This window comes from Solanum verrucosum, unplaced genomic scaffold, assembly GCF_900185275.1.
Source record: "Solanum verrucosum unplaced genomic scaffold, falcon-dt-bn FXZP01000275.1, whole genome shotgun sequence".
NCBI classification, from domain to species: Eukaryota; Viridiplantae; Streptophyta; class Magnoliopsida; order Solanales; family Solanaceae; genus Solanum; species Solanum verrucosum.
The window spans coordinates 893410-1037588 of record NW_026020738.1 but is presented as its reverse complement, the minus strand read 5'-3'; the positions used below and the strand labels follow the sequence as shown (position 1 = coordinate 1037588).

The following is a 144179-nucleotide window of genomic DNA, read 5'->3' as shown; positions in this document are numbered from 1 at the left end:
TTCTAGGTTGATTCTTCGAATGCCTTGGACAGATTGGGTTCTTACTTACTTTTCTTTTTCGTTGTTTGATTCCATCGTTTTATTTTACCATTGATGTTGTAATTGAAATTTAATCTATCAATAAAAGTATTATTTCTCCTAAATACTTTCAGATTCATTAGTGGTCTTCATTTATCGTAATTGTTGAAGCTATATATGTTTCATCATGCCAAGGAAGTTATTGCCTGAAGGCATTGGACATGTACACGTTTCAGTAAAAAGAAAGGGGAATTTTAACTTTGATAAATAATGGAGAAGAATCTGATCAGAATAGGGAAGAAGTTTAGTTTGGAGATTATTGCATTCTTTTGCTTTTTTACCTTTTCTAGATAACTCAAATGCATTCATTAATACTTACCAAGATGGTGCAGGAAGTATGTACAGATAGGGTGTCTGCTTTACACATTCTTTGTTCAAAATTGAATGCTCTTCTTGCACCAAAAGTACAAGAAAAACAATGACTTCTATATTATTTTTATCATTCTCAACTATAACGGAACAGTCTCCTACTTCATTCAATCCAAAGAATCCGGAAAAGGCACAAAAGTGTAGTTCTTCAATCTGCACTTTAGCTCGATTGTATTAACTTATCTGCTCCTCGAAAAACTCATGAGATGCTAACCAATGAGCATTATAAGGCTCCATAGCTGTAATGTGAAACTAGATCCACTAAGAGGCGATTAATTTCCTCTCCATGCCTCTTGCTAACGGAAAATAAAAAAAAATTGTATCGAGAATTACTGGAAAGGTGGAAACAAGACCAGATGCACCACTCTGTACCAATTTCCCTCCTTCTTGGTTGTATGTTTTCATGGAAAGAGGTGTAGGGTCAGCGGTGTAGGGGATTGGGGGGAGGGGGAGAGGTGTAGTAAGGGGGTAGGGTCAGCGGGGTGGGGGTGTAGGAAGGGGTAGGGTCAGTGGGGTGGGAGTGTAAGGGGGTACGAAGGGGTAGGGTCAGCGGGTTAGGAAGGGGTAGGGGTGTAGGGGTTAGAAAGGGGTAGGGTCAGCGATGGGGGGTGTGGGGGTGGGGTGGGGGGACACGAGTGGTTGAGGAAGGGGCAGGGTAGAAAGGGGTAAGGGGTGTAAGTGGGAGGGTAGGAGGGAAAGGGGTAGGCGATGGTGAGGGTAGGAAAGGTTAGGGTCAGTGGGGTGGGGGTTGTAGGGGTAGGGTCAGCGGGGTGGGGGTATAGGGATTAGGAAGGGGTAGGGGGGAGGGGGTAGGAAGGGGTAAGGGTGTAGGGGGGAGGGAACGGGGTAGGAGGTGGTGAGGGTAGGAAGGTGTAGGGGTAGAAAGGGGTAGGCGTGTAAGGGGTGGGGGTGTAGAAGGTAGGAAAGGGTAGGGGTGTAGGGGGTGGGGGGGTAGGAGTGGTTGAGGAGGGGGAAGGGTAGGGAGGTAGAGGTGTAGGAGGGGTAGGAAGTAGAAAGGGAGGGGGGGTACGAGTGGTTGAGGAGGAGAGAGGGTAGGAAGGGGTAAGGGGTGTAGGAGGGAAGGTATGAGGTGGTGAGGGTAGGAAGGGGTAGGGACAGCGGGGTGGGAGGGCTACGAGTGGTTGAGGAGAGGGGAGGGGGGTAGGAAGGGGTGTGGGTGCAGGAAGAAGGAAGGGGTAGGGGTGTAGGGGTTGGGGGGTACGAGTGGTTGAGGAGGGGGAGGGGGGTAGGAAGGAGGGGAAGGAGGTAGGAAGGGGGGGAAAGGGTAAGAAGGGATAAGGGGTGTAGGTGGAAAGGTAGGAGGGAAGGGGGTAGGAAGGGGTAGGGTCAGCGCGATGGGGGGTGTAGGGGGTAGGAAGGGGTATGGGTATAGAGGGTGGGGAGGGGTAGTGGGGGTAGGAAGAAGCAGAGGTGTAGGGGTAGGAAAAGGTAGGGTCAGCGCGGTGGGGGGTGTAGGGGGTACGAATGGTTGAGGAGGGGGAGTGGGGGTAGGAATGGGTAGGGGTGTAGGGGGTAGGAAAGGATGGGGTCAGTACAGTGGGGGGTGTAGGGGGTAGGAAGGGGTATTGGTGTAGGGGGTAGAAAGGGGTATTGGTGTAAAGGATGGGGGAGTAGGGTACGAGTGGTTGAGGAGGGGGAGTGGTAGGAAGGGGTAGGGGGTGTAGGGGGGAGGGAAGGGGTAGGAGGTAGGAAGGGGTAGGGGTGTAGGGGGTGGGGGTAGTAGTGGTTGCGGAAGGGGGAGGGTAGGAAGGGGTAGGGGGTGTAGGGTGGAGGGTAGGAGGGAAGGGTGTAGGGGGTAGAAAGGGTGTAGGGTGTAGGAGGTAGGAAGGAGGGGTACGAGTGGCTGAGGAGGGGGAGGGTAGGAAGGGGTAGGGGATGTAGGAGGTAGGAAGGTGTAGAGGGTAGGGTAGTAGTGGTTGAGGATGGGAGAGGGTAGTAAGGGGTAGGGGTGTAGGGGGGAGGGTAGGAAGGGGTAGGGGTGTAGGGGGGAGGGTAGAAGGGGTAGGGGTGTAGGGGGTGGGGGATAAGAGTGGTTGAGGAGGGGGGAGGGTAGGAAGAGGTAGGGGGTGTAGAGGGGTAGGAGAAGGTAGAGGGAAGGAGGGGCACAAGTGGTTGAATGGGGAGGGTAGGAAGGGGTAAGGGGTGTAGGATGAAGGGTAGGAGGGAATGGTGTAGGGCTAGGAAGGGGTAAGGGTGTAGGAGGTAGGAAGGGGTAGGGGTGTAGGAGTGGTTAAGGAGGGGGAGGGTAGGAAGAGGTATGAGGTGTAGGGGGGGTGGGGGGACACGAGTGGTTGAGGAAGGGGCAGGGTAGAAAGGGGTAAGGGGTATAGGTGGGAGGGTAGGAGGGAAAGGGGTAGGCGATGGTGAGGGTAGGAAAGGTTAGGGTCAGTGGGGTGGGGGTTGTAGGGGTAGGGTCAGCGGGGTGGGGGTATAGGGATTAGGAAGGGGTAAGGGGTGTAGGATGGAGGGTAGGAGGGAATGGTGTAGGGCTAGGAAGGGGTAAGGGTGTAGGGGGTGTAGGAGGTAGGAAGGGGTAGGGGTGTAGGAGTGGTTAAGGAGGGGGAGGGTAGGAAGAGGTATGAGGTGTAGGAGGGGGTGGGGGTACACGAGTGGTTGAGGAAGGGGCAGGGTAGAAAGGGGTAAGGGGTGTAGGTGGGAGGGTAGGAGGGAAAGGGGTAGGCGATGGTGAGGGTAGGAAAGGTTAGGGTCAGTGGGGTGGGGGTTGTAGGGGTAGGGTCAGCGGGGTGGGGGTATAGGGATTAGGAAGGGGTAAGGGGGAGGAGGTATAGGGATTAGGAAGGGGTAGCTACGGGTGTAGGGGGTGGGGGGAGGGGGGAGGGTAGGAGGGGTGGAGGAAATGGGGGGTACGAGGAGGTGGAGGGAAGGGGGGTACGAGGGGTAGAGGGAAGAGAGAGGTACGAGTGGTTGAGGAAGGGGGAGTCTAGGAAGGGGTAGGGCGAGTAGGGGAGTGTAGGGTGGAGGGGGTAGGAGGTGGTGAGGGTAGGGTTAGCGGGGTAGGGGGTGTAGGGGGTAGGAAGTGGTAGGGTCAGCGAGGTGGGGGTGTCGGGGGTAGGAAGGGGTAGGAGTGTAGGGGTTGGGGGTGTATGAGGTAGGAAGGTGTAGGGGTGAGGGATAGGAGTAGTTGAAGAGAGGGGAGGGTAGGAAAAGGTAGTGGGTGTAGGAGGGGGTGGGGGAAGGGAGGCAGGAAGGTGTAGGGGGTGGGGGGTAGGAGTGGTTGAAGAGGGGGAGGGTAGGAAGAGGTAAGGGGTGTAGAAGGAGGTAGGGGAAGGGGGGTAGGAGTGGTTGAGTAGGGGGGTGGAGGGAAGGGAGGGTAGGAGGGGGTAGAGGGAAGGAGGGGTAGGAAGAGGTAGGGGGTGTAGGGATGGGGGATTGAAAGGGTGTAGTAGGGGTCGCAGGGGGTGGGGGTAGGAGTAGGGGGGTCGGAGAGGGGAGGTAGGATAGGGGGAGAGGGGGTTAGGGGTAAGAGGGTTCGGGGTTGGGGAAAGTAAGAGGGGTAAGTGGCGCGGGGGGTGGTAAGTTTTAAGAATCTCCCAAATTTTTTGATTTTTCATGCGTTATGGATCTAGCGCTTGGAGCACCCAAAATGTTTTTTCTCAAATAAAGGAGAACCTCCGTAATGAGTTGTGGAACCTTCATGCATACTCACACTATTTTTTAACGCTTATTTTAATATTTACAAGCTCTTTCTTATGAACTCACCCAAATTTCCCGATATCTCGTGTGTAAATTTTGCCCATTGATCTGGCGCCCGAAGCATTCAAAAAAGATTTCTAAAAAACTTTACGAAAACCTTTGTAATGAGTTTGGTAACTTTCTTGTACAATCACACCATTTTTAATGTTCATTTCTGCATTTACAAAGCCTTTTTTAAGAAACGCCCAAATTCCCCATTTTTCGTGTGTTATGCCCATGAATCTGGCGCCCGAAGAACCCAATTTTTTTCTCAAAAACCTTAATATCTTTGTAATGAGTTGGCGAACCTTCACGTACACTCACACCAATTTTAACGCTCATTTCCGCATTTACAAACTTTTTTTGAGAATCTCCTAAATTTTCCAATTTTTCGTGTGTATAAAAACTTTATGAGGACCCCAATAATGAATTAGGGAACCTTCACGTATACTCATACCATTTTTTAAATCTCATTTTCACATTTACAAGTCTTTTTTGTAAAATCGCCCAAATTACCTGATTTTTCGTGTGTTAAAAGCCCAGGGATCTGACTCTCGAAACAGAAAAAACTTTATGAGTACCTCTGTTATGAGTTGGGAACCTTCACAACTCACACCATTTTTTAAATGTCATTTTCGTAATACAAGCCTTTTTTTAAGAATCGCCAATTTACCTGATTTTTCGTGTGAATGCCCATGGATCTGGCGCCCAGAACATCCAAAAAAAATTCTCAAAACCTTTATAAGGACATCCGTAATGAGTTGGAGAACTTTCACGTATACTCTAACCATTTTTGTAACGCTCATTTCCGTATTTACAAGATTTTTTTAAGAATCGCTCAAATTTCCTGATTTTTGTGTATTAGCCCATGATCTTGCGCTTGAAGCACCCAAAAAACTTTTCTCAAAAAACTTTATGAGAATCTCTGCAATGAATTGTGGATCCTTCACGTATAATGACACTATTTTGTACGTTCATTTTCGCATTTACAAGCCTTTTTTTAAGAATCTACCAAATTCTCCAATTTTTCGTGTGTATTATCCCATGGATCTAGCGCCCGGAGCAATCCAAATTTTTTTTCTCACATCATTTTTTAATACCTATTTGGATTTACAAGCTCTTTTTTATAGAATCACCCAAATTTCTCGATTTTTCATGTATGTTAGCCCATGGATCTAGCGCCTGGAGCACCCAAATAGTTTTTCTCAAAAAACTTTTTGAGGACCTCTGTAATGAGTTGAAGAACCTTCACGTATACTAACACTATTTTTTAATGCCTATTTTTGCATTTACAATCCCTTTTTTTAAGAATCGCCAAAATTTCCTATTTTTTCGTGTGTATTATTAGCCCATGGATCTGGCACCCAGAGTATCCAAAAAAAAATTCTCACAGAACTTTATGAGGACCTTCGTGATTATTTGGGAACCTTCATGTATACTCACACCATTTTTTTAACGGTCATTTCCATAAAATGCCCTTTTTTAAGAATCCCACAAATTTCTCAACTTTTCGTGTGTATTAAAGCCCATGAATCTGGTGCGCGGACCACCCAAAAAAAATTTCTAAAAAAAACTAAAGAGGACCTCCGTAACGAGTTGGGGAAATTTCACATATACTCACACCATTTTTTAAACGTCTATTTTCGCATTAAAAGCCTTTTTTTAAGAATCACCCATATTCTTCGATCTTTTGTGTGTATAATGCCCATTGATCTGGCGTCCGGAGAATCCAAAAAAAAAAATTAAAAACTTTATGAGGACCTCTGTAATGAGTTGGGAACCTTCCCATATAATCACACTTCTTTTTACTGCTCATTTCCGCATTTACAAGCTTTTTTTTCAGAATCGCTCGAATTCTCTAATAATTTGTGTATTAGCCGATAGATCTAGCACTCGAATTACTAAAAAATATTTTCTCAAAAAATTTTATGAGGACTCCAATAATGAGTTGGGAACGTTCACATATACTCACACCATTTTTAACGCTCATTTTCGCATTTACAAGCCATGTTTGAAGAATCACCCAAATTTCTCAATTTTTCGTGTGTATAATGCTCATGGATCTGGGGCATGAAGCACCCAATTTTTTTCTAAAAAAACTTAATGAGGACCTCTGTAATGAGTTGCGGATCCTTCACGAATACTCACAACAATTTTTTAACTTCCATTTTCGCATTTGCACACCTTTTTTGAGAATTGCCCATATTCTCCGATTTTTCGTGTGTATTAGCCCATGAATGTGGCTCCCGGAGCAGCCAAAATGTGTTTCTCAAAATGTTTTATGAGGACATTTGTAATGAGTTAGGGAAGCTTCACGTATACTCACACAATTTTTTTAGAGATCATTTCTACATTTACAAGTCATTTTTTAAGAATCACTCAAATTACCAGATTTTTCATATGTATAATGCCAATGGATCAGGCGCCCGAAGCACCCAAAAAAAAACTCTCAAAAAACTTTATGAGGACCTCCGTATGAGTTGGTGAAATTTCACGTGTACTCACATCATTTTTTTACCGATTATTTCCTCATTTACATGTCCTTTTTAAAGAATCACCCAATTTTACGATTTTTCGTTAGTATTAGTCCATATATTTGGCATAAAGAGCACCCAAAAAAAAATTCTAAAAAATTTTTATGAGAACCTCCGTACTAAGTTAGGGAATCTTCCCATATACTAAAACCATTTATTAACGCCATTTTCGCATTTATAAGCCCTTTTGAAGAATCGCTCAAATTCTCTCATTTTTTCGTGTGTATTAGCCCATAGATCTGGCGCCCAGAGCACCCAAAATTTTCTCTCAAAAAGCTTTATAAGGACATCTGTAATGAATTGGGAACCTTCACGTATATACAAACCATTTTTTATGTCATTTTCGCATTTACAAGCCCTTTATTCAGAATCGCCAAAATTTCCCAATTTTTTGTGTGTATTAGCCCATATATCTGTCGTCCAGAGCACCTAAAAGATTTTTCTCAAAAAACTTTATGATGACCTTAGTAATCAGTTGGGAAACATTCATGTATACTCACACCATTTTTTTAACGTCATTTCCGCATTTACAAGCCCTTTTTTAAGAATCCTATAAATTCCCCAACTTTTCGTGTGTAGTAAGCCCATAAATTTGGCGCCTGGAGAACCCAAAATGTTTTCTGAAAAAACTTAATGAGGACCTCCGTATTGATTTGGGGAACTTTCACATATATTCAAACCATATTTTTAACGTCTATTTCCGCATTTACAATCCCTTTTTTGAGAAGTACCCCAATTCCACGATTTTTCGTGTGTAATGCCCATTCATCTGGCGTCCGGAGCATCCAATTTTTTTTTCTAAAATAACTTTATAAGGACCTCTATAATGAATTAGGCAACCTTCCCGTATAATCACACCATTTTTAATGCTCATTTCCGCATTTACAAGCCCTTTTTTAATAATCGCACAAATTTCCTAATATTTCGTGTGTAATGCCCATGGATCTAGCGCTCGGATTACTCAAGAAGATATTCTCAAAAACCTTTATGAGGACCTCTGTAATGAGTTGGGGAACGTTCACGTATACTCACACCATTTTTAACGCCCATTTTCGCATTTACAAGCCCTGTTTGAAGAAGCCCCCAAATTTTCCAATTTTTCGTGTGTATAGCCTATGGATTTCTCGCCTGAAGCACCCAAAAAAAATTTCTAGAAAAATTTAATGAGGACCTCTATAATGAGTTGGGGATCATTCACGTATACTCACATCATTTTTTAATGCTCATTTCAGAATTTACAAACGTTTTTTGAGAATCGCCCATATTCCTTGATTTTTTGTGTATATTAGTCCATGGATGTGGCCCTCGGAGCAGCCAAAATTTGTTTTTCGAAAAACTTTGTGAGCACCTCTGTAATGAGTTAGGGAAGCTTCGTGTATACTCACACCATTTTTTTAAAGCACATTTTCGCATTTTAAGCCCTTTTTAAGAATCGCCTAAATTACCAAGTTTTTCGTGTGTATTAGCCAATGGATCAGGCGTCCCGAAGCACCCAAATATGTGTTTTCTCAAAAAACTTTATAAGGACCTCCGTATGAGTTGGGGAACTTTCACGTTACACTCACATAGTTTTTTACCGCCAATTTCCTAATTTACATGCCCTTTTTTAAGAATCACCAATTTTACGATTTTCATTAGTATTATTAGTCCATAGATCTGGCATCCAGATCACCCAAAAAAATTTCTCAAAAAAATTATGAGGACCTCCGTACTAAGTTGGGAAACCTTCCCGTATACTCAAACCATTGTTTAATGTCATTTTCACATTTACAAGCCCTTTTGAAGAATCGCTTAAATTCCCTAGTTTTTCGTGTGTATTTAGCCCATGGATCTTGCTCCCAGAGCACCCAAAACTTTTCTCTCAAAATACTTAATAAGGACTTCCGTAATGAGTTGGTTAACCTTCACGTATACTTAAACCATTTTTAATGTCCATTTCCGCATTTGCATGTCCTTTATTCAGAATCGCCCAAATTCTTAGATTTTTCGTGTGTCCATTGATCTGTCGCCCGGAGCACCCAAAAGATTTTTCTCAAAAAAATTTATGAGGGCCTTAGTAATTAGTTGGGGAACCTTCATGTATATTCACCCCATTTTTTTAAATCTCATTTCCGTATTTACATGTCCTTTTTTAAAAATTGCTCAAATTCCCAAATTTTGTGTGTATTACAATGTATCTGGCGCCCGGAGAACCCAATTTTTTTTCTACAAAAACTTTATGAGGACCTCCGTAAAGAGTTGAGGAACTTTCTCATATACTCACACCATTTTTTAATGTCCATTTTCGCATTTACAAGCCTTTTTTTAAGAATTGCTCAAATTCTCTGATTTTTCGTGTGTATTAGCCCAATGGTCTTGCGCCTGCAGCATCCAAAAGAAATTTCTCAAAACCTTTTATGAGGACCTCTGTAATGGGTAGAGGAACCTTCAGGCATACTCACAGCATTTTTAACGTCCATTTCCGCATTTACAGGCCATTTTTATAGAATCGCCTAAATTCCCTGATTTTTCGTGTGTATTAGCCCATTGATTTGGCGCCCAGTGAATCCAAAAAAAAAATCTCAAAAATCTTAATGAGGACTTCTCTAATGAGTTGGGTAACATTCACGTATACTCACACCATTTGTTTAACACCCATTTCTGCATTTAACACTTGCTCTTTTATAAGAATCGCCCAAATTTCCCAATTTTTCGTATGTATTAGCCCATGGATCAGGCACTCGGAGCACCCAAAAAATTTTCTACAAAAAATATTATAAGGACCTCCGTAATGAGTTAGGGAACCCTCACGTATACTCACACCATATTTTTAACGTCATTTCTGCATTTACAAAGCCTTATTTCAGAATCGCCCAAATTCCACTGATTTTTCATGTGTAATGCCCATGGATCTGTCGCCTGCAGAAGCCAAACTATTTTTATCAAGAAACTTTATGAAGACCTCTATAATGAGTTGGGGAACCTTCACGTATACTCACACCATTTTTAACGCTCATTTTCGCATTTACAAGTCCTTTTTTAAAAATCTCCAAAATTCCCCAATTTTTTGTGTGTATTTGCCCATGGATATGGTGCCCGAAGCATCCAAAATATTTTTTCTCAACAATATATATAAGGACCTCCGTAATGAGTTGGGAACCTTCACGTATACTCACATCATTTTTTAACGCTCATTTCCACATTCTTTATTTTGGGATCACCCAAATTCTCAATTTTTTGTGTGTAATTAGCCAATGGATATGACGTCCAGAGCACCCAAAATTGTTTATCCAAAATCACTTTATGAAAACCTTCGTAATGAGTTGGGGAACCTTCACATATACTTACACTATTTGAGAACACCCATTTCCGCATTTACAAACTCTTTTATAATAATCGCCCAAATTTTCTGATTTTTTGTGTGTATTAGCAATGGAACTGGCGCCCAGAGCACCCAAATCTTTTTTCTCAAAAAACTTTATGAGAATCCCCGTAATAAGTTGGGGAACCTTCGAGTATACTCACACCATTTTTTAACGCATATTTGCACATTTACAAGCCCTTCTTTAAGACCAGTCCAAATTCTCTAATTTTCCGTGTGTTAAGCCCATGGATCTGGCGTCTGAAGCACCCACATTTTTTTCTCAAAAGACTTTATGAGGACCTCCATAATGAGTTGAGAAACCTTCTTTATACTCACACCATTTTTTATGCTAATTTCCGCATTTACCTTTATAAAGAATCGCCCAAATTCCCCGATATTTCATGTCTATTAGCCATGGATCTGGCGACTATAGCACCCAACATTTTTTTCTCAAAAACAACTTTATGAGCATCTTCGTAATGATTTAGGGAACCTTCACATATACGTACACCATTTTTGTAACGCTCATTTCCGCATTTACAAGCCTTATTTTAAGAATCACCTAAATTCCCCAATTTTTTGTGTGTTACTCATGGATCAAGCGCCCAGAGCACCCAAAATTTATTCTCAAAAAATATTATGCGGACCTCCGTAATGAGTTGGAGAACCTTCATGTTTACTCACACCATTTTTAACACTTATTTCCGCATTTACAAACTTTTAATTAAGTATCGCCCAAATTCCCCGATTTATAGTGTGTGTTAGCCCATTAATCTGGCATCCAGAGCACCCAAATTTTTTTTCTCAAGAAACTTTATGAGGACATCTGTAATTAGCTGGAGAACTTTCACGTATAATCACACCATTTTTAACTGACATTTTCGCATTTACAATCCGTTTTTTTATGATCGCCCAAATTCTCTAATTTTTCGTGTATATTAGCCCACAGATCTAGCGCCCAGAACACCCATAATTCTTTTCCCAAAAAAAATTTATGAGGACCTCCGTAATGAGTTGGGGAACCTTCACGTATACTCACACCATTTGTTAATAATCATTTCTGCATTTATTAGCCCATGGATCTGGCACCAGAGCACCCATAAATGTTTTCTCATAAAACTTTATGAAGAATTTCGTAATGAGTTGGAGAACCTTCATACTCACACTATTTTTTTAACACTAATTTCCGCATGTACAAGCACTTTTTGAAGAATCTATCAAAATCTCTGATTTGTCATGTGTATTAGCCCATGGATATGATGACCGGAGCACCAAATTTTTTTCTCAAAAAACTTTTTGAGGACCTCCGTTATGAGTTGGAATCATCACGTATACTCACACTTTTTTAACACCCATTTCCACATTTCCAAACCCTTTTTTAAGAATATTCAAATTTCTCGATTTTTCGTATGTATTATACCATGGATCTAGCGCCCAGAGCACCCAAAACAAATTTCTCAAAAATTTTATGTTGACCTCCGTAATGAGTTGAGAAACCTTCACGTATACTAACACCATTGTTAACGCCCATTTCCGCATTTACAAGATCTTCTTTAAGAATCACCCAAATTCTCCAATTTTTTATGTGTATTATTAGCCCATGGATATGGCACCCGAAGAACCCAAAAAAAAATTCTCAAAAATTTTATGAGAATCAACGTAATGAGTTGGAGAACTTTCATATATACTCCCACCATTTTTTAATAGTCATTTCCGCATTTACAAGCCTTTTTTAAGGATCGTACAAAATTCTCTGATTTTTCATGTGTATTAGTCCATGGGTCTGGCGCCCGGAGCACCCACAAAATTTTTCTCAAAAAACTTTATAGGGACCTGTAATGAGTTGGGAACCTTCACATATACTTACAGCATTTTTTAACGCCCAAATTTTCGCATTTACGAGATCTTTTTTAAGATTCGCCTAAATTTCTCGATTTTTCATGTGTATTAGACCATGGATCTAGCGCCCGGAGGACCCAAATTCTTTTCTTAAAAAACTTTACGAGAACCTCCGTAATGAGTTGGGGAACCTTCACGTATACTCACACCATTTTTTTAACGCACATTTCCGCATTCACAAGCCCTTTTTTAAGAATCGATCAAATTACTCAATTTTTCGTGTGAATTAGCCCATGGATGAGGTGCCTGAATTACCCAAAAACAATTCGAAAAACACTTTATGAGGACTTTCGTAATAAGTTGGGAAACCTTCACGTATACTCCTACTTTTTTTTCAACACCCATTTCCGCATTTGCAAGTCCTTTTTAAGAATCGCCCAAATTTTCCAATTTTTCGTGTGGTAATTATCCCATTAATCTGACGCTTTGAGTACCCAAAAAGAATTTCTCAAAAAACTTGGTGAGGACCTGCATAAAGAGTTAGGGAACCTTCACGTATACTCACGCCTATTTCCGCATTTACAAGTGTTATATTATGAATCGCCCAAATTCCCCATTTTTATGTGTATTAGCCCATGAATCTGGCACTAGAGCACCCAAATTTTTTCTCAAAAAACTTTATGAAGACCTCCATAGTGAGTTGGGGAACCTTTACGTATACTCACATCATTTTTAGTGCACATTTCTGCATTTACAAGCCCTTATTTAACAAATCACCTAAATTCCCCAATTTTTCATGTGTATTAGCTCCCGGAGCACCCAAATTTTTTCTCAAAAAACTTTATGAGGACCTCCATAATGGGTTGGGGAACCTTCACATATACTCACACAATTTTTTAACGCTCATTTCCGCATTTACAAGCTTTTTTTAAGAATTAACCAAATTTCCCAGTTTCTCGTGTGTATTTGCCCATGGATCTGGATCCCGGAGCACCCAAAATTTTTATCTCAAAAAACATTATGAGGATTACGTAATGAGTTGGGAAACCTTCACGTATACTGCCACCATTTTCTATCACCCATTTCTGCATTTACAAGCCTTTTTTTAAGAATCGTCAAATTCTTCAATTTTTCGTGTGTATTAGCCAATTTATCTGGCGCCCGGAGCATCTAAAATAATTTTCTCAAAAACTTTATGAGGACCTCCGTAATGAGTTGGTAAACCTTCACGTATACTTTCACCATTTTTAACGCTCATTTTCGCATTTACAAGCCTTTATTTAAGAATCACGCAAATTTCCTGATTTTTCTTGTGTATTAGCCAATAGATATAGCGTCCGGAGTACCCAAAAATATTTTTTCTCAAAAATCTTTGTAAGGACCTCCGTAATGAGTTCGGGAACCTTCACGTATAGTCAGATCATTTTTAACACTCATTTCCGCATTTACAAGCCCCATATTAAGAATCGTCTAAATTCCCCAATTTTTCGAGTGTATTAACCCATGGAACCTTCACATATACTCACACCATTTTTAACACTCATAGCTGCATTTACAATACCTTATTTTAGAATTGCCCAAATTCTCGATTTTTCATGTGTATTAGCTCATGGATCTGACGCTTAGAGCACCCAAAATTATTTTCCTAAAGAAATTTATGAGGACCTTCGTAATTAGATGGGGAACATTCACGTATACTCAAACTATTTTTGAACGCCCATTCCGCATTTACAAACCCGTTTATAAGAATGCTCATTTCTGCTTTTTCGTGTCTATTTGCCCATGGATCTGGCGCCCAGAGCATCCAAACATTTTTTCTTAAAAAAATTTATAAGGACCTCCGTAATGAGTTAGAGAACTTTTACGTATACTCACACCATTTTTTAACGCCCATTTGCACATTTAGAAGCCCTTTTTAAGAATAGCCCAAATTTCCAGATTTTTCATGTGTATTAGCCCATGAAACAAGCTCCCTGAGCACCTAAATTTTTTTCTCAAAATACTTTATGAAGACCTCCATAATGAGTTTGGAACCTTCACGTATACTCACACTATTTTTAATGTTAATTTCCACATTTACAAGTCCTTTATTAAGAATCGCCTAAATTTTTCAATTTTTCTTGTTTAGTAGTGATGGATCTAGTGTCTAGAGTACCCAAAAAAATCTCTCAAAAAAACTTTATGAGGATATCTGTGATGATTTGGGGAATCATCACGTATACTCACACCATTTTTTAACGCTTGTTTCCACATTTACAAACTCTATTTTAAGAATCGCTCAAATTCCCCGAATGTTCGTGTGTATTAACCCATGGATCTGGCGCCCGAAGCATCCAAAATTTTGTTCTCAAAAAACATTATGAGGATCTTCGTAATGAGTTGGAAACCTTCATGTATACTCATACCATTTTTAACACCTATTCCGCATTTACAAGCCCTTTATTAAATATTGCCCAAATTCCCCAATTTTTCGTGTGTGTTAGCACACATGAATCTGGCACCCGAAACACCCAATTATTTTTCTCAAAAAACTTTATGAAGACCTCTGTAATGAGCTAGGGAACATTCACGTATAATCACACCATTTTTAACGGTCATTTCTGCATTTACAATCCCTTTTTTAGAATCGCCAAAATTCCCAATTTTTCATATGTATTAGTCCACAAATCTGGCGCCCGGAGCACCCAAAATTGTTTTCCCAAAAAACTTTATAAGGACCTGCATAATGAGTTGGGGAACCTTCGCAACACTATTTTTTAACGCTCATTTCTTTATTTACATGCCTCTTTTTAAGAATCACCCAAATTCTTCAATTTTTCGTGTGTATTGGCCCATGGATCTGACGCTTAGAGCATCCACAAATTATTTTTTCTCAAAACACTTTATGAGGACCTCCCCAATGAGTTAGGAAACATTCACGTATACTCTCATCATTTTTTAACGTCATTTCTATATTTACAAGTCATTTTAGATGAATCGCCAAAATTTCCTGATTTTTCGTATGTATTAGCCCATGGATTTGGCGCCCGGAGCACCCAAAAAGTTTTTATCAATAAAACTTTATGAGGACCTCTATAATGAGTTGGGGAACCTTCACATATACTCAAATCGTTTTTAATGTCAATTTTCGCATTTACAATCCTTTTTTTTAAGAATCACCCAAAGTTTGCATTTTTTCGTGTGTATTAGCCTATGGATCTGGTGCCTGAAGCATCCAAAAAAATTGTCAAAAAAATTTATGACGACCTCTGTAATGAATTGAGAACCTTCACATACTCACACCATTTTTAATAACCATTTCCGCATTTACAAGCTCTCTTTTAAGAAATCACTCAAATCTCCCGATTTTTCGTGTGTATTCACTCATTGATCTGGCGCCCAGAGCATTCATAAAAAATTCTCAAAAAAATTTAAGAAGACCTCCATAATGAGTTAGGGAACTTTCATGTATACTCACACTACTTTAACACTCATTTCCGCATTTACAAGCATATTTTTAAGAATCGCCCAAATTTTTGATTTTTTGTGTGTATTAATTAGCTCATTGATCTGGCGCCCAAAGAACCAAAAAAAAATTTCAAAAAGTTTATGATGACTTATGTAATGAGTTGGTGAACATTCACGTATACTCACACCATTTTAATGTCCATTTTTGTAATTACTGTCCCTTTTTTCAAGAATCGCCCAAATTCCCATATTTTTTGTTTGTATTAGCCCATGAATCTGGCGTCTAGAGTGCCCAAAACTTTTTTCTTAAAAAACTTTATGAGTACTCCCGTAATGAGTTGGCGAACCTTCACATACTCACACCATTTTTAACTCTCATTTCCGTATTTACAAGCCTTTTTTTAAGGATCGCCCAAATTCCCCAATTATTCATTTGAATTAGCCCATTGATCTGGCGCTCGGAGCAACTTAAAAAAATTTCTCAAAAAACTTTATGAAGACCTCTGTAATGAGTTAGGGAACCTTCAAGTACACTCACACCATTTTTGTAACGTCCATTTCCGCATTTACAAGCCGTTTTATAAGAATCGCCCAAATTTCCCGATATTTTATGTGTTTAAGCCCATGGTTTGGCGATCGAGCACCCAATATTTTTTCTCAAAAAAATTTATGCGGATCTCCGTAATGAGTTCTGGAACCTTCACATATACTCACACTATTTTTTTTAACGCTCATTTTGGTATTTACAAGCTCCTTTTTAAGAATCTCCCAAATCTTCGATGTTTTGTGTATTTTAGCCCATTAATCTGGAGTCCGGAGCACTCAAATAAATTTTCTCAAAAAACTTTATGAGGACCTCCGTAATGATTTGGGGAACCTTCACATATACTCACACCATTTTTTAGCGTCCATTTCCTCATTTACAAGCCTTTTTAAAAAAATCGTCCAAATTCCCTGATTTTCGTGTGTATTAGCCCATGGATCGTGCGCCCGGAGCTTCTAATGTTTTTCTTAAAAAACTTTATGAGGACTTCCGTAATTAGTTGGGGAACCTTCACGTATACTCACACCACTTTTTAACGCTCATTTCCTCATTTACAAACCTTTTTTTAAAAATCGCCCAAATTCCCCGATTTTTCGTGTGTTAGCCAGCCTATGGATCTGGCGCCCGGAGAAACCAAATTTTTTTATCTCAACAAACTTAATGAGGACCACCGTAATGAGTTGGGGAACCTTTATGTATACTCACACCATTTTTTAACCCCCATTTCCACATTTACAAGCCCTTTTTAAGAATCTCCCAAATTCCCCCAATTTTTCGTGTGTATTAACCCCTATAGATCTGGCACCTGGATCACCCAAAGAAGTTTTCTCAAAAAATTTAATGAAGACCTCCGTAATGAGTTTACGAACCTTCATGTATACTCACACAAATTTTTAACGTTCATTTCCACATTTACAAGCCCTTTTTTAAGAATCGCTCATATTCCCCAATTTTTCGTGTGTATTAGTTCATGGATTTGGCGCCTGAGCACTCAAATTTTTTTCTCAAAAGTTTTATCAGGACCTCTGTAACTAGTTGGGGAACCTTCACATATAAGTACACCATTTTTAACATATATTTCTGCATTTACTATCCCTTTTCTAAAAATGCGTAAATGGATGTTAAAAAAAAGGCAGGGCCTCAGAGGTGGGGCCGGCGGGGGTTCAGAGATGTGGCCGTGGGGCCTCGGGGGCGGGGCCTAGAGGGCAGGGTCGGACTCGTTGTCGCCTCGAGGTGGGGCCTCCAAGAAGGGGATTCTAAGGGCCTCGGAGCCAGAGCTGGCGGGGTGGGGCCTCATAGGCGAGGGGTTTTAGGGCGAGACTTCGGGGGCAAGGGACTCGAGGGTGGGACCTCCGATGGCGGGGCCTTCAAGGTTGGGCCTCGAAAGTGGGGCCTACCTCGAGGGCCTCAGAGGCTTGGCTAACCATGAGGGCCTCAAAGGCGTAATCGGCCTCGAGAGCCTCAGTGTCCTCGGAGGTGGGGCTGGCCTCGGGGTCCTTAGAGGCAGGGCCAGCCTCGAGGGCCTTGGGGTCCTCTTAGGTGGGACTAGCCTTGGGGGCCTCGAGGGTGGGGCAGCCTTTGAAGGCAAGGCAGCCCTTGAGGGCGGCTTCGAAGGCGGGGCCAGTTTCATGGGGTGGCCTTGAAGGCGTGCTGAATTCAGAATATATAGAATATTCAACTAGCCAAAAATAGGCAACTTAAGTCTTTAAGACATTTAACAAAATAAAATGATACAAACTTCTCAAACTCTATTGTCTATCAATGAAGTCTCTAAATGACAAAGATGGAAGTCGAGACAAGACCCACGACATCCTGAAAAAACTGAAAAGTAAATGGAATCCTCCGGAAGCAAGGAGACTCACTATAGCTAACTTGAACTGCAAGTGGTATCAACAAAGCTTCTGTATATGACCCTGAATACCTGTATCTACATCATAACAGATACAGGCCAAATGGCGTCAGTACATGGAATGTACGAGCATGTAAGGGTAATTATAAAGCATAAACATAAGCTTGAACTGATAGAAAAGAAACATACTTACCTCCTCTCAAACTCACTCAACTCAACTCAAACTCCCCTCAAGAATAAGATATTCAAATCAATGAAACATAGTTCAACTCAACTCAATGAAATAGGGCTCAACTCAACAATAAGGTACTTAACGCAGAGGTAAGATACTCAACTCGAAGATACTCGGCTCAAGATACTCAACTCACAGATACTCAACTCAAGATATTCAACTCAAGATACTTAACGCAAGATACTCAAGAATAAAGCAACAATAAAAGATGCAATATATGGAAAGCTTTTAAAACAGTGCATAATAACTCAATTGTATGTAAAGATACAATTATAACTCAATTGTATGTAAAACTACAATAATAACTAAATTTATGTAAAAAATACAATAATGACTCTTATTTGAGAGATTCGCTAACCGACAACCATCACTGTCATGACCCGAGTCTACACCCTAGTCGTGGCCGGCACTCAAGAATCATTGTTGGTCCCCAAGCGAACCCTTATCCTGGCTGACTACAAGCAGAAGACTAACTTAAGCATGCAAAAGCTTAAAACTGAATAAAATTCAATAAACTCAACTTTTCAAAGTTTTAACTCAAATGAACAACTTAGAATAAAAATAATATATTGAACTCGCCATAAAATAGACAACTTAAGTTTTTAAAATATTTAATAAAATAAATGAATAATACAGACTTCTCAACTATACTGACTATCTATGAAGCCTCTAAATGGATGGAAGTCGGGATGACCCACGACATCCTGATTAAACGGAAAAGTAAATGAAATCCTCCGAAAATAAGAAAGCTCACCATAGCTAACTCGAACTCCCGGATGTATCAACGAATCTCATGTTGATGATCCCGAATACTTGTGTCTGCATCATGAAAAGATGCAGGCCAAATTGCTCAGTACGTGGAATGTACGAGCATGTAAGGGGAATTCTAAAGCATAACATAAGCTTGAAAGAATCTGAAGAACTTACCTGGCTCAACTCAACATAACTGAACTCATTTCAATATAAAGCAATTTAAAACAAGTGCAATATAAAGAAAAAGGAAAATTGTTTAAAACATTATGTTAACTCATAATCATAATATCATAAAAGACATATCATGCTCTCTCTCAAAGTCTACTTGTGCAATGTATGAATGAAGTCTCATACCCCCATTCATACTAAGCAGAACCCCTTGAGGAACTATGCAAATATTGTTGTGGGTGTTTCTCTAACTGATAACCATCACATAAAAGTTATTGTGATGATACAACGATCTTTCGCACGCTGCCAACGCATCTTATACCCGGCCAAAGGTATAGGACCTGAATTACTAAGTGGATCCACTAATCTATGCGAAAAGGATTCATCTAAAAAGTATAAATCTTTTCTACCCATGATGGCTACATGGTTTAAGGGGGCTGATAGTTGTATGAACTCTTCCTCATCGGTGCTCAATACTACTCCCAAAAATATTACATTATATTAGCTCTTTATGTTTAAAAAATACTTCTTATGTGATTTGAGATTAGTGCTCAAAAACATAGCTCAAAGGCTATCTTGAAAATCAAAGTTTCCCCTCTTGCTTCATTTAGAAAGCGATTAGTCATTTCTGAAAACTAGCCCAAAGGCTCTTTGGAAATCTCAGTTTCCATTCTTATTTAAATGTGAAAACATTTTAAATCTCTTTGGGAATACTTAGTCCCCATATACTTTTTGAAGAAAAGAACTTCAACTTTACTCTTTACTGAACGCAAAACCTAAGTCTTAAAACAAAGTTAAAACGTTTGTAAAAGACTTCTTAAAATATGGTTCATGCCGAATTATGGACATGAACGACTTAATGCAAGGTTTTCAATAACCATAGATAGAACTCAAATACTTGGAACTGAAGAACTTCAATGATACTACTCATTTCAAGAATGCTAAACTTAGAGTTCATGCGGAATTATGGGCATGAACTACTCAACTCTATGACTCAAAGATACTTCTCATCTCAAGACTGTTCGACTTATAATATTCATACGGACTTATGAGCATGAAATATTCAACTCAAGGACTCAAAGATACTTCTCAAAAGGGATTAGGAACTCAACACTTAAAGGCTTAAAACTTGAAGATACTACTTTTCTGAAAGATGCTCAACTTACGAAGTTCATGAGAAATTATGGGCATGAAACAACTCGACTTGATGGTCTACATAACTATATGGAACTCATGTATACGACTCTTCTTATTCTCTGACTTACTTCTCAAAACTTAGTTCAAATCGATAGTTGATCTCAAATGATTCACAATTGGACTCGAAGGCTTTTTTGAACTCTACTCTTAACTCTCTCTTGAATGTGAATTATGAATTCAAGAGTTATGGTTCATGATAAGAAAGATCTCATGATGACAAGGTAGACTCATGAATACATTATTGTCACTCTCAAACTCACTTGCTCGAGTCTTGAAACAAGTTATTATAATGTGTAGAAAACTCCTCAAAAAAGACTTAAAGGACTTTCTTAGAATGTTCGAAAGAATTCTCAAAAACTTAATCTTAATTCTACCTTGAACTTGAATTATGGATTCAAGTTTGTGATTTGTGATAGGAAAGATGTCATGATGTTTAGGATTGATTTTAGATAGCTAAACATGAGAAAATATCAAAAATTCACTGCTTGGAAGTTAGTCCGCGACGCAGAGACGCATTAAAATAATTGGTCGCGAAATAACTTTTGAGGCAGAGAGGTCTGTGACCCCTCCGCGACGCGAGGACAACTTCATGAAATGGGGAGGCAGGTCCGCGACACGGAGCCACGTTCCAGATTTTCCCAAGTTTTCTCTTCTTCGTTTTATAACCCCAAATCGCCTAAATTAGATTATTTTGCTCAACTTTTCTTTAGATTCAGATAACCATCACATGTACACAAGAATCTAACTCAAAACTACTCTAAAAATCGAAACAATAATCTCAAGAACTTCTAAATCTCAGCCCAATTCAAGAATGAAAGCAAATTCAAGAACACATATCAATAACATTAGATTTTCAACTTTCTAGAACGAACTTAACGCTGAAATTTACATGATTGGCGTGTGGGTGAAAAAACTCAACACTATGGAAGCTTACATACCTGAAAGAATCATCTTCATGAAGAACTTGAAGGGAAATCTTTGAAATATGAACCCTAGCCTTAGTGTTTCTTGAATCCCTTGGGCGTATAATTTTTTTTGGAGGGATGGGAGAGTTTGATTTATGAAAAACTGATTTTCTACACGTTGAGGGCAATTTAAATGACCTCCTAAGGGTTTTTAGGACTAAAATACCCCTAAAGAAATAATTAAAACGAGTTGGGAGTCGGAAAGATCTTTCACCAGGCAGTGAGGTCCGTGTTGGCTCCGCGTCGCGGAGCAGCTGCCAGGTTTGCGCGATGTTAGTAAATTTGTCATAACGTTTTACTCAGAGCTCGGAATTGAGCAAACTCGGTGGCGTTGGAAAGATAATTCAAAGACCTTTCCTAAGGTATCTGGCAGAACACCTAAATCATCCTGATTTAGGAGTTATGGTCGTTTGAAGTCGACCCAAAACTCATACTTAGCTTAACTTGCAAAATTTCAGATTTTGCTATTTCCAATTCGATTCTTTTTGGAACTCAAGGTGCTACGTCTAGTGACCTTAACACTCAAGAAATTTTAAATTCCTTGCAAAAATCTCACTCACTACAAATAAGGGTTAGAGTCTTAGTTCAAAAATTTTCTAGGGTGTTACAATCACTATGAGCTATGCGGTGATACATCGTCTTGCCCACGTTGCCAGAACTATCATATATTTTTCTGGGTTATAGGACTACTCAGTAAGTGGATCCACTAAGTTATGCTTAAAAAGCAATAAGGAATCATCTAAAAAGTATGACCCTTTGTATCCACGTTCACTACATATGGTTTATGAGGACTTTGAGTTATCTGAACTCGTTCCCATATCGGTGCTCAATACTACTCCCAAAATATAACTTAGCTCATATGTTTAAAAACATTTTCTCATCCTCAACTTAGAGATTATAACTCAAAAGATTTCTCTTAAAAGAGATAGTACTCAAAATTGTTCATGAACTCTTTTGGAAATCAGTGTTTCCTTTCATCTTAATTATAAAAATATTTACTCTTGGGAATACTTAGTTCCCATATTCATTTTGAAAAATGAAACTTAACTCTCCTCATACTCAAACTTAAGTATTCAAGTCTTAAAACATATTATAGATAATCATAAAAGACTTCTCAAAATAGAGATCATGCTGAATTATGGACGTGAACGATCAATTCAAGGTTTTCAATAACCATATATAGAACTCAATACTCAGAACTCAACAACTCCAAAACTCAAGGACTCAATGATACTACTCATCTCAAGAATGCTCAACCCATAGGGTTCATGCAAAATTATGGGCATGAACAACTCAACTCAAAGACTTCATGGGTAATATGTAGTAGTCCCATAAGTAGGAATATAATCTCAAAGGTTTAAAAACTCAATGCTCAAGAACTTAGAACTTGGAGATACTACTCCTCTCAAGGATACTCAACTTATGGAGTTCAGGCGGAATTTATGGGCATGAACGACTCAACTCAAGGGTCTAAACAACAATATAGAACTCATGTGTACGACTCTTCTCATTCTCATACTTACTTACTCAAAACTTAGCTCAAATCGATAGTTGATCTCAAAGGATTCACAATTTAACTCAAAGACTTTCTTGAACTCTACTCTTAACTCTTTCTTGAATTTGAATTATGAATTCAAAAGTTATGATCCATGATATGAAGGATCTCATGATGTTTCAATGTATTTTAGAGTAGTTAGACTCAGATAGGAGTGAAGGTACACTTTAAAAGAACTCAGACGGAGCAAACGACTGAAAACAAGACGGGGAAGACGACCCTAGCGCACTGAGTGGCGCAAGGCGCTCTCCCCTGAACTTCAGAGGAAAGTTTTTGGTGCACTGCAGGGGCGGGGCGCCAGCCCCCAGCCTAGAAATTCCGATGAATTTTGATTCTCATTTTCGGACCCTAATTCGCCTAGAATAGAATGGTTTCTTCCCAATTCACTTAGATTTGAATACCCAACATAAGTATACGATGATCTACTCCAAGCAACCCTAAAATTACTAATACTAATCTCAAGAATTCATCAAACCTCATTAATCAAAGAACGAAACTCAAACTTCAAGAAACTCATCAAGAACTCAATATACCCAAATTTATGGATGAAATTCATAAATAAACTCATGATTGACGTGTGGGTGAATGAACCCAACACTACGGAAACTTACATACCTCTTAGGGATCAAACCCTTGGCAAAAATCCGCAACGAAACTCAAGAATCCCGACGAACGGCTTGAACCCTTCCTATTTTCTCCTCTTTTCTCTCCTTGAACTCTCTTCTAAAACCCTAAGTGTATTGGGGATGAATTAAACTGATTCTAATCAGTTTAGACCCCCTAAATTATTAGTATAAATGTTTTAAGCTGAAGGGGTAAGGAAAAGACCAAAATATCCCTCATTAATTTGGGTAACTTTCCATTACTGGACAGACTGACTTCAAACATGCATATCTCACTCATCCAAACTCTAAGATTAGCAAACTCGGTGGCGTTGACAAGAGAATCCAAAGACCTTTCATTTGATATCTTATAGGCCACCTAACTCATCTTGTACTGAAAGTTATAGTCGTTTGAAGTTCACCCAAAACTTAAAAGAACTTACGAATGAATTCTCTTTAGTTCTTTTTGGAACTCAAGGTGCTACATCTAGTGACCTTAACACTTAAGAAAAATTTAAATTCCTCGATAAAATCCTACTCACAACGAAGGATGGTTCGAGTTTAGCTCAAAAAAATTTCGGAGTGTTACATGCATGATCACTAAATTTTCCAAGAATAAGTACAGGCTTTTCGAATGCGACCATGGTGGATTTCTCAAGGTGCTACAAAATCATGGGCAAGTTGCCAAGTGGCCTGAACTTGCGCTGAAAAGCGGCAAAGAAAAGAGGAATCTAGAGGAAGATGAAGAGGGCAATCCTCTTAAAAATGAAAAAGAAGCAAAGGATTGCTCGTAAGGACAGAAAATGAAAGAGATGGTCTTGAACATTGAATTTAGTCATGTCGTGACGTTGAATCGGGCGCTACTCAGAAGTTAATCAATGATTGTAATAGTGTAGAACATAAAAAAAAAATACAAAAAAGAGTCATGCCATGACCAAAACTAAGATTCTCATTAGGAGGAAACCCATCTTTTTAAAAAGTTTTTCTTTAAAATGCAGGATGAAGAACTTAGTGATGAGTCGAAATTTTATGACTCAATTGACCTAATTTCGATATTAAATCAATGTACTCAACGCCATTTTGAACCATTTACAATGTTAATTTGTTTAAATTTCAGGTTTGGAGTCAGAAGTGCACTTAAGCAGTAAAAAGAGGGAAAATAAGTCAAAAAATGGAAGAAAGAGGCAAAAGTTGAAAGGCTGCATCGTTTGAGAAGTTTGGCGTGTCACCAAATTGCCTGACAATAATGACACCCAAACTACACCCTAAATTGGGATTGAAGTGATCGATGTCAAAATATCGTAATCCAACAAGGTTGAAGGCGATACCCACAGAGACTGTGGTGGGAGATATTTATAATTTGTTATTGAAAATTCATATTAGTAACTACTATTATAGTTGAGGGTTTTAAAAAGGGAATTATTAACTTATTTATAATATTAAAGTTGTAATGAAGAATTAAAGACAAACTAGGGTTACATTTCTTAGATATCACAACTCAAATAAATTATTTAATTCCATCACATTTACGTTTGTTCATTGTGCAAAAATGACAAATCTATATGTCTCCTAAAGCCTCTCAGCTCAATTAAGAGAATATCACCCTAAGTCCATGTCGGCACTTGGGTGTCGAAGTAATTGATCCATTCATCAAATGTCTCTGGTTATTTATCCTATCTCTAGTCCATTAGATAGAGGTTGGTAGCTCCAAATCCCTAGTAATGATCCTTTATTGTAATCTTAACTTTTTTGTCAAGCGAGCCAGAATACAAGCGAGTTCTTAATGTTTGCAACCATTAAAAATTAATCTTTACTAAAGAACATTAATATACACTTATCACCCTGTCATTAGAAGATTTTAATGTAATGAATCTATTATCAACATTCTTACTCTAAATTCCACAACCCTAGTTATGATTTTTAACTATTTGCAAATAATAACTAAAGTAATGTAAGAAATTAATAAACATAAATAGAAAGAAAAACCTTTTTTAATTAATGCAGCTCTTGCAAGAGAATGTTATTCGTTCCACAATAATCTTCTAAAAGCAATAATTAACCCTAATAAGGTAAGAATATTGGAAACTCTATGCTAGTAATAATCCTTAACTTTTATAACTAATGATAATCCCTAATAATAATTTGTAACCCTTAAAATTGTCGCCATAATGACATATTTATAATAGCAGAATCGTAGTCTTAATCCTAATTGACTATGATTTGACTTGGTTAACATCATATCAACAAACAAGGGGTTGCAGCGCGAAGACCATCGTGTGGCTCGGGGGGTGCATAATGACATCCATCTCAGAATACTGCTTCCTTCTCCATGTGTCGCATTTTCATCATATGATTTTTTTATTTTAGAATCTATATTCTCAACATGAAAGGTGTGGGGTCCATCATGTTGAAGGTACCCTCGCATTGCAAAGTCCATTATTGCAATTTCTTTGTTTGTATTTTAGTTTGGCGCACTTTATTTTACTTTCCAATCCAATTTTTGGGTCTTTTCTTGTTGTTTTGTTGTCTTAAATCAACCTAATCACATCTATTAGCTCATAACAACAAATGTACAATAAACATATAAGATTATACTCAGAATTTAGCTAAATTATGGGTAAAATATGATGATTAGATGCGTAAATACACCCCAGATCGTCACTCCATACTTGAAGCTTTTGTTCAATCTCGAACAACTCATTCGATCCAATACAAACACAATATCTCATTAGTGCTAATCAGACAAGGTTACTTACAAATATGATTTGCACAGAAAGATTAATCATGATCTAAAATTTACTCATTCAAACACACTCTATCAAATTTAAGATTGTTCATGCAAACATTACAACTTCTATACTGACACTTGATCACATATATTGTAACATCCCACCTTAAAATAAGAAGTTCCACATCAGCAAAAAAATACAAAAGATATGTTGGGTATATAAGTAAGTAAGCAGGTCTTACACATTAGTAACACATTTTAAAGTTGTGCATGCCTAGGATCTATGTAGACAATATCACTAGTGGGCTGGACCGTTATAAATGATATCAAAGTCAAGTTGCATTAGCCTTGTCGATGTGAAACAAAGTTCAACTAAGTTTATGCAAATCTAAGTAACGCGAGACAAATGTTTGTGCTGAGTCTAGGCAAATTCCATGAGGTGACGTTGAGTCCATAAGAGGAGGTTTATATGACACCCCAACTTAACATAAGAAGTACCACATCGGCAAAACATAGGAGAGATGTTGGGTATATAAGTAAGCAGGTCTTACACACTAGTGATATAAGGCCAACATGCTCAAATGTAACTATTGAAGTCATTGAGTTACTAGAAAATCAAATCATCAGTATGATCGCTCTCTTTCTTATTATTTGTATTCCAATTTTGTCCTTTTAAAAATATTTTATAAAGAATGGTTTCATTATTTTGCAAAAAAAATAAATGGGTTAGGGTGCAGATCATTAAAAAAAAAAAATATATATATATATATATATAATAGAGTTCAAATGACAAAAGTGAACATATGTTAAGGGTGCAAAATGTAACATGCCCCTCATAATATCTACATGGGTATCCTATTTAGGAAAACTACCATTATATCTTTAATTTGTAATTTAGCATTGAAATAATTTAATTATCTATTATTTAAGACCAAATGCCTCTTTATACTTTAGGATAGATTCAAATTCAATTTATCTCATTAAATTGAACAACAAAACTAATTTCTTTTCACTTTTTAACCTACATAAAATCTCAAAAAATTTATTAACTTTCTATAATCATGTGAACATTAAATATTATATTTGGTAAGAATATTATGTAGACATCTATTTAAAGGGGGTTTTCCTTTTGTGAGAAGCAAGTAATATAGCAATCTAAAATAAATCAAGTTTCTTTATTCTTATATTGCCCTAGATTTTCTTTATCAATGGCTTCAAAGAAACAAGATCTAATCAAGTAAGTTTTTCTTCGATATTTTTTTATTTCTTCGTCTTTTGTCTTCTTTTGTTAACAACCTCCATGATGTTTTGATGGTACTTCCATTTCTTAGTGAGAAGATCAAGAAATTTGAAAAATTACTTGACCTCGAACGGAAATTACTCGCCCTCCTATATGAATTGGAGAGTAGTATGGCAACTTACGTTGTTGGAGAAGAACAAATAAAGCATTTTATTAGTTTTGTAATGATTGTGACCATATGGAAGCAGAGGTTGATTTTCATTTTATCAAATATTCATTTATGAAATTCTTTAGTAAATAATTGATTACTAACTTTATGTGGCCTTTTATTTTGCAGCATAAGTATTTGAGTTCTATCAAACTTTTGAGGAGCACAACTGGTGAAAAGTAGTGTTGGCCATCGAAATTTCTAATCAAATTGCATTTCTTACATGCTTATTACTTCGAGCAAATGACATAAATGGTCCCTAAACTATCCTAGTAGGTCTAAAATAGTCCTTTAACTATACAGTTGACGGATATGGTCCTTTAACTATCCACCCCTTTGTCAAGTTTGATTTCCATCCACTTTTTAAAAAAACTGTTAGTTAACACCGTTAATCTGTTAAGTCAATCTGTATTGACTTTCTTTTTCGTCATTTCTTTTGTCCATTATCTCACTATTTCCTCACTTTTTTTTTCAATTGTTTTCTTTATTGTCTTATTGCAATTAAGTCGTTGGTGGTTATTTCATGCGAGTTAAAGCAAAATGCAAAGTAGCGAACACAATTGAGAAAATATTGTGAGCAAAAATACGATTCTATTTTCATGTTAATAATCGGTCATTACATCAATGAAACTACATAAAATAGCAGAAAAATTCAAAAATCAGCAACTAAATTGAACTATAGTGCTCTGTTTTCAACAATTGTTGTGCAGAAAATAACTTAAACTACAACAAAAAATAGCAGCTATCAAACTTTGATCGAATTACAGCACCAGAACACCCAAAAAAAAAAATAGCTCCCAAAACGTCACCAAACTGCTGCACATACAGCTCCAAAAACGTCACCAAACTGCTGCACAAACAGCAGCACCAACCACCAAAAATCAGCACCAAACTACACAAAACACAGCTCCAAAAACGTCACCAAACTGCACAAAAACAGCTCCAAATTGAGAGAGAGTATGTACTGAACGACGTTTGTCGACGATATTCATAAAAAGTGGATGGAAACCAAATTTGACAAAAAGGTGAATAGTTAAAGGACCATATCCGTCAACTGTATAGTTAAGGGATCATTTTAAACCTACTAGGATAGTTTAGGGACCATTTATGTCATTTGCTCTTATTACTTCAGTAGCAAGGGGGATGTTAGGCATTATTAAAACTAAATTTTAGCTTTCTCTTTGGAAATTAGTTGTACTGCAATTTTCATTTCATGAAATATATTACAGGTTTTCTCATAATTCAGAAGTTGAATAATCAACAACAAAAAACACGTAGTAATAGAAAAAAACAAATGAAAAAATCATTGGAAAGGATTGATGTCTGATTAAGTTGTTTCGCTGTAAATTTATCTGAACCCAATATTTTTTATTCTAATGATTGATTTTTAGGTGAAATTTCAACAATTATTTTCTAACTCGTAATTTGCAAAAAAAAAATATCATTCAGTGCTAAAAGGATTACATTTTAAACTCATCAAGTTGATAATTTAATTTCATCTATAATTATAAATACAACACATAAAAAATAAAAATAAAAAATTCAACATTGAAAAATTCATGTAATTAACCAATTTGATGTTTTCTCAGATTGGATACAACAAAATTTAGTCCTCCTAGTTAATATTATATTTTTTTAATGTCTTGAGAAATACAATTGAAAATTTATTCATGGGAGAGTTCAATCTTGAGTAGATTCAGAATCTGTCCCTTAAATGTATATATTCATGAGCAGTTTTAGGCCTTTAAATTTGTTGAAAGTGAGCGCTTCTGTTCTCCTTCAAATATTTAACAAATTCTAGCTATTAGATTGTGAAAATGTAAATAATATTTGACAATACCAGAAAAGTCTCATGAAATTTCATAAACCACAACAACCAAAAACTATATGGAACAGACATATTAAGCAATTCATCTTTATCTTACTAGTTAAGTACTTTAATGTATAAATCAAAAAAATTAGTTTAAAGATTTTTATCTTTATGCCTAACTTTGGATGATTTTCCCTACACCCCTCCCTCCCTAACCTCGTTTACTATCTTTTTATACTTTTTTGGAGTATTTTTTTTTATTCAAAACTCTCTTAATCAGTAGTTGTTGATGAGTGAGAAATTCTTTAGATTACGTAAATCTTAGTACATTTAATTTTTTAAAAGGTGAATTTCATCGATTTTTACATTGTAAATTGACTTTATTCATTACTCATTTCATTTTCTCTTGTTTGATTTACTCTAAGTCATGAATTCATATAATAATGGAAGTCTTGGATTATGGTCAAGTAATTGAAAAAGAGTTAATTTATTGTCAATACTTAAAGAGTACTAGTTTGTTGATTAAAGAAAATTATTTCTCTTTTTTATAATTTTATTTTATCATTAACTGGTGTCTATAATACCTCTCATTGTGCATCCAAGGGTTTGAGATATATGTAATCTTCTTATTACATCATTTTTTGGCTTTTAAATTTATAAAAATGCTCTTTAAGATTTGATTTTGAACGAATCATGAATGTGATTTTTTTTATGATGTATTGATTTGTTTATGTTTATTTTTACGTGACTAAATTTTCATCTTATTTTCTTGGTCTGTTTGCCGATATTAATCGACTTAACAAATTTACATATTTGACTTCTTTAATTTTAAGAAAATAAAATAGAAAGTTTGATGCAATTACATAAACCGTTAAGAAGAAAGATTTCTTACTAATTATAGATTTAAATATTCATGCACCATTCTCAAAACAAATGCATATTTTTTACCTTTTTGAAAAAAGATATTACTTGCATTCTGTCTTTGTCACGGTCTAATTTTTATGATGAAGGGTCTGATAGTGACCATTTATAATTCCTATTTTTTTTTCGAAGGTCAAAATTAGATTTTAGGAGATTGGGATCACGATTTTAGGGTGATTAAAAAGGAAATTTTTTAGATTTATTCATTAGGTATGATTCTAACCAATAAACTATGCATTTCTTGATAATCTATAGTTAGTTTCATCATTAAATATGTGTTCTCAATGAAATTTTAGAATTGAGTTCCTAAACTTTGTGTGTGAATTGATTCTCAAAGAAACTTACCATTTTAACATTGGGGGCACAAGGTTAACTTTTGGAGCTCAAGATACAAATCAGATCATTCATTCTTTTTGTCACAAATAGTGAGAACATGTGTCAGGAGCAAGAGTTGGAAGTACGGAGGAGTGTGTATCGATCGGGTCGGTTCAATTTTAAATATTATCGGTTTGATTTATTGTTTTCGGTTTTTAAATATGTTTAACCGATAATCAAACCAATAAGATATTTGTTATCGATTTTCAGTTTATTGATTTTTGGTCTTTAACAGTTCGGTTATCGGTTTAACCAATAAGAGAATGCTTTCAAAACAAATATATGACTTGTCCAATAATTTGGCGCAAAATAAAAAAGAGAGAAATCAAATTACTCATTGAGTGCAAAAATTATGCTTAGTGTAGTAAAAGTATAGCAAATACTCACAATTCACAACCCTAACCATTGCCTAACCCTTGTCGTTGTCATTGCAAACCCTACCCATCACCGTTCTTAGTTCTTTAGGTTTTGATGTTATGAACCTAAAGACTAAAGTAATACTAAAACCTAAAGGGTAAATGCAGAGAGCAAAGTTAAATAGTGTTAAATTATTAATTGTGTAGGGTGCTTATAGTTATAGTCAAATATAGTGATTATATTAATATTTTTTGTTTGACAATTATGTATGACTAAAAATTAAAATAGTAAATTATTATATTCTTAATGGGTTATCGATTAACCCAAAAAACCAACATCAAACCGATAAACCCATGTTATATTCTTAATGGGTTATCGATTAACCCAAAAAACCAACATCAAACCGATAAACCCATGTTGGGATAACATGATAACTGAATAGGTTAAGCATTCCATTTAATATTTACCACTAATGTGTCAAGGAGAAATCTAGAAACACCCCCGCTAGCTATTTCATTATAGCTAGTAGACAAAATGGCTCTGGGATAATTACAGGTGAGTGAGGAATATATCTGTTTGGTTCCATGTTTGATTGCCGGAGATGGACATGAATTTAAACACCTTCAACAAGAACTTTACTGTATCTTGAGAAGAAAGACATAATACAACATATCGAAGAGCATCGGATCGATCCGAAAAATTACAGCAATGTATATATGATTTTTGTTTCCCTCCTTGACTAATTACAAACAGTCCTACATTGTCATGTTCATCACTATTTTTACTTAATTCTGTTCAGTGGAATTCTTTCACTTTGTCTCGCAACTCTTGCCACATGAGAGATCCTTTGAGGCATGGTCATTCCTCCGGAAACAATGATCTCTGCATTTTTTTGGCTTCACTGTTAGAAACACTTGAAAACAGTTCTGTAAACATACCCGAAATTCATTTGAAGCATTTGGAGATAAATCTTACCATGGATAAGCTTATGTTGGTTAATTTTAGAAAGTTGGATAACTCAGTAAACTAAAGACACCATCAAGTAAGATGCATGCTTCAACCAGTCAACCGAGCTACTAGTACTAAACAAGGAGTGACATTTTAAAGACGAGTTGCCAAAAAACCAGAGACGTACCAATGCCTTCACGGATGGACATGTTTGGTTTTATGACATCATTGGCGTTAACCAGGAGTACATCACCAATGTACAAATGGTTTGTAGGGACAAAAACACTATACAATTCTTCATCCCCTTCATCTGTCTGCCATCCAGAAATGATGCGTCAATGTACATATATCAGCCAACAAAATTATTAAATGCTCTTTTCCGTGTTCTATTATAGTTGTTCTTTCTGCTTCTCGTCATTCATCTCTATCAAGTCACCCAAGAGAGAATATGAGGAGCATATCTTTGAAAAAATGGCAGTAGTTCAAGAAAGAACTTTTGCACATCAAAAGAACATTCAGCATTGTATAGCAGCAAAAGAAAATATGCATTTCTGAAAGTAATGAAGAAGATGGTTTTTCCCTATTGCAGCGAAAAACTTGCAACAGCAAAAAAATACCTGAAGGGTAACTGATGATGTTATAAAACCAAAAGCATATTCACCCACACGGGGATGACGAATGATTGCCACTTCCTTAAAAGCTGTGGTGTTTTGATCTGTAGATTATATACGAATGAAAAGTAAGTATCAAGAACAAAAAGTAATAAGAGAATACAGCAAAATCAAAAAACTCCAGGTAGCAACCTCAACTCTCAAAATAAAGTACTTATTTCTTAATCTTCGAGGCACAAATTTGATGTATTGTCTGTCTTATGGTCCTGATCCCCATGCTTTTTGACACCCTTTATTATTTAAATGAAAGTCCAGGACATCTGATGAAAGTTTATTTCAGATTTCACATGTTTACGTCACAGCTCTGAAATTCGTCACACTCCACCGCTAGAGATTATCCTTCCTTTTTCTTTCTTTTGCCATCCACCCTTTTCTTGATGAAAGGAAAAGGTGATAGTAACATATTCAGTAAACTATTATGAAATAACCCCATTCAGCCCCCATCCCACACACACTCTCCTTTTTTCTTCTCCTTTACCATTTCCATCTCAGGATGATAGTAGCAAGAAATGGATCCAGAAGTGAATTACATAAGTGCACCCCTCCTTGCCTTGCCTTTCCCCTTGACAAACGGAAGGTAAGTTTCATTTCATCATTCTGCTCTTCAGAAGAAGAAAAATCTGTAACTTTACCTGGAGACACTGCAGAACTGATCTGCTTTGAAGCCGAATACAAGTGTCTGACAAATGGCATTCGCTTAATAATCCACTCCCCAATCCAAAAAACAGTAGCACCCAGCCAAGATGAAACAAAAACTCCAACTAAGAATACAAAAACAAGAGATGTGACAAATCCTAGTCCTGCACCAACAACAAATGTCCCAAAGGTCAGGAGATATGGGGAATATACAATGGATGTAACAACTTTTAATACAGGGAGGAAGGTGGACAACACATAAGCCATGCCATGGAAACATGAGATTTATCAATCATGCCAAGAAACATAGAAAGATAACACAAAACATAATGGACTGTCAAAAACCAGCTTAAGTTCTACACCAAATGAAATATTAGATATTTGATCACGTAGAATAGACATCAATGGCTTCCTCACAAGTGAGAGGCATTTACAAATCAGGAAAAGACAAGTGTATGTTTACATCTACACTGATATCAACATCACAGTTCTAAGAGCAAAGCAATTCATACGAGTTAGTCAGAGAAGGCTAAACCTTAAACACAATGTTATGTATTGAGGGGAAAAAGAAAGCAAGCACAATTAATGGCTATTTTTCTAGTTATTTCTAGTTATGCCAGGTCAACCACGAGCATCTTAGACTTATATAGCAGGACATAGTTGGTTGTATGCTCAAAGCAATATCCTTTTTGAAGCCCCTGACTGAAATCCTCAGATACCAGAAACAAAATTTTACTTCCATCATGAAGACAAGACAAAAAAATATAATCACCAAAACTTATTCTTTCTCATATTGCTCCGACTCTTCACTGCAGTAAGTAAAGGAAAGTTTATAATTCATTTCATTACTTTTCTCCTCAACAAAAGTAGATAGTAACTTTTTACATATTCACAAAGAGATATATGCAGTTGATAAGTTCAATTTCAAAGAACAATTTGCAATATTATCTGGTGAAGTTGCAGTGATGCAGAATAAAAAATACGAGGTGAGCCTTAAATATGCAGTGTATGTCAAGAAGCATGATAAACCAATACAGAAAACTAACTGCAGCTATCAAATTTTTGGAAAATTGGACTTACCAAATATGTCAATGCCAAGTTGTTCATATAGTGGACTGAAGAAACCATCAACAAACTGAATAAACCACCATGTCACAAAGAATGTAACCGCCACAGGGAAGAGAACCACACTGCAATTTCAAATTTTGGAGTTGTTACGGATTGAAAGATAGTCAAAACCTATTAAAATTGGTAACGCAACACTGAGATAAGAAATTACCATCCAGTCATAAACTTCTTAGATACCCAACTTTGAAGAAAATAACAGCAAGCCTGAAAAAGAGGTACGAAAAACTATTAAGATATATACAAGTAAACAGCCTACAGGAATATGTATAGAGAGAAATGCTTAAATATGTCCTTTTCTCATAGGAGTTTCACTATACATGCACAAAAAACACAGTAAATTCCAGACTGAAAATATATTGGAGTACAATTGGCATTAAAAGGATTAGAAATTGAATATACAGCTCAAGTGTCTATCAAACAGTTCCCCCTAGAGAACCTGGATTTTCTAAATTATTTGTTCTCATGTGTCAACTTGTTTTCCAGTTTGAAGATTCTTTTCCGGATAAGCATATGTAGAATATATATTGGTACATTGGGTAGGAAAAGGACAAGTGAATATACTGCTTTACTCCCCAAAGAACCTGGATTTTCTTAAATCATTTATTCTGACTTGGACCACTTCTTTACCAGTTTGAACTTCTTTTCCGGATTCAAGTTTTGTCGAAAGGTCTTTAAATCTATTCATCTCCAGATAAACTTGTTCATATAACTTTCTTCCAATATAAAATCAAACAGATTTAGGTAGCTTATGTTGCTTAGACTCTCCAAAAATGTTGCGTAACCATGTCGGATCCTCAAAAAATGCACTGAACTTTGAAGGATTTGAAAAGTTTGAGCAACATAGTTTCTAACAATAATATCTTTCTATCACATCAATTTGAAAACCAGAACGCAAGAATGTATGTTAGCATAGGCTGATGCTAAACCAATAAGTTTTACCCCAACCCAAATTACCAACTACATTCCATACGTAGATAAGATGCACAAAATCTATGACCATTTTTTTTTATAAGGATGCACAAAATCTAGGACCTTTTTTTCTTATAAGGATGCACAAAATCTTTGACTTTGATCATATCAAAATTAACCCATTTTCCTACATTTGCACATTCAGATTATTAGAATGTGCCTTTTTTTGTGCATAAATTGACTCTAATTATTCGATTACTCCAACCCAAGTGAAAGAAATACAAACCACATTGTACATGAGCAGGTATATAAGACGAAAAAATATCAAAACCTCATTTTAAGAATCAATTGTCTCTACTTCAAAACCAGTATTCTCCGCACACTTAGCATAGATTTTGGATCAGATTTTGAAAATTTATCTCCAAATATCTATTTGGCCATGAAATTCTTATCTTTCAAATATTTTCAAGTTGGTAGAAATTGAGAAATTTCACTTCCACTCACAAAAATCCATTTTTTTCCCCAAGTAAAATGCAAGTCCAAACACAACTTCAACAACTCAATTTTTCAAGCTTCAACTTCAAAAACTATGGCCAAACGAGAAATGCAGTTATCCAAATTAGTAATTCATAAATTGTAAATATATATACTACCCTTTGAACCCAAAAAAATAAAATATCGAAAACTCAATACTTTTCAACAAGTTTGTCCATGTCCTGCGGCAAACACAACTATTTCCCCATTTTCACCATTCTTTCCAATCCCTTCTCCATTTCCCATATTTTCAAAATCAAGAAAATACAATTCCTATACCAAACACAAAAACCCATCTCCCTTTTTCTTCACAAGCTCCGTTAGATTCAAGGGTAAGAGTAAATTTCCTCTAAAACTTCAAAAAAGAAAAAAAAAATCAGACAGCTTTTAGAAAGAAAAACTGACCTTGCGGGTAGAAGAATTGGGTGAAGCAGGAGTAGATTTGATGGGGTCTTCAGGATCTTCAGAAGCTTGACTTAGTGGTATAGAAGTGGGATCCTTCTCTTCCGCCATTTTTGCTTTTTTAGTTTTAGGGATTTGTCTCTAGATCTCAGAAAGAAATAGAGAAGACTTGCAAAAACAATACAGAGACAGCTGATATTATTGTGAAGAAGAGACTTGTGAGGTGCCCACCTTTTTTTCACTTTGTAAACTTAGAAATGAAGTGAGAAAAAAAAATGAAAACTCGAGTTTCCGTTTCGTCATAAATTTTGAAATTTAAATTTAAAAATTTGAGATTTTAAAGTTGAAAATTATTCTTGAATATAAATTTTATTAGAAAAATAATAATTTACAAATGAATCCTAAAAAACAAAAAACTGAACTAATCTAGTTAAACAGATTCAAAATTTATAGTCACATAAATATTTATGAATAAATTTTTTAAATTGATTCAAACTCTATGATCAAAGCTAGTCAAGTATACTTTATTTTAACTGGTTTGAACTATTATCGATTTTTAGAATTTAAAAATTAAGAAAAATCTTTTAAAATTTTAAACTAAAATCTATAATCAAACAGATATTTATGAATAATTCTTTAATATTGATTCAAAACTCTATGATTAAAGCTAGTTAAGTGTACTTCACTTTGGTTTTTTTAAAGAGTTTTGGTAGTTTGAACATGCAAAGTCAATTTCAATAATACTACGTAATAAATATAATGTTGAGAGTGTTTTAAATTTTATTTATCAAGAAAAAAAAATAGAAATTAGGCTGTAAAGTTCAGCCAAACAAAATCAATAATTGGCATAGGGGGGCAAAGGGAATTTTGGGAGTGTCAAGTGTACTTTACTTAAATTCAAAGTGATAGACTAACTTATTAAACTCTCTTTACGTAGCTTGTGGGGAATATAGGATACAAAAAAAAAAATCAAACACCTTAATATTCAACATCAAATAAGTAATTATAATTAATTTAACATATATTTTTTATTTTTAATTACTCGGTATTTGGCTCCGTTTGTCAGTTGAACCCTCATACTCATCACTTTGCCAACTAGACCCTTAAACCCATCAGAACACAACATTTTAAGCCTTTTTCTCCTCCGGTCAGTGTGCGTGTGATGGACGCGATTACACGTGAAATTTCACATCATTTTTAGTGCCACGTACGAAATTAAGTGCTAAAAAAATAAAAAATAAAATACTTCAATTTTTTAATTTCTTAAAGTTTTCAAATAGTCATCTTCTTCATATTTGGTCACAAATTGAGCACTAAATTCATACCCATTAGATCAAATTCTTCTCGGTTTAGCTTGTAAATTCAACTACAAGTTCACCAATACAAAGTCAATGAACCCCAATCAAAAAATTTAATTAATTTTACAAATTCACAAGACTCATTTATTATTTTTTAAGCTTTTTCAAGCTTATCAACAGAGTTTAAAAAATTTCAATAGTCACAATCATCCTTCACATTATCTACATCTCCTTGTTGAAACCATCTAATAAAATAATGATACTAATATTTTTCAAACCTAAAAAACGAAAATTTTAGAAGAAGTTGAGGTTATTCATGATTTGTATAAAAAAAAAAAGGAAGAGGCGGAGAAGAGTGAATGTGGGGCCGGAGAAAGAAGAAAGTTGAGGGGTAGAGGAGAGGGGTTGGTGGAGAAGAAGAAAGTCGTGGGTGGGTGGGTGAAGGAGGGTTGAAGAAGATGGATCTTATATTTTTAATTTTGTTAAATTAATTTTTTTAAAAGCAAAATATTGTTTTAAATCACTTTCAAGCACGTGTAATCATGCATATTTCCAACTCACCAATATTAATGTCACATAAGATCGGTCAATGATCAGAGGGGTTTAAAACATTGTATTCTGATGAGTTTGAGGGTTTGGTTAGCAAAGTGCTAAGTAGGAGGGTTCAACTGACAAACGGAGCCAAGTACAGGGGTCTAAGTCATTCCACCTAATAAATTTAATATAAATATCAAATATGAATAAGCTTTTATTTGAAATGATGACACCTTGAATGTTTGAGACTTTGAGTAATGTAAAATTTGATGTGTATCTGTTACAACTTATGACAATGATTTTATGACATAAAAAAAATATTCATACTAACTAATACTACTATATTATTTAAATTCCTTGATAATAAATGTATCGAGAAAATGACATAAATAGTCTCTTAACTATAGGAATAGATTTAAAATGGTCCCTTAACTATATACTTAACGGAGATAGTCCATTAACTATTCAAAATTTATTAGATTTGGTCTCTTAACTATACACTTAACGATTTTAGTCCCTTAACTATACACTTACCGATTTTAGTCCTTTAAGTATTCAAAAACTTATCAGGTTTGGTCTTTGTCTAATTTTTTTTAATACAAATAGCTTAGGTTTATATTAACGGAACTCTTTGTGAAATTAAATCTTTAACCTATTTTTTAAGTTGTTTTTCTATCTCCGCCATTTTTCTTCAAATTACTCTTATATAAGGACAATAACCTCAACGATTCAAAATAAAATTAATGAGGAAAGGAGATATAAATCCTGATTTTAATAAAATTAAGCATATAATTGTTGTTAATGACTTGAATCCGCACTTGAATATGTTAATCAATGCGGATTTTATTTAATTTACTCAAATTTCTTTACGTAAAATAAAATGAATTGAATAATAAAATTGATCTATTTAAATTTTTTTGCAAATCTACCATTTTATAATTTTCAATTTCTGCAAAAATTAAACAAATTTCGTTCAATGAAGTCGTTGGAGTACAAACTTTGGATTTAACGGGTAATAATTTTTCTTTTTATAATAAAGTTTAGCATATTTTCAAGTCATTAGTAGCAATAATATGCTTCATTTATTCTTTGTTGAATAAAATTATGACTTATATTTTCTTTCCTCGTGAATTTTATTTTAAATCGTTGAGGTTATGGTTCTGGCATAAGGTTAATTTGAAGAAAAAGTAACAGAGAGAGAGCAACAATAGAAAAAATGGCTAAAAGATTTAATTTCTCGAGACATGGATTCCGTTAATTAAATCTAAGTTATTTGTCTAAGAATATCAACAGAGACCAAACTTGATAAGTTTTTAAATACTTAAAGGACTAAAGTCGAGAAATGTATTATTGAAAGACTAAAATTGATAAATGTATAGTTAAGGGACCAAATTTGATAAATTTTTAAATAGTTGAAGGACTAAATCTAATAAGTATATAATTAAAGGACCATTTTATACCTACTCATATAGTTAAGGAACTATTTATGACATTTTCACTAAATGTATCACTTTTCTTGTGTTTCTCAAAGGAAAGAAACGACCTTATAGTACTTAAGATGATTAGGACAAAAATCATGATTTTAAAAATAATTTATCCAAGAATATATATTGTTTGAATTTTGAACAATGTCACTAATTAGTAGGAGAAAATATAGATTATGCAAAGTTGATGGCATTGTAAAATATGAGCATTTTCGAATTTTACAAATTTCATTCTATTTCTGACAAAGTTCTTTATTAGACTAAAGAACTTATGTGCTTACCACATAGCAAAATTTGTTTTTGTACTTGAGTTGTATCATCCCAAGTTTATGTTAAGGGTGTTTATCATGTGTTATTTAAAACATTTTGTATATCATTTTACTAGTATATACGGTATTTGTTTTCGACGAAGGGTGTCCAATTGGATACCTTGAGAAACAAGTAGCTCCGCCACTGAGCTCATACTGGTTGATTTTCAACTCAAGATATTCGCTACCATGTTTTATTGGGACAATTTTAAATATATACGATAAACTAATTAGCTTACAATAAATATAGCAAATTTTACTTGCATAAAAAATAGTCAAGTCATAAAAAGTATACACTAAGTATACATTATAGCTTGTCAAAAGTCATAGAAAGTATACACTCGCTATACAATATAGCATACATATACATCATGAGTTATACGCTGACTATACATTATGATACACTCAAACAAACTAAATATGGCTTAACTATACGTAAAGTATACATTGACTGTACATGAAACACATTGAATATTCAACTTCGATCAACTTGAAATCACTTCTAAACAATCTCAAATTTTAGATATGAAATCATCTCGATGCATCGAATCTTTTAATGTATAATTCGTTCTAAACTATTCACGTTTTTGGTACGTCAATTTTTTTTTTTAAAAGACAATAAGACTCATGAAGACGAAGAAGATAATTTGCTCAAAATCACCTCTAAACAGTTCTAAATTTTAGATATGAAATCCTCTCGATATTTTAAATATTTTAATATATAATTTCCTCATAACAATTCACATTTTAGATACACCAAATTTTTTAATTTTTTTAAAAAAGAGAAGACGAAGAAGAAAAGAAAATGACAAAGGAAGCCGTTAATATCGAAGGAGGAAGAAGAAAAAAAGTATTTAGCCAATTTCATTAATTTTTTTAAAAATTGGTTCAATTTTTTGTAAAGTAGAAGTTCCAAATCCCAATGACCAGTTTGCGTAATTTAGCCTATTTTATTTGCCTTGTGATATGGAATATTGATGTCTCTAATTCAAGAGCTATTTTTTTATTTATTTAAGACATTTAATTAAAGGTAAGTTAGTACTCCCTCTGTTTATATTTAATTCAATAGATAAGTAAATAAAATATTTATTTTTAATATAAGAAACAAATAAAACAAAATAGAGGGAGTAACACAACTTTTACTTTTTATGAAATATAATTTTTTAAAAGGACATAATCATATTTTAAGTATCACATATTTTGAAATGGAGACCATAATAACTATCTTGCGGAGGAAGATTAGAATTTGATATCTTAGAAATTGAGATAAATAAATGCTCTAAAAGCTTGCAATGAAAGCTTTTGTCATCAAATTTAAGTGGTCTTAAAGTCTTACCTACCACCAAATTAAAGGTAAAAGAGAAAAGAAATGGTATTAAATTAATAAATTTACATAAGCTTTCATTATTCTACCTATTATACCAACTTTTATTTGTTTTGTTTTAGCAACAAATTAATTTTCTATTTCAAATTGAGTTTTTCAAATTCTTTGTTAGATTTAGTATATACTTAAAAACTTATTGAAGTATAACTCAGCTTAATACCTTTTTTTTTCAATAAAGTAAAAAGAGGAGTCAATTCCCTAAATGGTCACTCAAGTTTATGTAATTGCCTTAAAATATCATTTATGTTTCATTTAGGACCAAAATATCACTTAACTATCACTATTTTCCTCCAAATATACTTACCACTTCAAAAGTCCCCTCTCTCCAAATTGGCATGCCATGTCATTGAAGCCTTTTTTAAAAAAAATAAAAAGAATAGACTTATTTAATTAATCAAACTCAATTAACTAAAATAATGATCTTGTTGTTTTTTTAATTATATATATTAGTTTATTGAGAAGAAATTTTCATACTTAAAAATCTTTTATCATAATTAACTTTTTATTTTTTTATGCTATGAAGAATAGTTTTTTAAAAAAAACTTACTATAATGTCATCAATTTTGAATACTTATAAACACATATATTCAAAAAATATTGATATATAAATCACTGATCAAAATTAAATTAAAAACAAAAGTTAAATAATAAATTTCTCCTTTTTACCAACTATTTTGTCAACCTTACAAATTTATTTGAATACCTTTATGAAAAAAATTACTTAAAATTTTCAAATAACTTACTTAGAGATTTCAAAAATTCTCAGGTAACAATTGCACACAAAAAAAATTCATTGAATTTTATTTGGTAGAAAAATATGAAGGAATTAGATATTTTAAAAGTATTTTTTTTATAATCTTCATAAATTCTCACGTAATTTATATATTTGTTTTGTAGGTGCATAACTTGAATGAATTAAATGGGTCTATTATTCTTTTTTAAAAAATAATGATTTAACGACATGACATATCAACTAGAATAGAAGGAGACTTTTGAGGTATTAGTATATTTTTTTTGGGGGGGGGGGGAAATAAATTAGTAATAATATTAGTCACTTCCTTTTTTTTAAAAAAAAAATAATATTGTAAGCATGAATTTCAAAGTACACAATTAATTATATTGTAATAGTTAATTGACATTTAATATTATTGATTCATTATACAGTTTATGATTAATGGATGTAAGTTAACATTCATGAGTGATTTGCATATCGATATTTTTTTTTGAGTATATGTGTTTATAAGTATTTAAAATTGATGACAATATGGTATATTTTAAAACCCTATTTTTTCATAGCATAAAAAAATAAAAAAGTTTGATTATGATAAAAGATTCTTCAGTATGAAGTTTTCTTCTTAATAAACATATATATATAGATATATATATATTAAAAATAATAAGATTATTATTTTAGTTAAATGAGTTTGATGAATTGAATAAGTCTATTATTTTAAAAAAGACTTTAATAACATGGCATGCCAACTAGGAGAGAGTAAAGTTTTTAAAGTTTTAAGTATATTTGGAGGAAAATAGTGATAGTTGGTGATATTTTGGTCCTAAGTGAAACATAAATGATATTTCAAGGTAATTTCCCAAACTTGAGTGACCATTTAGGGAATTGACTCGTAAAAAGAGCTATTCAAAATTTGGTGGTAAAAATTAAAATAACATTCCTTTGCCAAAAGTAAACGCACAATATACAGAGACAAAACATTTTAATTCGACTTTAACTAACTTTTGAACACCTTAATTTTGAGGATACAAATTTAGATGTATCAATTCTTTTCAGTTGAACACTTTTATTTATAAAATAATCATCAGACACTCTAAAATTTATGTGTTTCATAAGAGTTGGATCTGCATGAGACAATGAGAACGAGTTGAATGTCTAAATGAGTATTTTCAAAGTTGAAACATTTACATGTTCGTTGGCGTCAAATTAAAGTGTCTATCTATGTATTAGACCAAAGAAAAAAATTACAAATTTGGTAAAATAAACGTTTCCAAAAGAAAAACTAGAAAAAAATAATTAATTTACACAACTAATTACTACATCCGTCCACTTTTAATTGTCATAGTTTTCTTTTTTAAATATCAAGGAAAAAGACATAAATTCATCCCTAAACTTGTCCTGAAAAGTCAGTTATACGCTTAAACTATTATGACGACCTATTAGATCATCTCCAACACATCTCTATTATACTCTCTATTCTCTATATTTGGAGAGTAAAATAGAGAATGGGTTCTCCAAGCACTCTCTATTTCACTTTGTATTCTTCAATTATAGAGAGGTGAATAGTAGGTCTCCAAATTTGGAGAACTACTATTCACGTCTCTATTTTACTTTTTGATTATTTTAATATTATTTCTATTATATTACTAATTAAGTTTTTACTTTTTGATTATTTTAATATTATTTCTATTATATTACTAATTAAGTCTTTATCATTTATTATTATTTTCTAATGTAATATAACATCTAAAAATATATTATTAACAAGTTACTACTTCCACCCAAATTAATAATTATTTTATTTTATTTTTAAAAAATTGTCACTTTAAATATGTAATTTAAAGTTATTTTAATATTATTTATATTATATAAGATTATTAATTAAGTCTTTAATATTTGTATTTATTTTTTAAGTAATATAACATCTAAAACATATTATTGATAAGTATACTACTTCCACCCCTAATTAACAAATTTTCTAATTTGATTTTAATTTTTTTGTCATTTTAAATATGTAATTAAATATAATTATTTTTCATTATGAAGTATGGACAAAATTTACCTGATAATTCAAACAATCTATTTTTATGTTATAGTGATTAATTATTAAACTACACGTTTTAATGAGCATGAAAATATTTGATGCAATAGTTCAAAATGGAATAGGGGAAGTAAATTAGTACAACGAACTAATTGGATACAAGATGAAATTGTTAATTTAAACAATTTTTAGCTACACCTAAGAAAATAAGGACAAAAAAATTGCTCATTTTGAACTCCGTAATACATTAATAGAACAGTTATGAGAGTAACGTAATAGTCTTGAAAGTTGAGTATTTATATAAAATTGAAAATAAATTTTACGATGATACAATATATATGATGTAATTATATTTCATCAATGATTTCACTTTTATTTGGATTATTCGTTAATATGTATTATATATAATTTTATTGCAATTTATGTTATTTAGAAATTTAGATTAAAATATAATTTTATATTAAATGGAGAATTTGAAAAAAAAAATTGTATTACATAAAGATTATAGAGGGATTATTTGCAAAAAGAAGAAATGATTTATATTATGAAATAAGAAAATAAAAATGAAAATAGAAATAATAATATAATATTGAGGAGAGAGAAAAAATTTCTTTTTTAAAAAGTAAAATCGAGAATTGGGTTGGAGTTGGTTGTCTGAAAAAAACACAGTCTATATTTGGAGAGTAAAATAGAGGATGAGGTTGGAGATGCCCTTACACACCTTTACTATTTAAAATTGATTTTAATACTACCTTGAGACGTGTAACACCACTCTCACAACATGTAGTATATTACAATCGCTGCCACATAAGCACTATGTCAGCGCCATGTCATATTTTATAATTTCTTATATTCTTTTTGTTTTCTTTTCTTTACTATTAATTAACTTTCTTTTTATTAACTCTATTTTACACTAATTAATCATTAAAATTCTCTAATAATTATATCTTCTTTATCACTAAATTCCACCCACTTTATCTCTAATCTTATAGAAAAAATCATTCTTTTGATTTATATCATGATTTTCTTTGTCTTTTCCAGCGAAGAACAACCAACCCATCACCACCATTAGCCCACCTCCATTCGTTCTTCTTTTCTGACAAACCATTAGCCACCAAATAATCACCTAAACCACCACAAAACAACCACTCAAAATTTAAATCAATCACCGAAAAACATAAAATCAGACCTCATTACCTTATCCCTTTGCGATTTTATTCTTTTGATTTCTTTGGCAGGTGTGTCGGCGAGCTCAAAGCTTCAGTCATGGCTCCGATGAAGTTTCAAAGAGCTCCACACTTCCAGATCTGAACAACTAACAAATAACCACAACCAACAACACTAGTACTACACTCTCGTTGTTGTGAATCTTTGAGGTTGTGATGAAAAATAAAAAGTTGTGATAACATTAAAAAATGAAGAAGAAGAGGGTAATGGGAGGGAAAGGAAGATTTTGATTTTTAATTCTTTTTTGAACTTTAATTTTTTCTGACGCGCTAGTTTTTTATTTTTTATTTTGCCACGTCAATTTTAGGGAGTAAATAAATTCATTTTTAAGTAGTAAATGTGTGTAATAGGTCATCATGATAATTTAAGTGTGTAACTGACTTTTCAGAACAAGTTCAAGGGAAGTCTATGCCTTTTCTCTAAAATCAAACAATAACAACTTTGACCAGCATTTTACGATGTATTTTTTCATTATATTGATATAAAAAGAATGAAATTTACAGTACTTTTTTCTATTGTTTTTGAATATCTAAATTTTTGTTTAAAATATCGAATTAATATAATCTAATTTAACTTGAAATTAATCAAATTGACTTTCGAAAAATGCAACATGACAATTAAAATTGGACAGAGAGAGTAATTACTATTTTTTTCTCCCACCAATTATCCAATATTTACAAACCATTCACATGGTTTTCAGGGTTTGTTTGGTATACGAGATTTAAGTATAATTAGTTTTGAGATTAATTTTAGAATAAAGTTAGCTTAGTTTAGTTGAGATAAAATCGAAAAATAACTTATCATCTAGTTAGTGGGATAATTAATTTCAAAATAACCGGTTCAGCAGGTGGGTCCCACGTCCAGCTTTTCCTATACTCTTTCCTCCCTCCATATTATCTTCATCCTTCGCTCTTCCTTATTGGCGGGAATTTTTCGAAAATCCCCAAAACTCAAAACCCTAATTTGCGCCAAAACATATTTAAATTCTTAATTATCCTATATAATCACTTCACTAAGAGGCCAAAAAAGCATATTCCTTTCATCTAGTGTTCGACGAAATTTCTCAAAGAGATTTTGTTGAAAAAATGTATGTGGTGAAGAGAGATGGGCGTCAGGAAACTGTTCATTTTGATAAAATTACTGCTAGGCTTAAGAAATTGAGTTATGGGTTAAGTACTGATCATTGTGATCCGGTTCTTGTTTCTCAGAAGGTTTGTGCTGGTGTTTACAAGGGTGTTACTACTAGTCAGCTTGATGAATTGGCTGCGGAAACTGCTGCTGCTATGACTGCTAATCATCCTGATTATGCCTGTGTGAGTTACTCGATTTTGAATTATTTGGTTTGGCATGCTTATGATGTTTCTGTTTGGAGGTGGATTTAGGATTTGAAATATGTGGGTTCAATAATAAGGTTTTTAGCATTGAACCCGCTGTATTTTTGAAGTTATGGATTCATATTACTGTAGTTTTAATGAGTTTTTACACATAAATTTGTGATCTGTGTTGAAAGTTATGGGTCTGGTTTTATCTGTGTTTTTTTTTTCATAATTGCTTCTGGGTTGGTTTTGATTGTGTTGATGTTTAGAAATGCTACTGAAATTTAGCGTTTTTTTAACTCATGGATCTATGCTCCGTGTCGCAAGTTATGGGTCTGGTTAATTTGTGTTTTTTAAAAAAAATTGTAATTGCTTCTGGGTTCGTTTTGATTGTGTTGATCTTTAGTAATGCTGCTGAATTGTAGCATTTGTTCAAGTTTGGGAAATTTTGTGCGTCTGGATTCATTTTTTTTCTTTAATTGTTTACAATTCAAACGTTTGATAATTTTAAATAGCTGTAGAGACTCTACAGCTTTAGTGGTTGTGTTTATATTGAAAGCAGAATGTTGGTTTGGAAATTGAAATCTGGGTTCATTTTTTGCTTGTGTTTTGCTAAAGCTGAATATTTATTAACATCTCTTTTAATTTTGTTGTTTGTTGGAATTTGTGTTTTTTTTCTTCTAAAGTTCAGATTTTGGCTTTCATTTTCAGTCATGATATGTTGAGTTTAAACATTGTTATGGAATTGATATTATTGTTCTGTTTTGCTCTTTGCATATTTCTGTTCATTTTTTCAGTTTGATCTCCCATTGTTTTCCTTTCTGTTTCAGTGTTCCCCACAGTTTTGTAATGGTCAACCATGCTTTTGTATGCATATGCTTTCTTAAAATAGGTTGGTTTGGGATCATGTTTGAATAATTGAGCTAGACTAAAATCTTGAGGTGATTTATGTAATCAAACAACAAATAAACAGGAATTAGACTCTTTGCCGTGTTTTATGCTTTTTATAGTGAAGTTCTAAGGATAATTCCTATAAAAAAAACTCGGTACACATTAAAAAGGAGAATAAAGATATGAGATGACTGACTTAAAATGAGAAACATGCAGACAAAAACAGTTTCTATTAACTCCTCCACTGTTATAAGGTAGATATATTGAAGCTTCTATGATGCATAGTAGGAAAAAGTATTTTTCTATGATGAATGTGTTAATTAATCCGTGATTTGTCAAAACTCTTGGTGCAGCTGGCTGCAAGGATTGCTGTGTCCAACCTGCACAAGAACACCAAGAAATCATTTTCCGAGACGTAAGTGATTTGTATCAACATTGGTCATTAGTCTTCCATTTACTTTTATTTTTCATATAAATTAAATTGTCGGTGTAATGATCAACAATAACAAAGTTCTGGTTGCAATAATGGAATATCACAGGATTAAGGACATGTACTACCATGTTAGTGAGAGATCTGGATTGAAGGCACCACTGGTTTCTGATGAAGTTTATGAGATAATCATGAAGGTATCACTGCCATTTGGAATATTCCTTTAATGGTTATGTGTTGGATCTTAGCTATTTTTTTCTTAATCAAGATCAAGTTTAAAGTTTTTGGCCTTTGGGTTAATCAAGAGCTTGTTCATAATTTCCTGTAGAGATACTTATTAACAGCTTGCCTTTTTTCTCTCAGAATGCTGCTCGTCTGGACAGTGAGATCATATACGACAGAGACTTTGACTATGATTACTTTGGTTTCAAAACCCTTGAAAGGTCTTACCTCTTGAAGATTCAGGGAAAGATTGTAGAAAGGCCACAACACATGCTGATGAGAGTATCTGTTGGAATCCACAAAGAGGATATTGAATCTGTCATCAAGACATATCATTTGATGTCTCAACGCTGGTTCACTCATGCATCTCCAACACTATTTAATGCTGGCACTCCAAGGCCTCAAGTAGGTCAACATTCTTTTAATACTGTGTTTTTTTTCTTGATTTGATGATTCAACTAAGTCATCATTGATTTGTCCAATATGTTTTAAAAATAATTGTTTCTTACCCAACACTGTCCTCCTGTTCATTGACATCTTTTGGTAAAATGTTCCCTGATTTTACATCGTATTCTTTTGGGGCCTGCAGTTAAGTAGCTGCTTCCTGATATGCATGAAAGATGATAGTATTGAGGGCATATATGATACTCTTAAGGAATGTGCTGTTATTAGCAAATCAGCTGGGGGAATTGGCGTATCTGTGCACAACATACGTGCTACTGGGAGTTATATTCGTGGAACAAACGGAACATCAAATGGGATTGTTCCTATGCTGCGTGTGTTTAATGATACTGCCAGATATGTTGATCAAGGGGGTGGCAAAAGAAAGGGTGTGGCCTCATTTCTGTGCTTGTTTAGATAATTCTAGAAGTTTAGGGTGTAGGGACTACCTTCACTTTTCTCACTCTGTAATGCTGTGTTTAGGTGCTTTTGCTGTCTACCTTGAGCCTTGGCATGCTGATATATTTGAATTTCTGGATTTAAGGAAGAACCATGGGAAGGTATAGTACTCTTTTTATCATCAATTGTATAATATATTGTCCATTGGGTTTGCACTTGCTCTCTGCCACTGCACTAGATTGCTGTACTCCTTTCATACGGCAAAGCTTGTCTGTACTCAACAATTTGACAAGACATGGATGATGTTTCCATTTCTTCAGGAAGAGAATCGGGCACGGGATCTTTTCTATGCTCTTTGGGTACCAGATCTTTTTATGCAAAGAGTCCAAAGCAATGGGGTATGGTCTTTGTTTTGTCCATGTGAGGCTCCTGGATTGGCAGATTGCTGGGGTGAAGATTTTGAGAAGCTATACACAAAATATGAAAAAGAGGTAAAAACAAGTGTTTCTACTGAGGTTAATTGCACACCATTTATATGGTATATTAAAGATCATTCAGCATTGATCATAAACAATATTCTTTGGTCAACTCAGGGAAAGGCAAAGAAGGTCGTTCAGGCACAAAATCTCTGGTTTGAGATCTTAAAGTCCCAGATAGAAACTGGGACCCCTTACATGTTGTACAAGGTGACTTTCATATGATTCTGTTATTCTTCTCATTGTTTGTCGGGATGCACTTAATTTTACTCTACCAATATTCTGTTTGTTATTGTAGGATTCTTGCAATAGAAAAAGCAACCAGCAGAATCTTGGTACTATCAAGTCTTCTAACTTGTGTACAGAGATTATTGAGTACACAAGTCCAACTGAAACTGCTGTTTGCAATCTTGCTTCAATTGCTCTACCAAGATATGTTAGAGAGAAGGTAGTTAATATTGGTATATACTTAAAACTTACTTGTCCTACTTTCTCCTGGCCTCTTAGTGTAGTGTTGCCTTTATATCTTTCAGGGGATCCCAGGTGAATCACAACCATCTAAGCTTGTAGGGAGTAGAGGTTCTAAAAATCGATACTTTGATTTTGACAAATTGGCAGAGGTTTGTTTTGTTCTAAGTACCAACTTTTTTGAACATGTTTTTCTTGACATTATTCTTAATTTTGCTCTGTTTGCCATGGGAGACAGGTTACTGCATTAGTCACTTCCAACCTGAACAAAATTATTGATGTCAATTACTACCCTGTCGAAACTGCAAAAAGGTCTAACTTACGACATAGGCCTATTGGACTTGGAGTCCAGGGACTTGCAGACACATTCATTTTGCTTGGCATGGCATTTGATTCCCAGGAGGTAAGTTTTGTCTAATCATCTTTCCAAGCTGTACATTTGTGCAGATTGTTCTGATCTTATAATTTGTCTATGTATAGGCTCAGCAGCTAAACAAGGACATATTTGAGACAATATACTACCATGCATTAAAAGCTTCTTCTGAATTAGCTGCCAAGGAAGGCCCATACGAGACATATGCAGGAAGTCCTGTAAGCAAGGTATAAATCCTTTTGCTCCTAGATTTAACTGATGGGTAATATGTGAATGGCATGTTTGATTTTCCAGTGCATATTGATGGTCATCCATGATTTAGTCGAAATAGTTGTTAGACTGCTAAGTGTACTAACCTAAATAAATTAGCATCTTCTTACTAGTTCAACTTTGAAGATATGATACAAGTTTGAAGAGAATTTGAAAATGCTGAGACACAAATTATACACACTACTGTAGAACATGAAATGACTGCTAGATTTTATTTTGATCAAGTATTATTGATTCACGTTGTATTTCCACTAAATAATATTATGCTGTTCAGGGTATTCTCCAGCCAGACATGTGGGGAATAACACCATCAGATAAATGGGATTGGCATGCTCTTCGTGAAATGATTGCAAATAATGGTGTAAGAAATTCACTTCTTGTAGCTCCAATGCCAACTGCTTCAACCAGCCAAATTCTTGGAAATAATGAATGCTTTGAGCCATATACATCTAATATCTACAGCCGAAGGGTTCTGAGGTAACACCTGCTGCCAGATCCTGCAGCTGCTGCTGATTTTTATCATACTTGTTGCATATGATTTATACATGGTTTATTTTTGTTCTCCAGTGGTGAATTTGTTGTGGTGAACAAACATCTTCTGCATGACCTAACCGAGATGGGGCTCTGGTCACCTGCTGTTAAGAATAGGATAATATATGATGATGGTTCTGTGCAGAAAATCCCTGAAATTCCAGATGATCTTAAAGTTATTTATAAGTATGAACTTTCACTAATTACTTGTTCAGTTTTTATGTTCACTTTATTTCCACTTACATTCTAATACTGTTCACTGACTTCAGGACTGTTTGGGAGATCAAGCAACGGACCCTGGTTGATATGGCTGTAGACCGTGGTTGCTACATAGATCAGAGTCAAAGCCTCAACATCCATATGGATCAACCCAATTTTGGAAAGCTCACGTCCCTTCATTTTCATGCTTGGTCCAGGGTATGCTTCAATTTCACATTATAAGTTTTGTTGGTCTTTTGAAGTGTGCATATGCACTAAGAAATGGTCTGGTGTATTGTTACTCAATAGTTTAGTACAAACATCCATTTAAAGAGATCTTTTAGTGTCTAGTGAACCTAATTGTCAGTCTAGAGCAGCATGAACTGATCTTTATAGGTTCCATCTTCACAGGTCAATTTAGAGTCTCAGTTTCATCTTTCTTGTTATTGTAGGGTTTGAAAACTGGAATGTACTATCTACGATCACGTGCTGCAGCTGATGCAATCAAGTTCACAGTTGACACTTCCATGCTGAAGGTAGTAAGTAGTAACATTATAATTATGAGTACTCATCATCATATTATTTTGTTCATTCTTACAAACTGCACGTGGGGATTTCAATTTGCAGGAAAAGCCAAAGACTGCTGTTGACGAAGAAACTAAAATGGCTCAGATGGTGTGCTCTTTGACAAACCGCGAGGACTGTTTATCCTGTGGAAGTTAGTGCTAAGTCGGAGATACTGATCTCGTTGTGGGTTTCTTCTATTGCCTACTGGGAAACCTCTTCATAGATAAGCCAAACAGACCTTGGCTTTGTGGAAGTTGCATGTACTGATGTTCATTAGATTAGAACTAATTATGTATATAATAAATATATATCTGGTTATAGTATAGTATATGTTTTTCTATAAACAAGGAAAAATATGCAACTCTCTTGTATTGGTAAGTGGTGTCTTTGTAATTCATTTTTACTTGAGATAGCAGCAATGAGTTTCTCTTACAGCAACTTTAAGATTTGAAATGTGTGCAAAAATATGAAATTAATCTTGTCAATAATTTATTAGTTTGACTAAACAAGTATTGGTTTATGTATATCGAAATACATCTAAATCATATTGGTTCTGTTTAGCTTGAGTTTGAATCTCACTTTTAACACACACACATATATATTTGACTTAGCTACTTTCACAACACTCGAAACCTTAAAATCGTAGATCCGAGTGTGCCCCACCCACCCTCATTGATCTCATTTGTATTTTGACAATTGACAATTTGACATGATACATATTTAGACTTTGTTACTATCTTTTTTCTTCTCCGAGTTAAATTAGTAAGTAGCTGTCAATCCACCTTAAATAACCTGTTGTAATTTAAAGGAACAGTAGTTAAAATGATGTTTAAATTAGGATCGAATTTATAGTGCCATATTCATATTTTATGAGGATTTTATAATATTTTGGATATTTCTTAAAATGTATTTATCGGGTGAGCTAAATAATATTTGTACACACATTGATCAAAAGCAAAATGGAAAAGGGTCAAAATTATCCTCGAACTATTCGAAATAGCTCATATATATCCTTTATTTATGTTTGAGATCAAAACTATCCTTGCCGTCTATGTTTTGGACCACAAATACACTTAAAACGTTATCTTTGCCATATGTGCTGACATGACAGTCCACCTAGGCAGTCCAACATGGCAAAAAGTCCCTTCCTCTCAATTATGTTTTCTTCCTTGTTCTATAGAATGTTCTTGTGAATTATGGCCAATATCGGGTATATAAGCAGTGATTTCAAATCCAGAGGTTAATCGTACTCTGACAACTTTACGTAAGGCAGAGTTTGGTTTTTTTGGGGTGATAGTGGAAAAGTTGACAGATAAGTCACCCTTACCGCCACTCTACAGAATCGTACATGAGATTTTTACCTCATACGACTCCTCGTTCAATTCTTTCGAATTCATTGGATCCTTTTCCGCGTTCAAGAATCCCCCCCTTCTTCCACATCTCTATCACAATTTTTTTTTTTTTTAAATATCAAACATAGTTCTTTCATTGTTCTTGTTTGAGTTATTGATTGGACTTTGAAATTCCAATTTTGAAGTACGCTGAAGTTCGTTTGAGATAGTAGTTGTGTGTTGAATAATCGAGTTCATTGTTTGGGTTTTGATGTCATCGAATTTGAGGCTGAAAATTAATTCTCAAGGTTGACATATGTTGAAAAACTCTTGAAGTCATTCTTTTTGTGTTGAAACTCGAAAATAGCTACTTATTTGAAAGCTTGTTGGTGATAAATTTCAAGCTTTTGTTGGTTTTCGAAGTGCAAAAATTTGAAGAGATTTAATTGAATGTTACTAAAAATTGCTTGAATATTGCAATTGAAGCTAGAAATTTACATTTAACAACTGATTTCTTAGTTTGAAGATTGATATTGAAGATTTGAGATTTTTTGGATATTGCAATTGAAGTTGGAAATTGACATTTAACAATTGATTTCTTAGTTTGAAGATTGATATTGAAATCTCAGAAAGATATATGAAAGAGTTCTAAAAAGCTTGAAAATCTAAAAATTGATTTTGTAAATCTATGACTCTAAAACCCAAACAATGAACTCGATTCTTCAACACGCAATTACAATTTCAAACAAACTTCAGCACACTTTGAAATTGGATTTCTAAAGTCCGAACAACTCAAACAAAAACAATGGAAGAATTATATTTGATTTTCTTTTTGTGATAGGGATGAACAGGAAGAACAACATTACTGAGAGGATGGTGTTTTTTTCATGTTGGACTGCCATGTCAGCTCTAATGGCAAAGATAGCGTTTTAAGGGTATTTTTGGTCAAGACATAGACGGCAAGGGTAGTTTTGATCTCAAACATAATTAAAAGGTATATATAAGCTATTTTGAATAGTTCGAGAGTAATTTTAACCTTTTTCCGAAGGCAAAATGACTAAATAATTCTTTTATTATTATGACTCATTTACACTATGAACAAAAAATAATAATTAAACCCCTCACCTTCACACTTCAATTTTTCCATGGAGAAATTAATTGAATCGTTTGGAATTTAAGCGTCAATCACTATATTATATCATAATCAAGTTTTTTTTTTTTTTTGAGTTTAATAATAGAGTGACCTTATTCTAATACTAATAGTAATAAAATCTAGTAGACCGCCTACTCTTTGACCAATTAAACCATGATTAGAGACTTTTCGTATGAACATAATCACTTCACTTCACATATCCAATAATATAAAAACAAATAGTAGTAGTCCAATTTAATGTGTTCTTTTTTGGTTAATTATGTATGCTTATGATGTCTATTTTTGGCTGGAGTGGGGTGGTGGATTTATTTTATTTTAGATAATACAAAATTTTCATTAATTGAACGTAAGAGTGTATAAAAATTGAACGGATTGATAAATTAAATTGAAAAAATGCTATTGATTTATTGCTATTAGGTTAATGGATTTTTAATGATTTTATAAAAAAATATCGGGTTATCGATTCAATTTTGGTTTTTAATATTGGGTAAGCCGATAACTCATTAAGGATGTAGTAATTTACTACTTTATTCCTACATAAATATTATATATTAATCTCAATACCTTACTAATTATTCACTTTACCCTTTAGACTTCAATTCACACTTCACGTTGAGTTTGAGTTCACAACTTTACATTATACAAAACGTAAAAATCTAAAGTAAGAACACTATTCCTTTTAATTTCTCTTTGTGTAACACTTGTATAATTTTTTTCATGTTCGTTATTACTGTTTCAATTTTATGAACGTTTGTAAAGTTACATTATATATTGTCTTGTAGCGTCAAATTGTTGGAGAAGTCATATATTTATTTTATAATCATTTTCTTATTGGTTAAACAGTTAAAACAAAAATCAAATCGTTAAGAACCAAAATCAGTAAATCGAAAATCAGTAAAACTATTTTATTGATTTGGTTATTGATTTAGCTTATTTAAAAATTTAAAACTAATAAATTAAATCGATAATATATAAAATCGAATCGAATCAACCGATGAGAGGTACGTTACATTTCTGATAGTAACTTTTATATATATCTAAGAAATTGAAATTGAGTATGAAATTTGATTTACCCATTTTAACTATCCGTCTTTATTTATTTACTACTTGAAATTATCAATTCTACGTTTTACATATTCATATGATTGAGTCTTTATATTTTTGAAATAGTATAATAGAAATTGCTCCATATAGGTTTTCATGTATGTATTTCATTTTAATATTCAATTATTTCAAAGATAAATTACGTTTTCTTTAGAATTAAAGAATAAAAAATTTCACTTAATACTATCCATCAATAATTTGAGGATTATACCTTAAAAAATATAGATATGAAATAGAGCTATTATAAAAAAAAATAAGATAGAAAATAAATTTTAATTACGAAGTATTAGATAATAGTACACACAATAAGAAAATAAAATGATAATTATAGTATCACACCAAGCAAATCATCATTACATAAAAATGAAACTTTTTATCATTACAAAACAATAAATTTAATGATGATATAAAGAAAAATTTAAAATAACAATTATAAAATAAATGTTTTATTTAATTAACAAAATATCACACAATACAATAATTTAACCACTAACAACCATCGAAACAAGTTGTTAGGTCTAGTCTCACTCTGACACATTGATAATGAGAAAAGGCTTTTTTATATAAAAATATATCTATTCAATATTCGAAATATCTATATTAAAGTCCAATTAGATTTAAACTCACATGAAAAAAGTTTCATATTAATAAGTAAAATAAACCCTAATCAGACGACTTTATAATCAAGAGAACTCAAATCTAAATTTTTAATTTAAAATAAAAAAATATTTATCATTTCATCATAATTTTTATAAGTAATAATAGGAAAAGTTATAGCATAAAGTTGTTAATTATAGAAACAAAAGGGATTTGACTTAAGTCAGCTCTGACCAATTCAAACATCTATTTTCTCCACACTATACTGCCTAGTATTCACATTTCAATAACATTTTCTTTATATTATTTTAGGAGACATCGTTTAATTTGATATGATATTTAATTTTTTTTTAAATTAATGATTTAAAATAATTCTTGAATATATTATATATATGTGTAATTATAAATCATTTTAGTGAAGATTTTTTTTTAGAATAGTAAAATTATTTCTTATTCATCCCATTATAATATTGAGAATTTCTTTGAGCATAATATTTTCTACCACTCATTATGTAGGAGAAGATTCATATATCTAAACTAGACATTGAAATATTTAAAATTATAATCACATCGAGTTAAAATAAGTGTTTCGAAAATCGTTATTATATCCTATCGAAAATTTATAAGGAAGGCCAAAAAAAAGCACTAGCAATAATAATAATAATAATTGCAGAAGGGATTCTAGATCTCATGAAATAAAATAGATTTTTTAACAAAACTATATTAGAAAAATTAATTCAATGCTAGATTATGTGTATTATAAAATTGTACTAGGTTTAAAGCAGACAAAAAGAGAAAAGGGAGCACTTTTAGATTAATTTTAATTTGGATCTTACTATAGAACCTCTGAATATGACAATGACAGCAAAATGTGCGCATCGATCAGTCCCTTAATAATAGTAATAACATACTCTCCGTTTTAATTTATATAATGTAATTTAATTTAATATAGAATTTAAGAAGAAAAGAACGATTTTTAAAATTTATGGTCTAAAATAAATCATAAATACCGTGTAATTATAAATCATTTCGTTGAAAGTAAACATACATTTTAGGGCGGACTACAAAGAAATATAAGCCATATAAATTAGAATAATAATAAAAAATTCTTATAAAATATTGCCTTTTTATTTTGGTTCCATATATAGATAACCAATATTATTCAAAAAGTATTTATTTGCATGGAGCGAGGGGAGGACATATCAATGCGACATATTACTTGTGAAATTTTATTTTTTTTAAAAAAGTAATTTTTAAAATTTTGGATCAAAACTTACCAAATAGCTTTTTATAATTTTGGCATATTTATATAATTTTCAAGAATCTTAAGTACTGTTTATCTTATCAAAATATCAAATGGTATTTTCATGTAACATATCATGATTTTTATTTTTATTTTCATCATATCATTAAAGAAATTATGAAATATACTGGCTGCTAAACTGTATTATGTGTTGTAAACGTTTACTTTGATAATAAAATGAGATAGTTATCAAGAAAATAATAATTACGAAGTTGAATCTAAAATGATATTTACTTAAATATAAAATTAAGAGCAACATGGGTTATATAGTATAGTCGTAACACTGCTTCATTCTTACCAGAAGTCTCGAGTTCAAACTATGGGTATATATAGAGAAAATCTGGAGTGTCATCCCTATAATGCGCGCGCAATCTGAATTTAATCAGGGCTCTAATGCATATTCCGAATGAAAAATCAAACATAAAAAAATTGAAAATGCAAGATAAATATATAATTAATTGGACGGAGGCAAAATATAATTATGAAGAAAGACGTTCTTCACCCCCTTTTTTTGACAAATTAAATGTCTTATAAGAAGACTAAGTCAATACTGAAAATTAATTCCTTCATCCAGAAGGTGAAGAAAAAAGATTGAGAAATATAAAAAATTATCTTTTGAAGTCAATTTTGAGGAGTAATTACATGATTTTACTTTTCTTATGCACCCTTCACTTGGGGAACTATAAAAATTATTCAATAATATAACATGAAGAATTTATAATTTAAATAAACACTCAGTCAATCTCTCCAACAAAAAATAGCCCACAAATAAATAACATATACAATTGTGTATTTTCAGTAAGTAAAATAATTCATTTATATTTACTATAAGATAAAAATAAACAGTTAATAGTGTTAGCTATTGTGTAATGATCCTTAACATTAACGCTACAAAGAGAGACAATTCATATTTAAAGTTTATGAATTCTTACGGTATCCCCATATATATATATATATATTAATGTAGTAATTAAGCTATCATTCTTATTAAGTAATCTATTAATGTTTATCATAAGATTTACTTTTGGAAAAAAAGCCTAAATTTTTCTTTGTAGTTGCACGAAAAAGTTATGTACACACATATATTTTACGGGCAATCAAATACCGCTTAGCTATAAACAAGAAATTGTGATAAAGTGGTAAATATTCTTTCATTTATAATTAGAAATTTCGAGTTCGAGTTTCTTTAGATACATAGTAATCTTTGTTAGGAAGTGATTTATCCTTTAATATGAGATTTTTCGATGCGACTTCAAATTAATCAGGCTCTAACATAAATATTAAACGCCGAGTCGAAAATATAAAAAAATACCCCTATCATTTTGTTGGCATGACACCACTTTTATGGTCTAAAGTGCTCCACATGTGTTATGTGTATGACTCATCAGCGCCACATCAACATGCACCACGTTAAAAATATAATTTATAAAAATTTAAAACTTTTTTTTTCTTTTTTTCATTCTCACCACAAACCTCTCTTACCATTTAATTATGATTTTTTCCCAAAATAATTTAATTGTATAAATATTTATTCATATAAGCATAAATTAAATTAAACACTTCATGTAATTGTAACAACTTTTGTTGCCACCTTTGCCTAGGTTGGGGCAGTGCCGTAGTCATAGTAACAGATAGTCAGTCGAACACTTCTCATCAAAAAATTATAATATATATAAATTAAAAACATTCTTCATATGTATATATCAAATTTTGAATATTTTAATGAAATTTCTGATTTCACCGTGAGAGCGAAAGGAATACAAAGCCAACTAGGAGAATATTTTCCATTTCCTTTCATTTCTCGATAGAATTATCTTATACGTTGTACTTGTATGAATAGTACATCAAAAAAGAAAAGAAAAAGTAAAACTTCTAGTATGTTTTGTTTTAGAAATTTCAAGACAGTACAAGATGACTAATTTTTTAATTTTTATTCTGAAAATAATTGAGTTCAGAAAATTAAATAATAGACAATTTTCTAAATGCACATGAGAATAATTTGAATATTAATTAATTTATATTTTTAGCCAGCACTTTTTGAATTTGTTATATATTCCCCAACTTGTAGTTTACTAAGTAGTATTTTTATAAAAATCCCACTTGGATACAATAATAAAAAAAATGTATCACTGCAAATTATCTCTTCATAGGCATATGCAAATTTAATCATTGAATATAGAATTTATTTCCTTTTATATTTTAGAAATGGTCGACAATTTCAATTGTTTTGACTCGAACTGTTCAAGAATAGATAAACACGTGAAGATGAATAATTAAAAATAAATAGACGCACGCCGTTTATTTATTATTAGTGATATTATCTACTTTAATCTTCAGAATAATGTGAAGCCTTTATTTTTATAAAAGAATTTATTTAATATTATCGCACTTTTAATTTATCGATATAATCTGCTTATTATACATTATTCTTTAGCTCTAAATATCCATCATTAGTGTTTATTACCTGCACATATATGTCTAAGTTACACTTATTATACATCATAAATTTTGATTGTTATTAATGAATATTTTTAAAATTATAATTTAAGACAAAGTTTAATAGTGTGGTTGAAATAGGTAGTTAAAAAAGACAATTAGAATAAGACGGGGTCGAGAGGAGTTTGACTTTTAAAGTGTAATCGATATTTACCGTACATCAATTGGTGAAAATAAATAAATTTTATTCAATAAGGATTGTGGTGAAGTAATAAGTTAATTAAAAGTCTCGAATTTGAGTTTTTTTAAGTATAAAATCGCCTTTGTTAAGCTGCATTTAACCCTTCAATATATATTTTTGACGTGAATTTAAATTTAGTAGGGTCCAATGCAAATAAGACTCTGAATAAAAAACAAAAAAATGTTAAATTATATATATTAACATGCTCTTTAACTTAGCTTTATCTGATATCTATGTCTTCCAATTTTGGGTGTATACCAGTAGATACTTAAACTTGTATAGAATTCATGAATAAACAAACACATATGTCCTACTTGTCGTCCTACGTAGCAATTCACGTCCTATGAAGCATCCTACGTGTACTATGTTAGCTCCGGAATGTCGAGTTTGGTCTAGATTGACCCTTCTTTTGTGTCTTGAGGCCTCCAGACTTATTTCGAGCCCTTTTGTGATTTTTGACTTAAAATGGCGGTTGGGTGTGGGACCCACTTTTTTGTTAAGATGACCTCGTATGGAAATTTCGACTACGCCATTGAATCCGGAATATCAATTCTGGTATGGTTGCATATCTCGTTTGCGTGCATGAGATTTCGAACGAGTTCGGAGCACCCCGTCGGAGTTTTTAGGTTTTCGAAAAATATGCTGAAAATCTGATATATAATGCAGAAAATCAGCAGCCTTTCCAAAACTTTAAAACCTCCTAACTCCCTCATCTCTCAACTGATTTAGGCGATTCAAAGTGCGGGAGCTTCGTATTCTCGATTGCTTCGCTGTAGAGTATTCAGAAGTTGTCGGGTGCGCATCGTTTGAGGTAAATTTTGCGATAAACCTGACTGCTGTAACCTTTTTCGAGTTCTTACTTTTGGCTTTCTTGAATTGGTGTTATCTCACTCATTTTAGCTCGGTTTTGGGTGATTCGCAGTCCCACGTGTTGGAAATTATCGTGGCTACGTCGTGGAGTGTTCAAGGAATGCTGGGCACCATTCGATTCTTGTTATTTCCGAGTTTAGACTGTTGCATGATTTCTTTTAAGTTGATTAAAATGTGTTTTTCTTACATGTTGGGTTTTGCTGCGTTTTGAGCCTCAAATTGTGTTCCATTTTGGAACACAAGTTCGGGGTACTGTTTTGGGTCTCTTGGCGAAGTCAAATCCGGATAGTTCGGTGCGGGTCCCACGATTCCCATTTTGACTCCAAAATTGACCCGTCTCCGTTTATTGTGATTTTAGTGTCTAAACGACCGTACTAACGTTGTGATCCTATATTTTATAGAGTGACAACGTTCAAAGGTCATTTGGGAAGGAAAGCTCCGACAAAGTGATTTGATGCGCGCGCGATCGGCCTTAAGGTAGTCTATGACTTCCTTTCTATTAGATTGAGCTTAATTGTGTAAAAGCGTATCGATTGGAGTGAATTGGGGGTGGGCACCAGTTTCCTACTTTACTTTGATTAGATACTTTATGTTAGGATCGATTGACCATATTTCGGGTGTAGTACCATGTTAACCGGTTTAGTAGAGTTGCATGCTTATGTGCTAAATGCTATTGTATGCTTTGTTCATCCTTAACCGTAAGCATGATGTCCTTAGTCTAGGTTAGGCTAACATTGCCTTAGACTTATGACCCGTGTGGGCTAGATAGCCTTGACTTTCTGCCGACGTTGTTTGAATGACTTAGCTCTTTGTAGACTGGAGTAGCAGGCTTGAGTCTGATAGTTTGAGCCTTAGATTAGGCGCTATCGCTGCTTGCTGCATTTTTGTATCTTCTCCCTCTAATTCCGCGATTTCGACGCGTTCTCAAAAGTTCAGTGCATCACTAAAGGCGTGGGATTGAGATAGTATAGGCTTGAAGCCTTTTATGTGATTTCTTAGCGTGGACGGCGTTCCATGATGGCTGTTGCTGGATTGGATCCTATCGGAGATACCATCACCCCCGGGGTTGTTCTTTCTAGCTGGGCTGGGAGCGTATCGCTGGCTGGGTAAACTTGGTGATTTCGGCGATCGCCCCCGAGCCTTTCTTTCTAGCTGGGCTGGGAGTGTGCTGCTGGCTGGGTGTCCCCAGGTTGCTCTTTCTAGCTAGGCTGGGAGTTGACTGCATGGTAGGACGACTCGCGATATCTACCTCACCCCCGGGTCCCTCTTTCTAGCTAGGCTGGGAGTGCACTGCTGGCTGGGTGGCGTCTGATGGATTATCTTGGTTACTTTGGGTTGGGAGCCCGGTTTTCTTCTTTCTCAATAGACTTAGCTATTTTGTGTACATGTTGTACTTATGGGGGTTCGTTTAGGTTTTATTTAAACTTGCGCACGAGTGTACCTTCTGGGCTTATGGGGGTCCAATTAGGTTTAGTTTAGTTGTACTTAGTTTATTTTTTGTATGCTCGTGTGCTTTCTTTTCATATCTGCTTTGACTTCTCTGTGTCTAGATTTTATCATTTATTATTGTTTTTACCCCTTTTGCTCAGTCGGCCTATGATGCCTACTGGGTACCTGTTGTTTTGGTACTCATGCTACACTCTGCATCTGTTTTTGTGATGCATGTCTGAGCACTAGTGGCCAGCGTTGATATCGAGCTTGCAGCAGTCTGATCCGGAGACGGGGGTGATCACACGACGTTTTGTACTATTTCAGTCTCCATCTGTATATATAGACTTGTTTTTTGCCTTTCGAGACAGTCCAGTTTTTGTGGTCCACTTTTGGGACTTATACTCGTTTTGTTAGTAGCTCTGTACTAGTGACTTCTAGGTTCTGGGAGGGATCTTTATTTGTAAATATATGTTTTGATTCGCTTCCGCCTGTTTATATTGTTATCTTAAATTTTGCCTACTCTTGTTTAGTTTCTGCCCTTTTACCCACTACTAGTTGTTTTGGATTTCAGGTTGGCTTACCTACTGGTGGGATATAGTAGGTGCCATCACGGGTCGAAGAATCTGGTCTTGACAAGTTGGGGGCGGACCCACCCTTAGCTAAGGGGTGTTTCGTCAGAAAATTACATTGTATATAGAGGTCAAATTTTGGTTTAATAAATATATATACATAAGTATTAACACCCCTTGACACAAGTTAAAGGTTTACTCTAATGGTTAAGACGTTGAGAAAATTTCTCGAGGTTGTGTGTTTTAGTCCTATTAGCCTCATTATTACTATATTTTTTACTATAACCATTAACACCCCTTAGTGACAATCCTAGATCTGCTATCAACTAACCTAAATTAAAAAATATATATTTATAAATTATGCCAAAATAACTATTACTCTCTCTGGCTATTACTTGTTCATTTTTAACTTGACACACTTATTAAATTTTTTTTGACATAGTAAGTTTACCATTTTACCCCTATTAATTGATAGGATTTCAAAATCAATTTACTCATTGAAAATGTTGTACCTTTTTCAAAAACATCAACTCTCTAAATAAATTAAGGATATGATAGAAAAAATAGTCTTTTTTTTATTTGTCAAAAATGACAAGTAAATAAAGAACAAAAGGAGTAATATTTTGAAATCAAAGACAAAATACATAAACATGACCGTGCACAAGTAAACACTTAAACTTGTATAAAATTGAACAAATAGACACATTCGTCCTACATGACACCCTACATGACAATTTTGTGACTTACGTGGTGTCCTACGTGTATTATGTCATATAAGACACGTGTGTCTACTTATTTGATTTTATATAAATTAAAATGTATACTTATACACACTCAAAATTAAAGGACATAATTATTCACTAAAATCAAATCAAGGGTCATATTCCAGTATTATGCGGAAATCAAATAGACATGCTAATGGGGTCCAAATGGTACACACACTAAACAAATAGAAATATTAAATGAAGTTAAAGGACGGTAGGTTAATAAACAATTATAGAAAAGACCCATTCCGCGTTCTCCATGTCGGCATTTTTATTAAACTTCCTAAAAACGGCACCTTTCACTTCTGTCACATATAATATAGAGTATTTTTTATATTCACACCTCTTTTTATTTATATTTTGACTTTCACAATTTGATTATCACTATCAGCAACTTTTGTTTTGTTGCCCCACTTGTTTTTATTTAAGAAAAAAGATTATATATGGACCGACTCTTTATTTGGCGGGCGTTTTTTTTAAAAAATAATTTAAAAAAATGTTTTTAATTTTGTCAACTTGTTGTGTTTGTATATAAGAACTACAAACACACATTGGACATTATTACATTCTAATAGTCGTTTGTTCTTGTCAACTTTTGCAATTGCTGCAAAATATACATTTCATACAAATATACATGTGTAATATTATTCATTACAAGGTGGCGAATTCGAATGATAATAGGAGGAGGAGGAGTACTAGACAAGATGATGATGATGAACAAGAGATTAATGTGTTTGATACGATGTTTCGAGGGAATATTAATAGAGAAGAAGAAATGTCTGTTATGGTTTCTGCGTTAACTCATGTTGTTGTTGGTCATCATCCTGAAAATGTTGAAAATCATCATCAAAATAATACGTCGATTTCTAGGGGTGTTGGAGAAAAAAGAGGACGTGATGAAGAACAATTATTATTATTACATGGAACTAATTCTTCTCATATGACATTATCATCAGGTATATATTTTCCCCTTCTATCTGTGTTTATGTATGTTGAAGATATAATTAAGTAACAATGTAAATGAGATTGTCATACACTTCAATATATAGTCAGATTAATCTGTACTAAACATGGATCGATCAGAGTATATTCAAAGTCCTTGTTTTGTGGTTTAATCATTTAGCTAGTTGGACTAATTTAGATTCGTGCTTCCAACCAGAAAATCTCTAAGTCTAAACAATATTTTAATGCTAAGTACAGATAAAATATTACAGATGAGATGACAAATGAAGTATTATATATATTTCCTGGTATTCAATCTATTTATGATGTATATTTACATTTTAGCATATGTCTACATCACAAAATTTGTTATTAAGGAAAAGGGTCTGATATATCCCTTAACTTTGTCATTTAGAGCTGATATACCTCTCATTATGAAAGTGATTCATATGTGCCCCTACTGTTGGCTCGCATATGGCAAGTTGAGGGGTAAATTGTTGCATCTGTCTTTTTGTTTTTGTATGGAATGTTTTTGCATGACAATACATATATCGCTTAGGGTTTGTTAGAAACAGTCTTTCTACCTCTGAGATAGACGTCAAGACTCCATTTTATGGTATTATACTGAATATGTTGTTGTCGGTATTGACAAATACATATATATCAAATTATGTTATATAGGTGGTGAAGGTACAAGCATTAGGACAATTACAAGCAGCACATCAACAACAGAAGCAACATTTATATACACTACTTCAACAAACAATGTTCATCAAAATAGCAGTACTATTGATCAATCTAATAATACGAATGATAATCAACTAAGACGACGATACAGAGGAGTAAGACAGAGGCCATGGGGAAAATGGGCAGCTGAAATAAGAGATCCATATAAAGCAGCGCGTGTTTGGCTAGGTACTTTTGATACTGCTGAAGGAGCTGCTAGAGCTTATGATGAAGCCGCTCTTAGATTTAGAGGTAGCAAAGCAAAACTCAATTTCCCAGAAAATGTTAGTTTATTGCCTTCTTCAATTCAACAACCTCCAAATACCCTTTACTCTGTTTCTTCCGAACCCAACCCAATCGTTCACACTTCTTCTCTGTATCATTCCAATTTTATCGGACATTCCTTTAGGGACGTGGAACCTATAGTTCCCATTTCTTCTCTGGATCGTTCCAATTTTATTATTGGGCATTCCTCTAGGGATGAGAAGCCAATAGTTCACACTTCATCTCTGTATCGTTCCAATTTTATTATTGGACATACCTATAGGGATGTGGAGCCAATAGTTCACACGAATCGTTCCAATTTTACTGAACAGTCCTCTAAGGATGTGGAGCCTATAGTTCAGAGTTCTTCTTTGTATCGTTCCAATTTTATTGAACGCATCCCTAGGAATGATCCAATAGTTGATCACATGGTGCAGCAAGGGGCATATTTTCCATATTTTCAGGCAGGTAGTACTAGTCAGAGTACAAGTGGAAGTGATTTTCATCAAGCTACAAATTCTTCTAATTGGTCAAATCATGATCATCCTTCTTCTTCATCTGGATAATTTTATTATAGGCATAATATATCATTTAACTTGGCTTCAGCTGATATATATATGATAATTTTGAGTGTGTATAAGTAAATATTTAAATTTGTCTAAAATTGAACAAATAGACATAATTGTCCTATATGACAATTTTGTGTCATATGTTGTTGTCCTACATGTATGATGTATGTGTCTACTTATTCAATTTTATATAAATTTAAATATTTACTTACGCACACTCATAACTAAAGGACATAAATATCGGCTGAAACAAAGTTACAAGTTTATACTACTAGAATATTTTTTTCATCTTCCTGGAAGATTTTGACTAGCTAGTAGTTATTTTTTTTAGGAATGTATTGGTGAACAAGAATTGGCCACGTGGATGAGGTCCATTTTTTTTTTTGTCATGTTTTGGGATGTATTTAAGTGAGAGGGAGTTGAAAAAAAGAAGTTGAAAGGACTAAATATCTTTTTTTCGTGTGTGAATTTAGAACTACTTATCCTTTTATTTATGATTATGATGCCAATTTTTTGTACATGATTCACTTATATCAATTGTGATATATGCACCAATATATATTATGAAGTATTTCAAATTTTACTATAATGTTATATACTAATACCGGTCATGCCAATATTTTTATTTGTTCCACCATACGGAAGTATACAATTTCACCAAGTTAAAACATTTGAAACTTTTTACTTAATTTAGTTTTTGGTGTCATGTATAAATATGTAGAGGCAGGTCTAAGATTTTAATAGGATAGATGTATTATAATGAAAAAATGGACTTAAGATTTGTATTAAATAGTTAGGTTCTTACCATTAACTGATCATTACATTTTTAAAATTATAGGAGTAAAATTAATATTAAATTCTTCATACAATTTTTAATAATTTCAAGATAGGGAATGTCCTGTAATGTTGATGATAAAGTCGAAGACGATACAATATCTTTGGAATCAATTACCCGTAAGGAAGCATTAATCGTGTCTAGAACTCTTCACAATTTTTTGGTGCAGTTAGAGAAGACACCAGAACTTTTGGATGCAGTAAGAAAGTTTGAGATGAGCTTCAATTAGATTTAAATTTTAACAAAAACCACTACAATCATATTTCACTAAATTTTGTAATTTTAAAAAATTACTAATTTATAATATTAATATGATCATATATTTATATAAGAAGCTTCCAAAAATGTATTATCTTTTTATCTTACCGAAATCAGTATTTTTTTCATTGATCCAAGCCAAGATCGGGATCTAGAAGCCCACCTTTCATCTCACGTGCATTATTAGTTTGACTAATTGTGGTCTTACTATTTGTACTTGCAAACAAAGCACGTGCCCTAAGTCAATTAAATTCGAATTAATAATACTCTACAAGAATGAAATATTCAAAAAAAATCACATACAATATAAGAATCATTACACAACTTCCAGAACTTGAAGAACATTTCCCCTCAAATTTATTCCATTTCAACTTTGGTGTATTGATAGGGCCTTGTAATAAAGATTCTTTTAGTGGGATGAAGGTCAACAATTTAAATTTAAGAATAAAATTCCTATGATAGGATAATATTCTTTTCATATCGATAAATAGAATTTTAAAACACTACATTCATGTCATACAATATATTTATGTATATCTCACTTCAACAGAAAATTCCATGTATACGTGCATGAATAATGTGTTTTCGTGTAAGATATGAGAGGGCTAAGTTCAATTAGTTAAGTTCGAGGGATATTTTTAAGACCGTTAATAGTTCGAGGATGGACACTATAAGAGAAACAGTTTTTAGCATCAATAAATATACACAATAATAAATAGTGCGAAAGTCTTTCCCGACATTAGTTAATTGTCATTGGATCCAATGTCGCTAAAGGCTTTTGAGACATATATAAATAGTGATATGCCGCTAAAAATACATATATAAATAATTAATTGCCGCTAAAGATTATTTTTTATGTAGTGGAAACTAATAATTTGTGACAAGTTCAAGAGTGTTCTCAATACTTCTCTCTAATTTTTTTTATTATATAAAATTGAATAACAATAAAATACTAAGTGTAATCTACAACTTAGGTTTGAAAAGAGTAGAATGTATGCATACCTTATGAAGTAAAAGTGTAAATAATACAAATTTTCAATGAAAATTATAACATAAAATTAGAATAATAAAATATGGCTTTGAGAAGTTGATATAATAATATTGAATGGTGTTGCGCTGAATTTGATAAGTTGATACATATAAAATATCAAAATAGTGTTTGTTGCAATTCTTAAAATTTGAAGAATACACCAAAGAAAAAAATTGATCTTTTTGTAAACAGACGGCAATAGATTTTGCATAATGCAGAAGGTTTGACTGTTTGAGAGATTTCAAAATATTCAATCATAAGCGAATAAAAATTGTGAAAAAGGAATAAAAAAGATAAATGCATAAATAATAGCGCGGGTTCATGTCAATCGTCTAAATATAAATAAAGAAATAAAATGAATAGTCACGTCAAAAAGATACTGTAATTACCTAAAACTATTTCATTTCTCTTTTCAAATTTAGCAATGTCCCAAAAAATTGAGATCTTAAATAATTGCTTTAGTAGCCTTATAATCGAGCTTTGATCCTACTATTTCAACTTACAAAAGCACGTGCCCTAAGTCAATTAAATTCGAATTAATAATATTCTAAAAGAATGAAAATTCAAAAAAAAAAAATCACATACAATACAAGAATCATTATACAACTTCCAGAACTTCCAGACATTTCCCCTAAAGTTTATTCAATTTCAATTTTGGTATTAATAGGGCCATATATAAAGATTCTATTAGTGGGGTCAACGTCAACAACTTATATTTTAAGATCAAAATATTCGTAGGATAATATTCTTTTCATATCGACTAGTACAATAAACAAAATATTTTTTTGGTACAAATAATATTTTTTGAAAATATTCAGAACAATAAACTAAGATATTATATATATTGTTAGAAAAGTTTGATGATTATCATCCTTATATTCTATAGATAAACTGCCAATGAACACTCTTAGGAAATAAGAAATTAACGATAGGATAAAATTTTAAAGCTAAATAATAAAAAAAATTTATGCTAATCTCATTTAACTAGGGATTAACGATGAATTGTAAACGAGAGAGGGGCACACTAAAATGATGTGGTACCTAATTTGAAAGTAATCTAGTAAAAAAAGATTTTTGAGCTAAAATTTAGTTTTTGAGTTTTTCTAAAAAAAAATTAAAATTTATTCCAGAATTTATATTTTACAATAAAAAGAAAAGCTCATCAATTGTGACTTTAGTTATAATTTTATCAGCCTCTCATTAAACAAGCTCTTATTAAAGAGATTGTTCGTAAAATATAAGAAAATTATAGTATTAAAAAATAACTAGACTATCGTTGTTATTCGAGAACTTGTGGTCTAAAACAATCCATTGCATGTAAACCAAATAATGATCTAGATATTATTTTCAAAGTACATATTTTTCACAAAGATAATGTTGTGGTTGAGATCGTTTTAAAAGGGGAAAAGAAACCATTTTCCTTTTGCTAACCCCTAAAGAAATCTGCATTTCAAAATAAAAGAGTAATTTCCCTGGATAGTCATCCATGTTTTGAAAATTACCTAGGAATATCACTTATGTTTGTTTTAGGACCATAATATCACCCAATTTTACCTCTTTTTCTCAAAATATACTTGACAAAAAAAAAATATTATCTCTCTCCTAATAGGATGCCATGTCACTAGGGATGGCAATGGAGCGGGGCGGGTATAAGGCTATGTGGGGCGGGACGGGTTTAAGGTTGTGTGGTGCGGGTCGGATGCAGGGCGGGTTGGAGTGGGTTTTTTAAAAATTAATGTGGGGTGGGGCGGGTTGCGGGTATATGTGATTTTACGTGGGTTCAAACTTAATTTTAACTTTTTACATGTTATAAGAGTGATAGAACATTATTTATTAAGATAATTTCATTAAAGCTACTAAAATATTCAAGATAATAAATGAAAATGGTTCAATAAAAAATAATATAATTTCTTACATGTTTCGCAATTGACCTCTAAAAAATAAAATTTTAAGTCATTATCCTATTAAATTAATACAACTTAATGAAAACATGAATTTATTTTTATGAATTTTATTTGTAGTATCAAACATAACTAGAAAAAGAAAATATTAAAAAAATTATCCATGGCGGGTTCATGCGGGGCGGGTCCATGCGGGGTGGGGTGGGGCAAGTTGAAAATAAAAAGAGTTGTAATGCGGGGCGGGGCTGGGCGGATTAAAAATTTAGTGGGTTAAGCTCAACCCGCACCGCTCCCGCCCTACACCGCCCCATTGCCATCCCTATATGTCACATTATTCCTTTTTTATTATTAACATTTTTTTAATTCCTTTTTTATTATTAACATTTTTTTAAATTCTTTAAAAACATTATATCCTTTGTAGTTTGACAATATGGTTACCTTATTACTCTAATGAATTAAAATATCAACAAAAAGGGTGTTCGAAGTTAAAAGGGTCATTTTTTTCCTTCAAAAAATAAAAACAGTACATCAAAAAAAAAATTAACCAAAAGGGCAAAATTGCTCCTGACAAAAATTGACACCGTTCCGTTAAAAGAAATAAAAAGCAATTTTCTCAAAAAAAAAAATCATTATTTCTTTAAAATCGCTGCTATAGCAGCGTTTTTATATATAAAAAATAATTAAAAGTGAAATCGTTGCTATAGCAGCGATTTTTTGTTAGGAATTAAAAAAAAAACATAAAGAACAAGTTTTAAATTACATAAATTTCCGGCGGCAGCCGTTTAAAAAAAAACAACAAGTTTTTTAAAGAAAAAATTGCTGCCGAGGCAGCGGTTTTCGGTTTTAATTTTTTAATTTTTTTTTTTTAACTTCAAAACTTTTTTTTAAATTTCTTAAACAAAATCGTTGCTATAGCAATGATTTTTATTTCTTTTAGCGGAATGACGTCAATTTTTGTTAGAACAAAATCGCTCCGTCAGGAGGTATTTTGCCCTTTTGATTAACTTTTTTTTTGATGTGCCGTTTTTGTTTTTTTAAAGAAAAAAAATTGTCCTTTTGGCTTCGAACTCAACAAAAAGGTGTCATTACCCATTAGTGCCCATATAAAAACATTATCTCACTTGAAAAACAAGAGGAAACCACATATTTTCCTGAAGAATTGGAGGAGCTCATATTTGGATTTGCCACCTAATCCCCCAAAACTAGGGTAGAAATTTTTGGGCTATGTAATTTTTTTTTACTAGGTAATATAGGTTGTCTAAATTATTATTTTTAAATGTTAATAATAAAAAAGGAATAATGTGACATGGCATCCTATTAGGAAAGAGATAATGTTGTTTTTGTGTAAGTATATTTTGAGAAAAAGAGGTAAAGTTGGGTGATATTGCGGTCCTAAAACAAACACAAGTGATATTCCTAGATAATATTTCAAACATGAGTGACCATCCAAGGAAATTACTCAAAATAAAACTATAGCGCTGATGAATGTGTTAAATAAGCATTAATGGAAGTTGACATTTAGCATCAAACCTAAATTTTTGCTGGCCACAATGAATAAATCATGCGGAGAAAACATCGATAAAGATACAAAATGGGGGAAGAAAATGAAACTCCGACAACAACGAGAAAAGCAAGCAGGCAAATCGTGATAGTACAGGCAGAGGAATCAAGATTTGCGAGTTTTTGCTCCTGTTGCTTGTTCCTCAGAATAGAGTACTGCAAAAAGGATTTCAACTTTGTCACAATGAACGTCCAGACCAGAATTCCTATAATTGATGCAAGTATCGGCTTGGCTCTACCTGTAGAGTTGTCCGATCCAAAGTCTTCTAAGCCTTTAGTGCAGCTTTGTGCACCATCGTTTCTTTGTGGATCTGGTGGCAACTCTTTTCGACAAGGTCAAGCAGCTTCTCCAAATTAGAAGCCCAAGAATTCAAGATGTCATTGCTGTCTTTTGGGGGTTGGAAACAGACAATACCCATAGGTCTGTCTATCTTAGCAACCAAAGCTTTTGACACAACCATTTCAGATAGGTGCTTCTCCGCTTCCTGAAAAAAAAAAACAAAAGAAAAGAAGATAAGAAATCACCAGACAAATGTATGCTATGAGAGGTAAGATGATTATGTGACAGCTGCAACATCTAGACAAACGGTGTTCAGTAACAATGAAGAGAAAATAGAATGGTGATTGGTTTTCAGTTCCAACATTTGAAAGTTAGTGCACAGAAGGTAAAAATTGGGAACATCTGCAACTCTCCGCTGAGTTATGTCAACAGCATTTTTTTTTCACACTGTTAACCTTCTTTACTATTTTAGTGCATAGGTGTAACAACGTTCCTGCCATCAGTAAGAACCAGAACAAGGATCTAAACTATTGTGAACCAGTTCTGAATTAACAAAGCTAGCAGCAAATGTTTTTCACAAGCACAGCTATATTGCTGCAAGGCACAGAGAGACCCCAAGACTTACAATTGCACTCGGCCTTTGCACTAAGGTTTAGACCACATACGCTTAATAATAGCAGGACCTCTCTAAATACCACCAAAGATGAAGTAAAACATGTAGCTATTGTACACAATACTTGAAACAAATTAGGAAAAGCAATAAACTAAACACGCACCTGAATATCGAGGCACAATAAAACTGCCAGTCTCTTCAAGGTTATTCTCGAGTAGTATTTTGAGACGACAAGGATGTTCTGCAAGGAAAATAGTACTTAAAAGTGAAACCACAATTCAAGAGGAAAATCGACTGCAGCATAGATCAACTTGACATATGCCATTATGACAAATCATCCAACAGGAGAACTAAAAGTGAGCCCTCAGATATTACATGCTCAATAACTCTCAGTTTGAGATCTTCAGCAGCCTTGTCCCCCAAAGTGCCACCAGGCATATTCTTCTCATTTTCAAACTCATCCTTGAATGTGTTCCATAAAGCAGTCCACTGAATGACCTCCATGGTAATCAATTGCTTCAGAAGCAGCCTGAAGCAAAAAAAAGAAGGAAGATACCAAAACAATCATTAGGCTGAAGTTGGTTCCCCACTCGTGTAGAGGGTGGAGAAAATTGTAAATTTCTGAAAAAACAGTTTGTTGGATAAAAGATAAGAAATTTATCCTTCTCAGCATGCAAAATTCCACATTTATATTGAAATAAAAGAGACTAGATAAGTTAGTCAAGTAGTAGAATAAGGTTATATACACGCTCATTGCTTGATATTTCTGTTTAGAGTTTCAATTTTTAAAATGTTAGTTTAAGAAAATAAGGACTTCAAAGATCCATTGATCATTGAATGACTCTGATCTCCTTCAGCCTTAACATGCAAGACACATACCAAATAAGCAAACATTGCAACAATGCAAAGCCCAATGAACCAGACTAGAACTCTATTGCTCCAGCCAATTTATTGTGTGATAAGATTTGACTAGGGAGGAAGTGTAAGATGGTTCAGTTGACATTTCTACTATATTAACTATTAGTAAATGAAGAAAGTATTAAGACAGTTTCTGAAAGCTAGTTTGTCACGGATACATTGGATGAATCTGTGAATAGTAAAAAAACTTAGATTCTTGATCTTTCTGAAAGATGCAGAACGATATTGTTGATGAACAGGTGGCAAACATCCTTGACGTCCCAAAATAGAAATCGCTATATAAACTTAACTTGTGCCAAAGGAAGTATAAAATATTTATCATCAAATGGCCTATAACCACCACACAGAAAGAAATAATTTCCACACAGAGTTGATGGCAATTGGCAAAATTTTGAGAAATCTTACCCCACAAATCCAAATATACAAATGCAAAGATACTATCACCATAAACATAGTTATTCCTTTTTTCCTTCTTTTTTTTTTATAAGTAGCAACAGTAAACGTAGTGCAATAGAGTTTTTTGCAAGAAACCTGAAATGAGGAATTTCTGAAAGATTTTTGTCCTCCAAAGTTGAGTTATGAAGACTTGATTGCATAGAATCATGGGGAGACAATACCAAGTACCAGCAAATTTTCCTCAGAACCTACATGAAATAACAGAGTTAAGCACACTGGTCAATCAATCATTATCTGCAATTAACCCTCTTCAAGATTTGGAATCTCAAATACAATGACGAGCTCCTCTATCTACATTTATACAAGTCTACAAATCGAAATGTTATTAAAAATAAAAAAATTATGCCTGATCCACTAAGAAAGGGCCTCTAATAACAACTTAAGTTAACAAAACAGAATACATTGTATCTTATTTATCAGTGACTTCAAGATACCAAAATAGAATACGTCCATCCATCCCACCCATTTTTCTCCTAATAATATAAACTTGGACTCTAAAACCTATAAAATAATGTTACATTTATTTAATCTTCTGGAGAATAATCAATGGTCTGTAGAAAGAGTAATAGCCAGACTAATGACTCTTCCTCCCCATTAGCTTTTATGTTTCTCTTCATATTATTCACACTTCTGCATTTACACATTCTTGTTTTCTTCTTAATCTAATTATCACCAAGTCTTATGCCACAGTTTTCGAAATTTGTTTTCCTTCTGCCCAAGATGTTCAATGATCAACACGGTTAGACTAAGAGCCTGTTTGGATTGTGGCTTATTTTAGGTGTTTTAAAGCCAAAATAGCTTTTAAGCAGTTTTGTAGTGTTTGGGTAAAATAAAAAAGTGCTTATAAGCACATGTTTTTAAGCCAAAAAATAAGCTAAAAGCCATAAGTAAAAATTTCTAACTTATGCCTTTATACGTCATAAGCCAAAAAGTAATCCAAACAGGCTAAAAGATAAAGCTCCCCCCCCCCCCCCATTATGATCATCTTTCTGACAGATGAAAAGGATGCCTACCCCCTTTTCTAGGAAAATAAAAAGAATGCTGACTCTTATCTTGTCAGATGAAGAGAAGCCTGACTAGCTGCATAAGAATACAAGCCCAGCTCACAATTATCATATGATACCAGAGAAACACTAATCCTATTTCTTCTCTTCTTAAATAATTTGTTTCCCAATAAAGGGAAGAAAGAGTATCTCTTTATAAATTTGTCATATCTGATGGTTTTGTATCACCTCTACTTGATGTAGCAATTAGAATTTTCAGGTAGGTGAAAATTAATTTAATTGTCACCAAATCTTAAAGCTATGCAGCAGTGACGTATCTGTTACAACAGAATAATAATTCCCAACCCGTTTACTTTTGTCAGAGAGTTGATACCTTTTGTTGGTAAATCAATTTAGTTGTCACATATTTTGAATTTTTTTTTTTTTGATGAAGTGAAATATCATTTAAGGCATCTAGGCAAAATGATATTGTGCAGCAGAATGACAATTCTTATATTTTCCTGTAAAGAATTGCTCATTAACCAACACTACATTTTATAGGCGTACTACTTTAAAAATTCAAAACTGATTTTCCATCGAATAATACCACAAGCACCATCTCGAAATTATAATTTATGCAGAATGCGGGTAATGCATGAAAGGGACCACTTACTGGTATCCACTGTGCTGGGTCTTCTTTCACAGAAGGGATCTCATATATAGCCTTGTAACAGCGACATATTTCAAGGTAATCATTGCTATGTGAGTAATACCTGCAACAGAAGTAGAACAAATGACACTCCAGTTTAAGATACACAAATGCAAAAAAACCATTCATTCCTCTAGAGCTATATCACTCTAAATAAGCAAGAATGTCATGCCTTAGGATTGATGACCTGCTAAATCAACAATTAAGAAAATCATGCAAGGTCACTCCAACCTAAAAATTTTTGGAGGCGTGGCAAGAACTATTCTATGATAAATAAAATAAACTTTCATTTACATTTGATAGGTGATGCAACTTTGAAAGACCTTTACCACTTCAAAACCCAGTATCAGCTTAGGTGACTCAAATTTATAGGGTGTAGATGAGCATAACCATGTCATTTAATTGTCATGTATTCTGAAGACAACTTCAATCACTTCTTATCATCTTGAAAGGAAGTGCAAAGTATAGCAGAACTAAAATTGTCTTCTAAAGTTTAGTCACCTGCTCCCAATAAAATTTAAAGAATGAAAGTCCATTCACAAATAAACCAAAGCAAACAGAGCAAATATGGAACTATCTCAAACATGCAGCTCTGCAAAACTTGCTTCAGTCTCTATTAATTCAACGACATCCAAGGTGTATTATCTCTTCGAAAAAAAATATGAACCTTTCTACAAAAAAGAAACATTTCTGACAAAGCACAGATAGCATTCACTTTAATCCTTTGGCACAGTTGATAAGGGGAGGAAACTAGAATTCTCATAAACAACTAAAACATATATAAAATGAAGACAATCAGAATCTTTATTCAGAAAACATGTCTAATCCAAACTCAAATGAAAGCAAGATGTAGACAAACTGCCAGAAAATGAGTAAATAAGGAAGTTATGTGTCTTAAATACTAATATCTTCAGTCCCGATACTGCACAAATCACCAAAACTAAGTGCAGAAGTTGCAAGCTTTAAGTATGAACACATTAACTATTCCAAGTTCTTTTAAGAAAATAAATTATGTTATCTTAAAATTATACTCAGTTAGCATGAATGTGCTGAATGCTTGATAGCAAGAAGGGTGTTGCATTCAACAATTCTAGAGAAGGTAACTTGCTTAGTCCACATTTAAAACATAATCAGATGTACCTAATCATTAATTGATAGTAGATCTGCTTCAACTCTGGCAGTGACGGAATATCTGCAGCAGGCTCCTCAACCACATTTTCACCCTCCTTTGCTTTCTTCTTTTCCTTAGATGGATCAGCTTCAAACACTCTGGGATTGATCTTTCTTGAGAGTATTTGAGCACGAACATAATCTTTATGATCTAAGCATAGACGAACCTGCAATATTCAGCACCACGCAGTTAGTCCAAAAGCATGGTCTCATTAAAATTTTGGGTATAAAGGAGAAGGAAGAGTTTTACCCATCAAAAAGGAGAAAAGAGAAGGAAGAGTATCACATACTTGTTCAAGAATAAAGGCTATCTTTTCAGTTTTTGCCATCGCTCCAAAGGTTTCAACCTGTTAGTTAAGCCATGGACACATAACATTGTAAGTGGGAAAAAACATAAAGAGTAAGGACCAGAATATTGCAGTTAGACATCAATTGCACAAAGCAAAAAAGACCAAGAAGACACCAAAGTGAAGGTCAACAAACACTTACCGCAACTTCTTGCATCAAATCAGCAGCCTCGCCTATGAGTTGTTGTTCTTCTTTAATCTTTGCGAGCTTCTTAATCAAGCGAGCTCTCTCAATCTCAACGTATATCTACATTCCAGATCATAGTTGTTCAGTAGGGAAGAGAATCAAATTGCAGTGATGTCTTTTCATCAAAATGAAAACGTGCTCACCTTTCCAGCAGACACACTGTTCAGTGTTTTGATAAGTTCTATCTTGGTGTCAAGATCGGGCGTCTGGTCAATGTACTGCATGGCTTGTTGAACCATGGCCTGTACAGCCTGCAGAAGTACCAGGGAAAACACCAAGCATATTAGTATAAAGTTTAAAGAGGACAAATGAACCCATAGTATCATGCATCAGTGTCATTGCAACTTGACAAAGTGCTGAAATGCCACAGGTATATTTTTCATGGGAATGGCTCATTCTATACACATACATGGGGAAAAGGAAGAGCATAACTAAAAAGGCATTTCAATATGGAATGGACAGGACTTGGGAGCTTACAAATACTCTAGTATGATTACCTGATTTTCTCAAAACACAAGCACATTGGTAGCCAATTGCCCAAGCATTCACAGATGAAGCCACTAAATGCATGTTCCCAGGTAGATGGTAAGTGAAAACAAGTAAAGGCAAAAAAAATTCTAATTAAGCACGAAGCAATTGCGATCCAACTTCTTGATCATTTTTCAGCAGCCTAGCTTCATCATGCTATGCAATTCCATGGTTCAAATACTTCCTTGCATCCTTGGCATTACATCGCTAATTACTATTTTTTCTTCCTATAAGTTCAATACAGAAGTAGTGGTTGGTAGAAATACCTGTCCCCTAGGCAAACACATGCAAGACCACCCATGATCTCTTATTCACTTATATCCCAAATCCAACATTCTCCCAGATAAATTTTTGCAGCCATAGGAAGCCTGGTTTAAAAGTTCCACACATATAAAGCTGCTAACCCACAATTTGGTTGCCAACATAGGTTTCTGTTTTTGTATTTTGGTCGTAGTTGACATTTTTCCTTGTACCTCACCCCTCCTAACCTCTATTTGTTTGAATTTGATTCCTAGCATTTCTGTAGGACCCCTCCACCAACATCACTAACCAAGAACTTTGGCCCTACATTCATCCTTTCCAAATTCATTTCCAAGAGAGCTAAAATGTGTCTTCACCTTCTTTTTTGGACAGGGTAAAAGCTCAAATGTGTGTTTACCTATCTTTCATTTTACTCAAATCCTACTAATCCGGTTTCGACCGTTTATTTTCAATAAGCATAAATACGAATATTAGATCTAGAGGTCGAGAAACCAAATGTCGCACTGAAATAATAATCCTAATAAACAACTCCATCAAAAATCTGAAAAAGGGAATTGCAAACGAAGCCGTCTCTAAAGTAGTTCATCAATTAAACAGGCAAAATCTCGGCGCAACATGGCAATTGTGAACAGCGACATACCCAGTGAAATCCAAATGAGGATTCGAACTTGCGTATTAACCATCCTGTATGTATTTTCCTTACCAGCATTTCTTATGTTGGAACACAACAATGTAAGACTCTCTTCAGTCTTTACTACTTCTTTTTTAATGATTGAGACCCTTCAAAACATGGGGAAATGGGCCCACCCTTCTTCTATCGATCTCCACCTAAATACAAAGCTTGGTCCGCCGTCCGCATAGTGTAAGACTCGCAAGTTCCTCAACCTTTTTTTTTAAAACTTAAGAGAGGCAAAATTCATCCAACACCCTATCAAGTAGTACCCCTTTTTTAGCAGTGTTTTTTTTAGCAGTGTTAAAAGTGGATGGCACGAGAGTTAGTGTTCCCGTATCACTTAAAAAACAAACAGGATAACTTTCCACTTTTTCTAAGTAGACCACAGCCTATACAAACTTCTGCTATGTTCATGGAAGCATTCATAGGTAGTCCCACATATCTTTTTAATCAAGTAAACTAAAATACTAAGCACTACTCTGTGCTTTTGCTTTTCCAAAGTCCAAACAAAGGAAAGAATCTCTCTTCCATTCCTTTTGTACCAAGCAAAGCATAAAGATGAGCCTATCCACTCACCTAGACCTAGAGAAGAACATTGACCCAACGCCCTCACCTACTTCCTCATGTTACAAGTCTGCAAAGCTAAAACTGATGAAGTTTTTAATTAACACACTAAGTAATCAGCACGTCTACATGCTCTTTCCATTGAATTTACAGCAAGACTACAAGAGCAAGGAAGAACCTAGAAAGTGTATTATAGCTCCAGCATATCATACATACTGCACAAACAATTATACTAATATATCGAAATTTATACATTTCAGAGAAAGAACTCAACTATTTTGGTACTATAAATCAGAAAAACAAAAAGTGAAAAAAAAGAGGACGGTCTGAAAGTAAGTCCAGTACATTGCCCTCTAAGTTCAAAACATGCCTTCTATCAGCATATCACAGGTGGGTTCTTCATCAAATCAATTTTGCTTATGTGATGGTCAAGATCAAATTTTGCTTATTTACTCAGTAAAGTATTACTATATGAAACTCAATAGGTCAAATCAAAACTTCAATTACGTGAAAAATCAAGATCTTTAGTTACAACCAACAGCTTAACCACACAATAATATACTGATCTCTAAAACTTCCTACTTTTTCCTTCACATAATTTAGCAAACAAAAACATGATTTTCAAGACCAGATTCATAAACAAACCAAAACCCAAATTTTAAAGTTGTAAAAATCAACTAATTAATAAATAAAATAGACAAACATGCCTGTTTCAATTGTCCACGGCGCTTAGACAATAGAACAATCTGTTCATTTAAAGTTTTCCATGCGCGAGCTTCAAAGCAAAGCTGAAGAATGTCTGTAGCTGCTTTTCTAGTACTGGCGACGTCGCCAGCTTGTCTCATCTGCTTCTCTACATTCAGAAGCGCCTCAATTTGCGCCTCCAATTTCCCATCACCTTCCTGTAAACAACAAAACATGATAAACAGCGCTAAGATCGAAAATTGAGCACGAATTATACAAATCGAAAGAAAAATCGAAGCTTACCATATTGATTGTTAAGTTTTTTTTGAAGTTCGATTGAGATCGATTCTCACAAACCCTAGAAGAGAGAGAGAGAGAGAGAGAGAGAGTAGAGTTTGAAGACTTTTACTTTAGAGTGTTTTTAACTTGTTTTCTATTAATTTTATTTGTCTAGTTTTCTTGTAGGAGTAGTTATGCTTGACAAAAAAAAAAAAAGAATTAATATCTTTTAGAAAAAAATTTAAATCTACATTTTAAAGTTGAAAAATTGGACAAACCAATTTGATTATGAAAATTTAAAATTTATTTTATTTTATTTTAAAAAATTGAAGTTAGAATTGTGAAAGTGGAAAAAAAAAGCAAGGATTTGTTTTCGAGTTGAAAATGGTAATTTAAAATTAAGTTGTGTTTAATATGAATATAAATTGAGGTATGTTTTTTTTTATATTTTTATGAGTGATTTGGAGCGGAAACTGTGAAAATAGTTTTTGAAATTGAATTTTGAATTTTATAATAATTTTATGTTCAAACAATTTGTTGAATTAATAATATTTCTCGATTGGCAGCTTTTCGATCTTTACTTTTAGGAGCGGCAGGGCTTGGTTGATGGGGGTCCTCTGTCCGCATTCAATTTGATTGTGTCTGTCTTGATCTAACATTTTGTTATGAGTTGACTGAACAAATATGGATTGAAATTCAGATGGATTGAGTTCAAGTGATACAACATTTTCAATCGATCATAGGGCCTATTTTATCCTTATTGAATTTATTCTATTGAAGCGTACCGTATAAGTTTATTCTCATCTTACTGGAAGTGATAGAATCTTATCTGTGGAATTTTATAACAAAGGAAAGCCTTCAACCATAATACATTGTCATTTGATTGAAACAAGTTTTGTGTTGCTCACTACTCCTTAAGGCCAAAGACAAGGTCGAACCATAATTTCAAGATTGCAATCTAACAAACATTATGTTACCTACACAAACTTGCTAGTCAAAGTCAAATGATTGTTTTTTCTTCTCCGCTCATTCTTTTTCTACAAATTTGGCAGGTGGATTACCAGAGAAGGGGGGACAACTCATTTTCCTTTGCCTTGTTCAATTTTGTCTTTTCTGATTGAAAGTAGCAAACACTTTACACTGCTTGGGTTGCATCATGTCCAAGACAATACTTTTTTGTAAATTGAGATGGATTGATCTTCGCTTATCTTGTCTCCTCCTTGTACTAGTTGGTGTTGGGGCAGTACTTAATACGAATTTCCGCATGCCCTAGACAGCCGAGGCGGACCCACATGATCCCTTTTGGATGCTCGAGCACCCATTAACCTCGTATCGAACTATATGTACTTATATAGAAATTAAGAGATGACGTATAAAAATTAAAGTCGAGCACCCAGGTAAGCATGAATTTCAAAATACACAATTAATTTTATTGTAATAGTTAATTGACATGTAATATCATTGATTCATTATAAAACTTATGATTAATTGATGTAAGTTCGCATTCCCGAGTAATATGTATATCGATTTTTTTTTAATGTATATGTTTATAAGTATTCAAAATTGATGATATTATAGTACATTTTAAAAACCTATTCTTCATAACATAAAATAAATAAATAAAAGAAGTTTAATTATAATAAAAGATTCTTAAGTATGAAGATTTATTCTTAATAAACTAATGTAGATATTTTAAAAAAAATAATATGATCATTATTTTTAGTTTAATGGTTTAATGAATCGAAATAGTCTATTATTAAAAAAAGACTTTAATGACATGTCATGCCAACTAGGAGAGAGTGGGCTTTTGAAGTGTCAAGTATATTTGGAGGAAAATAGTGATAGTTGAGTGATATTTTGGTCCTAAAAGAAACACAAATGATATTTCAAGGCAAATTCTTAAACTTGGATAATCAGAATTGACTCCAAATAGTTTGGTTGGTGTAGTGGTTACAAGTGCATAAGCCTGTTAGCTAGCTTATATTCCAAGGTTTGATTCCCTCTTAGCACATAAATTTTTTGTTTCAAATTCAATTCTCCTTTTTCTACTTATTTATTTCAATTTGATTATTTTATTTTATTAAACGCCTTCCTCCCAACGCCCTAACCTGCATTGTTTTTCTAAAGACATGTGTTAAATTTGTGCACTTATATTTTGTAATTGATAGCTAAAGAAGCACCCACAATCTTAAAATCCTGAAACCGCCCACCACTGCGAGACAACTTCAAGGTTCCCATCGATTACAAAGGTTTATACCATTGAGCTTGCTTATGCTCGCTCCCCTTTGATTGTATGTAATTTCTATAAGTAAAATTGAGTGTGGCTTCAATCGAGTTTGCCTCGGCTTCTTATGCACATGAGGAACTAATTGAGCGCAAACTCGTGTCAACTTTAGGTGGTTGTTGATCAAATCTGCCTATATTATTTATTTATATACAATACCAAAATGACACTTGCATATGGAGACCTAGTAAATTGAAATTACTTGCAACTAAATGGAACTTCACTTGAATAACCAATTTTCTCCCACTACTCCATTTTCTCTGCCATGGTTATCAAACAATGCATAAACAATTTGTTCAAATGTGAGTTTTTATATCCTTGTATGGAACAAACTCTAACCACAAGAACAGATGTACACATTGTTTAAATTCAGAGTTAGATACAAAGTAAAGAATTCAAACAGCTATAGTTCTTCCAATAAATAGTTAAAACCAGTAAACACTTGAGATGGACCGATTATCCATCTCATCTCTTCACGCTAACAGGGAGAGCCCAGCTCGAGAAAGAGACACCGATGCATATTCATGGCTAGCAACAAGTGTTGTGTTGCATCTTAAACCTCAATAAATGATCAGTTGAACCTCCTTTTGAGTGATCTAAATAATGTCAGCAGGACGAAATAGGAATGTATTGTTGGGAAAAAATTGGTGATATTGAATTTGGTTTCTTTCCACTTGTTCTGCTTAGTATGAGGGTCTGGAGGAAAACTGGGACTCCAGACCAAACCCAAAATCAACCTCAGAACGACCAATTGGCGACCTGTCACTTCCTCTACCTCTAACATCACCAATTTCCTCAGAGTTACGGCGTTGGGATATCTTCATAATATCATCTCCAATATCAAGATCGTCTTCCACCTTAATTCGTGTATCCCCATCAGAGATATTTATATCTGTTTCTTGAATGTTACTCTTAGGAGGCTTTGACGCCCCTTCCTGTACATAGCTGCGAAAATTGATTTTTGAAGGTTCAATCCTTGAGCAGAATAGTTGAAGAAAATTTTTTATGCATCCCCGGTTATACACCCTGTTGTCTCCCTTATAACGAAAGTTCTCATATGTGGTCTGCAGAAATCATTAGCAATAAAACAAGTCAAAATTGTATAATGAGAAGGCGATCAATCTCCTTCATCGAACAGCAATTATAAAGCCACTAAAAGTTGTATATCTATCAACTATTTTTTCTTAAAGTGTGATAGGATCACAAAAAATATTCATACCGTTCCTCTTTCAACAGCACTCTCTTTTTACTACTAAAAAGTTACTCCTTCAGATGTTTTTCCAATTCCTTTTCTTTCGGAAGTTATGGAAGACAAGAAGAATAAAGTTTAAAATAATAGAGCATCTTATGAAATAGAACAAATGGAAAAAGAGCATGAGATGGAACAAACTTAGGCATTTGTTCTTTATAGCTAAATCAACAAGTCTAGCCCGTAGAGAGGCTCTTATGAGGAATATATGAACCATCATCATGAACAAAGAAACAACACACTGACAGATTGGCAAGGGGGAAAAAAAACATTAGAAAGAAACATATATTACTCGAGGAAATACGTGTTTTACATTTTAAATTAGATGATCTCAAGTCTTAACTATAGATCATATTCTTGAAATAGAACATTCCACTTCCTCTAATATATATGAATTAACAAAATCATACAAACATTTGTCACATTTTTCTGGAAAAACAACCCTTGAAAAATAACTAACAAAATGTAAAGAAGAAACGTCAAAAAAGAATTCCCTCCATGATAGCAAATAGAGGCCAAAAGGGAGTCATTATCTTCTACTTTTCTCCTAATCATTTGTATTAAATTTTCTAAATGCATGGACAAGTGTCACTGACAAGCCATCAATCATTTGGAAGGGATGCATACTTGTGTCCAATAACACCATGACAATAATGGAGTCGTCATCTAGGAATAAAAAATATTACTATGATTGATAGTACTCAGATGCAATACAGCAGAAAAGCGTTAAATTATTAATTGTAAGAGGTTTCAAACCAAACTAACCTGATTTGTACCAATGAGATACAAATGGAAGCCAGTAAGACCTCCAACAAACCACAGTGCAATAAAACAATAGGCCATCAATGCTGCAGATGCCGGTGATTCTTTGATAGCTTTCCAAAGAGTTCCAGAATCATCCATAAGAAGTTTCAGATACAAAGCCGATATGGAAAAGACGAAAACACAAAGGAGGGCTGTTGAAGAAACAAATAGAAAGAAGCACCGATAGTTCCGCTGTGCACCAACAAAGAAGAAGAGAAAAAAGGAAAGTGTCTCAAAAGGATATCGAAACAGCATTTAGAAAAGAAGAAGAGCTTCTCTTCTCCTAAAATTTGTATATTAACTTTTTTCCAATATCAGCATTTTGGAGTCAGGATACAGTTGGCACATTTCATCTTTAAATGAACCAAATAAATTAGGAAGCGTAAGAAAAGTAACAAATAGAGAATTCTCCATGGAACTTCAAGAAAAAGAAATAGTAATGAAAAAATGGATGTACTTACCTTCCCAATGCATTGACCCACCCAAGGGCAATGATGATCAAATCGCTCCACACAATTATCACATACCGAGCAATGAGAGCATCTTGGTGGACGGTACAACATGCACGTTTCACAATATTTAACTCGTACAGGCAAACCATTCACAAGGACTTCTTTGAAGCGAGGCGGTCTACTGCCAGTTTCAACGGAAGCTGAAGAATCATACCCTAGAACTTCCTCTGGAGGATGAGAATTACGAGGAACAATGCCAGGATCATTTGCTGATGTTGAAAGTAGAAGTATAAAGACCTATGGCAACCAATACCACATTAGGATATTGAAATACTAAGAAACAACAGAATAGAGCATTATGATGATACTATAGGATTCCAACTGCTGCAAACCACCTGCCCACCCCAAAAGAATATATGTGTGTCTTCAAGAATGAGTGCTAACCTTATGAGAAGAAAAGAAGAATGCACGTTGGCAGTTATGAAAGTTAAGCAAAAAACAGGGGTAAAGGCAGCTGGCAACAATGTAAGCAACAGGGTGAGCAAGGTGGGTATCTTGGTAGAAATCAAGCCTCTACTTCTTTTTGGGAGGGAAAAAGGGGAAGGCAGAAACTCATAGACAGATTTCTGTTCAAAAAATTGAAGAAGGAACACATGGAATTTTCATGAAACGCATGCAAAGTGGATCATTAACAGACACTAAAAGGAAGAGTTAAGAAACTAACATAAATTGTGAAGACAATAGTTATCACCAAAATTGCATATCCTGCACTTTCTCGTTGGAGTTCAAGCACGAGATTTCTTGCCACAAATACACAAAATAGAACAACAGGGACAAGGATGAGCGTGAAGGTGATAATCAATGACTTAGCATCTGGTCCAAATATTAGCCTCCCACCAAGCAAGAATTTCTGCACATGACATAAACCACAAAAAAAGAGTCAAGTACAAGGACATATGTCCAAGTGAAAAATAGCATACTCATACTCAGTCGCAAAATCAACAGATAGATTCTTGTTTTAGGAAACAAACAATTGATCACAATACGTAGCTACTTTACAGACAGCAAATTTAAGAAGTTCCCTTGGGTGTTGAAGGTGAATTGGGGCGTCACAGTCACTTCTCTTTTTCTTTTTAGATAGGACAGTTTTTTTTTAAGGAGAAACCATAGTTTTTAAATTTGAGGTCGTAAATTTCAAGTGCACTCATGTTTGAGAAGATGAGAGCTTTTTCCTTCCAGATGGTCACTAGGCATCAAAAGATCCTTTTATTGATCAAAGAAGGCTAAGATCCCCAGCTACATTACAGTTTCCGAGGAGTCCGTAACAAGTAGAAAAGCCTAGTAGAACAGAAAAATTGTCTTTGATTCATTTCACCAATTGGTGCTTTAACTGAATCACATTGTTGGTATACCCTTAAACCACCATGACATATTATATATTACCCCTTCTAAACAAAAGATGTATCAACTTATGGCCTACCTACAAAAAATGACTAACATTAGGAACTTGCAAGTTTGATCAACGAGTCCCTGGTAATTGGTATTGCATCTCAATGTTCAAGCCACCACTGCCTTTCAGTAGACTAACTCCAACATAAACGAAACTGTGATCTAAATTTTGCACTAAATTTTAAACTTAAAATCTCAAACATAAGTAAAAATGAATTACAGGTGCTCTCTGTCGGTACCAATATCACAACTATGCTCGCATATATTGGACTTAGGAGATCCTATTTCTATCAGCTGAGCCTAGTCCACTAATAGGAACAACCGCTTTCTATGTTGAATAAAAACTTCCAGATTACACCAGAAATTTCCAGGCAGCTCATATTTCTGCAAATACTGTGATGCTCACATTTACTGACTTTTCATCAATTTGAATTGAATTATTTATAGTTAAAAGGATAAAAATATTGACAATCACAACAATGTCATGTATTTATAACACAGATAAATTATGATTTTACCTCTATCTATGGAATATGCTATCTATATATATATATTACAGAGAAAAAATTCATAACAATACAATCTTTCCTTTGGGAAGGAAAGTACAACCATGATCCATATTTTGCAAGTGTCACTCAGCATTTCTCTTGCAATGAGAAAAGTACCCTGCTAAAAGTGATTGTCAAAAGCAGTATGTCCAAAGGATAGCTCGTGAACAGACACATATAGAAGAATACGGGCATGAGAAAAAAAATCTTGTCTCGTTCAAGAGACCATTCACCTCTTTCCATTCAGACCTTTCTCGTTGCTTCCTGCCAGTTTGATGCTGCTGATATTTCGACAGCACTGTGTTTCCTCTGCGATGTCTATTAAATTTTTTTTAATAAATGGTACCCACTGCCTATTCATGTCTATTCCTGTGATTGTTCCAGCAGCACATGCCATGTTTAACATCAGCATCAGTACGCGGACAAGTTTGTCACCATCCGTGAACAAGTTTGTAGTAAACACTTAGTTTCTGTACAACAACACGTTTTGGTTAATGCATATTAAGTGTCATGTTACCATCCGGTAACACGTCTTCAGTCAACGCTCAATCAGCAGCATGCCGCAGTCCAGCAACACATTGTCATCCATCAATACATTTCTCTTTTTTTTTTTTTGATACGGTAAAGATTTATTGACTAGGTAACAAGAAGGTACCAAAACCAAAAGTTACAAAAGACAGCGGGGAATATCCATACAGTCAATTACAACATCTCCCTAGCAGCTCCAAAAACTCCATATATTGATCTATATTATCAAGGAAACTGCTTTTACACCAGCAAACAAATTATGTAAACACTTAATTTAACTCTAGAAATATGGTCTTTTTGCCCATCAAAACAAGCTTTATTTCTTTCTAGCCAGATAGTCTAGAATATGCACAAAGGTATAGTTCTCCAGATTTGCTTCAAAGCTTTGTGTGTTCCCTGGTGCTGCCAACTCTCCAATAATTCCTTCACACACTGAGGCATGATCCAAGAGATCCTGCAAATACTGAAGAAAAATTCCCAACATTGTCTAGCTATTCTGCAATGCAAAAGAAGGTGATTCACAGTCTCCAACTCTTCGTCACATAAGTAACATTGATTACTTAGTGCAAAACCCTTTATCTGAAGATTATCCTGAGTAAGGAAAGCTCCTCATGCTACAATCCAACCAAAACAAGCTACCTTTATAGGAGCTTTAGTTCCCCAAATCCCTTTCCATGGCCAACTAGTATCACAAAATCTTGTTTGTTTCATTAGAAGGTTATAGCACTTTTTTACTGAAAAGGTTCCATCATACTAGCTATCCATACTAGTGAATCCCCTTTACTCTGATCAATGTGGGTATAATCCAGTTGAAGGAGCAATAGACAAAAGTCGTCAATTTCCCAATCATTCAAATTCCTTCTAAAATTCATCTGCCATCCCGTGTTGAAATAAAAATCAGCCACAACTCCATCTTTGTTATTGCAACAACTGAAAAAAAGAGGAAATTTTTGTTTCAAGCACTCATCACCCGTCCATAAGTCAGTCCAAAATCTAATTTTTGCTCCATTCCCCACCTACAATTTGGTGAATTGTTGAAACTTGAAACTTGGCCCATAACTTACAAATCCCTTTCCATACTCCCCCTCTAGTGTATGAAATATTTGAAGGGGGGATTCCAGCCTTGCCTGCTACCATAGATTGCTTCAATTATTTTGATCCAGACCACCCCTTCGTTCCTGCTAAATCTCCAAAGCCACTTACACAACATGCTTTTATTGTGCAATCTCAAGTTTCTAATTCCCAATCCACTCCCTTCCTTTGCACTAGTGACCACTTGCCATCTAACTAAGTGAAACTTTTTGTTGCTACGATTTCCTTCCCATAAGAACTTATTCCTCATAGAGTTCATCTTTCTTTCAATTGCATCAGCCATAGCAAATAATGACATTAGATAGGAAGGCATACTATCAGTTTAAATAGCATCACGTGATTAATTTGCCACACATAGCCCAGCGCTCACCATCGACATTGACATTCAGTAATCCTTTACCAGTCAACACAGTTGGTGGCATGTTGTTGTCCAACTATACATCACTGTCCAATAACGTGTTTCTAATCAGGACGAAGTTAGCACCACAATGTCATCAGTGCCATGGCATTATTTGGTTATCAGAGCCACAAATTATTAGTAACTCAAGTTGATTCACCTTAAGCTTTAAAATATAAGATAATTAATGGCATGGCAACAAATGCACTGCTATTAAAGTCAAGATCAGTGCTATAATAGTAAGTTGTGTAATAACTGTATAAATAAGCCAGTACCACAATTAGCGCAGTCAAGCAGTGCATTAGTGCACTGCAGTCAATCCTTTATCAAGCTCATATATATTTCTATATTTTCTACAATCTCACTAAGGTATGTAATCACTCTTCATAGCTGTCGAGTGCTTCCTAACTTTTAACACCTATGTCAGGTGGCTCTTGTATCTTATGCGCATCATGAGAGAAACTTTTTTTTGGATAAGTAGTTTAATTGATGTAAGAAGGAGAAATCCCCATATTCAAGTCATATACCAAAAACATCAAGTTAATAAGGATGATATTTGTTCTTTCTTAATTTCCACTTTACCTTAGATTTTCACAGCTAGAAGTGCCAAATCTTGCAAAAATCCTTATAATTTTAGGCCCTGAATGACAATCCTACTAGAAATATCAAAATTCAGGTCAAAGAGTATGCCCCACGTCACACCAGATGTAGTATGTTGAGACCACAACCATAACTATCGCTTTGATGCTAAGTTGCTCAGACTCTTCACTTTTGCTATAGCACCCGTGTCGACACGACATGGGTGTGGGATCCATACCCAATCGGGTCAACAGATTTTGGGTACTTTGACCAAAATCGACGGAGAAATTCCGGACAGGTTCAATTATTTCTGTAATCTAAACAAAAGCTCGTGAAATTGAAGAAAATGGAATAACTTGTATATAGAAATTTCTTAAGACACTCCCTTTCCATTTATCTCCTTCCAAGATTCTCCTCTTATTAATATTTTCTCCTAAAGTTTTCTACATAATATCTCATAATTTAGGTTTTATAGCTCTATTTTTAGCCGAATCCCTGCACCCATATTAAAACCTGAATCCATATCCCCAAATCTTAAAATTTAGCTCATGAAGGATCCGACCTCTAGATCCATACCCGTATCAAATACCCGCAACTTAGCATTGAGGAGCAAAGCTCTTAAATGATGAAATTACAAGTTACCATTAGTAATCATGAAGGATTACTAGGAATACATCATGATAGGCTTAGTTCAAGTGGCAACTATTGAGGGACTTGTGATTACGTCACATGTTCAACCCCTACATCATGCAAATTAAGCCTAATATTTAAGTGGAAAAGGGTAGATGAACGGACCCATTATTTCCAAGTTTCAAAGGTTGTTGTTGATCCTAACGGTTGGCCCCAACAGAATTCTTGATCATAATTTATTTCATCAATGCCGAGACTTTATTGAACTAACTACAACTAACGAACTAACTAAAACTAACGAACTAACTACAACTAACGAACTAACTAAAACTAATGAACTAACTACAACTAACGAACAATTATTCCTTCCTCTAATGCTAAATAGCTCATTGGACCATAAGAAACCATCCGAGACTACTAACCATCAACCACGCGTATCAGCTACCTCCCACCAGAACAAATACCAGGTAATTCCATCCATCAAGACTCAAACAAATGGAAAGAACTGACATACTGTTTTCATCCTTTGCTTAGGTTTGAACGTGAGACTTCATAATTCTCATCCCACCTCAATAACCATTATTCCAACAAATTTTACTTCTTCACAGCTATTTCAAGAATTTGAAATAGCCATCCATAGAAAGTAACAAACCAGAAACTCAATACAAAGAACCCCACAAACACAACTCAATTCCAACACCCCCAACCCCAAAAGACCAAAGCTTTCATTTTTTTTCTCATCAACACAAGCTAACTCTTAAAACAGTAAACCCCACATCAAATTCCAGCAAAGTAACACCAACCCATCAATCATTATTACAATATAACCACACCCAATTATCAATAAACTTCAAAACAAAAACATAACCTCAACCAAAAAAAAATAAAAAATAAAAAATCAAGAAAGCAAAATTATTGTTAAATAAGTATATAAACTAGTAAGAGGTGCTTACATTGTTGGCCTTCCAAGACTGGTACACGAGCTTAGGCTGTTTAGCCATGAAAGATTGATTCTTTGTCACTTTGCTAAAGCAACAAGAAGAAGAAAACACAAGTAAAAATTATTTACTTTCATTAAATTTTTTTGTCCCTTTTTTCCTTTTTTGGCTTTTTGTTCAACTTTTAAATGGCGCTTGTGGTTCAAATGCGGTGGATTTAATGATGGTTTGTTAGCTTTTTCTTTTTTTATTGTATAGTTTTTTCCATTAATATAATAATTTTCTCTCTTTTTCTTTTTACTTTCCGTTTTAATCAATTAGGACATTTCTCTTTTTCCCTTTGACCAGGTGTAAATTGGAAATTGATTTGTTGTAAAAAAGAAGTGTTAATTTTTATTTTGAAAATAATTTGTTTTGATTTTAAGTAAACAAATTAAAAATTATGTCACGTAAAAGGTTAATGTCTCGTGTAATGCTTCCTCGAATATAACGTTATTAATATGATATATTGAGCTATATGATATAGTGTTTTTTATTGAATCATATATATTTGAAAAGCGGCCTTTAATTACCCATTATCATTTAATTTCATTATCTATAAAATATCTGGTATGTAACAATTCTTTATATTTTTACACCAAGAAAATCACAGTAAATAAATTTTGTTAAGTTTCTTTAATTGGCTAAATTCTTGGACAATGAATAAGATTTTTAAACAATGAATAAGATTTTCCTTTAAAATACTGCATATATAGTTTAATTTTTTAAAGAGTATCCCTCATTTGATTTTTATTTATCCACTTTAAATTTAATTTGTTTCATAAAAAGCAATAATTGATAAAAGTATTTTACTACAATACCCAAATTAAATTAGTATTTAAATGGAACATACAATATGAATGTAATTGTTGACAAATGGCTTTTTATAAACTTAAATGTATTTAAAATTTATAATCACAAATATTCATTTTTTAAGAGTACAGAGATATAAAATTATTAATATGGTTCATTAAAATATCTCTCCACATCTGTCTATGAACTGTGGTTTTCCCATTATTATTATTTTAATGTTACATGAGTAATGCTTGTAATTAATAAAATGTTTTCTAAATTATAAATTAAATTTTATTTACCATATAAATAGAGATTTTGTAAAGAATTTGTTATAAACTATAGCACTATTTATTACTAATTATTTTGCATAAGTGGCATTGAAACTTGTTTATAAAGTGATCTGTCATTCTTGTTTGTGTAACTAAAAACTAGAATTTTAATAATTATAAATTTAAATTTATAAAGTGATCTGCCATTCTATATGTTGCAAGTCTCAAAAACTTATTTATTTTTTATATAGATATATACCATGAATATATAAAAAGTATATATATACATGTACAAATTTCAATTGATATATGAGAACACCTATTAATTAAATACAAACACAAATTTTAAATTCGAAAAAAAAAATGTACATCATAGGTAAACAGCAAAATAAATTGACTTTATAAAATACAAATTTGAATTGATATATGAAAAAGAGTACCTATTATCAGAATACAAACACAAATTCTGAAGTCAAAAATATTGTACTATGTTAGATTAAGGTTATTATAATATGTAAACAACAAAATAAATTCACTTAATTATTTTGGTCTAGAAAAACTATCAAATACAGTTTGGTTTTATTGAAGTGTAAAGGGCTCATATCAAGTGTATTTTATAGAAGGTTCATTGTGAAGAAATCTCATGTTCAAAAGAATAGAACAAAGATGCACAATATAGAGTTAATAATAAAGCCACCAACAGCTATTAGGGGGCAACTATATCAGAAACCCTATGTTATGCAAATTTATCTACCAAATCTCATTCAAAAATGAGAAATTCTTCACTTTATCCTCTCTCTTTATAATCATAGCCCAAAACAGTAGCATTTTATCTCAATGTAATATGAGTATGCACTTGAGCCGACGAAACAACTTCACTAAGGCCTGCGTACAATCTACCATCATCAAACCCCACTTGTGGGATTTCACTGGGTATGTTGTTGTAATTTCAGAGTACGAAATGTTGTGAAGACTGAAAAAGGCAATAGCTGCAATATAACATATGGGGTGGGGATGAAGCAACATTTTGAAAGGCCTCAGACATCCAAGGAAGGATAAAAGCAGCATAAACTCTCAAGCCTAGCGAAGGCGAAAGCTCTTAGGCGGTCAGTGCAAATGTTTTGAGACACAAGCCTTAGGATCTATCTTCACAGGACAATACAAAAGCTTCTATGAACACTAGTTTTAGGAGTTGCACATACATCTGTGCATTACTATTGGTCTTTATATCTTTGTGAAGCAAGAACAAAAACATAGATGTGCTAATACCATATACAAAACAATATAATACACTCAAAGGACAATAAATTGATCAGGGCAGCTCAAACTTGATAGTAGGAACCTGAGTAGGGAAGAGTAGATGATGTATACGAAGCTCAAACTTTACTAGGAACACAAATCAAATATTCATAAAAGCTTAATTCCAACCATTTATGACAATGATATAGTATCAGGTTAACATCAAAGCCAATCAAAGAAAATAAAATTGAATGTAACTTATAAAAGGTAACACCAAGTGACAAGTACAATTACTAGTGTGGTAAAATAAAAGACAGTATCTACCTACTTAAAATAGGAGACAATTTGAATTTAAATATATATGAACAATAAAAAAGCATAGGGAAAATACTAAAATATAGCAAAAAAAGACCTCAAACATCCAAGGAAGGATAAAAGCAGCATATACTCTCAAGACTGGCGAAGGCGAAAGCACTTAGTCAGCAACTGCGAATGTTTTGAGAAACAAGCCTTTGGATCTATCATCGTGGACCAAAAAGAGTAAAAGGTTTATTAAAGAAACAAACCTAGTGCACACTAGTTTTAAGAGGAGTTACACATACAGAAGTATCCTTATAGTTCCTAATCATCATCAAGAATGAATAAAACCACAGTAAAAAATTAAACATAATTTAATAGCCTCAGACATCCAAGGAAGGATAAAAGCAGCATATGCTCTCAAGCCTGGCGAAGGCGAAAGCACTTAGGCGGCCACTGCGAATGTTTTGAGAAACAAGCCTTAGGATCTATCATCATGGGCAAAAAAAAATGAATATCAAGAAAACTAAGCAAGTGAACAATAGTACTAAGAGGAGTTACAAATACAGTGGTGTTATTATTAGTCTCCTATTCATCATCAAGCAAGAACAAAATCATGCTTAGCTAAAAATTAAACATAGTAAAAGAGCCTCAGACATCCAAGGAAGGATAGAAGCAGCATATGCTCTCAAGCCTGGCGAAGGCGAAAGCACTTAGGCGGCCACTGCGAATGTTTTGAGAAACAAGCCTTGAGATATATCATCATGGGCAATAGGAAAAAGGTTCATGAAGGGAAAGAAACAAGCAATCAAAACACCAGTCATAAGAGGATTACATAGATATTCATCATCAAGCAAGAACAAAATCTACCAAACTTACAAGTTAAAAAGCAAATGAACACTAGTCCCGAGAGGATTACACAGATTCATTTCAAGCAAGAACACAATCTATCACAGCTAAAACTTAATCAAAGTTAAAGAGCCTCAGACATCCAAGAAAGGATAGAAGCAGCATATGCTCTCAAGCCTGGCGAAGGCGAAAGCACTTAGGCGGCTACTGCGAATGTTTTGAGAAACAAGCCTTAGGATCTATCATCACAGGCAAAAGACAAGAAGTTCATGAAGGAAATAGATAAGCAATTGAACACTAGTTCTAAGACGATTACACAGATATTCATCATCAAACAAGAACCAAATCTAACATAGCTAAAACTTAAACTTAGTTAAAAAGCCTCAGACATCCAAGGAAGGATAGAAGCAGCATATACTCTCAAGCCTGGCGAAGGCGAAAGCACTTAGGCGGCCACTGCGAATGTTTTGAGAAACAAGCCTTAGGATCTATCATCATTGACATAACAAAACAGTTTAGCAAAACACAGCAACTTCTTAAAGCAATTCAAAATTGTACCATCCGATAATGATCAGCAAAACATAAACATTGTAATGCTGACAAAGTGATGAATGGATTCAATTATTAGGGACTTGTTCATCCCTAAAGCAACTTTTTCATTGCTAGAGAGGCAGACTTAAAAGTCCAAAATCCCCTAATTTCATAAGCAAAGGGATTATTTTCATAAAAGCTAAGATCTTTAGCCATAAAATCCAAAATTGATAACATAAATTATAGTTTCAAAAGCAAAAAAACCACAACATAGCAAAATTACATGCTAAAACCAAAATGGAGAAAACCCCAGATAGATTCAACAGCAAAATAACAAAACAATGGTTAGCTAAAAAATGATGGTGTCTCAGACATCCAAGGAAGGATAAAAGCAGCATTAACTCTCAAGCCTGGCGAAGGCGAAAGCTCTTAGGCGGCCACTGCGAATGTTTGAGAAACAAGCCTTAACAATTATCATCATAGACACCATATAATATAAGATTCTAATAAATAAATAAATCAATTAACCAAAAATTATCACAATTCCAACTTCAAACAAACATAAAACATAAATTAAAGAACAAAAAATGGGAAGATCTCAGACATCCAAGGAAGGATAAAAGCAGCATTATCTCTCAAGCCTGGCGAAGGCGAAAGATCTTAGGCGGCCACTGCGAATGTTTTGAGAAACAAGCCTTAAAATTCATCATCACAGATCAACCCCAAAATGCAAAAACTCAATCTCAAACCTTAAACAGAAGAACCCCAATTAAAAAAAAAAAAACTCAATCTTGATTCCATTTACCTATAACCCCTAAATAGAGGAACCCCACAATGAAAAAAAAACTCAATCTTGATTTCGTTTACCTAAAACATAAACAGAGGAAAAAAGCTTCGACAAGAGAAGGGGGAAAGGGATAATTGGCTAGGGTTTGTAGTGAAAAACTGCAGTGATGAAATTTGAGAGAAGCAAAGATTGAATTTATAAAGAAAAGGCGGAATATTAGGGTTTATAAGAGTTTTTAGGGTTTGCTGTTTATAGGCCTGGGTTGGAGAATCCAACAATTGTAGACCCATTTGGGTCGTGGCCCGGTTTCTATTATTTATTTTTGGGAAAAAGCTCAAATATGCCATCGAACTTTTAGAAAAAGTTTATTTATGTTATCTATTAAAAGTTTGGTTCATCTATGTCATTACCGTTTAAGAAAAAATTCATTCATGCCATTATTTTTTAATAGTGATTTTGCAAAACCACTTTTTACACGTGTCCAATTATAATTCAACCACGTCATTATTGTCTTTTTAATTAAAAAAAATCAAAATTGTGAACAAATATTGAATTAAAATAACTCACCCAAGTAAAGACCCACCCAAATTTTAAAAAGTCCCTATAAGGGTTACTGTGATTGGGTATAGGGACTTTTTAAAATTTGGGTGGGTCTTTACTTGGGTGGCTTATTTTAATTCAATATTTGTTCACAATTTTGATTTTTATTTATTAAAAAGACAATAATGACGTGGTTGAATTATAATCGGACACGTGTAAAAAGTGGTTTTGCAAAATCACTGTTAAAAAATAATTGCATGAATGAGCTTTTTCTTAATCGGTAATGACATAAATGAGCCAAACTTTTAACGGATGACATAAATAAGTCTTTTCTAAAAGTTCGATGGCATATTTGAGCCTTTTCCTTTTATTTATTTTAGATTATTTTTATCAAAGCTTCAAAAAAGAATGTTGGTCAAATAGATTTAAAAATAATTAATATTTGATCAAACTTTTAAACTATATTATACAAGGACGAGAGGGAGTTGCTCAGATGGTAAGCACCCTTCACTTCCAACCCGAAGGTTGCGAATTCGAGTCACCAAGGGAGCAAAAGGGGTGGGAGCTCCTAGGGAGGGTAAAAAAAAACTATATTTTACAAGTGAATTTTCTCAAATTATATTTTTGTAAAAAAAAAACTACTTCTTTTAGCTTTTGGAAAATAAATAGATTAATCAACGCAAGCGTGTTGTTTTCTGTCCAAAAAGGAACATTTATATTTTATGCAGCTCATATGTACGGCTACAATCAGAACCAATGTTTTTAAATTAATCATAAAATACATAATATAACATCAAAATATTTTTAATTACTTTTAACAATATAAAATACCCTAACCATTCCGCTATTCCTGCCCTAAAGCAAGGGAATCCGCTCTGACCCACCACCCTGGTAGGAATTGCTAGATTTACAGATCCATAAAATTCCAAAATGTCCACTAAAATTCAATGATCTTACAAATGATTTTATTTTTTATCTTATAGATGACTCTATTTTGAACAATTCATTTTTCTTTTATGTGGGTAAGCATGTCGATCTTTTATTACATAGTTGCAAGCTGAACAAATCACTAAATCGAAGACCATGTACTTTCATTTTAGATTGAATGTAGTTAAAGGTCTTTATTGGGCCTAGATCATGCACCCTCCCATTCATTTTACCCCTCCCCCCCAACTTTGATTTACATATCATTCACTGAATCATCTTGAAGTTAGGGTCGGCTCTTGCCTATGAATTTTTAGGCCAATGTCTGAGGCCCCTCAAACTTCTATAAAAAAAATCATGTTTAATTTTTTCATGAAAAAAATTAATTATTTATAATAAAAAGTATATATATATATATATATTCTCTTCGCCAACACTCACATTATTTATCCTTTTTAACTCCTTCTACACTCTATTTTTTCAATTTTTTTATAGTTAGAGTAATATTCTGCCAAAAATATGAATCAATAGCCGAAAAGTGTTGAATAAAGTATATTACAAATATTCTTTTATTTCTTCGTAACTTTTCATTTTAAAGTAAGGTATACCAAGTTATCAACTTTTTGAATCAGATTCTATGATTCTAACTCTTATCTTTATTTAAAACTTATCAACTTATTACTTATAGAACTATATTATTGATTCATATAATAATTGTCTCAATAAAATGACGTTTTTCAATGTTGAATTGATAAAGTTTTGCTTAAAAATAATAATTAAAAAAAGTATTTGAAAAAAACATTTATAAAAAAGATATTAAGCAATAATTTACATCTAAAAATTTAGAAAAATAAATAAATAAAAATAAAATTTATTTAAATTTTAGGCCTCTAATTAAAATTTCGCTTTAGACCTCGAATTATATTGAGTTGCTCCTGCTTGAAATTGAGTTAACTTGTCTCAATCATCTGTCGACTGAGATTGGTTATACTCCTTCAAATTGTGTTCTACTTATTATGTATATTTTTAAAAAAATTATGTATAAATGAATAATATTATAAAGTATAACTTACATAAATCCCATAGTGTAAAACCTAAATTACATCTTATCCTTACTTTTTTTCTATTTTACAAAAATCTCTTAAAATATGAGCCATCCGGATACATTAATTGTGATACATTATAAAACTTGTTTGTTGCGTTTAATATGGAATATTAGCATAAAATTGATTTTCTTTCTCATAAATCACGCAGATCTGATTGATATCAATCCATTCCAATCTGTAACAACTTCACAAAATTCAAAATTCAAATTTTCATCTTCTTCATCAATTTGAAATCGTAAAAGATTCATAGGAGGAATTGCCCTTCTTTGTGTTATTGCTCAACAACTTGTCAATGTTAGCATTGATGGAACGATTGTTGATTTTCAATTGTATAGAGGAGGTACTCTTATCTGTTACTCCTTTTTTACACTTTTTTTTGCCCTTTCTTCTTTCAAGAATCCCAAAAATGACGTGCACTTTGTCCTTTTGTATTATGAAATATGTAGGGAATCTATGATGGAAGTTGCTCTAGTAGTCCAGATGACTTGAGCCATGGAGTACTAATAGTAGGATATAGTTTCGAAAGAGATGATAACTACTGGATAATCAAGAACTCATGGGGTTAATCATGGAGAGTTGAGGGATATGGATATATAAGAAGAAACAATGATTTGCCATATGGTGGTTGTGCCATTATTTCATTGGCTTCTTATCCGACGAAGAAATTATCTTTTGTATTAACTCCTTATCCATCTCCAACAAAGTCAACATCTATCTTTTCAACAAAGGCTACCAAGTTCCCTTCTGGGTTTCATTCTCATCAGGCTAGACCATATCATCAACTACAATATTACGATATTGGGTCAACATGTCAAGTATGGTAAGCATATTCTACACACACTTTTTTCATACGTTTACCAACATGTTCCCACTGAGACTTGAATTAACATTAGTAAATTGATGATGAAAAAAAAAAACAAGGATGAACGGTGAAAATCAAGGAAGATGAAAATTACCTATTCAAGAAGTTGAAATTGATTTGAGTGGAGAGAGCGATTTTGAATTTCAAATTGTTAGGAAGGAATTAATTGATAAGATTGTGGGAGTGAAGTTAGGGAAAGATTAATGGAGTGAATTAAGGAAGAGAAACGTTAGTTTTAGGAGTATGAAGTTATGTATCAGGAGGTTAAGATTTGGGAGTAAAATAAGGGATTTTGGTAATATTTTGAAATGGTAGGGAATAATAAAAATTATGGTAAATAAAGGTGTGTAGATAGGTAATATTTCCTATTATAAATGCATAATGTTGCTTTAGTGAAAATTATCTCTTTAATCCATTAATCTAAATTCAACTCACTCTTCTTGTTCCTTACATGGTCTCACAAAAAAAACTTATTATATGACGGTTCACTTTCTGGTTGTCAAATAAAATAAAATCAATGACTAATTACATATTGAATTGCTTACAAGTTAAAAGAATAATATTATATGTGGTTGTGAATTTCTTCTAATCATCTTGATGTTGATTGCATTTCAGTAGGCAACAAATCATTTTTTTTAATTTTTCGATTTTTTTTTGTCTAATCAACCTTAGCCTTAAATTAATGTATTTCTCAATAAATATTGATTAAGCTTTATTCGTATATGATTAGAAATCAATCAAATTTATTATTTTTCTTGCTAGCATTTCTAAACCAGTCAAACAACCTTACACTTGATTTCTTCTTAAGAATCGTAACAACCATCTTGTCATATTCAAGAAGAACCATATACACCTTTTTTTGCAAATTAAAGGATTAATGTTAAATCATAACTAAAATTAAATATTATAAAGTAATGCAATTGTATATTTTAAACTTATTAAACATAACTTGTCTTGGTGCAAATAAAATTTGGGATAATATGATTTATAATTTTAAAAAGTTAAATATATTCATGTACTATTAGAAATAGTTTCAATATGTCAGATCCGAATCTACACCCTAGCCGAGACAGAGTACTTGAAATCACAAGTGATTCCAAGTTGACCCTTGACATGGCATATCTAAGAATATTACAGAAAAACTAAAGTGGAAGTTGTAAACTAAAATTATAAGTGATATAGATTTCAGAAATAAGTCTACTACAACTGAATATTGGTGTTCAAAACTTTTTAAGCGAATAAGATAATTTGTCGAGGCAAGACCCCGAGCTGCCTAAAAGTTAACACAATTGAAGTGAATAAAATTTGTTGAATCATAATTGGAGTCCTCTGAATGTGAGGAGGACTCACCACAATGCCGAAAGTAGAGGAACTTAGTGGAATATCTGTTCGCGAATAGAGCAGTCAAAATGGGCTTAGCCCATGAGACCGCCCCAACCCAATCCGTTATTGGGGTAGGGTTGGGATAGAATTTTTCAAGCCCATTTGAAATTAGGGCTTATAAGCTCCGCCCATATAACCTTTTGACCCTTGAGGCTTGATTGGGGTCGAGCTGGGTTGACCCATGGGTCAAAACTATTTATTTAAGGCTAACTTACAATAATCTCACTAGTATATGAGCTCATTACTTAAATGGATGTTATGTTCTAATATTACAAATCTTACCAAATTTTGGTACGTCCAGATACATATATCTCGAAATACATGGAATCAAAATTGGGTTAATTTGTTCTAGATACATTCTATTTAAGTGGATTGACATGTATCTAGGATACATACACAAGACTCGTGCCCTCGCCTCCTTCTCATCTCGTTTGCCACTTTCTTATCTCGCTCCCGTATTTGGGATGCATCACACCAGATACATGTATCTCGTGTATCTAGTATCCTAGAAACGTGTTAATTGATGCTTATCGTGACTAACGACACTAACCTACGACATGAGTGTCTATGATCATTGATAGTATAGTAACCCAACTAAAGGTTGGGGTCGTGTCCCAAGGGAGTGATTTTGAGAATTTATAGAAAAATAAAATTAAGCTCTAACTAGTCGTAGCTAAAGACATTGATGATTAACAACATAGTAAATTAAAGGGGTTGGCACAAAGTGTCAAATATCGATTGGGGGTTTTGTCACAAGTAGTAAAAATAGCAAAAATTAACAAGAAAATCAAGTATGGAGAAATGTTCTTGGGGTGTGACCGCAATACAAGTCGAGATAAATCGTTGGGTACATGCTTTCAATAGGAAATTTGCAAGATAATAGTGACTAGGCTAAGCTTTAGATGGAAATAAGTTTCCTCTCGGACAACTTACTCCATTTCAAATGAGTTCCTCTTGGACACCTATTTGCTGCATGAAGACCAGCCTACACCTTACCCCACTCACTCTCTCGAGCTGAGTGTTAGGATATGGGACTAGGGCTCACTCTCTCGGGCTAAACCTCATGTCAACCCACTCCTTAGACCATCATTCTAGTGGTCTTGGTTTCGCGACCTCCCTCTCGGGCAAGCCGAAAACACATGGGTGGTTTCGTATTTGGAACTACAAACCCATTAAATTAAACCACAACCACTAGGTGAAATCACCATTAAAATACATCTACCCTATCAGCAAGCAAGACCCAACAACAATATCAACACATATTTGCTAAATCACACCGCAAGAATGAGGGTTTTTAGCCACACATCAAGAAATAACAAAATACACCTAAAATAATACTAAAATCAAATGGGTATAAGAAATTAAACCTTGATTTAAGCAAAGGAAGAAGAATGGAGAAGGCCCACTTCCAACTTGTGGAAGATGAAATCCTTCTCTTTTCAAGTCTCCCACAAAACCCTCTCCAAACTTGAGAGAAAATATCTAAAAACGTACTATTCTATTATGATAATAAATAATAATGGTTCAGAACTTTTAAAATTAATAACAAGTTTAGTATTTATAAACTTCATAAAATAGCGCTGGTGGATCTTTCGGTGAAGTTAGTCGATGCCGCCGAATGACTCGCCGACTCACCCTTCTTCTGTTCATCGCCGTTTCATGCTTGCCTTCAACATCTTCACGTTCTGGACCATTGGGCGGTATAGTACTGCTTTGCAAAACTATTCAGCGAAGCGCCAACTGCTCCTTTCGTCGCCTTTTTTATCATCTTCCTTCAGGGCTTAGCATACTGGAACAAAGGACGGAGTCTGTCCTTTCGGCAAATCGCCAAAGGTTCTTGGCGATGTTCATGCTTTAGCTTCTTTGTTCTTTTCGGTCTTTTTGTTCTTTTTTGTGCCTAAGTGTCCATGCTTCCACTAAAACTTCAAATACCTGAAACTTCAGAGTTTTCATCAGATATTGAGACAAAATAAGCATTCGAGGATACTATTTCTATCAAAATAAAGTCCTAAATGAGTCCAATTTGTGGACTCATCAACACCCCCAACTTAAACTTTGGCTTGTCCTCAAGCAAACTTGAGTTCAGCCGTTCAAAAACAGTGTCTCAAACAGTGCTACACAAGACTCAATCATGAGTGCACACAACAAGACTCAATTTACTTATGCAAGAATTAAATGTGTACTCAAAGATTTAAGTTGTGACACACTATTACCAAAGATTCTTATGGTCGCAATACTTGCTACTTGTGCAAGTTCAAGCTCAACAAAAAGTATCTAAATTCCCTCACATCAAGATCAGGAATCCGATGCAACGCTCACACTAAAAAAGAGGAACACAATGCATGTTTTCACCCATAGGTTTGCCTTTATTTTTCAATCGACTTTCGATTCGGTTTACTCAAGATAAAAAAGGTCTTTCTAAGGCTTGTAATGGGGATAAGTGCAAATGTATGGTCATTTAGGCTCAGTGGCTCCTTCTTCGTGGGATGTGGTATTCTCAAGACATTCCCTTCTTTTTCTTTATCGATTCTTTTTCTAGTGCTTCTAAGTCACCTTTTTATTCACCCTCATGGATTGCTTGGAACTCGATTCCCTTCATACTTTATTCCACATTTTTTAAAATTGAATTGAAATGATTCAATTTTTATGCAATACCATGGGTTAAGGGGGACTTTTCTTGCACTTCTTGACTTATCCTTTTCTCTTTTCACCACACCCCCAACTTCGGCTTTTGGCCTAAGTTGGCTATTCGCTAAACCACAACTCAAGAGGATTGTAGGTAGTGGTTCAAGTAAGGTTTAGGGTTCATCAAGGTTCTTCCAAAGAAAGGTAAGGCTCAAATGGTGTTCAAAAGAGTTTCACACACTTACGGGTAGGCCATAAAAAAGGTATATGTCAAATTTGGCTCACACTCTTTAAAATTGCCTAAAATCATATCAAAAGGACACCTTTCTAAATCAATCAGACTATCAGGGCAAATTCTAGGTTTATTCATGCAAGTTTCAAAGCAAGTCAATCACACAAGGAATCGACACTTAAGTCAAACATCCACGAAAAGCAGTGTAAACATAATTTTAAACAGAACAACCCAAATATATGCAAAACACGAATCACAAATAGCACACAAAAGGTGAGCCTCACCTCACCACAAATAAAAACGTTTGTCCTCAAATGCAAATAATAGTATCCAAAACTAAATGCAAGTAAGACAAACAGATGGGTGAAAAAGTGATCCTGATTATGCAGTTGCTCCATCTGTCATGGCATCAGTCTAGTTTTCATCTATTTGGCGATATTAGTTCTAATCGCCGAATCTCTTGACGATTCGCTGAGTGAGCACTCGACTCGCCGAGTTTTACAGAATCTTCAGTCATTGTGAAGATCCAAACGGCGGTTTGCATCGAGATCGCCAAAAATTTTGGCGAATCGCAAATAATCTCTAAATCTCATCGAGTTTAACAGACTTCAGTGTGTACGATGTTTTGAGTCTAACGGTGGATAAGGTTGGATTCGCCAACCCCTTCGGCGACTTACCGACATGATCTATTGTTTGCCATCCTTCATTCATTTAGTACTTTCACCTGCACAAATGATATACAATATTATTACCGGGAAATAAAGGGATTTATTTGTGTTTTTTTTGGGTTGCCTCCCAAACAACGCCTTAGTAAACGTCGTGGCACGACGCAGCAATGCCTTCAAGTGTCTTCCAAATATACCACTTCAACCAACGAAATCTCTTGACAATCTCCCAGATACAATTTCAGATTAACCGTTCACTGTAAATGAAGGTCTTTCCTGATATTTAACTTTTATGGCACCATTGATGAACACTCGCGTTACTCTAAACGATTCAAACCATTTGGATTTGAACTTTCTGGGGAAGAGTTTAAGTCGCGAGTTATATAGCAGAACCCAATCTTCTACCTTGAAGTCTCGCTTGAGTATCCGAGCATCATGCCATTTCTTCATCTTCTCTTTATAGATGGCTGAAATTTCATATGACATGAGTCTAAATTCATCCAGTTCGTTCAGCTGCTCTATTCTCACCCTTGAAGTTTTTGACCAGTCCAAATTTAAAGCTTTCAATGCCCACAATGCTTTGTATTCTAACTCAACGGGTAGATGACAAGCCTTACCATAAATCAACTGATATGGAGACATCCCGATAACTGTTTTGTAAGCAGTTCGATATGCCTATAGTGCATCATCAAGTTTCCTAGACCAATCAGTTCTATTGTCATTTACTGTCTTTGCCAAGATGCTTTTGATTTCTCGATTCGACACTTCGACTTGGCCACTTGTTTGAGGATGATATGGGGTTGCCATTTTATGTTTCACCTCATATTTACTCAGTGCCATTGAGAACCACTTATTACATAGGTGGGATCCCCCATCGCTTATGATTGCTCTTGGAGTGCCAAATCTGGCGAAGATGTAACGTTTCAAGAATTGGACAACGCTTTTTCCTTTGTTGTTTGGAAGTGCGATGGCTTCTACCCGTTTGGAGACATAATCTACAGCCACTAAAATATATTTATTTCCAAACGAGCTCACAAATGGTCCCATGAAATCTATCCCCATACATCGAATAGCTCAACCTCTAAAATATGAGTGAGAGGTAATTCGTGTCTTCTAGACACTCCGCCTTGCTGCTGACATTTAGAGCATTTCTTTGCAAACTCATTTGCATACTTGTAGATTGATGGCCAACAATATCCACTCTGGAGAACTTTAGCGGTGGTGCGAACACCACCATGGTGACATCCCACTGGAGATGTATGGCAAGAATGGAGAATTTCTACCACTTCTTCTTCCGGAACACACCTTCTGATGATATGGTCAGTACACTCTCGAAACAAGTATGACTCGTCCCAAAAGTACTTTTTAACATCGAACATGAATCTTTTCTGTTGGTAAAAGGTCAACTCATCCAGCATCAGCCCACACACAATGTAATTTGCAAAATCCGCATACCATGACGTATGTTTGAGGGATATTGCAAACACATGTTCATCTGGGAAAGAATCATCTATGTCAACCTCATGCTCGACATTCTCCCTTGCTTCCAGTCTTGATAAATGGTCAACCACTTGATTTTCGCATCATTTTTTATCTTTCTCCTCGAAATCAAATTCTTGTAATAGCAGTACCCACCTAATTAATCGTGGTTTTGCATCTTTCTTTGCCATCAAATAACGGAGTGCAGCATGATCAGTGTGTACGATTACTTTGGTGCCTAGCAGGTACGCCCTGAATTTTTCAAATGCATAAACTACTGCAAGCAACTCTTGTTCGGTGACCGTATAATTTTGCTGGGCACTATTTAGAGTCTTGCTTGCATAGTAGATTGTGTGAAACAGTTTGTTGCACTTTTTCCCTAGCACAACCCCCAGTGCCATAACACAGGCATCACATCTTAACTCAAAAGATTCAGACCAATTAGGACTGATGATGATCAGAGTGGATATTAATTTCTCTTTCAAACACTAAAATGCAACCATACAGACATCATTAAAGTGGAATTTCACTTCATTCTCTAAGAGTTTGCATAATGGGAGTGCAATCTTTAAGAAGTCTTTAATGAACATTCTGTAAAATCCTGCGTACCCCAAGAAGCTGCGAATGCCCTTTACTGAAATCAGTGGGGGTAATTTCTCAATGACCTCAATTTTTTCCTTGTCAACTTCTAGCCCCCTTTGTGACACCTTATCCCCAAGAACAATACCTTATTTTACCATAAAGTGACATTTCTACCAATTCAGAACCAGATTCGTTTCGACCTATTTTTGGAGTACCTGTCCTAAGTGAGTCAAGCATTTTTTGAATGTATCCCCTACGACTGAGAAGTCGTCCATGAACACCTCCATAGAGTCTTCGACCATATCTGCAAAAATAGACATCATGCAACGCTGAAATGTTGTTCGGGCATTACATTGCCTAAATGGAATTCTTTTGAATGCGAAAGTTCCATAAGGGCAAGTAAAAGTGGTTTTATCTTGATCTTCCGGCGCAATATAGATTTAGTTGTAGCCAGAGTACCTATCTAAAAATAGTACCACCCTCTTTCTGATAATTGGTCAAGCATCTGATCCATAAAAGGCATCAAAAAATGGTCTTTCTCGGTCCATGAGTTAAGATTTTGGTAGTCCATGCATACTCTCGACCCAGTCACTGGTCTTGTTGGCACTAGTTCTCCTTTTGTATTCGGGACTACAGTTATTTCTCCCTTTTTGGGTACACATTACACCGAACTTACCCACTTACTATCTGCAATAGGGTATATCACCCTTGCATCTAGCCACTTGATGATTTCCTTTTTTACCACCTCTTGCATTGGAGGGTTTAATCTCCGTTGATGTTCCACACTAGGTTTACATTCGTTGTCAAGCTGGATTTTGTGAGTGCAGATGCCAGAAGGAATTCCTCATATATCGGCTATTGTCCATCCAATAGATTTTATATGCTTCCACAGTACTTCAATGAGCAATTTCACCTGCCTTTCAAGCAGATTGGCAGCAATAATTACAGGCAGAGAATTATTGGCTCCTAAGAAGGCATATTTTAGATAAGAGGGTAGGGCTTTTAACTCCAAATTCAATGGTTCTTCTGTTGATGGTTTAACAGAGGGACTTTCTCTGTTTTTCAGATCGATATCTAATTTGATTGAATTCCTTGAATATGCTCTTAATCCTGATAAAGCAACTACCACTTCCTCGTAACCCTAAACTTCGAATTCATCATAATTAGCAAGCACATATTCAAAGGGCACATTCTTGCGCATTAAATGACTCACACTTGCCACTGCCTTATCTCAGTTGACACCACATAGATGTCACTTGGCTGTTTCATAGACTTACAAATATTGAAGGTCATCTCGTCATCATTCACACGAAACTTCAATTTCCTGCTTTCAACATCCATCATGCTCTCCCGGTAGCTAAGAATGGCCTTTCCAAAATAATGGGAATATCAACATCAATCTCACAGTCTAGAATCACAAAATCAGCAGAAAAGATGAACTGATCCACTTTTACCAATATGTCATAGAGTATTTCGACTGGGTGCTTGATTGATCGATCAACCATGAAGAGTCTCATTGTGGTTGCCTTTGGTTCACCCAAACCAAGTTGCTTGTATATTGCGTAGGGTATCAAGTTGATACTTGCCCCTAAATCGCACAAGGCTTTAGCAAATTGGAGCATGCCGATCGTGCACGGGATTGTGAATTCTCCAAGATCTTTTCTCTTAGTGATTGAATCATTTGTCATAATTGCACTGCAACTATGGGCCACCTCAATCATTTCATATTCGAAGCTCCTTTTCTTTGTAATCAGTTCTTTCATGAATTTGGCGTATCCCGGCATTTCCAACAATGCTTCTACTAGAGGAAGGTTAATTGATAAGCTCTTGAATACTGACATTTTTTTTTGAACTTCTCATTTTTATTCTTTTTTTTCAAACGTTGGGGAAATGGTGAAGGTATCTTGGTGTGACTTTTGGAACTTGAACTTGTTGATCTGCTTCCTCATGTGGTTCTTTAGTAAGGCTTTGTTGAATAGGCAAACCTTGGTCCTCCACATCTTGACTCTCTTTATGTTTTTAAGGATCCTCATCTTCCATCATATCCCCTATTGCCACCATACCGCTACGGGTAATCACAACCAACTCTCTTTCAATATAGTCCATGGGTGTTTTGGATGTTAATTAAGCTGATAACAGACTCAATTTGCCTTCCAACATTTTGATGGCATCAACATGAGAATTTACTTTACTGTTCAATGATGAAAAGTCATCTTTCATTCCTTTTAACAGGTCATCAGAGCCCTCAACTTTTTCGAGTATGCGTAATAACAAATTATTTACCCGAGGACTACTTGCACTCCCTTTGGATTTCAGGCTTTCGCTCAAGTGAATATGGTCCTCCTCTTGACCATCCTGCTCAGCCCAATCTTGCCAACATCTTCTTGGTTCTTCTCATCTATAATAGCTCCAACCTTGATTCCTACCTCGCGATTGATAGCGTGTGTGGAAACCCTCCTCGTATCTTCTAGAGTTTCAACCTTATTCCTCTCTCGGTCTTGAGTAACCGAAAGAAGAACCCTCCTCAACTCGAAATACCCCACGTGTCCCCTTCATATGTTTTTGTAGACTTTCCATTTGAGATAACATCTTCTTGATGTTTTCGTCCGTTTCCCTTTCCTTTTTGATCTGTTTTTGCGTTAATCAGAAGCATATTGGGGAGACTTGATCATCTTTGGTATGCCATGCCTGGTTTACTTTAGTCATACCATCTAGGAGGAATGAGGCTACTTCAAATGATTGTAACATTATTCCTCCTTGCACCAATTGATCAGCTATTCATTTATTCACCGAGTCCAGATTACAGTAGAAGTATTGGAACAACAATGCACTTGGTAGCCCATGTGTTGGGCACTTACGCACATATCTTTTGATTCTTGTTCATGACTCGTGAATTGGTTCACCCTCCTGTTGCTTGAAATTTTGAATATCGTCCCTCAGTTTCATCATTCTTGATGGAGGAAAGAATCTTTAGTGAAATACCATAACCAACTTCTCTCATGATTTGATGGAGTTGTTTGGGTGCTCAATCAACTATTTAGTGGCTCCCCCGGTTAATGATAATGGAAATAAGTGAAACCATATGGATCCTTGAGATAGGTTCTTGAATAATAAAGGGGTGCACACTTCCACAAATCTTCGTACATGATCGTACGGATCTTCATGCTCCAACCCTCCAAATAAACCTCTCGAATGTATGAGTTGGAATGTTGCGTTGGTAACTTCGAATACTACATTCCCATCAACTTGTGGCATGCAAATTTCACCTATATCACCCACGCCGGCAGGGTGACAAACACTATTAGCATTATTGATGTCGTCTCGATGGAAAACACCACATGCTGAGTGACCCGTTCGGCAGCCGTTGTCCCTGTTTGTACTCATATGGCCTGTTGTGGCTCACAAATACTCAAAACAAAAACTGTAAATTAAGTAACTAAACTACCACTAATAAGAACAAAAAATCTACTAATCTAAAAATTTTCAAATAACACCACTCCCCGACAGCGGCACCATTTTGATGCTTATAGTGACCAACGACACTAACCTACGGTATGAGTGTCTATGATCGTCGATAGTATAGTAACCCAACTAAAGGTTGGGGTCGTGTCCCAAGGGAGTGGTTTTGAGAGTTTATAGAAAAATAATCTCTAACTAGTCATAGCTAAAGACATTAACGATTAAAAACATAGTAAATTAAAGGGGTCGGCACAAAAGTGTCAAATTTCAATTGGGTTTTTTTTTCATAAGTAGTAAAAATAGCAAAAATTAACAAGAAAATCAAGTATGGAGAAATGTTCTTGGGGTGTGACCGCAATACAAGTCGAGATAAATCGTTGGGTACATGCTTTCAATAGGAAATTTGCAAGATAATAATGACTAGACTAAGCTTTAGATGGAAATAAGTTTCCTCTCGGACAACTTACTCCATTTCAAATAAGTTCCTCTCGGACACCTATTTGCTGCATGAAGACCAGCCTACGCCTTACCCCACTCACTCTCTCAAGCTGAGTGTTAAGATATGGGACTAGGGCTCACTCTCTCGAGCTGAGTGTTAGGATTTGTTCCTTTTTGTGCCTAAGTGTCCATGCTTTCACTAAAACTTCAAATACCTGAAACTTAAGAGTTTTCATCAGATATTGAGACAAAATAAGCATTCGAGGACACTATTTCTATCAAAATAAATACCTAAATGAGTCCAATTTGTGGACTCATCATTAATCACACTAGATTTTTTGCTAGTGTTATTGAAACAACATCATTGTTTACCATATTTGATTTGAAAATCTTCACATCTTCTTAATGTTATAGAATTTTAAGTTTGAAAAGAAAAAAAACGAAAAAAAAAGGCTAGCCCACCCCAGCCCTCAGCCCTTCTAGGGTTGGGTTGGTTAAGCATTTTCAATCCCTTCGAAATAAAGGGTCGGCCCGCCCTAGCCCATCAATCTCCATGGCATGCGAGGCATGGGCCGGGTGGGACTGGGCCGACCTTTTTTTACGAATTCATAAGTCTGAATTAGAGTGTTAAAAGCTATATCATAATACAATGTAGTGCAAAGTAACGTCAATACATGAAATGCATTGGTATGCAAGGTAAACACTGAGATCAACGATTATATAACAATTAAAAGAAATACACATTTGAGCATGAGTAATACACAAATGACAACAGAATCAAAATTGTGATATATGACATAATATTTCGGAAACAAAAATACATATCCGAGACCATATTTTCTAAGATCATATCCAAAATGACGTATATCTGAAAATCATGTTATCCAAAATCATACTATATGAAATCTTATAATGATTATATCAAATAAATATAAAATGGAGGTAAATCTTTTAGGTGAGAATTTCTCTTAACCGACATACACTGGGTGAGCTCACGATGCAACAATGAATGTCCCAATTAGGTGGGTTCCCTGTACCTTACCAATGTTACTAATATGGATCCACTAACTTAGCCTCAAATGGCTAAAGAAGTTGACCATCAAATCGGCATACTCAAATCCTATGGTGGCACGTATTTATGAGACTTGAGTTTTCTAAATCCATATTCTCTCGGTGCTACATAATCCTCTCAAAACAATATACTCATATGTATGCTCATATTTAGGTAACTATCTACCTGTCTAAATAAAATGTGAGACAAAGCTCAAATCTTTCTTTCTAAAATAATATACTAAAATCTCTTCTAAACGTATCTTCCAAATCATGTTCATAGCTTAAATCATGATAATTTTTTTGAACATGCAAATTTTGTGATTTCTCAAAATAGCTTTCATAATAACATAAAGCTTCTAAAATGATGCTTTGCAATATAAGATTCATAAATCATAAATAATAACATGTCAAGAACTAATAGAATGACAATGAAAAACCTTACTAAGTATAAAAAGGAAGTGCATATATTCAAGAATACATAATCATGAACAAAATGTTCAAGAAATCATGCAATTCAGGTCATAAATATGATGAATTCGAATGTGAGTTTTATAACCCTAATTATGATTTTAAATTCATGAAAATTGAGAAGTTTTGAACATGGGGATGAAAGGAATTCCTCATTGAAGTTCAACATAGCTAAATATTAGGAATTATTGGGGGAACACTTTTGACTTAGAATCTTATAACTTGAGTTTGAAAAATCCTTCTATGAATTTCTCGGATATTAAATTTGGAGAAGAATCTTAATTGAAAACCTAAGAATTCTTGAAGATAATCTTGAACATGGAGCGGCCTCTAGATCTTGCGAAATTGAATAAAAACATTTCTTGAAATTCTTGATCTTTGGGAGAAGAAGAATTGGAGATTTTGAGAGTTACTATATGTACGTATAAAGATGTTATTAAGTTATAAAATAGACTTAGGAAAGTTAATTAAGGGTAAAAGGGAAAGAATGCCCCTTTAAGAACGTAAGAAGACTAGAAAAATTAAAGAAAATGATCTTTTAATGAATTTGTTGGCCAAATCGATGATTTGGAGTCTCCATCACCAAAATATTTGATGGATCACCAAAGTGGGCCTTTAGATCGTGAAAATTAACAGTTTCTAAAGGTTTTTAGGCCATTTTGGGTGATGCAATTCGGCGCTACACCAAACTATTCGCCGATTCGCCAAATTGAAATTTCTCAGTCTGGACATGTTCTAGTAAAATAATCATAACTTTCTATTCTAAACTCCAATGATACAAACTTGGTGTCGTCGGAAAGAAGACTCATAGTCCTTTAATTTAAGATAAAAAGGGTCTAATATTCCCCCTAAATTATTTGAAAACGTTTAGATATACCCCCCGTTTAAAGTTTAGCTCACTTGTGCCCTCGTTGTCCAACTTTTCGCATCGATATGCCCTTATGGGCGTTAGTTGGTCTGCTGGAAATATCCAACTCATTTCACATTTCTTTAAATGCCAAATGGAATTGACACGTCATTTTTACATTACCACATGACATTTATATTAAAAGGGAAAGGGATCAATTATGCCCCTAAACTATTCGGAGCTCTTTTAAAACACCTATCCGACCCATAAATCAACCCCTCTTTTAAATAACCTATCTAACCCGTATCAAAACCCGTTCATATATCATATCCGACCCAAAACCCATCCCTTTTAACCCATTATGAAAGCCCTAATATGTTGTTAACTTCTCTATTTCCATCGAAAAAAGCTTGCGGCGCTAGGGTTCTTAGAAGATTTACGAAGCTTGCGACGCTAGGATTCTTAGAAGATTTACAAGTTGAAGGTAAGTCTTCTATATTCAATAAATTATACATTCGATTTTGTTACATTTTCTTGTTAGGTTAGGGTTATCTAAATAAAGTCGACCTAGTGAGGCATATGTTGTATTTGATTTGTGTCTACCAAAATCACTTGAAATGTATTGTTTAATGTTAAAAGATGTACTTTTATGCCTTTGTTAGCTTTATTTTGTTTGTCTTTTGGTGGTCTCGAAATGATGTTTGTCTTTTAGGGTTTAGTTTATTACATTTTTGTAGCTTTTAATGTGTTTGGTTTGATGTGGTCCCTTTGATTTTACTGTTTCCTTTATGTATTTTTGAAGGATGATTGATGAAGTTGAAATTGTGTTCAACTACGGGGGTAGTTGGGTCATTTCACCTAAGTTGGTTTACACTAAGAAATTGGTGCACTCTTGGCTTAATTTTGACCCTGAATTATTGAGTCATAAATATATATGTCATGAGTTTACTTCCAAGCTAGGGCATTCTCGGGTTAAACAATTTTTAGTCACTGGGCACTCTGGAAAGTATTATATAGTAGATGGGGATGATGGAATTAGGGCCATCCATAGCCTATTATGTGAGAAATTTAAAATCGTTAACTTCTTTGTTGTGGAGGAGGGTGAGCTCACATCTTTGCTCAAAATATCACACAATATTCTGAATAATGTTTTGTTGATGTTGAGGTTGGTACAGATTGTGAACATAGTGTTGGCTCTGATTATGAATGGGATCTTTCTGAGGGTGAGGAATGTATTAATTATGAGTGGATGGAGGCTATTAGCAAGGAAAGGGGAAGAGTAGTAGGTGACAGGTTGGAGAATTTCAAGAAATTGCAAGTTGATATGACATTTAAGGACATGAAAGAAGACAGGGTCTGAATTATTATGCAGTAGCTAACAAAAGGACTTTGACTATAATCAAAGGTGATACAAAGAGAACTAGGTATGGTTGTGATGAGGGATGTCCCTTTAGGTGTTTGATTTCAAGAGATGGCAAAACTGAAGGGTTTAAGATAAAGACTTTCATCAATAAACACACATGTGAGGAGGCCTTTTTTTAATCCTAGAGCTGATGTAGCTACTTTAGCTCAGTACTTCAAGAACAAGCTTCAAAATAACCCCAAGTATAAGGTAAAAGGTATGAGAGGAGAGCTTGACAATGACTTAAAATTGAATGTGTGTCAATCCAAACTTAAAAGGGCTAAGAGGATGGCTCTTGAGAAGTTAGAGGGTAGTTTTATAAATGACTACAACAAGTTTGAGGCCTATGCACAAGAGATTAAGCAATCTAATCCTGAAAGTGATGTTTTGATAAATATCTCGAAGGATGCCCTAGCTGAAGGAAAAATAATTTTTTTGAGGATGTACATGTGTTTTGATGCTCTAAAAAGGCTGGAAATCTAGTTTGAGGCCATTAATTGGACTTGATGGTACATTCTTGAAAGGTATATGTAAGGGTATGTTGTTGGTTGCACTAGGACAAGATTCTATGAACAGTTTCCATCCACTAGCATGGGCAACAATGGACAAAGAAACAAGCAAGACATGGTGCTGGTTCATTGAGCTATTGAAGGGGTCTTTGGACCTTAAAAATGGTGCAAAAATCACATTTATTTCAAATATGCAAAAGGTATGATGATGTTTTTAACTCAATTTTTACTTACTGTTTTTAATACACATTCATTCTCCATATTTACTTACTGTTTTTAATACACATTGATTCTCAATTTTTACTTATTGTTTTTATGGAGCTATTTCTTTAGAGTTACACACACAGTCAAATATGCCCCTAAACATTTTCTAACAGTCCCAAAAACAGTTTTACTTACTGTTTTTAACACCCATTCATTCTCAATTTTTACTTACTATTTTTAACTATCAGATTCTCATAAATTTCATGTTCTCATTTGTTTATTTCACTATTACATGGATTGATAGATGTTGTTGACGAAGTGTTGCCTAAATCTCAACATAGGTATTGTGCTAGACATATTGAGAGTAACTTGTGCAGAAAATGAAGGAGTGGTCAAATGAAGAAGCTTATGTGGTGGTGTGCTTGGAGTTTCATATGATGAAGAGTTCAAGGACTAGTTGAATAAGTTGGGAAATTATCAAAAGATGGTGCAAGGGATTTGGTAAAGTATCCAGCAAAGGCATGTTGTAGAGATTATTTTGATACTCAGTGCAAGAACATGATGATTGATAACAACTTCACTGAGTCATTCAATGCATGGATTCTTGAGGCTAGAGCAAAGCCAATAATCAAGATGTTAGAAGACATAAGAGTACAGGTGATGAGATTGCTAGGGAAAAAAAAAGTTGAGGATTTGGGTTACTGATTTCAGTCCAGAATGCATGAAGTTGTACATTGACTTCAGGGCCATAGCACATGGTTGTAAGGTGGAATTCAATGGAGATTGGGGCTCTGAAGTATCTAATGGAGAAGATAGACACATTATCAATCTAGAGCAAAAAAAATGTACTTGAAGAATTTAGGATTTATCAGGTATTCCCTGCCCTCATGCCATCAAAGCATTGACACACAAAAAAGTAGATCCAATAACTGAAATACATTGGTGGTATAGCAAGGATGCTTACATGCTAACATATAAAAACAAGATGCGGCCTGTAAGAGGTCAGAAGTTCTGGAAGGTTGATCATTCAAGTGCAATGTTGCCTCATGATGTTGTGAAACAATTGGGTAGACCTAAAATGAAGAGGAATAGAGAACCAAATGAAGCAAGAAAAAGAAAAGGTGAATGGTCTCAGTCCAGAAAAGGCACTCAAACGTAACTGTGGTGAACCAAACCATAATGTGAGGGGTTGTTACAAGGTAAGCTACAATATTCCATGTTTTTCCATGTTTTTATTGTAAGCTAATTAACCTAAATACAAAAAAAAATTATAAAAAAAGTGTACTGAAAATAATGCACATTCAAAAAAAGGCAAAAGGCTAATGTCTGATTGAGGTTGGTACACAAGAGTCTACTTTCCGACCACAAGCTGCAACACAAGAGTTTGAACCATTTGGTCCTAATGTTGAAGATAAAGAAGACCCAACTCTAAGACCAATGGTGATTTGTGAATCAGAGTTAAGGGCTGAGAAGTTAAAGACAAAAGTTGTTCCAACTGGTGCAAGAAAAATTCAATTTTATGGTGATCACACTGGTGCCTCAGTGCTAACTAATCTGCCTTATTCTCCGGTCAAAACAACATGAAAGGGAAAATAAGCTATCCCTGCTGGACATGTGTAGATGCAGGCAAAAAAGAAAAGAATCAAGATGATGGGGTTAAGGGGAGAGGACAACCTGTTCTAGATGATGATTCATCATAATTTATTTTCTATGTTAATTTTTGTGTTAATGCTCATGGTTAACCACAGTTTGTTGACAAACAATATTACTGATGAGTATTAAGTTAGGTGAAACTTTCATATGCCTTCATAGAATGGCATTACAGACACCTTCTTTTGGTTGTGTTTATCTTAGTTGTCATTGTGAATTTAATACGCCTTCTTTTGGTTGTGTTTATCTTATTTGTCATTGTGAATTTATGACACCATTGCAGTACTATTGATGAAAATAGTCAGTAGTTTATCTTCAAGAAATCTGGTGGCTTGAGTTACAATTTTCTGCCTATTCTTTTCACTTTGATTTGGTCTTGAGTTACAATTTTGTGCCTATTCTTTTCACTTTGATTTGATAAGGTGACAATGTAGTTTGTACTCAAAGCAGAGGAGAATATGATCATTGCCCAAAGGATGACTTTAATTCCATTTAGGCACTCTCACAGTTTGAGGAATGTACACAAATATGGAATCCAAATAATTTACTGGTACTGAAACAAAATGTGTTGGAAGTGGAATTGGATATAAAGGATTCAATCAGCTGATCACAACAAACTTAACAGATCATATAAACCAAAACGTCTACTAGAATTCAAGTCATGAACTACTCGAATTCAAAAGTCATCAACCACATCACACATGTTTAATGTTTTCTAAGTTAAACATTACAAAGTTAAACATTACAAAATGATAAAACTTCATATTTCCCTTCCTATTTCATCACCCAAGATGTGATGAATGCTGCAAAACAACACCACAACATAGCTATCACAATCCACATTTTATAAACTTTTTTCTTAGACTTATTGACAACAACATCTTCATTATCGACAACAACCTTCTCACTCTTGAGAATAATAATTTCATCTAGACGTTCACAATTTTCTTCAATTTCAGATGCCAAATACTTTTCAAGATCAACTATCCTCGTCTCCAAACCTTTCTTTTCACGATGAAGATTATCGTTTTCCTTCTTTAAATTGTGGATGAGATTTGCAACTCTAGGATGGAGCGGATCATCAACCAATTTTCAATAATCACATTTATAACCCTATAGAATTATGAACTTGAAATCAATACTCGCCAAAAATATGAAAATTAATGAAATTGTATGATAAATTTACATTAGGCTTAGAACACCTATAAAATCGTCTTCCAGCATTAGTTGGAGTGACAGCCATGAAAATCCTCGTTGCAATACCACATTGACATTTCACCGTCGACATACTTGAGACACTCGAGTCCTGACTCATTTTTTTAAAACTTGAATGGTGGAAGATGACTAGAACACTCTTTTATTGTCGTGCAAGCTTCTCAAAATGAAATCGATGGAGGTAATGAGGGCTCTCAAGAACTCTAGCTTTGAAATAAAATCGTGCGATTTTGATGGTAATGAAGAAGGGGATATGATACGGGTCGGATATGTTATTTAAAAGAAGAGTTGATTTATGGGTCGGATTAGGGGCATAATTGACCCATTTGTTATGGGTTGGATAGGTGTTTTAAAGGAGCTCTGAATAGTTTAGGGCCATAATTGATCCCTTTCCCTTTTAATATAAATGTCATGTGGTAATGTAAAAATGACGTGGCAATTCCATATGGCATTTAAAGAAATATAAAGTGAGCTGGATATTTCCAGCAGACCAACTAACGCCCACAAGGGCATATCTATTCGAAAAGTTGGACGGCGAAGGCACGAGAGAGCCAAACTTTAAACGGGGGTATATCTAGACATTTTCGAATAGTTTAGGGGAATATTGACCCTTTTCCCTTAATTTAATAGGTCATGATCGACCTAACTCTTTATATGTTAAGAGCTATAGTCATTTCAAATTGGCACTTATATGATCTCATGGAAAAACTTAATATGTAGGAAAGTTTTGAACTCAACTTAGTGTTAGAGGTATCTTATGACCCTAAACCACATCCGATATCAACACATGGGTATAAACCTTAACACACGCATATACATTAGAAATCGTCAGGTTCAAGCCTACATACATACAGAGAAGGGTTCAGATCTTTGCTTAGAAGTTTTGGGGTGTTACAAAATGTACCCATGATTATATTTTCGATTCAAAATATATATTTTTGATCTAAATATACCAATCTTGACATATTTTGGTATAAATTTATCTTTAGTTTTGTCAGAGAAAAACATGTCAAACTCATGATCAAATGATTTGCCCTTAGTTTTCAATGCACAATTTTTTTTTCTTGAAAATCACATGTTTCATCTTATCTGACTATTTTTTTCTCTTTGAAAACTCAAAGCTTCAAAAATAGAGATCTTCAATAAAAATGACGACATTTTAGCTCCTCATTATTAGATTTTGAGTTAAATTCCGAACTTTCAATTCTACAACCTAATTTTTGTATTGTTGATTCTTTCTAATATCTGAACTAAATCTCTTTAAATATAGTACCTATCGAACAAAAATATAAAAAATAAAATTCATGACAATTATCAAAACTAGTCTACGTACCCGCGCGTTGCACGGTTATGTATGAATTTATGATTAATTTAATTTCATGAAACATCAAATAGTTGAAATATTTTTACATATTTGTCCTTTATTATTTTTATGTTGTATTGATATATTAATATATTTTTCATATTAGCAATTTATTAGTTAAAAATATTTCACATGAAATGTAAAATATCATAAGAATAAATGACATGTTAGTATATTTTGCATATATTTTTTTTCAAATCCAAAAGATTTAAACTATTCTTTACATTCTTAAATTTGTGTCAAACGATAATAGAAAAGTAATTTAAAATAGAGTCAATATAAAATAATGTCATAATAATAGTACATGATATACACATTTTTTATTAATCATTGAAAATAATTAATTACAAATAGTGAATAAGTTACTTTTAAACTTTCAAAAAAGAAAATAATAATTTAATTTTTTATCAATGATTAGATGTCAAGGAACTTATCAATTTTTATAGTATATTTTGCATATATTTTTTTTCAAATCCAAAAGATTTAAAATATTCTTTACAGTCTTAAATTTGTGTCAAACGATAATAGAAAAGTAATTTAAAATAGAGTCAATATAAAATAATGTCATAATAATAGTACATGATATATACATTTTTTATTAATCATTGAAAATAATTAATTACAAATAGTGAATAAGTTACTTTTAAACTTTCGAAAAGAAAATAATAATTTAATTTTTTATCAATGATTAGATGTAGAGTAACTTATCAATTTTTCTGGTATTCTATTATAGTAATTACTGCATAATTTTCTTTTATGACTATTATAAAATTTATCATAATTTTTAGTACTTATTATTTTAATACAACGTGTAAAAGTTATTTATTATTTTCTTCGAATTGTTATTTTTGTTTAATCATAAAAAATAATACTTACAACAATTTCTGATTTTATTAACTTAAATATATTTTAATACAACGTGTAATATTTACTTAATATTTTCTTCCCCGTGTTATTTTCTTTAATCATATATCAATAATACATACAACAATTTAATTTTATTAACATAAATACTTTAATTCTTCCAATGTTCTATTAATAATAATGATTGAAATTATTTATGATCACTATTAAAGTTTCTACATAATTGAGATAAAAATTGAGGTACGTACAAATAAAAATATTTTTGAACAAACAAAATAATTACATGCACTATTAGAGAGTACATTCTAGTTAAATAATTATCTTACAATTATGATAAAGTCGAAAAAGTGTAACTATCTTCAAAAACTATAAATATCAAATTCAAAATTTGAACTTTTAATTTGTCAGTCTCAATTATTTAAAAAATTACAAATAATTTTATAATTTTAAAATAACTAACTTATCATTTTAAAAATAATTTTATAATTCCTAATTAACTATTTAAAAATTTATATAAATTCCATATTTTTTTAAAATGTCTAAATTCCACGTTATAAAAAAGTAATCTTAATTTTGAGTTTACTTTGATCTAATATTTTGAAATGCGTTACTATTTGTCTTGATCTCATATACAATGGTGCATGTTCTCTTATTAATTAAATGGTAATTTCTAATTAAGTAAATGACCTATTATTTATTTCACTATTGACAAAATAATTTCAAATTATTTGATATCTTGTAACATAAGAAGTCTTTTTTGTACATTTAATTTTAGAATAGTTGTATATTCTATAGGTTTGAAAGTCGTTCTAAATTTCAAAGACAACCCATTTATTTTAAGTATACTAACAATTTTAAAAATTATATTTTAAATAAAATTTAACTGAACAAATGAACAAAATTTTGTTCATACTTTAATATTTTATCACTCACAAGTATATTACTAAAAAGATATAAGAAAGTGGAATAATATGCATAAATCATGATATTCTACATTTATCGATACATTATATTAATATTTCCATAGTACTTTAGATATTCAATTGCACATATTTAGAATTTTAAAAATGTGAATATATTACCAATAATACAACAATCAAAAACATGTTAGTGTAAATGATTGAATAAAAATTAACAGAAAATGAAAAAATAAATAAGTATTAGAATAAATTCACTAAAATTAAATTTTAAAAATAACGTACAACCTAAAAAAAAATATTAATCACAGTAAAAATATCAAAGATTACAAATACAAATGTAAATAAAAAAAAACATATAAAACTCATTTGATTTAAAGAATTTAAGTACATAATATCACAAAAACAAATCAAATTGAATGAAATAAACTAAAAAGTCACAATAAGACATTATACTTATCAATATCAATTTGATAAATAGTGTTCTTCTTTTCTTGGACTTCCACTTTTTTATTTGCAAATATATTCAAATTTTCTTTGGCTAGCCATCAAATAATCGACCTATTCACCCCATAAAAAAAATGAAGATAAGAAGAATGAAACTAATTTAATAAACAATATTACGCATTTGAAGAAGAATAGATTCATGGTTCAATCATTTGATTTAAAGAATTTATGTACAAAATATGACAAAAACAAATCAAATTGAATAAAATAAACTAAAACAAAACACAATAAGACATTATAGATCTAACAATATCATCATTTGCAGAGGATTTTCACTTTGATAAATATTGTTCTTCTTTTCTTTAACTTCTACTATTTTATTCGCAAATATATTCAAATTTTATTCGGCTAGCCATCAAATAATTTACCTATTCACTAAATAAAAAGATGAAGATAAAAAGAATAGAAATAATTTAACAGACAACATTACACATTTGAAGAAGAATACATCCATAATTCAATAATAAACACATGTTATTATAAATGACGGAATATCAAATTAACAGAAAATAATAAAATTAAAAAGTATTCGATTAGCTGCACTAAAATTAAATTAAAAAATAACATACAATTACAAATAAAATTAATCAAATTTTAATTCATTCTCTAATATTTTATCACCCACAAATCTATTATTAAAATAAAAATCTATAAGAAAGTGAGGTAACATGCATAACTATGATAATAAATTATATTACACATTTATCAATATTATTATATTAATGATTCCATAACAACGATTTTTAAGTGCATATATTTAACATTTTAATAAATGTGAAGATACGACCAATAATTCAATAATATAAAAATATGTTAGTATAAATGATTGAATAGAAAAAAATTAAAAGAAAATGATAACATAAAAAGTATTAGAATAACTTCACTTAAATTAAATAAAAAATAGCACAATCATAAAAAAATATTAATCACAATAAAAATCATCAAAGATTACAAATGTAAATAAAAGAAGAACATAAAAAACTCATTCGAACTAAAGAATTTAAGTACAATATATGACAAACAAATCAAATTGAATGAGATGAACTAAAAAAAATTCACAAAAAGACATTATAGATCTAACAATATCATCATTTGCAGAAGATTTCTACTTGCATAAATATTGTTCCTCTTCTTCTTGGACTTTCACTTTGTTATATGCAAGTATATTCAAACTTTTTTTCGGCTAGCCGTCAAATAATCTACCTATTCGCTCCATAAAAAGATGAAGATAAGAAGAATGGAAATAATTCAACAAATAATACTACACATTTGAAGAAGAATAGATCAATTAATTTTGTTATTGACTTTATTTATGTATATATTGGGAATAGAGATAATGGGTAGAGTAGTTTTAGGTAACCACTTTAAATTCAAATTCAAAAAGTAACTACTTTGCCATTTTAAAAAAAATAGTTACGTGAGTTGGTTACTTATTTTGAAAAAAACACATTTAAAATAATTTTTTATTATTTTTTAAAAACTAAAGTATATCTTCATTTAACAGATTTTTTTAATGTGCGGGTAGTTTTGCTATTTATTTATTTAAAATGATTGATGCACGTTTTGCTTTTATTTTTTCTTTTCTACTTTTTTAAGTTATAAAGAATTTTTTTATTTTATTTTAAAAATAAATAATATATTCTTTAAGAGATCTATCAAAATGGCAGTGGTTTTTTTTTCCCTTTTTCAATTCTCGTAAGTTTTACACTGCTATTAATTTAAATAAGTTTTGTAATGTTAAATAAGTTTTAAAATGTTAATTTAAGAAATACTTTAAGTTTATATTTTCTTTTTTTCAATTGTTATTTATTATTTAAAATATATTTAAAAAAGTTTTCATGAAAACTGATTAGCAATTTAAATACATTGTTATAAACATTATTATAATGTTATATTATTACTTTTATTACTACGATAATTATTTGTTATTATTGTTACTATTTAAAAATTTACCTTTTAAAAATAGTTGGTTATTCTTTTTTTATTTCTTTTGGTTTAATTTAAGATACATATTTAAAAGATTTTTAAATTATTTTTTAAATTTTAAAATTGTTGAATTTTTGTGGTGCTAACATCAGGCACTTTTTACTTCTCCTATTATATATAGATAGATACTACGATAATTATTTATTATTATTGTTACTATTTAAAAATTTACCTTTTAAAAATAGTTGGTTACTTTTTTTTATTTCTTTTGGTTTAATTTAAGATACATATTTAAAAGATTTTAAAATTATTTTTTAAAATTTTAAAACTGTTGAATATTTATGGTGCTGACATGTGGCACTTTTTACTTCTCCTATTATATATAGATAGATTTACTCGAAAAATCAAATGAAAAATGAGTAACATTTCAGATCATATACCTTAACAAAACAAGGAATTCAAAACTAAAAATCCTTCCGAAGAAAGTTTCAATTCTTTTTAAAACGTAACTAAATATCAAATACAAAATTTTAAATTTTTTAAAAGTGTTATTTTCAGAGTAAACTCATACATCATAAGCTTAACATTTCAAATTTACAAAGTTTTTCATCTTGTTAGCAGTTTAGTTTGATGAAAAGTTGAAGTTATATAGATTTAGATCTTCACACAATCAACAAATCAAAGATATTTTCGTCCACCAAATTTTTGAGAAAATTTGAAGTTGCAGAGATTTAGTTTAGACTTTGAATCTTTGGATATTGAAAAGAGAAAAAGATGAAAAGAAAAGAAAATTGATCGGATACAATTAAATGGATGAATTTCTAAAAGAAATGAGTATTTAAAATTGGGGAAAGTTATTTGATTTTGAGTTTGACACGTGTCCCTTTGTCAAAATTAAAGATTGTGCTGAAGTATAATCAGAAGGGTATATTTGAAATAATAGTATAATATAAGGGGTATAATTGGATCGAAAGTATAACAAAGGATATATTTAGACTATTTTTTTAGTATAAGGGTATATCAAAAATTGTCTAATATATTATACTAGTCAAGTTCTTCAGGATAGTTTATTGTAGTGACTCTTTATATGTCACCCATTTCTAAAGAATTCAAATATTAGATTTAATCGTGTGTATTTATATAAATCTATGCGAAAAAGGATCGATGTATTGTAATTGAAATGACACAATCATTTATTAAAATCCAAGATTGTATGCGACATGATTCATATCACATTTTAACCAAATAAGAAATGTGACATTTTAAAACTTAATTTTATAACTCAATTAGAATTACCTCCAATTACAATCCAACATCTTCAGTAATATTAATATAAAAAAGATCAATTAACTAAGGGAAAATGCATAAGTACCCCCTCAGCCAATGCCAGAAATCCCAGAGACACACTTAATCTTTACTAAGGTCATATACTTATTTTTTTATTAATTTTTTACCACCTTTTGGCCTACGTGGCAATATAAATCAGATAGGCTGAAAGAGTTGTTCAACACGCGCTGGGCCCACTTTTTTCAACTTTCTAAAAAGTATAAGCTATCAGTTCAAAATAACTTTTACACTTCCCAAAAATTCAAAAAAGCTATCACTTTTTCAACTTTCCCAAAAGTAAAACTATCACTTTAAGTCGGGGTAATTTGCAACTTAAACTGGCTATCCACAACGATAGTCTGTTTTACCCTTGTTGCTTTCGATTGGAGGCTGCAAGGAATATATTACACTAACACGTGTACAGAGATCTACAGATCAACACAGAAATAGGAGATGATGGATCCTGCTCTCCTTTTGGTTCTTGGACTCACTTTCCACTTCTCTACAAGAACTTTCTTTATATTTGTGCAGCTCGTAATCACCGTGGCTACTCCAGCAGCGGTGATACCAGGGCAATAGACCATGTGGCTAGTTTCCAACAAGGTACACCTATTAGCAATATAACTTAACCCTACATCTGTTATTTGACGACAGTGAGACAACACAATATCCCTCAGAAAGGGACATCCTTCACTTAGCTCCATACACAACTTATTCAACTCGGATTTTGTCATAACCCTAATATTTATACATAAAAATTGTGAAAGAAATTTAAAATCAGAACTAACAATCGAAATAAAAAGGTGTAAATATAAAGAATATATTAAAATTTTACTTTACCTTTTCGAAGCAAGAAGAAATTTAACTTGAATGATAATGATAATGGAGGTTTTTTTTTCTAAAGATGAAGAACAATAAAGAAGAAGAAAACTTAGTTAAAGATGAAGAACAATAAACAACAATAAAGTTTATTTTAACACGTGGCCAATTTTTATTGGTCAGTGTTGTCTAAAAATTGCACCCACGCGCCTAACATAGGTGAAGTCACGGACTCAGCCACGTAGGCCAAAAGGTGGTAAAAAATTAATTTTAAAAAAAAGTTCGGGGGGGGAGGTAATAGGACCTTAGTAAAGGTTAGGTGTGTCTCTGGGATTTCGGGCATAGGCTGGGGGGTACTTATGCATTTTCCCATTAACTAATTTAATTTGGTGACTCAATTAAATTCCAAGCTCATAGATCATTAGTATAGAACACAAACTCAGAACCAACATAAAACAAATTAATATAGTATCAAAGGTAATATCATTTCCATTTCTATTTTTTCAATTTTTTTCTATAAAATAACATATTAGAATAATTATATATAAAATATGTCAATGTTGAATTTTAAGAGGTAACAGTGTAATCTTAGTTAATCTCACTCTTTCTTGTCTCTATCATTTTTTTTTTGTAGATAACGAGAGACAAAGACTTGCTACAATATGTCAACAATCATGAATCATATTGTTTTAGCGTTGAAGGCAGGATACAATTAAATTTAGAAAGAATTCTGCAAAACAATAGAGTTTTAGAGTTTTTAGATTTTTGATGTTTCTACGACGATGATTGAAGAATCACATAATATAGTGTTTGCAATTCAGTTTGGGCAATGACCCGATTTCTATTAATTTTCTTCTTTTGAGGTCTCGTTCGTTTTTTAGAATATTAAAGAGTTGTTTGATCATAGGTTTGTCATCTAATTCAGGTATTCCTACAAAAATTAAAGTTTAATTTTAAATATCAATTTTAAACAAATAATATGATTTAAATTGTGATTTAAAAAAAATAAAACTTGATTATTTTATATTTGTAAAAGAATAATCATTATTTATAAATTTATATTCGATGTGGACAAATTATTTGTACATTATAGAATTCTATTTAAGAATATTTGATTACTATTATTGTTGATTTTTTAGACTAATAACTCCTTACATAATTTGCATATTTGAAATTTTTGTAATAGCATATAATCATAAATATTTAATCAATAGGCAAGCCGAGTGTGATATGAACCTTAACGTTCATTTCATCTACAAATAGATGATCAAGTCGAGCACATCATTCAAATACTCGAAGACATGCTGAAAGCATACATTGTGGATTTTAAAGGTAATTAGGATGATCATTTATTCCTAATAAAGTTTGTCTATAAAAACATTCATCATTCCAATATTAATACAACTCCATTTAAAGTTCTTTATGAATGACGATGTAGATTGCATATCAATTGTTTGAAGTAGTCGACATTGAGATCTTAAGACTAATCTTATCCATCCAGAGGTTGAGAAAATGAAAAAGACTACTTAAGAACAACATAAATTTTACATTATGTGGCGTAGAGATTTAGTGTTTACCCTCCAAGTGATAATGTTGAACTTGTAAGAAAGGTGTTATGGATAAGAGGACCAAATTGGTCAGATGTGACAAAATAATGAACTGAAAGTAAAGACCATTAATAATTAAGAAGTTGGAATATAAATATCAATATAAGTTGGGTTGTCTTGAGCCGGATGATTTGTGTGAATAAATTGTATCTGACGTAAATTAATTGAGCAAAATCAAAATGATAGTAAGATTCTTTGATTAGAGAATGATTCTTGTGTCTCTTGTTCTACAAGGTGATGATCACATTTATATATTTATACAAGGGGTGATTTTCTTAAAGCTAACAATTGCACATTTATCCTTCAATAAAGTATGACAAAATGACTAATTAAATGATATTAATAAAGCAAGATTTACCACCTAATATTGTTAATGGATCGATTTTACAACGCCTAGCAAAGATTTATTGACTCTTACTTTAAATACCTCGCTCATCTTGTGTGACTTTTTTTTATGTAACTATTACTTGATGTGTCTCTAAGTTTTGGCCACCTTAACGAGCTATCATTGAATTTGTTTCAGTTGTTCATTGAATTGTACACATGTAACTCGTCCATGTGCTCAAAATATTTTTACCCCATACAAATAGTCTTAACATTTTTGAAACTAAATATTTTTTGTCTAAAAAACGTATTGATTATTTTTATTTTTTTACGGGGTATTAAATTTATGATTTTAGTCTAAATTAAAAATTTTAATATAAGGAAACAAAGCGACTCTTGTATTTAATGCCTAACACATGGTATTAATTCAAGTTTTTTCTAGGCGTCACATTCTTTTATGATTGATTTTTGAAGATGGTTTAGATTTTTGAGTTGTGTCGAACATCTTTCATTTTTTATTCTTTTTAGAAGTCTCGTTTTTTTTTTTCGAGGCAACTTTTCACCTCTCAATTCTTTTTTGAGTATCGTTTTTCTTTAAAAAAAATCACGGTATTTCTTTAAATACCTTATAACATTGACTTTATTTCTCATCACACTTGTCTTCAATAATTTTTTTATTGTTATGTTCTTCAGAGAGAAGAAATTAATGGGCTATGCTATTTGACTTCCTTCTTCTTTTCTTTTTATGATTGAGCTCTTAGCTCCTGCTTTGTTTTTTTTTTTTTTTTCTGAATTATGCCTTGTTCTTGTCTCTACTTACTTTTTTGTCTTTAGTGATTGTTAGGGATCGCTAATGAGGAAAATGAAGTATTTATACTTTCCCCAAATTCTATTCTTTGATGAAACTCAAGTGTATTAATGTGTCTTACATTCTTGAGGCACAAGTAGGCTCAATTCCTTAATCTGCAACTCTTTCATAGTTGGGGTCTACCCCGCTTTGGGGGTACCTTTGATGTACTACACATATATATTTCAAGATTTGTCTAAGCTTTTGCTTGACATGCACACTTTTAATATTTATGTCGTTATATTAAGTTTAACGTCTTTTAATGCACTTTTTTGTAATTCGGCAATAAAGAGGACATTCCTCATCAACTTTTTTCAAAGTGAACATGTCGAAGTAGAAAGATTCATAGATCGATATCATGTTTGAGAGTTGACAAAAGATTCTTTGAGGCTACATTTCACATTTCAAGAGTGTGTTTATGTGTTTCCTTTTGAAGGAGATGTAATAATTAGAGTTTGTTGTGACAATTGGATGACATTTTTTGTCAATTAATTATACTTTTATATATTCTTTGTATGGGTTGTTGGCTTTATAGTTGAATTCAATCTGTCTCTTAGGTTGATTACATATTCATAACTAAGGCTGGCAAGGGGACGGGGACGGGGACTGGGGGACGGGACGAAGGGGGACGGATCTGGGGGGATTTTGGGGGGACCGGGATTGGGGGGACAAAAGTAAGTCCCATCCCGTCCCACTATATATACGGGATGGGACGGGTTTTGGGGGGACGGGACGGGACGGGACGGGGGATTTTTTATTTTTTATATACTTATTTATTTGTATTGAAATTATATGTTATTGAATAACATTTTTAGTTTATTTGATTTTTTTTCAATAACATTTTTAGCTAATAAATAATGCTTAAGTTTTCAAATTTCAAAATTCAAATTTCAATTTCAAATTCAATTTCAAACTTCAAATTTCAAATTTCAAATTTCAAATTCAACTTTCAAATTTCAAATTTCAAATTCAACTTTCAAACTTCAATTTTCAATTTTCAATTTTGAAATTACAAATTTGAGAAGTTCAAATTTGTCTTTTAAATATTTTAAAGTAATTTAAACTTGAAATTTTGATTTTGAAGAAAAGGCCCCAAAAAAGGACGTTATGTGCAATACTTTGAATTTTCCTTCTTTTTTTTTTTTTTTAATAATCTAGGTGTTAGTTGATGTATTAAAGTTCCATTTTTTAACATTTGTTCCTTATTATAAAATTTTGTAATAGCTAGTTCTCTTTTTATTATGTTCAACTATTTTCAAACAAATTAGTATATATGTAAATATGTATGAATATATTAAAATTAAAATGCAAGACAATAGTTATATAAAAAAGACTTAATAAAGCCTTCAAATTTATTCAATAAAATCTAATTGCAACTTAGAACTTAGAAGTTACAATTTACAAATATTAGTGGAGTAACTAATCTACGCAGCCACCTTCTAGGAAGGGTTCTGTTTCAATAAGTTCTCATATGTAAAACTAATATTTGTTACAAATATTAGATGAGTAACTAATTTACGCAGCCACCTTCTAGGAAGGGTTCTGTTTCGATTAGTTCTCTGATGTAATCTAATATTTGTATTTTCCTTTAAAATTCAATTCTAATTGTCGCATCATATCGACGGTAACATCCTCCGGTGTTGGCAAACTTGCTAGAAACTCTTGTGACTCTAATTCATCATCACTAGATCCAAGTACCGCATTAATCCAAGCTTCTTGTTTGGAACTTAACTTTGGCAAATTATCATTTCTCCTTTCGGCGTTGACCCAATCTCTAAATAAAACTGATATTTCCAAACTGTCTTCCGCCAATGAATGTCTATGATCGCCAAGTTGAAACCTTGCCGCACTAAAAGCAGCCTCTGATGCAACTGATGAAGCTTGAATAGCTAGAACATCACGAACCATTTTGCTTAAAATTGGAAATGCAACGCTCCGCCTCCTCCACCATGCTAATAAATCTTCATTGCCATCTTCGTCTTCCACTGTTTCTAAAGATTGATTAAGATATTCTTCAAAATCATCACGGTTAGTAGAATTAAGACCAAGAAAATCTCGCATATAACTTGAAATTCGAGCTTTACTCTGAGGATTAGAAGTTTAATAAATCTTCATTGCCATCTTCGTCTTCCACTGTTTCTAAAGATTGATTAAGATATTCTTCAAAATCATCACGGTTAGTAGAATTAAGACCAAGAAAATCTCGCATATAACTTGAAATTCGAGCTTTACTCTGAGGATTAGAAGTTTGACCAACTTCTTGAATATTTCCTATAGTTCTATATTTTTCATACAAAATTTTTGCTTCTACTTTTATGCTACACTTACACATTTGACTAGTTGGATTTATTTTCGGTGAAATTTCTAAGGTATTATAAAAAGTGTCAACAAGTCCCTGCACACCTTGTAATTTATAGTCAGGATGAAGTAAAGTAGCAGTTAAAAAAATTTGAGGAATAGGAAAAAATATTTTTTAAATTTTTCAATCATACCTTCAATTGCAACTCTAAATTTTTCAATATTTTTGTATTTAGAAAATTGAATTGAAATAGCACAAATATTTATTAATACTGATGAAATAGTAGGATAATAAATTCCAGAAAACATGGTTGTTGCATCATAAAAAAGTCTTAAAAATTCTAATAGTTCATTACTTTCTTCCCAATCTTCTTCACAAATTCTGTCTAATGGGTCAGCATTATGAGCATTAAACACCATATGTATGGGTCCTCTATATTCGTAAGCAACTGAAAGCATTTCGTAAAAAGAATTCCACCTTGTTTTAATATGTCTTGGAATTTTTCTTGGTGGCAAATCACATAGTACACAACGCTCATTAAATTCCCTAATTCTAGCAGGTCTATTAGCATAAAAAATCCAGGCAACAGCATATTCAATTTTCATACAACCACATTCAAATAATGAAATACCATCTTGTACAACTAAATTTAATACATGTGCAACACATCTAACATGAAAAGAATTATCATCAATTGGACATAATCTAATTTTTAACATACTAGCAGCGTTTACATTATTAGATGCATTATCTAATGCGACAGACAATACTTTATCTATAAGCATGTAATAATCTATAACACTCAAAATATTTGAAGCTAAATATGCACCAGTTTTTTTCTCTACACATTCTTTATAACTTAAGATTCTTTTTTGTAAATTCCAGTTATGATCAATCCAATGTGCTGTAACAGTTAAATAATCACGTCCATTAACACTACGACCCATGTCCGAAGTTATAGACACTCTACAATCTAATATGCTAAACACACAACGAAGATATTGACAATGTTTACCTTGATATACAAAAACATCAGATTTAACAGTATTTCTTGAAAAACCTCTATAATTAGGATTATAAGTTTGTTGAATATATTCAATAAAACCGGGATGTGAAGGAAAACTATAAGGTAAACCACAAACAGAAACCATTTTAGCTAAATTTTCACGATCTCTTTCCTTATTATATTTACGTTGTGTTAGTGGACCACCGGGGTTAGAAGGATCTAATGTTCCTTGAACCATGTTAGAAGCCTCTACCGATTCATTAACATTAATATCAAAATCATTAACTGGAATTCTTTTTTTTCTATTGGCTAATGATTTAGCTTCTTTATATTGAATCGGCACACAAGATAACAAATGTCTATTTAAGCCCCCCGTCCCACCTTGACCTCCACCTTGTTTATGTTTAAAAGGTTGCTTACATTTATTACAAATAGCAATAGAATTTTCCTTATCTAAAGTCATAAATTGCCACACAACAGAAGTTTTAGGGCGTTGATACTTCACCTTCTCCCTTGTAGGAGGTATAAGGGGTGGGCGTCCATAATTTTGCTCCGTTGAATTTGTAGTTTCATTTGGAACATTTGTCACCGGACTAGTAGGTGTATCTTCTAATTCATCTTCTCCCGAACCAACTTCTACTTCTTCACCTGAATTTTCATCAAGATAAGGATTATCACCATAAATTTGTTGTAAAAGTTCATGATCGAGTTGAGCATTTGAATCAATATCATAAGAAGTATTATCAACATAAGTAGAATCATTTGTATTAAATCTAACTCTAGAAGTACCACCACATTTACTCTTATTTTTTTCCTTACTACTTTTTTTAGTAAAATTAAATAATCTACTAATGGCACTTGGTTCCTTCTCTTTTCCTTTACCGGTATCTTTTTTGTTAGAACTCATATTTAATTATATGTAAAGTATAATATAAAAATAATAATAACACAAAAATTAATGACGAAAAATAAAATATAAATATTATGAAACGAATGTACCAAACGTCTGCGTTAATAGCAGACGTTATAACCGATTCTTGAAGCTTGTAGTTTGTTGTAACTTGTAACTTGTAATTTGAAACTCCAATATTTGATAGCAAATATAATATGAAAACTTAGATATATATATATATTATGATATATAATATGAAAACTTAGAATTGAAATATATGTATTATGATATAATATGAGACTTAAATGAAATAAAATATTGAGATTTGAGACTTAAGATTGAGAGTTGAGAGTTGAGACTTGAAAGAATATAAAAAATAGATGAGAGAATATATAATTTTGTAAGAAATAATAAGGGATAGAGGGGTATTTATAATATTAAAAGTGGGTTAAAGTGTATTTATAATAACTTGAGGGTTTAAAGTAAATTATTAAAAGTAGGGGTGGTAGGGGGTGTTGGTTGGGGGAAAAAACTGCCAAAATATCCGTTGGGGGGGCCCACTAGCCGTTGCCCAACGGATAGAATTTAAAAAAAAAAAAAAAAAAATTGTTAGGGGATCCCGCGAACCGGCCGGTTCATCCGGGCCGGGACCGGGACCAATGGATGAACCGGACCGGTACCGGTCCCCTATCCCGAAAATCCCCCATCCCCCTTCTTCAAACGGGACCGGGTCCAGCGGGCCGGTTCTCGGACCGGTCGCGGGCCGGGGCGGGCCGACCCGGTCCCCCTGCCACCCCTATTCATAACTAGGAATTTACATGCCAACATATTCATATAAATGTTCACATTTTTGGATTTATGATCTTCGATAAATTATAATTATTTATATATTTTAAATCATGTTATTTTATAGAGTATCGAACCACTTGTGTCTCTTTAGTATTTTTTAATTCCTCAGCCAATTTTTTAATTATCTAACTGTGTGATTTGAAACTTTATATTTATGAAGAATTACCAACAAGATATATTTAACATGTCCTTATATGATATTAATTAATTAATTAATTATGAATTAAAAAAAGATGTGATATAAATTATACTTTTAAAATTGAGAAAATGGTCAAATAGACTCCAATCTATGGTCAGATTCTCAACTACGCACTTTAACTTTACGGGGGTCCTATTACTCCCCTAAACTTTTTAAAAATGAAATATATACCCCCTTGAAACGCGATAACCAGTCAAGTGTCAAGTGGATGAAGCACATGTATTTCACCAATTGTTTTTTTTTTTTTTAAAAAAAAGAAGTTCTCTTGGTCTCCTTCCTTTCTTCAACCATTTTTTAACCCTAAATTTTTGCATAAGCTTCATTTGGAGAAAATGTTGATGGATACAGTGGGGGTCTTCCCCCACCTCCGCCTCTCTCTTTATCATATCCTCCACCTTCATAATTATCTTTTTTACCCACTAAAAGAACTCTCCGTCATTTTCTCTTAAGAATAAAGCTTCAGATTGAAAAGACATCAAAATCATCGTAAATCTAATTTCAATTCCACCACCAAAGAAAAAAAAGTTTAATTGGAATTTCGCTGATTGTTCGTCGTCAGAAGAAAAAAGAGGTGTGGTGTTTGATGGTTCATCGACGTCTTGCTGCTTGTCAACAGTGACGAGGAAGAGAGACAACTAAAGGGGTTTTGATTCAGTGAAGTTGCTCCTCCAATGATGTAGGTGGTCTGGTTATTTCACTGTTGTTTGTTGGTCGAAGCTCCGGCGTGAAGATTCGTTTGAAGCAGTGACAGTGACAGAAAAGGGGTGAGAGAAAGAAGAAAGACAATAAATTAAAAAAAACATATATTTATAAAAAATAATTAAAAATAAAATTTTAATAATTTATTTTTGTTGCTCACTCTCTCAAAGAGAGTGAAATACACCCACTTTGCCATATCAACAATTAGAGAGGTAATAATTTAAGTTTTAAACTGTTTAGGGGGGTGATAGGATCCCATAAAATTTAAGTGTGTAGTTGAGAATCCGACAATAGGTTGAGGGGCAATTTGACCATTTTCTCTTTTTAAATTAAAAAAACTATTTATCTATCTGGAGTTTGGCCAGGCTTAGCACGAGTCTGATGAAACTAATCATATATATATAATGGGAGAATATTAACTAATTTTTTCCAGTGAAAATTGAATTCTAGTATAACAAATAAAATAGGAAAATTATCGAACACAACATTTTTACTTCATTGCTCTTTATTAGGGGTGGGCGTTCGATTCTTCGGTTCTGTTTAATCAAATTTCGGTTCGGTTTAATCAAATTTTGGTTCGATTCTTCGGTATTCAGTTTTAGAAAAGTCTACATCATATTTCATACCAAACTAGATCGGTTTGGTTCGATTTTTTCTACTTCAGTTCGATTTAGTTCGGTGTTTTTAAATTGGTTTTTCGGTGTGAATAAAAATAAAGAGGGAATATGATAAAGTGTTAAGAGTTTCATATGTTTAATTTGTAATTAAGAAGACGTAGCATAGATGATTCTATAACTAGAAGAATTCAAATTTTGTTTCTGTTTCTAGACTTTCATGGGGGTTGAAAATATAATATCTCTGTCAAAGCATATGAAATGTTATTTATTTATATAAAAAAAATGGGCATAGTATGTATGCGTAAAACGAAGCATACGCGGAATTTGGTCCACCTCTTGTGCACAATGAAGAAGAGCCAGAGAAACCTTGTATTTTTAGAAGCGACTGGAAGGGAAAAAGGCAAAGATGTCAAAGGATTCGTTAATTAGTTGAATTGAATTGAGTTTTGTTTAGTTTAGACTTTAGTTTTTTAGGGTTTACATTTTACTGTTTTGTCATTTAGATTTTTGCTATTTAAGTTTAGGCTCTAAAATTTAAAAATTGAAATGGGCCAGGTAAATATTTTGAGTCAAAATATATAAGTATTATTAAGTAATATAATTTAAATATTTTTAAATTTATTTAATAAAACTTCGGTTCTTCGATGCACCGTAGTTTCGGAACCGTTACACAGAACTCCGAACCGAAGAACCGAAGTTCCGAAAATAAAGAACCGACATCGAAGAACCAAAATAGTTCGGTTCTATTCGGTTTTTCAATTTTCCGGTATTTATGCCCACCCCTACTCTTTATAGTGGTACTTTTTCAATAACTACAAAATATAGTGAAATTGTGCAATTTTATAGCATAAATATATTTGGAGTTCGTCGTCATTTCAAGTCACTGAAAAATTGACATTGTTTCGCTGGAGATTAATACTGTTGAAGGATTTCATAAAAATCTTTCTCAAAATTCACAAAGACTTAAGAAGATATCAATGTGTCAATTGTTCACAAAGTCATGATTTTCTTTATTTGTCGATTTTCTGCTGGAGTTCTTCATTTACTACTCTCTATGTACAACCATGTCATATATATGAATATTGTATGTTATATGTGTATGACTGTATATATATAAGAACGAATACTTGACACGTATATCATATATATAACTGTTACAACATACACTACTTCATATACTCTTTACAAAGAATTGATCTTCCATATAGTTGATTAATATTGTGTGCATATAGTCTAAAAACACAAATATTGAATTCAGTTTGGCACACATACAATTGAGGGCCTACAATTGATGTCTTCAGATACATACACATCTCCAACTTCTACTTTGAAAACACATACATACACATCTAGTTTCCTCTTTTAAAACATATGAATCAAATAGTTTATTCAAACAATTAAGTTAGAATTAGATTTTATATGCACACAAATACAATATTTTTTTTATTACTTTTAAAAGGACAATACTGTTATATTTTGAATTTTAAAAAACAAATCTCAATATATTTTATAAAAATAAGCATTAATAGTGTTATTTTAAGAAAATATCCCAATAAAAAAAAATACACTATAACACAAAACATTGAGTTTGTGAGCCAGCGACATATAGTCTTTTTAGTTTAGACCATTATTTTCACCATAAATTCTTTGATACAGGAACGAAATAAGTAACGATATTTCATTAAATTATTTTCTCATTTATCAAATAAGATACTCCCTTCGTTTCATATTAGATGACCACTTTCTATTTTATACGGTTAATAAAAAAACATTTATAAATTGACCAACTTTACTATTTTGCCCTTTGTTATATTAATTAGCCTCTTGAAAAAATAAATTTTAGATCTTCAACATTTATTGAAACTTCCAAAGTCATATTAATTGTAGAGGTAAATTGAGAAAAAATTAATTAATTATATCCTGATTTAGTAAGTGATCAATTAATATGAGACAAATATGCCATCTAATATGAGACGAAGGTAGCAAAAAAATTTATTATTTTAATAAATAATATAATAATATAATCTCAGATTTTTTTGTTTGCATCACATATTTTTAAATTTTATCTCAAAATTATTATACAATTGGGTGTCAAACAAAGTTTAGTGATATTTTTGCTCATAAAAAATAGCAATAAAAGGAAATATTTTACCTTTTATTATATTACACTATAAATAAGTGGGAAAAAGGGTAACTGAAGCAGCCGCTGTGGGCGTTACTTTTCTGAGTTCTTGAAATTGTCGCCTATCATAGCAATGAATATACACTCATCTTCACTTGTACACAAATTCAAACATGGGTTTAATTCCCATTGGGTTACTGCTCATGGGGTTCAAGTTTCAGTTGCTGCTACTTTATTAAGTATTGCTGGTGGTTTGATATTTGCTATAAAAGATGGTGGAAAAATCAGAGACATCATGGTATCAGAAAAAAGTAGTTCAAAAAAATATTATTTGACAGTACCTGGATTGCAAAATCTTAGTAACAATTGCTTTTTGAATGTTGTTTTACAGGTAAAGATTTCATCTTTTCTTGAATTTTGTTGATGAAAGTTTTTTTTTTTTTTAATCAGATGGTAGAGGTTTAGCAAATTTGGTGTGGGGTTTGTTTGATTTAGCATTTCTTGATTTCTGTAAATTGATTGGTTTTTGATGATTTTTGTTTATATATATATGTTGATGATTTTGGATTAGGCTTTAGCTAGCTGTAAGAGCTTTGGCAAATTTCTTGAGCAAGTTGTGGAGGAATGTGAGGGTTCATCAATGGAAGGAAGTAGAGACTTGCGGGTTATTGCTGCTTTGGCTTCGCTTGTTGAAGGTGAGTTTGAAATCCGATATAGTAAAATTTGGTCCATTGAGGGAACTTGTAGGAATGAATGTTGGCAGGTATACGCAAGCTGGTTTGGACACCATCGTTTTGAGAAAAGAATGAATAAATACCTATTTAAGTTCTAGTCGAATGCAAATGTGGATACTATGAAGAGCTTGTGCTGGTAGAACTGATAGCTAGGTAGAGTTTATGGAATAGAGCATGAGCTTTAAGATAATTTAATTGCAACAACAACAACAACATAACCATTGTAATCCCAATTGTGGTGTCTAGGTAGGGTGGTGTGTACGTAGTCTTATCCCTACCTTGAGAAGGTAGAAAATTGTTTCTGATAGACCATCGGCTAAAAAAGAAGCATTTTAAAAAATAAGTATGTGAAGCAAATACAACAATGACAAAGCCATGTTGAAAACAATAAAGAAGAGAATAGACGCGACGACAAAATAATAAGATAACTGAAGCAAAGGAAACAACATGCTAAAATTGAAGATTAAGATAGTAGGAGAGTGTAATCATAACAATACTGAAAAGGAAACTAGACAATGCTCGACCTACTAACTTTTTTCCCTAATCCTCGACCTACATATCTTCCTATCTAGGGTCTTGTCCTCAATAAGCTGCAGCTGAGTCATGTCCTGTCTAATCACCTCTCTCAAAGACTTCTTTGACCTACCTTTACCTTTCCTTATACCCTCAATTGCCAACCTCTCATACCTCCTCAATAGGGCATGTGTGCATTTTCTCTTCACATGCCCAAACCATCTCAGTTTATCTCCCTCATCTTGTCCACTAAATAGGTCACTCCCATCTTGTCTCGAATAACTTCGTTCCTAATCTCTCTTAGTATGACCACACAATCATCTCAACATCCTTATTTCCGCTACTCTAATCTTCTAGACTTGCGAGTTCTTAACCAACCAACACTCCGTCTCATACAACATAGCAAGTCTGACCTTTTATAAAACTTACCTTTAAGACTTGGTGACACATTCTTTTGTATCTGATGTGAGCTTTCATTTCATCCACCTCGCTCCAGTACAATGTGTAACATCTTCATCAATCTTCTCATTTTCTTAGATTATTGACACAAATACATGAAACTTCCTTACTGGGAGTGATTTGTGTTTCAATCCTTACTTCCACATCTATCACGTGAGTTACGTCACTGAACTTGCACTCTAAGTATTTTGTATTAAACCTGCTCAACCTGAACCCTTTAGACTCCAAGGTTTGTCTCTAAACCTCCAACCTATCGTTAACTCCGCCGCATGTCTCGTCAATCAAAACTATGTCATGTGCAAATAACATATACCATGACATCTCTCCTTGGATATGTCGTGTCAGTTCATCCATCTCCAAGACATATAGGAATGGGCTAAGAGCCGCTCCATTTTAGTGAATTATGGATTGATGAAGCACAACTGAATATTCACATAATGGTTATACGTTGAAGGTGCGGCAAACTTTACAAAGACGAGAATGAATGCTTGTGGTTATATGAAGACCAAAAAGCTGCAAATTGGAACATGTAAGCTGTACTGTTTATCTCATTCTAGCATTTTATGTTTGATTTTGATCAGGAAAACAAGAGTTTATGTCATTGATTTTGGTGTTAACTCTACAGAGAATCTTCTTATTCTGAAATAGTTATTATGATGAAGAGTGTTGTTGTCCTTGAGGGAATGTAGGTGGTATCTATAGATAACTAGATGTGGACACATGCATTGTTAGAGTTTCTATAGAGAAGGATCGAGTCACAAGACGATGGACAAAAAAATCTAAATCAATTGTCTTCGACTTTTCCTTGCCTTTGTTTGAATTCCTAGATTGACCTATTTTGTATACAACTTCAGCTCATTAAAGGGAAGCTGAAACCTTAGAGTTCAATGGAAGAGAGAACTCCGATGTCTTGTTTTGGTTAAATACGACTTGCTGGTTTTATTCCTCAAATCCCCTTTTAAATAGGGAGTCTTATTACAACAATAGGAAGTCTAATTCTTGTGAAACTAGAAACATAGATCCTATTCTAGAATAATAAAGATAGAGAAACCTAATCCATATGAAGATAGGAAACATAAATCCTATTCTATAGTAGTAAAGAAAGCTACAAAAAAAATAATTAAATACTTAATTTAATTGGCTTTCCTTCAGACGCACGTCTTGCCTGCAAACGCATCCACAACATGCATACTTAATGTGTGGCAAAAATAACATTTTTACTTAACTGTATGCATATTCTAAAGTATTTGAGTTTAAACCCAAATTTATAGCGTACAGAAAAGAACAAACAACGCCATTTATGGCTGTAAATATTTATATGTTAAATCATATATGTTGTCTTTTCATTTAAAAAATTATAACCATAATACACTATAAAGAAAGAATTAATTAGTGGCAATTTTAAAAATCAGTCTTTCAAAGAAACCAACCCCCCTCCCTTCCATAGCTCACGAATCTTTGCTAGCTCCACAGATGGAGATGGTGGCCTTCATTATTCGTAAAGTTTGAAGGTGATGGGAGTTGAATCTAGCGATTATTCTGATTCCAACATCCATTAACTCTACATATTTCTCCATTGTCAGTTTCATTTAGTTTATGCAAACTTTTCTTTTAGGGAAAAATAAAAAAGTAAAAAATAGAAAAAAAGAAGAAAGAAAGATTTAAAAGAACATGCTAAGCCTAAAAGCATCCTTGAGGAAAATGGAAACCATTTCTTGCCTTTATTTAGTTGTTTCTTGATCAATGTTCTTGATTTCCCTTTTCACATATTTATTAATTGGATTAGCCTATATTTACTTAGTTAATGGGTCTTCAAATTTTACCGTTTCTTACTCTTGATAAATAATATAATTGCCTTAATTATGTTGTTAAATCTTTCTATCGTATTCTTAACTTCAACAACTAATTAAGACTTTCTATACGTATTCTTAACTTCAACAACTTATTAAGACTTTCTGCACGTATTCTTAACTTCAACAACTTATTAAGACTTTCTATATGTATTCTTAACTTCAACAACTTATTAAGACTTTCTGCACGTATTCTTAACTTCAACAACTAATTAAGACTTTCTATACGTATTCTTAACTTCAACAACTTATTAAGACTTTCTGCACGTATTCTTAACTTCAACAACTAATTAAGACTTTCTATACGTATTCTTAACTTCAACAACTTATTAAGAAAGTAATAAGATTCTTGATAAATCATAATTGCCTTAATTATCTTGTTAAGCCTCTTTCCCTACAAATTTTAACTTCAATAACTAATTAATGCATTAGAAACTGATGGTACTTTTTGCATTCCTAATTATCTTCGAAAGTATAGCTGAAAATATTTATTTAATAGAAGGCTTTTTTAGGTGAAGGATGAAATTGTCACTCAACTTTTACTGGGTAAGTTGGTAATTCAACTTCAACATTAGGATCTTCCCATTTTAAAAATAGAATAGAAGATAATAGATGATATATATAAACAATATTAAGCTATTATTTTAGTTTTTATTTGCTAATAATAATCTTGAATCAATACTTGTATTTAGCCAAACTGTTATGATAAACATACCTTGAATGATTTTAGCACTACTAATGTCAGACTACTATTTAATTGTGATAAGTTTTCACCTTCTCCACTCTTCAGATATGTAAGTTTTGTTTCTGCAATTCCCAAATCTGGTCATTGATCTTTTGGAAAGATAAATGCACAAAAAATGAAGTTGGCTATTAATTTGGAATCCTATTAAATCTAAATAATGGCTACAATGCCAGTTACTTTAACAAAATACAATGTAAATGATACTGATTCCTGAACGTTGCACAGTTGACTTATCCAAAAGTCTTTTTATTGGAAGTAAATTTGCCATTGATTCCCTATTAAAGATACATCAACTTTAATTTTACCTAATTTTATTTATTTCTAAATAATTTTACGTGATTAAACAGTAATGCCAAGGGAATAATGCATGCTGAATGGGTAAAACAGTCTAACATTTTAAGGGTATTAATGTCCATCAACAATTTACGGTTATTTTGTTGCATCCCACTGTTAGTATAATATGATGATGAAATGATTTATCTCAATTTGTTAGTTCTCTGAGATTCAAGAGAGGAAGTTGAAAGCTTTTATCTTTTGGTTGTAATACTTAATCTGCATCTGCTTTGCTATAATAAGTTGTCACCAGTGTTGTCAAAGGTGTGCAAAAGCCCCGAAGCGAGGCTCAAAACATGTTGAGCGCTTCACCTCGCTTAATGTGCGCTTCAATGACATGATCAAGGCTTTAAGACAAACATTTCCTTGGGAATGAGTGGTTTTGGAAGAGGCGACACTAAACAATTGCTATTTCACATTATCGTAATTTTTCTTTTCAATTTCTTTGTCCATATATTTGTTATTCATGCTTATAGTTATTAGTCTCGGACCAAACATGTATGTTTGTCTTTTTCTCCATTTGTGTCTTTTCTCATTAAAGTTTACGCTTTATTTGCGCTTGAAGCCTTAACGGACCTTAGAACTTTTTGCGCTTTTCGCTTTTGATAACACTGGTTGGAACCAATGGTTCTTAAGTGTAAGTCAATTTTTAGCAAAGCTGCCTTGAGGTTTTGGGTGAGGGAGTTTGGCATAGACCCCTACATGGTATTTTGATTTAAAAAGTATTAGAGGTACATGCTCACTCTTACCAATACAAGAGTGAACTTGTCCACTCTTTTACATTTGTTAGTCCTAATCAAAGAACAATGTTTTTCTTCAAGAAATCAACATAAAGTGGAGAACTCCTCCTTATTACAAGTAATGTCTAAATACCCAACGAGAAGATTGGTCTGATATTCTGCAGAATTATGTACTGCGCGACATGGAAGAACTGTTCTAAGTCCAAGGAGATTGATGCATGCCATGACTAGTCACATTCCTGATTTCAATCTAACTAGCCAGCAGGTATTCTTCTCTTCACAGTATGCGGACAATTATCACTAGTACTAGTGTTTTAACTTACATATTTCCCAAATGTAGGATGCAGAGGAAGCACTCTCCCATCTTTTATCTTCTTTAAGAGCCGAACTGTCAGAATCTTATGTTCATGATCACAGCTCTTTGGCGGACGTAATTACACTTCCTAATTGTAGGATTGTTACACAAAGGATGAAAGGAGAAAGTGAACAGGAGAGATGGAGGCAGAGTTTTCTTGGGCCTTTTGATGGGATTCTTGGTAGTTTTTTAAACTGCCAAACTTGTTCGTTTCAGGTTGAATGGTACTTGAAAGAACATTTACAATCATACAATTTAATTATTGACTGCTGTATCTTTTTGCACATTATAGAACTTGTTTGCTAAATTTACAAAGAATATTCTATAGTTGCTTTGCTGTGCTAGCCTAGGTGCACATGCAATCTGTGATATTGATTTCAAGTTGCTGTAAAAGGGAATAAACTATTACCTAATAGATAATTTTTTGTAAAAAAAAACAATTAACTAACTGGTGTCTATTGTACATTGAAAGTGAGAAAAAGTCAAAACTTAATTTAAAAGTCCTAACTTACTCTCTACATTCCAATTTGTTTGTTTGTCTTACTTTCCTTTTTAGTTCGTTAAAGGACATTTTGGTACATTTCAACATATCTTTAGTTTAAGATCAAAAGATTCAAAAGTCTTCTTTACTCTTTTAAACTCTGTGCCAAGTCAAAACCATACAAACAAATTGAAACAGAGGGGGTACATTTTATGCCATCTTATTAAGTTTTTTCCATGATTTTATCTCTAGTTTTGCTGGCTTTGATCTTTAGCTATCTTGGAGGACATGATCATGCAAGTTCTCTTATATTCTTATCAACATGCCTCTTCACTAGTTTTTAGTCCTCCTTCAATGCATAATATATGGCAAATCTCTATCATTTAGGTCATTATTTTGTTTGTGGGGCTGTATGAGGTCAAGTTTTGACCTTTTACTTTGTAAAGTAAGCTGTAAATAAGTGATAGCTTGTATTCATGTAAATGCTCTCTTCAGTTTTGGGTTAGCGCCCTATATTCTGGATCTTCATTCATATTTTACTTATTCATGTTGTGTTTTTTCTTCAGATCTCTCTGGATTTTCAGTTGTTTCATAGCTTGCATCTTGTGCCAGTGTCAAGCAGCGCTGGGGCTATTGTACGTTTAAAACTCAATTGTCATATGTTTATTTCCTAAATTTGATTCCATATTCATGATGATGTATTTTACAAACATAATGTTAGATGCCTGGGTGTTCCGTGGAGCATTGCCTGAAGCAGTTCTTTGTTGCGGAACAACTTGAAAACTATAAGTGCAGCCACTGTTGGCATACTGCTGCCGTAAAGTATGTCTCTGCCATGGATGAAAATGAGGTGATCTTGGTTTACAGATCGTAGTTTAGCATACTACCTTAACCGTGAAGCTTGTGGCTGTAGTCTATAGGTTCAAAAGAGCTTATATGGCCTAGGCAAAATTTATATGTCAATGTCATCATACAAACTATTCCTCGATTTGACAGGAATTTGGTTAATGGTTCCCCTCCGTGTTTATGTTTTTAACATATTTATGGCGGTCCTAGAATCTGTTTAATTAGATGCAATTTGTTATCAGGCTATTGTTGAAAAACTTAAGCTGTGCAATGAGGAAGATTCATGTGATTGCAAACAGCTAGCGTGCCTTGCTAGATTTCCATGGTCAAATAGCTTCTCACGCACTTTCAAGCAACT

The 144179-nt window shown here is 33.3% G+C and overlaps 8 protein-coding genes, 9 non-coding genes and 1 pseudogene across 17 annotated transcripts in view; 4 read left to right on the top strand and 14 right to left on the bottom strand.

The window, feature by feature from the left end:
• Positions 1-31447: 31447 nt before the first annotated feature.
• Positions 31448-36299, bottom strand: LOC125812683 (protein LIKE COV 2-like). The gene is made up of 7 exons (XM_049492172.1): positions 36060-36299; positions 34363-34415; positions 34164-34273; positions 33080-33247; positions 32394-32491; positions 31964-32090; positions 31448-31710 (listed from the first exon to the last, which is right to left on the bottom strand). The coding sequence occupies exons 1-7, from the start codon at positions 36165-36167 to the stop codon at positions 31610-31612; spliced, it is 765 nt and encodes a 254-aa protein (XP_049348129.1). The 5' UTR covers positions 36168-36299; the 3' UTR covers positions 31448-31609.
• Positions 36300-46136: 9837 nt separating this feature from the next.
• On the top strand, positions 46137-51983 carry LOC125812659 (ribonucleoside-diphosphate reductase large subunit). The gene is made up of 17 exons (XM_049492151.1): positions 46137-46378; positions 47626-47687; positions 47812-47899; positions 48066-48329; positions 48514-48754; positions 48849-48925; positions 49085-49255; positions 49358-49450; positions 49539-49688; positions 49774-49860; positions 49947-50111; positions 50189-50308; positions 50626-50828; positions 50919-51068; positions 51152-51299; positions 51533-51616; positions 51708-51983. The coding sequence occupies exons 1-17, from the start codon at positions 46151-46153 to the stop codon at positions 51801-51803; spliced, it is 2427 nt and encodes an 808-aa protein (XP_049348108.1). The 5' UTR covers positions 46137-46150; the 3' UTR covers positions 51804-51983.
• A 12097-nt stretch (positions 51984-64080) lies between these two features.
• On the top strand, positions 64081-65944 carry LOC125812661 (ethylene-responsive transcription factor ABR1-like). Its single transcript, XM_049492153.1, has 3 exons — positions 64081-64402; positions 65070-65470; positions 65615-65944. The coding sequence occupies exons 1-3, from the start codon at positions 64081-64083 to the stop codon at positions 65942-65944; spliced, it is 1053 nt and encodes a 350-aa protein (XP_049348110.1).
• A 5518-nt stretch (positions 65945-71462) lies between these two features.
• LOC125812649 (26S proteasome non-ATPase regulatory subunit 12 homolog A-like) lies at positions 71463-80276 on the bottom strand. The gene is made up of 11 exons (XM_049492140.1): positions 80208-80276; positions 79928-80122; positions 77338-77445; positions 77150-77254; positions 76951-77007; positions 76631-76827; positions 75455-75554; positions 73874-73986; positions 72800-72953; positions 72588-72665; positions 71463-72016 (listed from the first exon to the last, which is right to left on the bottom strand). Exons 1-11 carry the CDS (start codon positions 80208-80210, stop codon positions 71798-71800), a joined length of 1329 nt encoding a protein of 442 aa, XP_049348097.1. The 5' UTR covers positions 80211-80276; the 3' UTR covers positions 71463-71797.
• Positions 80277-83057: 2781 nt separating this feature from the next.
• LOC125812657 (protein S-acyltransferase 8-like) lies at positions 83058-91333 on the bottom strand. The gene is made up of 5 exons (XM_049492149.1): positions 91149-91333; positions 85697-85882; positions 84982-85269; positions 84482-84712; positions 83058-83531 (listed from the first exon to the last, which is right to left on the bottom strand). The coding sequence occupies exons 1-5, from the start codon at positions 91194-91196 to the stop codon at positions 83151-83153; spliced, it is 1134 nt and encodes a 377-aa protein (XP_049348106.1). The 5' UTR covers positions 91197-91333; the 3' UTR covers positions 83058-83150.
• A 1936-nt stretch (positions 91334-93269) lies between these two features.
• Positions 93270-93393, bottom strand: LOC125812700 (small nucleolar RNA SNORD14). Its single transcript, XR_007442016.1, has one exon. It is a non-coding gene; the product is annotated as a small nucleolar RNA SNORD14 (small nucleolar RNA).
• Positions 93394-93884: 491 nt separating this feature from the next.
• Positions 93885-94008, bottom strand: LOC125812699 (small nucleolar RNA SNORD14). The gene has a single exon (XR_007442015.1). It is a non-coding gene; the product is annotated as a small nucleolar RNA SNORD14 (small nucleolar RNA).
• A 143-nt stretch (positions 94009-94151) lies between these two features.
• LOC125812704 (small nucleolar RNA SNORD14) lies at positions 94152-94275 on the bottom strand. The gene has a single exon (XR_007442019.1). It is a non-coding gene; the product is annotated as a small nucleolar RNA SNORD14 (small nucleolar RNA).
• A 144-nt stretch (positions 94276-94419) lies between these two features.
• Positions 94420-94543, bottom strand: LOC125812705 (small nucleolar RNA SNORD14). The gene has a single exon (XR_007442020.1). It is a non-coding gene; the product is annotated as a small nucleolar RNA SNORD14 (small nucleolar RNA).
• A 208-nt stretch (positions 94544-94751) lies between these two features.
• On the bottom strand, positions 94752-94875 carry LOC125812706 (small nucleolar RNA SNORD14). Its single transcript, XR_007442021.1, has one exon. It is a non-coding gene; the product is annotated as a small nucleolar RNA SNORD14 (small nucleolar RNA).
• A 125-nt stretch (positions 94876-95000) lies between these two features.
• On the bottom strand, positions 95001-95124 carry LOC125812698 (small nucleolar RNA SNORD14). The gene has a single exon (XR_007442014.1). It is a non-coding gene; the product is annotated as a small nucleolar RNA SNORD14 (small nucleolar RNA).
• Positions 95125-95171: 47 nt separating this feature from the next.
• Positions 95172-95272, bottom strand: LOC125812701 (small nucleolar RNA snoR99). Its single transcript, XR_007442017.1, has one exon. It is a non-coding gene; the product is annotated as a small nucleolar RNA snoR99 (small nucleolar RNA).
• Positions 95273-95515: 243 nt separating this feature from the next.
• On the bottom strand, positions 95516-95638 carry LOC125812697 (small nucleolar RNA SNORD14). Its single transcript, XR_007442013.1, has one exon. It is a non-coding gene; the product is annotated as a small nucleolar RNA SNORD14 (small nucleolar RNA).
• Positions 95639-95746: 108 nt separating this feature from the next.
• Positions 95747-95870, bottom strand: LOC125812702 (small nucleolar RNA SNORD14). Its single transcript, XR_007442018.1, has one exon. It is a non-coding gene; the product is annotated as a small nucleolar RNA SNORD14 (small nucleolar RNA).
• Positions 95871-104522: 8652 nt separating this feature from the next.
• LOC125812678 (uncharacterized) lies at positions 104523-104918 on the bottom strand. Its single transcript, XM_049492167.1, has one exon. It carries the CDS (start codon positions 104916-104918, stop codon positions 104523-104525), a length of 396 nt encoding a protein of 131 aa, XP_049348124.1.
• Positions 104919-107677: 2759 nt separating this feature from the next.
• On the bottom strand, positions 107678-108178 carry LOC125812677 (uncharacterized). The gene has a single exon (XM_049492166.1). It carries the CDS (start codon positions 108176-108178, stop codon positions 107678-107680), a length of 501 nt encoding a protein of 166 aa, XP_049348123.1.
• A 6114-nt stretch (positions 108179-114292) lies between these two features.
• LOC125812676 (uncharacterized) lies at positions 114293-116301 on the top strand (annotated as a pseudogene).
• A 20559-nt stretch (positions 116302-136860) lies between these two features.
• LOC125812694 (ubiquitin carboxyl-terminal hydrolase 27) overlaps positions 136861-144179 on the top strand; it is an 18332-nt gene continuing 11013 nt past the window's right edge. The window contains exons 1-7 of the mRNA XM_049492184.1: positions 136861-137156; positions 137337-137460; positions 142304-142404; positions 142480-142710; positions 143542-143610; positions 143697-143825; positions 144064-144179. The exon at positions 144064-144179 is cut by the window's right edge and continues 22 nt beyond it. Of these exons, the coding sequence (XP_049348141.1) occupies positions 136899-137156; positions 137337-137460; positions 142304-142404; positions 142480-142710; positions 143542-143610; positions 143697-143825; positions 144064-144179 (1028 nt within the window). The 5' untranslated portion in view covers positions 136861-136898. The remainder of the gene's footprint in view (positions 137157-137336; positions 137461-142303; positions 142405-142479; positions 142711-143541; positions 143611-143696; positions 143826-144063) is intronic.

Coding starts and splice junctions, on each gene's coding strand:
- LOC125812657 (XM_049492149.1), bottom strand. CDS start 91,196: ATGGCTAAACAGCCTAAGCTCGTGTACCAGTCTTGGAAGGCCAACAAT. Junction 85,883..91,148: donor AGTCTTGGAAGGCCAACAAT/GTAAGCACCTCT, acceptor TGTCATGTGCAG/AAATTCTTGCTTGGTGGGAG. Junction 84,713..84,981: donor TGGGTCAATGCATTGGGAAG/GTAAGTACATCC, acceptor GTTGGTGCACAG/CGGAACTATCGGTGCTTCTT.
- LOC125812678 (XM_049492167.1), bottom strand. CDS start 104,918: ATGTCTCCATATCAGTTGATTTATGGTAAGGCTTGTCATCTACCCGTT.
- LOC125812661 (XM_049492153.1), top strand. CDS start 64,081: ATGTGTAATATTATTCATTACAAGGTGGCGAATTCGAATGATAATAGG. Junction 64,403..65,069: donor TCATATGACATTATCATCAG/GTATATATTTTC, acceptor TATGTTATATAG/GTGGTGAAGGTACAAGCATT. Junction 65,471..65,614: donor TTTCTTCCGAACCCAACCCA/ATCGTTCACACT, acceptor CCAATAGTTCAC/ACTTCATCTCTGTATCGTTC.
- LOC125812677 (XM_049492166.1), bottom strand. CDS start 108,178: ATGTCAGTATTCAAGAGCTTATCAATTAACCTTCCTCTAGTAGAAGCA.
- LOC125812683 (XM_049492172.1), bottom strand. CDS start 36,167: ATGGCGGAAGAGAAGGATCCCACTTCTATACCACTAAGTCAAGCTTCT. Junction 34,274..34,362: donor AAGAAGTTTATGACTGGATG/GTAATTTCTTAT, acceptor TTGAAATTGCAG/TGTGGTTCTCTTCCCTGTGG. Junction 33,248..34,163: donor ACTTGGCATTGACATATTTG/GTAAGTCCAATT, acceptor TTGTTGGTGCAG/GACTAGGATTTGTCACATCT.
- LOC125812649 (XM_049492140.1), bottom strand. Junction 75,555..76,630: donor TACTATCAATTAATGATTAG/GTACATCTGATT, acceptor CTTCTGTTGCAG/GTATTACTCACATAGCAATG. Junction 72,017..72,587: donor TATTGTGCCTCGATATTCAG/GTGCGTGTTTAG, acceptor TTTTTTTTTCAG/GAAGCGGAGAAGCACCTATC.
- LOC125812659 (XM_049492151.1), top strand. CDS start 46,151: ATGTATGTGGTGAAGAGAGATGGGCGTCAGGAAACTGTTCATTTTGAT. Junction 47,688..47,811: donor AAGAAATCATTTTCCGAGAC/GTAAGTGATTTG, acceptor GGAATATCACAG/GATTAAGGACATGTACTACC. Junction 48,926..49,084: donor TAAGGAAGAACCATGGGAAG/GTATAGTACTCT, acceptor CCATTTCTTCAG/GAAGAGAATCGGGCACGGGA.